Below are 144179 nucleotides of genomic sequence, written 5' to 3'. Positions count from 1 at the left end.
TTAAAGAATCTAAGCTCAAGGGTGGTTAAATGAATCTCCCAAAGGGGTGTTAGGCCAAAAATGACCTAGAATTCCAACTTTTGAGAAAAAAGAGATTGACTTTACTAGTTTACAAAAAGCGTTACTGACGGAAGGAAATATGACGATAACAACAGTGATCAAGCTCAAAAGTCTATTGAAACAATATAAATTTGGAAGAGAGAAAGCACGGACCTCTAAAAACATCAGAGGTTGGTTCAGTGGCCAAGAAGGAATAACCCCCCCCCCCCCCCCGTCGATCGGTCACACCACAGTGTGCTCTGTGTCATTATCGGCCAAATGGAAAACCCGTAGATAATTCAATGTGTAGGTGGAGCTCATGCTTGGAGGGGGGCCTCGGGGAGGTTCGAACATCACCTGGAATTTGCAGAATTATTGATTTTTTATACTCAAGCCTTAAAAAAAACCTTGGCATCCCCCCCTCCCTCTTCATTGAAAACACGGATCACTGTTTGTAGAAAAAGTTAAACATATGAAGGAGTAAAGTGAACCCCCCCCCCCCCCAAGTATTTTTCACGTTTGGGAAATTTAACGTTTTTTTTTTTTTTGCGATATCCACCTCATTCTATTTCCTCATTTCAAACCTTAAAATCAAATGGTTTGACACAATCAATGCTATCGCTCTATATTGGATATAAAAACATTTAGCCCTCTAGGCTCATTTGGGCACTTGAAATGACGATGTTTTTAAATAATGACATATTAGGTCGGAAGATGTGACTAACTAAAGCAACTATAGAATTGTTATATACATGTACATGCAAGATATATAAAGTTTAATGGAGAACAGAAAAATGATTGAACAGATAGGAAGTTATAATATAAAATCATAATTATAATAATTATTCTTATTTATATACATGTACGATTATCAAAACAAAATAACAAATATATTTTAAGTTAAAAACTATAGGTATCCAGGCATTTAAAGAAATTTTCATGTTTTTTATATATACTTTTTTGATATTACATGTATAGGTCTTCTATTTTCTTCCAAAATGTATATAATACATAGTGTAAAAAGCTTGTGCTATCACTGCAAGACATCAAAAATCACTTCCAATTTCATATTATGCTAATTATAAAAAGCATTGGTATTTAAGGCTAGACTCAAGAAAATGCTATTCATCTAAAACTGTATTTATTTTTTACTTTTAAAAGGATCAAATGTCAAACTTTTTACAAAACCCTTTCTAAGACTTTAAAAAACCTTATATCATATTTTAAAGATACATAAAATGGAAATTGTTGCATAGTTAGTTTTCAATTTCAAGCTTCATGTTGAGACTTATTAAATTAAATAATAATATTTTAAGAGTTATCCATCATGACTGAGGATCGCATATCCTTAAAACACATTACCTTTGCTATTTTCAAGGATTGACAGATTATAAATAAATTTTTTCCCTATCTATTTCTAAAACTGAAAGAAACTTTTTAACCTGAGTTTCCGATAACGTACACCCGTAAAAACCGAATTATCCGGCAACATCAACCTTGTTGACGATAACATGTTTTCACCTACCGAGGCATTTAAAATGCCCGTAAACTAACCCTTAATTTAGATTTTTGATCTCAGTCTGCTTATCTACAGGTATATGATTGTCCATAGAATAAATAAACCTTTTTGTTTTATAGAATAATCTGATTTTGACTTCTACAAAAGCTAAAATGTGACGAAATATTGCGAAATTTTAATAAAATATCATTTGAAAGAGCTGTATATATCTTTCGAAAGAGAGTGATTTGGTTTGTTCTTTTTGCTGCTGAAAGTATAATCATTTATCTGCCAAAGATCACAAACTTTCATTGATGAAGTACGCAATTATCGTTGAATTAAGAAATTTAAAATCACATATGTTTTCTAAACTTTGCTTTCCTTGCACGGAATACCCGATAACAACCGAATAGCCGATAACACGTTGAGCAGTGTGGGTAAGTTATTGACAAACAAGTTGATGAAATAACAAGAATATCATATATGATAAGAATATCAACAGTTACTGTATCGTTTAAAGTCATCATTTCGTAAGTTCTATGGTCGATACAATGACCTTATCAGCAAACACAGTCTATCATTAAGTCATATGCTGACTGACATTTTTCATATTAATTGTTATGCCATTGTTCACACACTGAATTTTCGAGGGATTTTTTCGTTATTTATCGATCATGACAAGGAGCACACGGCGGATGTGTCCGGTCTGCAGGGGATGCTCACTCTTCCATAGCACCTGATCCCACCTTTGATGTTTTTGGATGTCCGTGTTTGCTCTGCTCCTGATTTGTATTGTTTTAATGGACTTTGAGCTTGAATACTGTTTGTTATCTCCATATTTCATTTAGCCATGAAACTCACTATGAGAGTTCTGAAAAATTATTACACAAACTTTGCTTCCTAATTAAGGAGAAATATCACCTCAAAATTTTACTTTATGGATCTTTAAAGTATTTCTTTTAAAATAAGATCTCAGTTGCTCTGAATGGCTTAAAGTGAATCTTTTTTCCATAGAAAATGGGAGAACCGTTTTGGTTGCAAATAAAACATGTTAATTTCTGTTAATGAATACATAATATCATATCGAATAACACATGTCCCAAAGCTAGACATTTTGATTTTTCAAAAAATAAAAATATATTTGTTATTATTTATAGTTATTATTTTAAATCTATGAAAACATTTTCCAGAAACATGTCACATATAGAAAAGAAAAATAAGAAAAGTACATTTTAAAAGGAAATTGTAGTCGAATAAAAATTCTAATTTTCAATTTGAAATCCTAAGTAAAAATTACAGAATATACGGAAATTTTTCTCAAAAATTTTCATTTCGGAGCAAATCATTATTTTGTTCTAAAGTGTCTTATTAACAATGAAAACAGTTTATCCATTTGTTCTGAAAAAATTAAGATTTGTTTATCCAACGATATTCCCTAAATATCAAAGGTAAATGAAATAAATTGAACTATATATAATGGTACAAGTACAAATTATTATATGCATGAGAGTCCAATTCAACAAAGGATGACTGCACTTAAGGAAATGCGGAATTTGCGACAAAATAAACTTTCAAAACAAGCATTTTTCTTTTCATTGCAAGAATGCTCAACATCCAATCTACAACTTTATGTAATTACGTTTAATAAAAGTGTGTATTTACGAAGTTCGAATCTGTTTTCAAAGGCAGGGGTCATCACAATTTCTTGAATCTCCGTTCGATAATGAGGACGCCCACTTTTTTACTGACTTTATACATAGTCAGCGCATGTTTGTCTATTTTTCTACGTTTAACAGTAGTTGTATATTTGCACAAATAATAATGTGTCAAAAGGAGATTAATAGACAAACATGCGCTCATGGCAAAAAGAGAAAAACTGCTTCTTCTAACATTCGCTCTCTGTGTTGTAACCAAGGATTGTGACATGTTGAATATTATAATTCACCACGTGATTCCTTACCTCAGGTAACTTTGTGAATACTAAATTCCGTCACGTGACTTGTAAGGAAGCATGTGATGTGCTAACTAGGACATTGTGTTCGAACACGTTAAGTCATCTGGCATTGACATAAATTTGCTTTAATTACATTGACGTGCTCATATTGTTAATTTCGTTTTGAAACCTTTGTCAGAAGTGTATTTGTGCTATACAGAATGGAGAGGGAGATTGGAAAGAGTGATCACGTTCGCTTTTCAAAACATGTCATTGTTATTTATGTAGTCTAATTTTAGAGCCATTCTTACAATGTTGGCTCCACCTCTCATGCATATCTAATGTTCAATCAAGGGCAGGTAAGTGTAAATTCACTATATTTGGAAAGCAGTAAGGACAAAAAACATTCAATCATTTTATTGTATCACAGTCTAAAATCAGTTTAAGATTTAAATGTGGTTCCAAATTGACAGTATTCTTTCATAAACATACAAAAGTGAGATAAGGTTTAGATATAAAAGCAACAGAAGCAACCGAAAAGGACCCAAAAACAGGCGTTAAGTGCAGTCATCCTTTAGTCTAAGGGACAGATAATCCCAAAAAGAAAGCACCAGTCCGTGGATCTAGGACGATATATGGCCAACTTCTCTGCCACGTAAAAAAAAAATAGCTAAGCTGTAGAAACCTTTACCAGAAAATAAACTTCTGGAGGCAGTATACCACACTGGAGGAGCGACTGTTGTTAGTCACACCTGCCAACTCATGATCAATAACAGGCATCGATCCTTCATCCAAATTCAGAACACAGAGTGGGCTGCTGGAATATGTGAACTCTCAACCAGACTGAAAAAATGCACAGGTGATAAAAGAAATGGAACGCTACATCATTCTTGAAGTCGGTGAGATTTTATGGACAAGCAGTGGTATTATTTTGTTACACAGTCAGTTAGCGATCTAATATGGAGTTTGTTTGTTTGTATGTTGTTTAACGTCCCTCTCGAGAATTTTTCACTCATATGGAGACGCCACCACTTGCCGGTGGAGAGCTGCAAATTTTGTCCTATACTCGGCACTTACGGCCATTGAGCAGTGAGGGATCTTTTCTGTGCCAGCACCTACTGCGACACGGGACCATGGGTTTATACGGTCTCATCCGAAGGACCGGTCTCCACGTCCCACAGTGGGATTCGAACCCGCGACGTAAGGATCAACTTCTTACGCCGCGACTCTAGGGCAGACGCTCTAACCACTGCGCCACGCGGGCGACTCTAATACGGAGTGATATGGAGTGATACAGGGTATGAAATGGAAATCCGTATTGGGCAAGGCGAAGCGATATCCCACACTTATCACCATTATTTTGCTATGTTCCAACAGAGTATGTTGAGAATGAAGAGAAAGGCTCTTTAATGACAACCTGCAAAAAAGAAACGGCTGATGACTTTGAACTTGAATGCTGTTTGTTATCTCCATATTTCACCAAGACAGTGATACTCGTACTGGAGACAATGGTATTCAAAGGATTGGATATAAGGAAAAAACATGGAGGGAGGCAGATGAATGAAGGCAAAAATGTGTAAAAGCTTATCAACAATATCTTAGAAACTTAAAGGGAAATTATAGAATGGGTACAGGCAACTAGACAAAGAGTCAAGAAATGTGCACTATCAGACAAAGAGGTGATACCACAATAATTAAAAACAAAAAAATCCTGTCTCATGAGTGAAATAAATTCCATATCCAACTACAAAACATTGAATTTTCTGTTTATTACATTTTCTTCGATTTCCCTTTGCCTCTGTCTTTTCTTTACACAGTGTCATAGGCTGTGTCGCCGTAGTTGAGCGGTTGAGACGTCATAGCTTAGCAATTGTGAGATTGAAAACATTGTAACATGGGTGTTAGCAACATAATTTGGGAAGAAATCGGCAGTTTTTGTCTCTATCAAGACGATTTAGTTACGATATCTTCTGACAGACCAGAAACTATTTTTTACTTAGTTTGATATTCTTTCACACTGTGAGAGAATATCACTTTGGTATCCTTTCACACTGTGAGAGAATATAACTTTTATTCAATAAATAAATCACAGTATTTCACTGTTCAAAATGTAATAAAAGGGTATATTGCTGCATAAGTAAGGGAAGTTGACGATTGAAAAGTTAGAGCCATCACGTTTATAATAAAGCTTTGTTGTTAGATTACCATTAACGTCTTTTTCTGGTAAAATATCTAAATATGAAACAGATGTATACCAGACTCTGTGGTATCTTTTATGTCAAGCTCGCTGGGATATATCGTGTCGACATATGAATGGAAATAACTATTATTGATAATATGTCGTCGAAATATCTAAATGTCTAGATGAAGGCCACAGCAAGAAATTTTTTCTTCTCATATATAAGATTTTGAATAAATTCTGCTTCATATGAATACAAAAAAAGTTCTGCTAATAAAGGGCGCAAATGGTACCCATGGGAATTCCTAATCTCAGGGAATTCCAACAGATTGGTCTCCAAAAACCACATAGATATTGTCAATCAGAAACTCAAGCGTCTTATGATATCAACTTAAGAGTACTTGTGAATACAATCAGAATGTTTTTAACAAAATAATTTTGCAAATGACCAATGACAAGGTAGGTAAATTTACGAGTTCCATTTTTATTGAAAAAGCAGCTGTCAATGATGTCAAAAATCCTGGACTAAATTTTATCGTGGGGAATGGTTGTAAATAGAGTTAAATTTCAAATTTTCCAAATGATCCTTGGAATTTTTAAGTATCCACATCTGATTTACACCACTTCTCGAATATATTGTAGCACAGTACCCCTGCAGTTTCTCCTTCACTGCTGTTAATATTTTAATGAGGAGTAAAGAAAGAGGCTTGGTAGAACATTTACTGGAACCCACTTAATGTATCTTTCTTTGTAAGGATTTTATGAAGTTTTGGAATCCAATATAGATATGGTAATTCCAATTCATTTGGGTTACATAAACTTGTGAACTGGTATACATTTTTTAAAATATTGTTTACAGTTGCTACAATGGTTGCATTTGTTACAATGGTAACTTGCACTATGGGGGTAACAAAATGATAATTCTGTATTTTTATTTGTAACCAGTGACAAAAGTTACAAAAACAAGAGCCCCTTGGTTTAAAGATGATTTAGCTTTTACCATTGTAACTGATTGTAGCTAAACAAAGGTATATAGCTGTAACTAGTGTAACCTTAAAGAAAAGACCCTCTTGGGATGAAGATTATCTGTTATCATTGTAACTGATGCACTATACATTCCAGCTTCAGGACTTGGGCAGTTAAGGAGATTTGGGAGCTAGGGTTGCCCCCCCTTCCCCAGCTTTCATATTTCACATGGGCATTCCTTGTGACAAGACCTTTATTTGGGTATACCATCATATTTGACCTTGACCTTGGAGTTTGACCCAGTTTTACAAAAATTTACCCAACTTTATCCTTTGCCATAACTTTTGAACAGTTGGTGCTAAGGCTTTCATACTTTACATATGTGATCCTTGTCATAAGACCTTTTATTTTGGATACCAACAACTTTGACCCTTTAACCTTGACCTAGGAGTTTGACCTACTTTTGAAAAACATTAACTTTGGCCTTAACTTGTAAAAAAAAAAATTGGTGCTAGGGATTTCATGCTTCACATATGTAATCCTTGTGACAAGATCTTCCTCTGGATACCAACAACTTTGACCCTTTGACCTTGACCTTTGAGTTTGACATACTTTAGAAAAAAAATTAACCTTCGCCATAACTTTTGAACAGTTGTTGCTAGGGCTTTCATTTTTCAAATGTGTAATCCTTGTGACAAGTCCTTTCTTTGAATACTAACTATTGACCTTGACCTAGGACCTACTTTTGGAAAACTTTAACCTTGACCATTACTTTTGAGCAGTTGGAGCTAGGGGCTTTCTTACTTCACATATGTAATCCTTGTAACAAACCTATCTTCGGATACCAACAACTTCACCTTGGAGTTTGACCTACTTTTGAAAAACTTTAATCTTGGCCGTATCTTTTGAACGGTTGGTGCTAGGCCTTTCATATATCACATGTGTATTTCTTGTGAGAAGGCCTTTTCTTGGGCATCGTTAATTTTGCTTATTTGACTTTGATGTTTGACTTACTTTTGAAAAACTTTATTTTTTTTCCATATCTTTTCAATGGTTGCTGCTAGGATTTTCACAATATTCACAAGTTAGCATATTCCTCGGGACAAGCCCTTACTTTGGGCACAAACATATTTGATTTGCATTTGAGAAAGTTTAACCTTCGCTATAAGTTGCCATACGGGGGCATCAGTATTTCACAAACACATCTTGTTTTGTTTTTTTTTTTAAAAAAACGCGTCTATTGTAATTCGGGTTTTTCAAGGTTGTCAGTTTCGGTTTTTAAAGTTTTGTTGTAAAGATGGCTGATCAAACAGAAGGTAGATCGAAAATCTTTTTTTTTTTTTTTTCAAGCTGCAGAATTTTATAGCCCCAAATCTCTGAAAATTATTCATCTAGGTTTGATTTTGTTTACTACAGAAATTGGCTTCTCGTTATAACATGTCTAAGTGTTCTTCCATGCCGCGGCCAATTTTTACTGAACAGAAACATTCCTTTTTGTGTTAAACTGAAAGTATCCGAGTATATGGCTCTACCTGCTTTTGTCTGCCTTTGTTTGTATTTTCAGCAAAACACAGCTATGATACGTACACCAGCTAAAAGATTTTTTTGTAAACTAGGGTTCCATAAAGGTCATTAAAGATGCACAGTACATGTTCATTAACGATGTACTTTGTCAGATGATTCATAAAATGTACACATAGTGGCATTATAACATAGGAATATTTTACAAAAAGCACTGAAAGCAGTTTATAAATTTAATATTTATTGATGATCTGAAATGCATTAAAAAAAAAATCGACCATGTTGGTAGAATAACTACAAAGAATGGGTGGACTTAACGCCCTATTTTTGATCTTTTTACGACTACTCTACCAAGCTGTAAATGAAGTGAATCCAAAATATATTACAAGCAATAGAAAGAGTTACGTATACATGGTTATATTAGGTAGAACATTTGTACAAAAGCAATGCCCTGTTGCCATGAATCAAAATTGAAGCAACGATACACTAGTGTCGTCTCCTGGAATTTGGCATGTACCCGGAGTGGTTTTTAGGTCACGTAATCAATATTAATATGAGGCGGGGCTATTGATCGGCGTCATTGTTGACATCTCTCTCTCTTCCTCTCTCTCTTTCCAGAAATTCGAATATGTGTATGGCATATTACAGCGATGCCAATATGAAATTTTAAAAAATGTGAGGACGCGCAAAATTAAAACAACATTTAATTTGCTAAATTCTGAAAACGGCAACCAAACACGCTCAAAGACATGATTTAGATCGAGGTCAGGTTGAAGAATACAATGTAACTGTTTTCACGAGTACACTTGCAGGTGGACATCACATGAAGATTGTAATATTTAACAGGTCAATCGAAGTCAAATCAAGGTTAACTCAGTCATAACAATGGAAATGAGAAGTTTGTTTTGAATTTGTTTTTTGTTAAATTAAGTGTGAGCGCACGTTTGTAGGCTCTTCTCCTTTTAATATGACATTATTTTGTTCAATATACAACTACAGTTTTCTTAAGAACAGCCGACAAACATGCGCTGACTATGTATTCAGACGATGAAAAATGCGTGACCCTGATTATCTTTTGATATTCAAGAAATCTTCAGGCACCATGCCTTCGATATTTATTTAGTTTACCTCAAAAAGAGCATTTTAAATTCACATCTGTATCATGAATACACGGTTAAGATATCTTGGATTTATATGATGGAAAGAAATAAACATTTTATGAAACTTTAATTTACGGCATTTTTTCTGGCCAGTAAAGTCCACCCATTCTTTGTTCATCGTATGACAGCTACACTGCAGCTGCAGAACTGTAGCGTTATAGTTTGGCTTAATATTTTAGTCTTTGACCATAATGCTACAGATCCTGTAATGCAAATATTGTGCAATTTATGGCGCAAGATTTTCTGCGCACTTAGGGGATGTATTTCACAGTCTTCCAGCATTGGTCAATCAACGAACCTTCGTTCCCTAATTCAAGTCATATTCTATAACCAACCTGTATATTTTATCCATCTCCTAACCCTTTCTAGTCAGCTCTACCGAACCAATTAAGTCGCTTGTTGTGAATTTTATGCCATTCGACAACAAATTCACAACAAGCGAGTTTCTTGTTAATTGCACAATATTTGCATTATGGGATCTGTAGCGTTATGGTCAAAGACTAAAGTATAAAACCATAACGCTACAGTTCTGATAAAACCTGAAATAAGTCATAGTTAAACATTATAATATTTTGTGAATCTCAGGCATTTCAATGTCTGTCAGTACCCAGTACTTTTATCTAGCTGAAAGCATGATTGTAGCAGCCAAATTATGTGATGGAGAAAAATTTTATAACATTTTTAATTAAATAAATTTCTTCCACACGGTACCCTCTATATTTGTAAAAGTCTTGCCTTATCTTTTTGAAAGCCTTGGAATCTACTGTAGACATTTTCTAAATGTATGTAAAGATAAATTTATTACAGTTTACCAATGATGCACCCCAATGCAAATTCATTTCAATTCAGTTCATTGACTCAACCATATGGTACATTGGCTTGTGTGTATACATTAGTGATACTCACATACACACACACACACACACACACACCCTCACACACACAAAATATAACTCCTTATCTCTTATCACTAGCGCAACTCCATTGTTTTCAGGAAACTCCAGGGTGTTTGTAAACAAATGCTGTTGTAGCCTCATTTATGCATGCAGTCAAGTTCAAGAATGAGACGCAAATTACACAATATATTGTTTCCACCATATTTTACGTAAAATCAGTAAGAACTTTTCCCTTTATGCAGTCTCATATATATATCTACATATGTAGATATGGTGTAAATCAGATGTGGATACTTAAAAATTCCAAGGAACTTTTGGAAAATTTGAAATCACAAGATTTTACCAAAATCAACAGCTTAAAAACTTACGACTTTTCAACTTTATACACAACCATTCCCCACAATAAATTAAAGTCCAGGCTTTTTGATATCATTGACAGCTGCTTTTTCAATAAAAATGGAACTCGTAAATATACTTACCTTGTCATTGGTCATTTGCAAAATTATTTTGTTAAAAAACATTCTGATTGTTCACACAAGTACTCTGAAGTTGACACTAAAAAGATGCTTGAGTTTCTGATTGACAATATCTATGTGATTTTTGGAGACCAGGTCTTCCAACAATCTATTGGAATTCCCATGGGTACCAATTGTGGCCCGTTATTAGCAGACCTTTTTTTTGTATTCATATGAAGCAGAATTTGTCCAAAATCTTGTACGTGAAAAGAAGAAAACACTTGCTGTGGCCTTCAACTCGACATTTAGATATATCGACGACGTATTGTCAATTAACAATGGCTATTTCCATTCTACGATATATCCTTGTGAACTTGAGATAAAAGATACCACAGAGTCTGACACATCTGTTTCATATTTGGATATTTTACTTGAAAAAGACGTTAATGGTAATCTAACAACCAAGCTTTATGATAAACGTGATGACTTTAACTTTTCAATCGTCAACTTCCCTTAATATGCAGCAATATACCTTCATCACCTGCATCCAGGGTATATATCTCTCAGTTGATTCGATACGCAAGAGCATGCTCTACTTATGTACAATTTCTAAAACGAGGTAAATTATTGACAAATAAGTTGATGAAACAAGAATATCAGCTGTCTCGTTTAAAGTCATCATTTCGTAAGTTCTATGGTCGATACAATGACCTTGTCAGTAAATACAATTTATCATTGAGTCAAATGCTGACTGACGTTTTTCATACTAATTGTTAGGCCATTATTTACACACTGAATTGTCGACAGATTTTTCTGTTATTTCCCGATCATGACAAGGAGCACACGGCGGGTGTGACCGGTCGGCAGGGGATGCTCACTCCTCCATGGCACCTGATCCCACCTCTGATGTTTGGAGGTCCGTGTTTGCTCAGCTCCTATTTTGTATTGATTAATGGACTTTTGAGCTTGAAAACTGTTCGTTATCTCCATATATTTCATACAAGTACCCACATTTACATCCATCAGTCATTTGAAGAAAGATTGATATGAAAGGTTTCACATCAGGGTTTGAAACTAACAATTGCCTACTCGCAATTTGCGTCTAATGTTCCATGTGGGCGACTTAAAATTACATTCAAGTTGCCCACATGGCGATTAGAAAATTTACAATAATAAATTATTTTTTTTTAATTTTGTCCGAATGTTTTGTATTTTTCTCTTGAAAAATTTCGTAATTAGTAAAGTGCTTTATAATTACCCGTAAGAAGTACTTATACATAAAGCGTTGATTGTGTCGGGCACAATGTAGCATCGACGGGTCAATGAGCCCAAGAAACCAAAATGTACTGTTGTTATTTGTGAATGAAAACGTGCCATGTGCTCTATATACGATATTGAATGATCATATCAATCTTCATAAACAGAAGAGTTCCACTTCAAATTTAGATAAGTCGTGCATAATGTTACAACAGATTGAAAAGAAACACGAAGCACATGATTAAAAAAACGAAAAATGGGGTTGTTGTTTTTATATTCAATAGAAGGTGGGCGAATAAATTTTGATGTGTGCCCCGGAATTGCAAGGTTCAGTAGCCCACATGGCTATCAAAGATTACAAGTTAGTTTAAAGCCCTGCACATGACATAACATTTCAAGAAAGGCTAAGAATATCTTGAGTCTTTAAATAGTTAATTAATGAATACTGTGCTTTTGGTGGGGAAATTAAAGCATATATATAGGATTTCCCATGACTTGTGGTTGGATATGATTTTTATCCAACAAGTTGTGTGTTTTTTATCCCCTAGCCTTGATGAGGGGAAAAAAACATACATCGAGTTGGATAAAAATCATATCCATGCAACCACAAGTCATGGGAGATTCTTTTTATCACATGTTTTGTACATCAACATCAATGTTTTACACTGTTTTCATAAATTAATCTACATTATCTTACTACTTATCACTTTTATGAAAACCCATTGTGACATCACTGCAGTGGGATATGAAAAAAATATCCCATGAGTGATATCCTCGGGATAAAGGTGTAAACGTGTTAAAATACAAGAAACAATTCCCAAAGAAAGAGACAAAAAAGCGGTGTCATAAATTGAAGGTTTTTACATTAATGCTCAGAGATATGTTGACCAAAAAGTAGGTCATAGTGACACAGTTATTCAGGCCCTTGGGTCTCTTGGTTTAATACCTTTTCATATTATATAGAGTGCCTAAGTGATAGAGTTACATTCATAGGTTTATAAGGTCATATCTACGTGTTGAATTTTTGCAATTGAAAAACCAAACAAAAAATAATTATTTAGAAAGTAATGCAGTGTGTTTTCTGCTTATGGTTATGAGGTTATGGTACTTTGGGATATATATTATATATCAGGCCCTCTTTGGAATTAGAAACACATTTACTAATTAAAATCCTGCATTATGAGTGGGCTAGCACAGTACATGTAGGTGAATGAAATATATTAGCTGACTAATAAGATCTTAATGGTTTTATTAATCCCCTAGAGTTCCTATGTCTATACAGGCTTTGAGGAAGTCTTGTTATATTGACTATCTGATATTCTTGGAAAAGTTCACCTAGAATTCTTTGTGCAATGTTTTTTAATCTCCCTAGCCAAATGCCCTGGAAAGCTTTTCTGATCAAAGCTTGATTTTTGTCTGTTAAATTTTCACATTTTTGACATCTTTTCCAGAAACTCTGTTTCATTTTCAACCAAACTTTACGCAAATGAGTCGTTGTTGATAGTTGCCAGTTCCATTGTCATATTATAATTAAGAAATAATGAAAATAAGATGGGGTCATTTAAATCTCTTCTAAAGAAACACTAGGCCATAATAAATCATTTCAATGTGGAAGCATCTCCATGTAGTTTAGATTTAAATTTGTTCAAATCATTCCACCCTTCCTTTGGGTTAGGATGGGGTCACAATAGGGGAGATGACTAAAGCACAATAGTTATTTGTTTCTCAACATAAACTTCCAGAAAAGTGTCATTTGATTGGATTTGTATACACCTTTATTTTCACACACTGTTTATAGTAGCAAGACCCAGCATGCACAAACATGGTTATGATAATGTTCCTGGCAATCAATTAAAAAATAATACAAGTGAATCCTAAATCCAATAAGCTAATGCATAGTTTTTAAGAAAAAGATCTATCTTGAAGCAAATGTCTTGGAACCATAATTTTTAACTTTCTGACACTTTTAACTTTTTTCCAGCATTCCTTAATTGAGCTATCAGAAAAATGCTTATTCCCTTTACACACCTGAAATTTGCATTATGTTGGAAATTTTATTGTACCTTCAGATATATTTTGTTTCTGAGGGCCTTTTTAAAAGATCCACACAATACATATGACTCCACACTATACATGTACCATAAGAATAATTTCAACTTCACCTTTTAGGTGTTTACTTTAAGATGTGATGTTATTTTAGAAATTGACGGCCACATAAAATAAAGTAACACCTCTAACCTACACAGTATTGCACAGAATTTTCATGAGTTTTCATGCAATCTTTAAAACAATACAAAATTCTTAACATTAAAATTGATTCAAACATCTCATGAAAATTTGATGTACCCCTAGACACTAGTATTTCATTCAGATGATTATGAATTTAACTACAACAAACTGTTGAGAATTTTAGGAACAAATATTTTGATACCAAATTCAAGTGTATAATTATTTATAATATTTCTGTTCAAAACATAAACGTCCAGGAACTAAACCCTCATATATTATACATATATTATACATCTATTTACTAGCTATGAGGACAATAGCAAGTTTATTGTCCCTCAAGACAGCAACTATTTTCTGAGACACGTCTGAGGGAAATAGTTGCTGTTGAGGGGGACATTAAACTTGCTATTGTCCAAATAGTCAGTAAATAGGTGTTTTATTATACTGGAGTGGAGTGGCCTTTACTTCACGATATGGATAAAACCAGAAAAGTTCCGAGATGAATTCAAAAAATGAGGAAATTGAATGTTGCTGGTGAATAGTTTCACCATGGGCAAATAGCACAAGAACTATTTGTGGTTGTTTAGGAAAAAATAGCAGGTTTATTAGTCATATTTTTATAAAGAAAAAAATACACAGAGGTATAATATAGATAGAAATAAGTCTAATTAAGGGGTCTCCCCCTTATTAAGTGTAGCAGGGATATACCCGGTACACTAGTTAGTCATTTTAAAATACAAATATCTCAGTGTATTACTAAATAATGTACGTTCATTTTATTCCACAATGCCCTATGTGGCTAGAGTGTTGCTTAATAGGTGCTTTAAATTTTATATAGAAGTATATATACACCTCTGCAAGAACAAGAAGGCCACATTTTTTTAAGAGACCTAAAAAAAAACCTGCAAATTAAAAATGTTGCAGTTAACAGCTTCAGTTTCAATGTTTTTACATGAATGCTTATGCATACATTCAAAAAGGTAATTGATTTCAGATGCCCTTTTTCTGCTTTTTGTAAAAATCTACTTCTCTCAAATTTGCCAGTATTTCCACTTAACCAGGGACCAAGTTTACCAGCCATGCAGGTGGGAAACCCTCTTATGAACCAGAGAAGTCCCCACTGGAAGCAGGAAAACCCACTATTCACAGTCCCGAGAAGAGAAAGGCTAGTGATGAGCCCTCACAACCAGCTAAAGCACAGAAATTTGCCATGAAGTTAGGCTCTAAATCAGCAAACAAGCTGCCAAATACCGAGTCGGCCAATGAAAAGAAAGCTAAAGCAGCACCAATTAAAATCTCTCTCTCATCACAGGTACATATTTTATGCAGCTAATGTAGTATATTATTTCTTTCTATTTACTCAATTTGTGAATGCAGTTTGAATAAAATCTTGTACTATGGTATACACTGATGAGGCATAATTATGTTTGCTATTTTTAGCCAAAGGAAGTAGCCCCTATCTTACCCAAGACTAAGAAAATAGCTTCTGTTTTTAACGAGGAAGAGGTGAGAATTACACGAGTCATTCTTCGCTTTAAATTTGATATCCTTAATTGATTGCTTGATTCTAATGGATCATTCACCCTATGCTTATTTACTAATGCAAAATTTCTCTAGTAGCTGATTTTTAGTGAAATTAGTGGTCTAGTTTACGAACTTAATAATAACCACGCCCAAGAGACAATACTTATGAAACCATAGCTATAAATAAAGCTTGACCAAGAACTGACCCTAGGCGTTGGAGGCTAGCCATTTAATACCTCCAAGTATGACTTTGGAAAAAAGGAATCACAATGGATCTATTCCTGTAATGAGTTTTCTGATTGAGCATGATTAGTCCTCGCACCTGATAACAGCATCACCCTTGGATGACCAATACTGCACTCTCTTCCTGATCTTTTGTAGCTAAAAGGTTAATGTCCTGTAAGAGGGACTAACCAGGAATTACATCAAGATTTAATTAAGTCCTAATGTGCTGGACATTTCTTGATGAGTCTGACATACACAAATAGACAATGATCCAGGGCTTTTATGAAACATGTTGTAGAGTGTAGGGTCTAAAAAAAATCAATTAGATTTCAGGAGGTAAAAAAAAATTGAGTTAATTAAATAATGATATAAGATTCAGAGTTTTGGATAAAGTAAATGGTAGTGTTTTAGAAGACACTAATTTGACTGTTTTTAAGTGAACATGTGTGTAATGTGCATGTTGCTTCTACTGTGTCATATTGCCATTCAATTTGTTATATTCTTATTCTCATAAGCTGTTTTTACACAAGAAACAGGCACTTGTCTGGTATCTGGTTTGATTTATACAGCTTACACATACCAAGCACATTACATTATTTTATACATGTAGTAGATGAGAAAGCATCTATATGTAGGTTAGCAGGTGTCAAAATCAATTCGCTTTGAATTCTGTGTTGTTCAAGAGAAAAAGACAATTTTACAAGTACATGTATCACAAGTTCTACAAATTAGTACTCTTAAGTATTAAATTTGATTCTAAAGTCAAAATTGTATGTGTCAACCTACCATCTCTTTCTTTTTGGCAAAGTTATAAATACCAGTAGTGTAAAATTCTTCTCTGGACATAACTTTGTGAACAAGAAACTTAAGAAACTGGTACTTGGTACAAAGGTTGAGATCAGAAAAGGTAGTGGCCTTGTACCAAGGTTATTTGTAGGAGGACAAGGTCACAAGGTACAGAAGTGTTGAATGATTGTTGTACTATAAACTTCAAATAAAGAAACAATAGAAGGTTATACTTGGCATAGTTCTGTTTGCAACTGGAAGGTTTATCATGATTCTATATACCATTATCATTTGGACAAGGTCACTGAGCTGGAAGTGTCAAATTTTTGTCCATAGGATAACTTGTAAGGGAGTAATAAAGGGTCATACTTCATATCACCTCTGATTATGAGCATAAGATATGTCATAATCCTGACAAGGAAAGGTCACATGAGCCGAGAGTGTAAAATTTTTAAAGGACTTAGTAATGTAAAATTCTTAAAGACGTATCTTTTTTCTATAAGAAGAGCATTAGAAGTCTTTGAAAATTAATTTGTTTTAGTTTACCCCCTGCAGTGGGTAATAGTCCAGTTGGAATCAGGATGAAAACTTAATCATGTCACAAATAAATATTTCAGAGTGATGAAGAAGAGGAGATGCCACCAGAGGCTAAGATGAGGATGAAGAATGTGGGAAGGTAAGACTTCAAGATTGACCTAAAAAGGCATTTTCAGATTGCACGATAAAAAATTAATTTACAATAACTGTGTTGAAAATTCTTCTTCCCTTTGTGACCTTAATTAGTCAAATTAACATGCATCCTCATGTAGTATATCTTCAAATCCTGGATGTGATAGAGGGTTAACGTTTTACATAAGAATATCAGGAAGTTCTTAAATATGCAACCATCCCCATATAATGCATATTCAATATTCAATTTTATTCCAGTCATGGCCCCTAGAACTAGGGTGGGGGCACAATCAGGTAACAATATTTTACCCAGAAATATAAAAACCTGCAAGGAGAATGCCATCCTCACAACATCAGGGGTCCTGAGTCAACTCGTTGAATGAAAATTTTAGAAATACTCAATTTTAATTTGAATGTCACAGTAAGGGATTTCTTTTATCTATGAAACTATGTATTAATTTGTCAACAAACAAATAGAGACTCAGGTAAGCAGTGTGGCCCATGTGCATTTTGTTCTCATTAGACTCCATATCAAATGAAAAAAGCTCAAATTTTTCTCAAGTGAAACAAAGTCAGGGTTAGAATAACATTAATGTCTTTATGTCTTACTGGTAGATTTGCTAAATAAGTGACATTGTTTGAAGCGAGCACTCTACTGACTGAGCTACTGTGAAGGTCATTTACTGATGAAGAAAACTTTAAAAAAAAATTATTGTCTTGCAGAGATACTCCCACATCAACAGGTCCAAACTCTTTTGGAAAAGGACGGCTAGGATTCAGTGATAGAAACAGCCTGTTCCAGAAGGAAATGTTGAAGCAAATGAATGATGTGTGTGACGATTGATGAGGACTGAAAACTTTCTGGAGCTTAATGAAATTTCAATTCTGACAGATAATTATCTGGTGTACATTGCACTGGTATATACATGTATGTAAATATTTATGTGGAAAAAAAAATTGTAATATTCATACATCTAGATTTTCAACAAAATACTGGTACAATATGCCAGTAAACAGTATGAAATTTTTACCTATAAAATGCTAATGTGAGACATCCATATACAGAAACCAACCTTCAAGCAATGGAAGCTCTTAGATTTTAGGACTTTTGTGTCAGTTATGAAAAATAGATATTCTGTATCAGAATTCCATGAGTTGCATATAAATTTTGTCATACACAAAACCTCAATATTTCTAGGAGTTTCCATATGGAAGGAATCTACGTACAGCCATATTATCTATATGACCAAAACTTTCCCATGAAAAAAGTAATAAATGTGTAACTAAATCTGACCATATATTCATCTTTTTACATTCTATAAAAGATGTGTTTGAATTTTCATTTATGAAATTATATACAATGTATACTACATTTATGTGTGCCCATGAAATGTATTTAAAAGCAAAGTATTCAGTATTTTATTCATTGTAGCTTAACTTAGCTGGAATTCAAGGTAGCTTTTCTGACTGAGGTATGTCAAGTGTATAGCCTTAAAAAATCGAACATTTCAAATTCTTCTCCAGAGCTGCAATTCCAGAGCTGTAATTCAACATCAAGTGATCTTGCAATAATTTTAATGGGCCATTAAAGCACTGTTAAAATCTTCATTGACTATGTCAGAAATTATTTATAGTTTAGTGAATTTCACAGAAAGGCTTTCATTGCGCTGAAGATGATCAGATTTCGTGGATACTTATTGCACCAAGATCATAAAAGGAAAACAACAAGACTGTAATTAGTCTAAAAACATTTCAATCCTAGCTATGAAATTTACACACAATAACTGAGTTCTTCAAAGGGTAATATCAGATAGAAAGTAGAACATTATAATTATTAAACTGAAGATATTAGGAATTTTAAATTATACAAAATTTTGGGGAAAATCACTGAAGAAAGTATTGAAACTAGATCTGATAGGATCAAAAAGAGGTTAGCCAAATAAATGTAAATGGAGGGTTATATACATGTTCAACTGTACATCTTTATTATTTTTTTTTAGGTTCTGTCTATTGCCAAATTCCATTCCTACAAACATAAAATATTGTTATACCCCCCGCAAACGAAGTTTAGGGGGGTATATTGGAATCAGCATGTCCGTCTGTCTGTAGATGAGATTTTGTCCGGACCATTTCTTGGAAACTGTTGGAAGGATTTGCCTGAAAATTTGTACACTTATTATTCGCCATATGAAGGTGTGCACCGGGTATTTTCATTATGATTGGATAATTTTTTTGCATTTTACAGGTGTTTTTTCATTTTATTATGTGGTTTTGTCTGGATCTGTTCCCAGAAACTATTGCATAGATTTGTATGAAAATTTGTACACTTATTATTTACCATATGAAGATGTGCACCTGGTATTTTCAACATTATTTGATAATTTTTCTGCATTTTACAGGTGTGGTTTTTTTTTTAATTTTTATTGACTTAGTCATTTCGGGTTCATGTCTAAGGTTTGAGACATAGAATCTAGAACATCTGTACAAAAATGTGAACTACAGCTTAAAACTACTCATTAGAACTAAAAAAAAAAAAAAAACACAAAGTATTAAAAACAGTAAGTATTAAAAACAGTTTTTACATTACACAGCAGATAGTGTAAATCCATTTGTCCCTTGGGAGTAATGAGTGGACAGGCATCCAGTTAAAGATTAATTAATGAGTTCAGTGTGGGAAGCTGTTAGGGCATCTCTGATCAAGCAGGTCTTATCTATATCTCCGGGGAATTGGGCAGAAAGAAATAAAGATCTCTGTTGTCTAAGTCTCTTAACTGTTATTTATGTCTGTCAAAATACATAGTTACTAAAACCAGCCTTTTATTTTTAAAATGAGTTTGATATAAAGGTACATGTATTAAAATCAATTTGATTTTGTATAATTAATTATGATTTTTTTTTTCAACAATCAATTTGCAGAGTGTCATGTCTCACAAAGATGACAGATAGTTGCAAACTATTTTTTCAATGTAATAAAAAACACTGTAATTATTAGTGTTGATGTTTTATTAGGCTGCACCTTAGTTTCATTCATTAAATAAAGTGCCCCACCACAGCGTTATACACCCATCAAATATTGTTAAATTATCATAAACAGTTTAGATTCAATTGTTCGAATGACATCTTAGCGAGATAAGGCAGTCTGCAATTTGTTGTAAAGATATAAAAATTCAAAAAAAAAATGTACAATAAATAATTAGTTTAAATTATATCATATAAGTTTTAATTATTATATACAATATCAAATTAGTTTTAATTGCATCAAATTTATCTTGAAAGTAAGACTAGCCAACAAGAACAATTCAATACAACACAAGCAATTAATTAAGAGACTGATTCCTTTTGCCCATTTCCCAAGAGATGTAGATAACACGTGCTTGATCAGAGATGCTCTACCAGTTATCTCCTCACACTAAACTCATTAATTTATCTCTAATTTGACATGCAATTTTCTGCTATCAAAATTTTCCTTGACCAGTGCCTGATCATTACACCCATGGGAGAGGTGGAATTTTTCTTGTTACAGATTGCTGTAAAGAACATAATGAAAGAAATAAGACTAGTATTTTCTTGATTTAACACTTTTTTAATAAAGATACTGCAATACTCTGACATCTTTTGGGATTGTGTAATTTAAAAGTTAAAAGACATAGTTGTTTGATTCAAAGTCTAATGGTTTTCTAGTTATGATTTTTCCATATTTGGCCATAGCGTCTTTATTAAAGGTCAGAGCGACCTGGTTTTAATGTGCGACACACCGTTTACCCTAGATGTATCAGCTGACAAAGTTTGATAATTCTAGGCCTAATACTACTAAAGTTATGAGTCAGACATGAAAAAGCTAACAGACGGACGGACGGACATGAACGCTATAATATAATACGTCCCGTCTTAAGACGGACGTATAAAAAAATATAATGAGTAATTAAATTTTCACTGTAAATGTTTAAGGAAATTGTGAACACCTCTCACATCTAGAAAACATTAGTGATTTGGTACTTTCTCTGAAAAACCCAGCGGGGTGTATTTGTCCATGCCTCTGATTTGCCATTCTTACAAGGGGATGTTTGAAAGATGTAATTAACCTTGAATAAAAGTTTTAATAAATTAAAAACTAACTGATATATGTTAACCCTAACCTTGAGTTTTGTCAGTCATTACAACAAAATGCCCTTAAACTCTGATAATATTCACACAGTTTGAGCCACAGTTAAATTTTAAATGACGGAGAACACTGATATCAAACTGACATGAACCTCTGTTGCACATTTCCATTATATATTTTGATGTGCAATTCCTCTGAAGTATACCATTTTTAAGGAAAATATCAAGGTCTTTAGAATACAACCAAAACTGACTCCTTAAATGTTTTAGCTTTATTTTGGAAAATGTGTTATTACCAACTAAGGGACCTGGCCACAGAGAATGAACATGGTTGACCCCATCTTCCCCCCCCCCCCCCCTTACCTCTGAAGACACAAAACCACTCTAGGCAGGTTTTTTAAGCCTGTCAGTTTTGGGAACTTTGGTGCAATTGCTACTCAGTATATTCAAAATAAACCCAAGTCATATGCCATCAAATTCGTTGTAAATATTCCTGGAACATACATGTACCAAGTCACTGGATTTTCAGTATGTGATTGCAATTAAGGTTCATGATTGAATCATTTTCATGGCAAATAGGACCCAGCAAGGTCTATAGGAAGGTCCCTCTGTCTGCACCATTAGATTTCTATTCCTCTGCAGGACCATTGCTGACTGGTCAGTTTTCTAGATAAGAATCTGTTGATATGTGAGCTTTGTGGTCCATTGGCAAAAGGATGACCGCACTTAAGAACATGCGAAAATTGTGACAAAACAAAGAAGATGGGTGAACAAAGCGTGCAGAATGCCTATAGCTTCAGATATTTAAAAAAATATATTCAATATGTGAATTAAGTATTTAAAGTAAAGTTCTCATTATTGAAATTTATGAAGTTATAATCAACAAAACTTTTCTGAGGAAAAAAGATCTCGGAAAAAAATTATTCTTTATGAAAAAAATAAAATTGTATTCGTGGGATTCGAACCCCTATCAATAAAAATCATTATGCTTTGAGACTAACACGCTAACCACTACGCTACACAGCTCCTGATAAATAGTGGCATTTAAACCATATTTGTGATATCACCCTTGACTTAATGGACTTCAAGTATTTCTCGGAAAGATGCGAATGCTTTGTCATAAAAGTGTATTTTTAAGGTATAGTGGGTCTTTGCTCCATGTTTTTGTAAACCAAAAAATGTATATTTTTATGCAAACTTTTAGGATTAACTTTCAAAAATATGGAGCAAAGACCCACTCATATCGAAAAAGTTTGTTAAAGTATGAGAAAATGATCCTTTTTGTCCTCTTTAGTGTGTGTATGCTCTTTCGTAGGCAAATAATTTCAGTCTTTGTGAGATTTTTGTAAATTGTAGAGATTTTACATAAAGTGTACTTTAATAATAGATGAAATATCAAAGAAAATTTTTATATAAATGAGATTTTATTTTTCACTTCATGTTTGTCGCACTATAGGCACTTCGCCCGCCTTGTTCACCCATCTTCTTTCAAAACAAGCATTTTTCTTTTAATTGCACGAATGGTCAACATCTAATCTACAACTTTATGTAATTACATTAAATAAAAGTACGTATTTACGAAGTACGAAGCTGTTTTCTAAGGCGGGGGTCATCACAATTCCTTGAATCTCCGTACGATAATGAGGACGCCCACTTTTTCACTGACTTTATACATAGTCAGCGCATGTTTGTCTATTGTTCTCCGTTTAACAGTAGTTGTATATTTGCATTAACAATGTTGTGTCAAAGGGAGATTAATAGACAAACATGCGCTCTTGGTTTAAACGAGAAAAAACTGCTTCTTCTTACATTCGCTCTCTCTATTGTAACCAAGGGTTGTGACATGTTGAATATTATAATTCACACGTGATTTCTTACCTCAGGTAACTCTGTGAATACTAAATTCCGTCACGTGACTTGTAAGGTAGCATGTTTTGTGCTAACTAGGACAAAGTGCTCGAACACGTTAAATTGTTAGGCATCGATTTAAAAGATTCTTTACTTACATGGACGTCGCTCATATTGTTAATTTCGTTTTTGAAACCTCTGAAAATAGTGTACTTGTGCCATACAGCATAAAGAGGGAATGGGAAAGAGTGATCTCGTATTTTTTTAATACATGTCATTGTTATTTATCTAGTCTAACTTTAGACCCATTCTTACAATATTAGCTCCTACTCTCATGCATACCTAATGTTTAATCAAGGGCAGGTAAGTGTAAATTCTCTATATTTGGAAAGAGTAAGGACAGAAAACATAGAATCATTTTATTGTATCACAGTCCAAGATCATTTTAATATTTAAATTCGGCTCGAAATTGACAGGATTCTTTCATAAATATATAAAAATGAAATAAGATTATGATATAAAAGCAACAGAAGCGACCGAAAAAGACCCAAAACCCGGCGTTAAGTGCAGTCATCCTTTGCAATAAGTGTTGAATAATCTGGCAAATTTAAGGGAACCAGTGGTGTCTGGATAAGACATGTTTTACTGTACTATTTAAAAAAAGCAATTGGTACAAATATTTTATTTCTGTGAATTAAAAGAATCTTTGATATTTTCAAATTTCTCATTCATTGATTCTGTATTACAAATTGTATGTGAATTTTAGATTTTGTCTAAATCTTATTTCAGAATTAAGAAATGGTTGATGGCTATAATGACCTCAAAGATATAAGCTAGGCCTGACAATTAAGTTTACAAAATGTAGACATTTCTCTTATGAAATAAGTTGATACAGACCTTACTGATGAAGCAATTGAACAAAACAACAAAATATAATCAAAAGTTAAAAGGATTAAAATGATAAAAGCTATCACAGATAACTTAAACATATATGTATACATATTGATAATTAAATATATATACATACTGATACCTAAAATTAACTAAATAAATTCAATTTAAACAAAAAGAGCCATTTGAATTGCATAGGATGAGTGCATTTATCATTTCTTTTAAGCAGTTAAATAGATTTGTACATATTTCTAATTTTCTTACTACTACATGTAATATTCAGACATGAACGAAGCCAATCTTAACATTTTTGATATTTGGCAATATCTGCATTTTAGAGATTCTCTCTAAGATGTACATGTATATGTACGTGTATGTTATATCATTATAAATAAAAATAGTTCATTTTTTACATCTAAAATTATTGACATGAAAAAAGCAGCTTTGCAATGTTTATATATAAAGCAGGATCTACGTCTTTGCCATATTTTAAGAACACTGCAACATGGAAGTTTGATTTCATCTTTCCACCAACTCAGGATAGTAAGGAAGCGGCATCCTCTACTGACCCTGCCTGTAATAAAATGTCCCTTAAGGTATCCTGGTCATATGAAGGAAACATACGCTGTAGCTCCCTGAGTGAAGGATCATCATAGGTGTTCCCAAGTGAAAGATTACCAACAGTGTTCACAAAGGGGGGATCCCCATTATTATGGAGGGTGTCACCAGATGAGGCTGCTTCTCTCTTCTCCTAGTTAAATTGTAAAGTTTTAGATACTTTAGTAAATTCAATATATCAGTTAGAATTAGTATGCATATATTAAAGAGAATTGGAAAAAAGGGATGCTCAATTTGCAAGGTTTAAGGCTTAAGTTTGTTTTCCCTTTGGCAATGACCACAATTTTGACCTAATGGCAGTTTATAATTAATATTTTACTCATAGTATTAAAATCGCTATACATATTGCATACATAGTTTCACATGCAATTCGAACAAAAATATTAACTTGGAGAAAAATACATAAAAACTGATGACTAATAGAGAGGGGATTTTTGAAGGTAAGTCAATCGCAAGGACCTGGGAATCGAACTAAATTTTAATTCCAGTCACACAGTCTGAAAGAAAAATATTTACATATTAAAAAAAACACCCCAGTATATATATACATACTGTTTCAACAACAGGCACTGTACTGGCACTGGGTTGACTATATTTTGATCTGGACTTTGATTTCTGTTCTGCCTCAATTCTTTTAAGGAAAGCCTCATTTTTCGTGCGATGGTCCTCCTGCAGCCTTTGTTGTCTCTCTGCCTCAGACCTTGTGTTCTGCTGAGCTTTCCTCCTCTGTTCAGCTTTCATTTTTGAAATCTCTTCCTCATCTCTCCTCTTCACAGCATCTCGTGCGGCCTGTCTTTTCTGAATACTGTCAAACTTTGACGATTTGTGGGTTTGAGCTTGCTGATGCCGAGCCTCATTCTCAGTTTTCTGTGCTCCACCAACTGTTCCAACGTAGCTCACATGCCCAAGCCTGTTGTTTTCCTTATGCCTAGAGAGAAATTATGTGATCAAAGAAGAACAACTCATATTATCCATGAGAATAACTGGTGATGAGTGATAATGGAGATACAAATATCACTGCTGTGGTTCTTGCAGAAGTTATTCCCCTTTATGAATATATTAAATTGATGATTTTAGAAGTCTCAGGGCTCTCGCATCCCTATTGGTACATTGGCTGAGGCCATTCAAATTTTGAAAATTAGCAGTTTTTGGGAAAGTCAACATAAAGAAAAAAGTTTAATTTTTAAAAATCCATAATTCTGTTGTTTCATTAATTATCAATTACCTTTTATGATTGAAATAACAAATGGGAAAAGAACCATTCAGTCATTCAGTTAAAGAAAAAAGAACCAATTGAACATGGATTTTTCATTGTGAAAGAGTTGTTCAGTGGCCCCAAATATAGACAATCAAAAGCCCTAAAAAATTAGAGAAAAACTATACCAAGGTTTAATTAAGGTAAATAATTATATCTGTCAGGTAGATTTGGTTTACTTTACAAGGCCTGTTTTTATGATTCAGAAGTGCAACAAGAAGGGTGGAAGACCACAGAATTTAAACTAAGCTCCCTCCAAACAGGTGCTTTAACAACCACTGGCGGCTAGGCTACTGGACACTGGCAAACACCTGGCTCGCCTGACTGCCACATTTCCCCCTATTAAATTAAAATTCCCTTGAAGCAGGTGCTTTAACAATCAAGCTACTGTACACTGGCAAACATCCTGCCTGACCGCCACATTTCCCCCTATTAAATTAATGTCTCTATCCCTAAATACACCAATTTAAGCTAGCCGGCTGGGCTTATGCCTGGTAGGCTTTCACAAATCTTTTCATCGGCAATGGGAAAAACATTACTTTATATTGACTTACTTATGTATACCTAATTGATATATGTATAGATAAAAGATCAATTAGGTATACATATCTATAAATGGAGACCCAAGTACCTGTGGTTTAGACAACAAGTCTTTGTATTGTACCTCTGATAGGCCTCTTCCTCCCGCCTGGCTTGTTCTGCAACCTGTTGCCGTTTCCTTTCATTGGGAGTTATCATTGTAAAGGCTCCTTGGTGGCTCATTCTCTGTTCCATCCCGGCGCCCGCTCCCCCGGGCTGTCGACCGACAGTTCCATCCCCAAGCTGTCCCTGATCTTTATCCATATCAGCTTGTGTTGATCGTGTTGCTAGTCTGTCTGTCTGTGTTCTCACAGTTGTTCCTCCTCTCGCCCTCCCTCGCCCTACCGACGGTTGGTTTGTAGGTGCACCCCTTCCTCTGCCCTGACTGTATGCTACAGATGGTTTCACTGTGAATGATCTACTCATACTTGTGTATGCCTTTTGTTGTTTTATAATTAGATCCTGGGAATTCTGTTTTATATTGACTTTCTAAAAATTTCCTTCAATTTTCGGTTTCACTTTGTTGTTGACATTTGCAACCACGACTTCAAACGCTAAAGAGTTCTAAAATAAAGGGAAACAACTTATATTAATGTAATGTATATGCACAGGAGTCGGCAGTTTTATCCATAAAACAACGTAAACAACAACCAGTGAGCTTCGCGAGCGTAGCGAGCTCACTGGTTGTTGTTTACGTTGTTTTATGGATAAAACTGCCGACTCCTGTGGTATATGGGACTTGCTAAATTTTGCAAAATTTGATATAATGATAACAATACAACATATATTTTAGTACATACAGTATCTGCCCATAAATGAGTCATAATTTTATTTTCCACTATATATTGCATTGAAAAATGCATTTACTAGTATTCTAAAATATTACTGCAGACTCGGACTTATTTGTTGCTCATTTTTTATGATTAAAACACCATGAAATGTAGAATCCTTTGTAGTTTCTTCAAATAATTTTATCTGTAGGCATTGCGGTGATATCACTTGTCATATGCCAAATAAAAATTTTACGACTCTAATTAATTTGTTAAGAAATCAATGTAATTTTTTGTCTTGACGATTTCATAAATTATTCTCAATGATTATTGTATCATTTTGTTTAGCATTTTATGACAAGAAAATTTGAATAATTCTGCATGATAAAGTGAAAAAATCATTGAAATTGAGCTAAAATTGACCTCACAATAAGTTTATATATATATATATATATATATATATATATATATATATATATATATATATATATATATATATATATATATATATATATATATATATATATATATATATATATATATATATATATATGTGTGTGTGTGTGTGTGTGTGTGTGGTAGTGTAAGCTTTGTGGGGCTTTGGCTCGACTTCGACTACGACTGTGAACGAATCGCCATTTCGGTATTCATCCGCCAGGAGTTTTCCCGCAAAGTGACGTCATTCGCCATGGTCTTCAAACGGAAGTGACCTTTAGCTGAATTTCCGGAAGTTCCACATGTAAACAGTGAAGTAACCGTGGACTGTGAACTACATTGAATTTGAGGTACTGTTTTATTAACTTACAGTGTGTGTTACAACGTAAGTGAACTGGTGGACAACAAGACCGAATGATTAAACTTATGGATAAAGTTCAAGACTTTTAAATTTATTTTTTTGTCTACATTTGATTTTTGCTTGCAAACTTGCAGGAAAGACTTTGTCATTTGACATTTCTTATATTGATAATTTAGCATACACTTTGACCGTGTGTGTAGATATTGGTCTACACTATATTGTATACATATAGATTGATTTTTCTTTTGCATGAACTGATATATTTTTGTGTGTGTGTGCATTAGAAGGTTATAATATATAAGCATCTGTTTTACAACTTTTTGGTGCAATATGAGCATGTTTATATGCTAAGATTATCTACTCTGAAGTTGAGTGACCTTGACCGGAAGTAACCTGAATTTACATTATTGACAAAAGGCCTGGTATTTCCTGATTGAGAACCAACTTGTACATATTTAGAAAGCAATTATTAGAATTTATTTTTTCACTTGAGAAATATTTTATAAGCAAAGAAGAATATTGCTATTTAATTACAAGGTGTTGATAAGAGTTTAGTATCAGATACAGTCTGTAGGTGTCATATATAGAGGAATTAATTAAGTAGTACAAAGTTAGTTCAGAAGGTGTTTATTTTTATTTGGGTTATTGCCAACTGAGGTGTGTCATTTACATTGAGTTTATTTTTTTTTTTTTTTTTTTTAAGTTTTCAATTGGTGTCAATTGAAAACTGATTGTTGATTTAAAACTTAGTTAAATTTAAGTGAACTTGGAATCACTTGATAGTAAATCAAATTAAATTTAAAGACAGCTATTAATAAATTTATCAGGATATAAAATAAAATTTAAATAGCTATACTAAATTGAAATAAATTAAACTTTAATTAAATACATTTAGTCGAGTAAAATACAATTTAAAATAGCAATGTAAAAGCAATATTAACCACCAGACCCTCAAGAACAATTGTCCATATCAACTTTTGAAATAATCCTACATAACTGTACAAAATGGGAACGCCAGAGGAATACCAGAAATTAGTTGAAACCCTTCAGGGTATGGAAGTAGTACCAAAAGCTGATTCTAAAGAAGAATTAATCAATTGGATGAAAACGTACCTGGTAAAAGAGAAAGTGGAAATCAAGATTGAACCTGGAACTGGTGCGAATGCTGGTGCCATTCCTAAAACGACTACCTATATTCATCCTCCTGCCATTAGTACATTTTCAGGAACAGATCCAACAGGAAAGAGTGCTACTACATTTGACCTATGGCTGTATGAAGTCAAGTGTCTTATGATTGAGAAAACCCATTCACAAGAAGCAATTGCTCAGGCAATTAGAAAATCATTGAAGGGCGAGGCAGGACGGACTGTAATGAGACTTGGACCTAAAGCAAAGATTCCAGAAATATTGGATAAACTTACAAGTGTTTATGGAGACGTAGATGAGAAAGAATCTATCCTTAGTGAATTCTATGGTGCAAGGCAGAAACAGACTGAAAACATCACAGAATGGAGCTGCAGATTGGAAGATATTCTGGGAAGAGCGATAATGACAGGTCAAGTTTTTGAAAGCAGTTCTGACAAGATGCTACATGATATGCTATGGAAAGGATTAAGACCAGATTTGAAAGACATTACACACTATGAGCGAGAGAAATACCACTCATTTGATTCACTTCGAGTAGCATTGAGGAAAATTGAAAAAGAAAATCAACAAGAAAGTGAAGGGAAAATTTCTAAACAGCTATCAAAGAAGGCCATTGTTGAAGATACATCATCATCAGATGAGATAAAAGGAGTATTAAAGCAAATTACACACAGATTAGAAAATCTAGAGACTGCACAACGAGGTAGATCAAAATTTAGAACACCATTCAGAGGATCACGGTATCGAGATCAGACCTACAGGGGTAGAGGATTGAGAAATGATTTTACTCGAACGAAGCAAAGCAGTAAGGAACATTTTACTTTTCCTAGCATTACCTGCAGACGTTGTGGAAGAGAGGGACACCACGAGAGAGGATGTCGTGCCAACACTGATGTCCATGGAAAGAATTTAAACTAGATGCTGTCTATGCGCTAGGGTCGGCCGTAGACAAACAACCTAAGGACCCTTTGATTGCAAAAATGGCTAAATATTTACCACCTGGAATATGCGGTAAACCTACAGAAACCAGTATTATTATCAACAAAATAGAAACTCAAACACTTTTAGACACAGGATCAACCGTTTCGACTATCAGCAGAAAGTTTTATGAAGAAAATTTGAGCAACATTCCTATCCAGAAATTAGAGTTATTACTTGATATTGAATGTGCAGATGGAAAATCATTACCCTATGAAGGATTCATTGAAGCTGAATTAGAAGTACCTAAAATCAGACATAAATTTAGTGCCATTTTATTAGTCATTCCAGAGAGTAATTACAACAACTCAGTACCCCTACTGCTTGGAACGAATGTCTTGGGTGTGATTATGGAAATACTTCAACAACAAGAAGGTGAAAAATATCTACAGAAATCTAACTTGACAACCGAATGGTACCTTACATTTAGATCCATACACTTACGAGAAAAAGAGTTGCAGAGAAACAGTTCAAAGTTGGCCATTGTGAGAAATGCACAAAAGAGAATCATTATTCCACCAAACAGTAATATAACTTTGACAGGATATTTGGACAAGAAGATTCCTTATCACCATACAGCAGCTATGTTACAGAGAACAGAAAGATCAGCAGTACCTGAGGATTTAGATATTGTACCATCTCTTATGGAGTACAGATACATGGACAGCAACTTGACAGAAGTAGAAATCAGCAATATAACAACCAGAACTGTATCAATACCAGAGAAGGCTATTATCTGTGAAATACAACCAGTATCCATTGTACAGAACTCCACCTATGCTACTAACAATGAATCACTACAACAAATGGATAAAATCACCATAGATGAGAAAACTTTGACAAAGGAAGAACTTGTTCGAGGAAGAAATATGATATACAATTATGCAGATATATTTTCAACAGGAGATACTGATGTTGGACATGTAAGAACAGTACAACACAGGATTGAGTTAGAGGATGAATATCCATTCAAGCAACGTTATCGAAGAATTCCACCATCAATGATAGGCGAAGTTAGACAACATCTGAAATTATTACTACAATCTGGCATTATTAGAAAATCTCATTCTCCATGGTCTTCCAACATTGTATTAGTCAAGAAGAAAGACAACTCTCTTCGTTTTTGCATTGATTTTCGACAGTTAAACAAGAGAACAAAGAAAGATGCATATGCACTACCTCGTATTGAAGAACTTTTAGATTCCATGGCAGGCAACAAATACTTTTCAGTCATCGATATGAAATCAGGATATCATCAAGTAGAAATTTTCGAACCTCATAAAGAACGCACTGCTTTTACAGTCGGCCCACTTGGACTGTACGAGTTCAACAGAATGCCATTTGGTCTGACAGGAGCGCCAGCCACTTATCAAAGATTGATGCAGGATATTTTGGGAGAGTTGCACATGAAGATCTGTTGTATATTCATAGACGACATTATCATCTTTTCATCTACATTTGAAGAACACCTAACAAGACTGAAGCAAGTGTTTGATCGGATCAGAGATGCCAACTTAAAACTATCACCAAAGAAATGCTCATTTTTTAAAACCAAAGTCAAATATGTAGGACACATTATATCAGAAGAGGGTGTAGAGACTGATCCAGAAAAGATTGAAAAGATCATCAATTGGCCTACTCCAACTAGTCCTGAAGAAGTCAGAAAGTTCATTGGATTTGCAGGTTATTACCGAAGATTTATTCAACACTTCAGCCAAATTTCAAAACCTCTTACTGAACTTATGCCAATCAACAATAAGAAGAAAACCAAGAAGAAACCAGTAAAGCAGAAAGAATGGATTTGGGAAAATGAACAACAAGCAGCTTTTGAAACATTAAAGAAGAAACTTTCAACATCACCAATTTTAAGTTATCCAGATCATGATCGACCATTTGAAATTCACACTGATGCTAGCAGTTCAGGACTTGGAGCCATTTTATATCAAGAGCAGAATGGGATAAAGAGGGTTATTGCATATGCCAGCCGCAGTTTATCAAAGTCTGAACAACACTATCCCGCACATAAGTTAGAATTCTTGGCGTTAAAATGGGCTCTATGTGATAAATTCCATGATTATCTCTACGGAAACACCTTTATGGTAGTCACAGATAACAACCCATTAACTTATGTGTTAACCACAGCTAATTTGGATGCTACGGGACATAGATGGCTAGCTGCTCTTGGAGTCTACAATTTTGAAATCATATACAGGCCAGGAAAAAGTAATGTGGATGCAGACAGTTTATCAAGATTACCCACATCAAAAGATAGTACTCACATATCAGCAGATTCTATCAAATCTATTTGTAATAGGATATGCATTCCATATATTGAAACAATATCTTGTGAGCAGAATACTTTATGCCCAGCTGAGATAGATCTTCAGATGAATATGAGACATGATGTCAATTGGTCAGAGATACAGAACCAGGATCCAGTACTAAAAGCTTGGAAAGAACATGTACGTAGAGGAAAGAAGCCAAAGCGAGGACAAATGCCAAATAGTCCATTTTTCAAACTTTTTGATCAGCTTATATTGGAAGATGATACATTGTACAGGAAAACAATAGTACAGGATAAAGAGAGGAAACAGCTTATACTGCCATCACTACATATTAACAATGTACTAGAAGCATTACATGACGAAATGGGCCATCAAGGGCGAGACAGAACAACCAGCCTTATTCGTGACAGATTCTATTGGCCTGGAATGACAACTGACATCGACAACTGGATTAGCCACTGTCAAAAGTGTATCAAGAGGAAAAAGGAACCTAGTATTGCACCACTAGTGAACATTCAGACAACTCAACCCCTAGAACTTGTTTGTATTGACTTTCTTTCGCTAGAAAAATCTAAAGGAGGCTATGAAAACATTTTAGTTATAACAGATCACTTCACCAGATATGCGCAAGCTATACCGACCAGAAACCAAACAGCAAAAATTACTGCAGAAACTTTGTTCAACTATTTTATTGTAAATTATGGAATACCACAAAGAATTCATTCAGACCAGGGGGCAAATTTTGAGAGCAACTTAATCAAAGAATTATGTAACTTAACAGGAATTGATAAATCCAGAACTACTCCCTATCATCCGATTGGCAATGGCATGACAGAGAGATTCAATCGCACTCTATTAAATATGCTTGGAACTTTAGATGCAAACAAGAAACAGAACTGGAAATCACATGTTGCAACTATGGTACATGCCTACAACTGTACTAAACATGAATCTACAAGAGAGTCACCTTATTTCCTCATGTTTGGGCGAGAACCAAATTTACCAGTGGATATCGCATTTGGTTTAACAAGAAAAGAAAATAAAAAACCTAATACCAAATATATTCAAGATTTAAGAGAGAGACTATTGGAAGCATACAGAGTGGCCACAGAACAGATACAGAGAGCGCAGAAGAAACAAAAAGACAGATATGACTTAAGATCCAGAGGAACAGTGGTACAACCTGGTGATAAAGTTCTTGTAAAGATCGTAGCATTTGATGGCAGGCATAAACTGGCCAATAAATGGGAAGATGATATATATGTAGTGATAAAACAGCCTAATCCAGAGATTCCTGTTTATACAGTGAAGAAGCAGAATGGTCAAGGCAAGGAAAGAACACTACACAGGAACCTTTTATTTCCTATCGGATTCATATCGGAGGATAATGTTAATTCCACAAAGATTTCAACACAAACAGAAAGGAAAACAAGACCAATTCCAAAGCCTAGAACAAAATCTAAAGCTATAATTCATGAAAGCTCATCAGAAAAAGATGATTCAGAAGAAGTCATTGTAGTTACTGAGGATAGTCTGACTTCATCCAGTCATGACAAAGATGTTCAGTTTTCTACAGAAGATGTTGTTACAGAATTAGAAAGAAGCGCTTCAGATACAGAAATTGGTGAGATAGATGAAACAGAAAACACCGGTATGGACGACACTGTTGAAGATAGTATTGAAGATACTGTTGTAGATGAAGACAGTGCTACAGATGTTGATGAAGGGAATATTGATGATGATGAGTTACATGAAGCCGAGGCTGAGGAAGTTGATTCTGCAGTCAAAGCTGACACTGAAGATGAAGTTGAGGCTGAGGAAGTTGATTCTGCAGTCAAAGCTGACACTGAAGATGAAGCCGAGGCTGAGGAAGTTGATTCTGCAGTCAAAGCTGACACTGAAGTTGAAGCCGAGGCTGAGGAAATTGATTCTGCAGTCAAAACTGACACTGAAGTTGAAGCAGCAGAAGTAGTTGATGAAGAGGAAGTAGTCCCTAGGCGTTCAATCAGAAAGAAAGGAAAGCCAAAGTGGATGACTACAGGTGAATTTGTGTCGAAATCCTCTATAACAAAAGATCGTGAGTGGAGAGAAAAAGCAGATTATGCTGTGCAATTAATTAAGAGTGGTGTAATTAAAGAGACACCAAATTTTACCGATGCAATTTTACAAATCATTTTAAAATCGTAATGGATGTTTGCTGATATATGAACATTTTTTTCAAAATGTAATTCAGGGAAATCATGTTTAATGTTTTCATTTACCAGGATGATTAGCATGAAATGACATGGAAGTCATTTATTGAACGAGGGGGAGTATGTAGTAGTGTGTGAGTTGATTTATTTTAACAGATTATAAAATAAATTTAATTTAAAACATTTATCATTTACAGTAACAGCTTTCCATAAATTTATTCTCATTCTATTTAAATATGTCAGAAATGGATTTCCATACCAGTTCTGGTCAGTTTTTCATGGATCATTGAATTCTTGTTTTGGTTGGCTGAAAGTTTAAGTCATGTGATTTTTATCTTGAAGTTTCTATTAATATTATTATTTTTCAAATTGAGTCTGGAATGATCAGTTTGGTCATTCAGTTCTTGTGATATATTGATCTTGGACTTTATTTATCCATAGAAGGTCAGTTGATTTTAATATTATAAATACATTCATTTGATGAATAGTAAAAGTGAATGTGTGAATCATTTTTTTATAAATTAATAAGTAAAGAGTATATTATGATATTTGTTATTATTCAGATCCACTTGATATGATGTACATGTAGCTGAATTGCTGTATATATAACAAGGGTCTTATACCATATATTGGGTAAGATATGTGATGTATATGTTTGTATCATGTTAGGTGTAATGTGAGTCTGTATATTATGTATTTACATTCCATTGTTATGTGAATCATAACGGGAAACGTATCTATTTCATTAATAGTAGTGACTTACATTTGAATATCTGCTGTCGTATTTTATTCACTGAAGTTTACAAGAATTACGAAATACAAAGAAAGTAAATCATATACAGTTAATTATAGTTTTTGTAGGAATAATCTCAATATTATACTAATATGAGAAATAGTTTTTATGCCTGAAATATTTATTGAATAGTGAGTATTAAGAAACAAGAAGAGTTATCTTTTTTTGTGTATTTTATATGTGTGTGTGTTATTGTGTGTTAAATAATGTCTGTGTTTATTTCAGACTGTTGAATATTGAATATTGAATATTGGATATATAAAGGATTGGAACACCAACAATATTTGTTACTTTGTGAACCCGGTAACAAATAAAATGTAACAGAGACATTCATGTGCCTCTGCTGGGGATTGAAACCGGGGCCTCTGGCTTGCCAGTCCAGTGCTCTACCAATTGAGCTAAAGGGTTAACCCACTAGCCTAAGCTAGTAGGATGCCATGTATCTTACACTACCACATTGTCCCCCTCCAGAGAATGAGATGTCCTCATCTCTTTTGGAGTGCCAATGCCTGTGGGGCAAAGTTCTGGGGGCAATCACTTTCACCCGCCAGAGAACACCAAGGCCCCACGTTGGGCGCCATTTGTTACCGGGTTCACAAAGTAACAAATATTGTTGGTGTTCCAATCCTTTATATATCCAATATTCAATATTCAATATTCAACAGTCTGAAATAAACACAGACATTATTTAACACACAATAACACACACACATATAAAATACACAAAGAGAGATAACTCTTCTTGTTTCTTAATACTCACTATTCAATAAATATTTCAGGCATAAAAACTATTTCTCATATTAGTATAATATTGAGATTATTCCTACAAAAACTATAATTAACTGTATATGATTTACTTTCTTTGTATTTCGTAATTCTTGTAAACTTCAGTGAATAAAATACGACAGCAGATATTCAAATGTAAGTCACTACTATTAATGAAATAGATACGTTTCCCGTTATGATTCACATAACAATGGAATGTAAATACATAATATACAGACTCACATTACACCTAACATGATACAAACATATACATCACATATCTTACCCAATATATGGTATCAGACCCTTGTTATATATACAGCAATTCAGCTACATGTACATCATATCAAGTGGATCTGAATAATAACAAATATCATAATATACTCTTTACTTATTAATTTATAAAAAAAATGATTCACATATTCACTTTTACTATTCATCAAATGAATGTATTTATAATATTAAAATCAACTGACCTTCTATGGATAAATAAAGTCCAAGATCAATATATCACAAGAACTGAATGACCAAACTGATCATTCCAGACTCAATTTGAAAAATAATAATATTAATAGAAACTTCAAGATAAAAATCACATGACTTAAACTTTCAGCCAACCAAAACAAGAATTCAATGATCCATGAAAAACTGACCAGAACTGGTATGGAAATCCATTTCTGACATATTTAAATAGAATGAGAATAAATTTATGGAAAGCTGTTACTGTAAATGATAAATGTTTTAAATTAAATTTATTTTATAATCTGTTAAAATAAATCAACTCACACACTACTACATATATATATATATATATATATATATATATATATATATATATATATATATATATATATATATATATATATATATATATATAGGTTTTTCAATTATATATACCGGTAGCATGGGTAGTATATATGAATTACATAGTGTAACTTGCACGGATCTAGAGGGGGATCGGGACCCCCCCCTTGAATTTGCAGAGGTATTAAAAGTATATACTGAAGCAAATAAAAATGACTTTGGACCCCTAGAGAACGTGTACCCATCATTACCACCACGAAATAGGTCAGTGATTTTCACGTTCTGGAAAAGGATTCAATCTAATTAAAATTAGACTTGTATTTTCGCTCCTCTACTACATGTACTTGTATTGAAGCGTATAGTAGAGGAGCGAAAATACAAGTCTAATTTTAATTAGATTGGAAATGGATTTTCCGTTTTTTATCTTTTTTTTTTTTCTTTTTGCTTGTTAAGTAATTTTCTGGATAAGGAAGGGAAATTATGTGGGGGTTTTTTCTTGTTAAGAAATTTTTGGGTTGGATTTTTTTTTTTTGGTCTTGGGTGCCCCCCCCCCCCCCCCACCTGGGCACAATTATACTGTATAATATTAAATGTATATACTTGCAGAGGCCTTCCATACTTTGAATACTGATAGACCTAAACCCTCTGCAGTGGTGCCACTTATATTCATGCATTCTTGCTTATATGTTATTTTGTTGACTTGTGTTCATTTGTATTCATATACCCCAGTCAAGGCCCGTAGAACGGTGAGGGGGGGGGGCTATCCACCCATCATTTTTTCTGAGTATAGTATTTTCCTATAGTTAATTTTCATTTAAAAGCTGGTCCCCCCCCCCCCACACACACACACTTTTTGTTGCTGTAAATTCGAGCACTGGCAAAGCAAATTCCAGTACATGTAAAAATGTAAAGTAAGAGTCTGGTCCACCCCCACCCCTAAGAATTCGATTTATTTCCCTTGTGATATGGGGTGGTGGGGTGGGATGGGGTGAGTTGCCCCCCCCCCCCCCCCCCCACCACACACCCCACTTTTAGAACTTTTTCCACGGGCCTGCAAATGCAAATGTAAATTTGTGAAAAATGTTTTCCATTTCTTTGTTTTGGTCTAGAATATAATGTTATTTAGAAATACTTTTATCTATTTCAGTGTCATTTACTATTGATTATCATTTCAAAGGGCACACCACCGGCTCAAACTGCATCATCGTTGATTTTTTTTCCCCATCAGGCCCATGAGTGGTATTACAAAAATGTATTTGTGACTAAAATATTGATGAAAAAATGATATTGTAAATCAAAGCTTTTGTGAATGGTAAATGTTGCATGTAGCAAATTTTAATTTGCCCCATGATCATATTTTCTGGAGGAAAACATGGATTTTCGCTTCTTAATCTATAAAGTATCTTTTATTAATACCGGGGAGAAAAAAAAACGTCATTCCGATGCCGGGAATCGAACCCGGGCCGTCTGGGTGAAAACCAGAAATCCTAACCACTAGACCACATCGGATCACCTTATTAATATGTCTTTTTACTAGTATATATCAATTTAATAAAATTCATTTCTAAGTTTTCTTTGTTTAAGATTTATTCACTTTGTTTTCTGTGTTATGTTTTTAATCAAACATATATTTTATATTCAATATTCATCTGCTGTGCCATTAAAACAATGAAGTAAATATTTTTTCGGAATATCTCTAATATTCTAACGCCTCGGGGAAAACTCAAGAGAGCTCCGAAATACTACCAAAAACAAGTTTTCCATTTTTGGCTAGGATTAGGACAGGTGAGTGTTGGTGTACCTTTTCTACTGTTAGAGAAATGAAATATAAGTGTAAACTATAAAGAAAAAACAACAAAAGCAAAACTACAGAAAGAATTTACTGAAGAATCACAGAGTGGAGAAAAGGGTAGCAAGGCCTTCGCCCGTTCATAACACAAAAATGTAAAAATTATTTTCCGATTCATTACGGTGCAGGGTTTGTAGCCTATCATGAATTTTAATTAGTTATTTGCGGAAAACATTATGATAAACTGAAATTTACTCACAGCATTGCAATACTTTCATTCAGTGTACGCACTGCGTGTTTGTGAATATTGGGAATTAAAGGAGGGAGTGGAGGAGTTAGCACCCCTCCAAAATAAATAAAATAAATAACAGTTATAAATGTAATCATCACATGCAGCCAGTTGATGTTGGAATATTACTACATAAATAAGGGAAGTGATTTATTTTAAATAATAGGTAATAAACCCCTAATGCTTAGATCTAACTACTTTGAAATTTCCCTTTTACTCACGGGCACTGAAAGTTAATGTACATACAGTCAAACCTTGTCATCTTAAACTCAATAGGACCAAGGAAAAACTTGGGAAGATATCCGAGGATTCAAGATATCCAGGGTAAAATACATAAAGAATAAGGGGTTGGGACTTCCAAATCACTGTGACAAATCCATGTTATTCGAGATATCGGTGTTCGAGATACTGAAGTTCAACTATTAAGTAAGTGCATGTATGAAAAAGGCATACTTCCAGTGCCAGTGCATTGTATAGACCAAGGTTCTATCTTAGCTGTCGCAATTTTACAAATTTTGTTTTAAAAATAAAATTGACACCATGTCTTAAAATTTTATGTCTGAAATGAATATTCAGCTGCAGATCATATAGTTGCACCCTCTTTCACAATTTCACAAGGGCGAAGATTGTTACAACATATGGACTTGTAAATTTCAAATCATTTATCTTAGCTAAAGCTGTAAAAATTTTTAAAATAATTACTCACAAAACTCTTTTTACACCAACAAACTACTTCATTTTCACTTTTGCGAGATTCTTGCATAAAATACAATATTTACTCTAAGAACATCTTTTTTGTTGTTGTTGTGTTTAAAGCATTTGTTTAAATATAATATTTTGCAATCCAAATGTAGATATATAAATAATTTGGTAGATATATAAATAATTTGATGTTTTTAACTATGACACCCAGCTGCCTTCTTGTCAAGACTGTATATTAATAGGTAAAAGTTAAGATGAAAGGCCTCTTTATGCATTAACATAGTTTTTATTTTAACATCACAATGTCTTTTTTATTTATGGTAGAGACAGAATATTCCTCACCTGGTATATGTCTGTGTGTATATAGAGTTAGCCTTGAGGGTAAGGTGTTCACGGAATCATTTATCAGAGTTAACTCCCTTCTGACAGTCCTCAGGTCAAATTTAACTCATCTGTCATCTGCTGTACAGTGAAAGTTCTACTTGTGAGAATTTATAGGTATTACTCTGAGAATTGTAGCATACTGATTATTTGTTACATATATGTACAGTGATCAGAATATTTCAGAAAATCTATCATTGAACAAGCTTAGCTATATACTATAGATTCATAGTTTATACTGTTTCATGTTAAACATGTTAAACTATTAAGGTACAATACTACATGCTGTTCTTTTGCAGGGCAAATTGATATAGTTGCCTGGTGAATATGATGTAACAGTAATTGTTTAATAAATGTCATTTAACATTATTAATTTGCCCAGTAAAAATTATAATAGGCACTCTGTATCTAATGTGTGTAAATGACAAATGTTTAGTCTATATAGATTTTATAGTAAAGTCAGGGTACACCTCTGTAGGCCATATTTGTCATGAACTAAATCAGATGGGGATAGAGTGCTGCCTGTATGCACAAGAACAGTACAGTAGTTATCATGCAAGGGACAGTAATATTGGGGGAAAAATCATTTTCTTTTTGTGTATATTTAAAGACATGATAGACATAAAATATTCTTCATATGGCAGAGGTAGTTTTTTTTTTTTATACAAAAAGCACACATGGCTGCCTTAAAGAATTGTAATGATGATCATACTAGATAAAGTTATGAGAATTCCTCTGATTATCAGCCCTTTGTCAAATCCACCAAAGTAAAAATAGACCACAAGCTTCAAATTAACTTGGGTTTTTGAAATATTTCTGGCACAGCACAGGAAGCAGTGTAATGATATAACCAGGGATGTCTAATGATAAAAATATTACAGAGATTGTTAAAATTCTGTGAGTCACTTGTAGAGAAGGATGAACAAGCCTCTGTGTACTTCATGAATGAGTGCATGTACTCCCACACAGGCACCTGTAAGTAAAGCTACCATTGTTTATCATAAGGTGCATAAAGCAGGAGTATTTTGTTAGCTGCTTATAATGTATGATTTATGAATGGAATTTGTTTATTTACATGTATCCATCTCATCTCTGGTAAGATTATTCTATTTAAATTTTTACGCATAAATATACATTATGTAAATGAGTTAATCATAAACCTGAACTTAAAGCCAGTGTACCTGAGTGATATACTGTACAAAACTCTCTCAAAAATTGGCCACCAACAATTTGATCATGATTTTAGACTTATCTGTTATATAGATGTAAGTTTGTAAAATTATATCCCCTTTTTTGTTGGAAAGGTGTGTGTGTGGAGGGTGGGGGGTACAAATCATTGATCAGGTTTAGATCTGTTCTTCATTAGGTACAGCCTGTAGACAGTAGGTTAAGGTCAGCATTTTATTAATAAGATAGTGACTATGGGTAAGGGTGATACCTCAGGTCAGTATAATATTAGCCTCACCATGTATGGAACCTTCTTATTGACTGAGACTACCTCCATCCCCATTTTCTCCTGTTAAAGAGGTTCGTTCCTGAGCTTTTGAGCATATTTTTGTCTTGACCTCTATTTAAAAAATTCTGGATAATATTTTAGTTCTAACGATAAATTTGGATTCTACAGTGCTAATAGTACCATATTCAGTTAAAACCCCATGATTAAATTCCATACCGAAAGCATTAAGTGAGGAACTATATTTTATGGCGGAAGTTTTTTTTTAGACAAAAATGATCAATTTTTCTCTTTCGAAGTATTTACAGTATTGTTAAGTTTGTATTCCTATTTTTACATGCAGCCTGCACATAGAGTTATTTTGTGCAGTGAAATGTTTTATGCTGGTCCTAAATTATATATTAAATTAACTGTCATGAATTCTATCATCATATTTAGAAAAATATAACAAACATTTTGTGAAAGTCCTGAAAAAAAAATAGCCCAATTTAAGCTGAAAATTAACACAATTTTAGTAATATCTAAAAATTAACATAACAGACCCCAACTTTTAATTTTCTTTTCTGAATATATAAGATATTTTTAACAATTCTGCTTAAATTCAGAAAAATGGCATTACTTTCAAATGATTTTATTGCTTGTTAAATTTTTAATGCCAGAAAAATGACATTTTTTGAGTGCAGAGAGGTCAAATAATTGACTATGCCAGGTAATTTGAAACTTTTTTGTTGTCACAAATTTTATTGTGACTATTCAAGATGAAAATAGACTGTGTTTGATCCCCTAATTTATTTGGATAAAAAATAATAGGGGAAAAAACTTTGAAAAATTGATTTATGTGTAAGACGTAATTTCAGTGCAAAAAGGTCACATTGAAAGCTCCGTAGCGCCAAAAGAAGCGCATTGACCCCCATTTTTTGATTTGATTTTTAGTTAAGCTATGTGTGTAGATTTTAAAAATATACTTGACAAAAAATTCTCAATACTTTTGATGACAGGATCCAACCTCCTTAATGATGATACTCATGTCCTCCTGTCTGCATATCCTAACTAGGTCTACATTAGAGATCTTTTCTGGGCAGAATATTTGAATGATTTTACAAAGACGTGGTGTCAAATGTGGCAGAGCTTAGGAAGATCATCTTCTGTCATCCTCCAGCATTAGGATCCATAGAAGAGTGTGGATATGATGCTGCTCTAGTATAATTTAAGCTTGGTGCCATACTGGGCAGATCTGCAGATGTTGTTCATGCTCCTGAAAAGATTCCTGGCCTTCCCTAGTTTGCTGCAGATGTCTTCCTCTGTCAGGATTGATGATGATGTTAATGTAGATGTAGCAATCTGCCTTATGAAGGTCTGTTCTGTAAGTTTAGGGCCATTGTTTAATTCTGTCATTTTAGTGCTGATTCTCAGTCCCATCTTCTGTCCAAAGGTGTTTAGTCTACCTGTCTTCTTGTGCATGTGCCGGTGAGTGTGTGATAGCAGTCCAAATCATGTATACAAAGTCCAGGTCTTCCAGCATTGAGAAGAGGGTCCAGTTGATACCTCTTGGAGTGTCTTCTGTTCTTCTTTTCATGACCTAATCAATGACCAACTTGAAGAGAACTTTTGACATCATACATTTTTGTTTTGACACCAAAGAATTAAGTTGTTACTACTCCCTATGGTGCATTTGAAGTTGTTGTAAAAACAAAAAAAGCACTCCACTGGACTCCAGATGGAAAGAGAAAGACAGGAAGACTTTAATAAGAACAACATAGAGAAGAACAATAGAGAATGAGGTTTAAGAAAAACAATGTAGCACTGTTGAGGATCACTGACGAGGCTGGCCCAGCACACGCAGAGAAGGAAATATGTTTGTTGCTGTGATAGACACCACAGGTTGTAATGATAGATTATTTCATATCCAGTTACTTAGTACAATGTAAGATACCCGATAATGACAAATACGTTGCTGGTAAACATTTCATATGAAATTTTACACAGGACATGCAGGAGCTAAAAACTATTATTTTCAAATATGCACTAATAAGTATGAAGTCACATAGATTTTGTTGCAGACTATAGTCGGGGGTGGGATAAAGGTTTGTTCACGTACAGTTTACCACAGGTGTTGTCCCACACATAGCTACTGTACACACATGATGCATTTGCTTGCACTTTGCCCATTGCTGCAATAGCTTCAGATGTTATATATGACTACATTTTTTGAGTCAATGGCTTTGAAGAAAAAGAGTGTTTAGTTATTTCCTAAGCAATTGGTTCTGTGGATAAATACAGGCAACTCTCGAAACCTCGAAGTCCGCGGGACCGAGGAAAAACTTCGAGAGATCAAGAGTTCGAGTTTTCAAGAGTCCGGAATTTTCCGGGTTTGTTGACAGGTTTTAAAATTAGTCTTACTGGATGTAATAATTTTCATGCAGTGCTAACCTTTTACACGTGGTTTTTCGTAATTCAGATGAATATTTCATTAAACTGAGTAAAGCAAAAAATGTATATCGTCATATCATGTATATTTATTTATTCTTTGTAATACGGACATCATACTACGCATTCGTTACATGAAAACGACATTTTACAGCGTCGTATAGAGTTTTCTCTATTCCAAACATGATCATTGAAAACAGTTCTGTAAGTATTTGTCCGCAATAAAAGTCGTCATATTGACATTGAGGCTGTTTCTGCTTTTTTTCATATTTCGTTTAACTTTGACACTGACTCGAAATAAAAATTAAATTAGTGTTTTGTCTTTTAATAAATTACTACTTTTTAATGACACTGCGTCTCTAAATTATCTTAAAACAGTCGATGATAATTATTTTAATAGCATATAGGCAAAATATGATTCATTATAAATCAATTATCACCTTGCAGCATAAGTGTCACCTGAATAAACATCCTGTCCCTCGAGACCTGCGTCTTCTGCCTGGGGCCATTTAAATGTCCAGGTAAAGGTGCTAATTATATAATCTTGTATACACATAGCCACTTCGAGGTATCGAGGGTAAATTCTAATAGAATATGCATAGCGGGACTGCATTTTGACTTCGAGGGATCAAGGGTTTCGAGAGATCAAGAGTTCGAGAAATCAAGAGTAAATTTGCTTAGTTATATAGTGGAAAATTTCGGGACCGGAGACTCACTTCGAGCGATCAAGAACTTCGAGAGATCGAAGTTCGAGCCATCAAGAGTTACCTGTATTGTACTGGTATATCAAAAGTGTCATGAATTGAGAGAGTGTCCCTGAGAGAAATTTTCTTTTAAATACCTTTAAAAAGTATCTGGTTTTGGAAATAAGTAGAGCACAGAAGCAAATTTGTTTAAACATGATTGACAAGCGTTGAACTTAAATAATTTAGCTAATTGCTAATTAAAGCTTTTGCATCGAGTCAAAGTAATACCGGTAAATCCTGGCACTGAGACTTAATTAATCGTGTAATGTGAACTCTCCAATAACATGCTTTTGGTTGGAAAATTGGTAAATGTACAAAATTTTTAAGTTGTTCAACTGAAGCAGCTTTTAAGATGTACTGGTTATGGAAATACTAGTAGTGAATGTTACAATAATGAAATTCCAATGTGTACCTCCTACGTTACTATTAATGAAACATTATCTAATACACAATACATACCATGCACAAAATACAAAGGAGTTTGAATTCTAACAGCTGTTTACTTTGATTTAACAGAAAATGATTGTCTACTGTGTACTTTTCCTTGGAGTAGCGACCATCACCTGGGGTCAAAATGAGATAATTACAGAATGGACTGTAGAACAGTTTCCTAATCCGGAGACGGAGCCAGAAAAATGTGGAGGGATAAGGGGACGTAAATCTTATTTATGTGACCCAAACAGCATACTGACCTCTTCTTGTAAGTAATCATATTTATGTGATGTGATGACCTCTTACATTTTGTACTTTGCATACAGTCTATATGATACCAACCCGATGAACCTTAATAATCTTTTATAAAATCTAATTTTAAAGAGTTGCTTCCCTTGATAAATATATAGACCCATAATCATTTTTCTTGATAAATTATAATAAATCATATGATAAAATGTAGAATTTGTGTTGTTCATTTCAAATCATTAATAATTTTACAAAGATTTGAGTTATAATTCAGCTTTCTTATCTGTCTACTAATACTTTCTTCTTCCTACATCATGTACATGCATGGTGCCCCTCTTCAAATTAATGTAGAATTTATCAGACGTGTTCAATTAATTCAGTGTTATTTTATTTTTAGTTGCTGAGCTGGATCATGCTCTGAACCAGACCTTCATGGACACACAATGTATATGCAGTGCCTATAAATGCCGTGATTTGAATTATCGCCACGGAGTTCACATTTCTGTGGCTGTCCTGGCAAACCTTAAGTTAACCCAAGGGTGAGAATACAGTCCTTTTATTATAGTTATCATTGGGAAACCACAGTATCTTAAATATCACCAGTAAGGTTACATGGATTAACATTATTCTGTAGTGTGGTTATAAATGATAACAATAAACTCTCAGTCTCATTCAAACATCTCAACAGATCTTTGGTCTCTTCAGATACTTGCAACACAAAGTTGTTGAACTAGTTATGAAATGTGGTAAGAATTTTGTTCTTGGGGAATACTTTCTCACTAGGAGCTTGACAGACAATCAGACACTTGACCTGCCTTAATATATATGTTTACATAAAATAATCATAAATTTGTAATTAAAAAACCAAAAACTGTAATTAAGAGTCAATATTCCACAGAGATTTTGGTTCAAAGTTAATGCAAACATTCTCTGTCTCGTGCCAAGATGCACTTCAATTTCCCAAAATTTTGTTATTTTCAAAAACATTGTTTCTGTAGCATTATGTAATACTTAAAAATGTTAACATTTTCAAGTGTCTTTGTCCGAGATAAAACTACAAATAAAGTAATAGCTTTACATCTTCATAAAGTGATTTGCTCAGCACGTGACAGAACTCCATGCTTTCTCGCTGTGTGTTGCTTACTGTACATATGTAGTAATACACTGGGCAGGGCTTGCAGAGATTTCTCATTATTGAGGGAAAATATTATTTTATAGAATTGAGGATCAGGTTAGAATGTTAATATAAGGAAAACTTGTCTGGTTTTTTTTTTTTTTTGGTTTTATGATGATGTTCAATCAGTTTGCTCCAATGAAAATTTTATGTCAAACGGCTTCGCTGTTTATGCAAATTATCACACGAGCAAACTGATTGATCACATCATAAAACCAAAAGAGTAGGCAGTTAATTATTCCCTATATAAAAAATTCATTTTGAAAAATGCACTAGGCGAAAAAGCAAGATATCCTTTTGAGGGCCATAACTTACAGACATAACATTACAGAAAATTCATATTTGATTACCAAGTGGACTTGACCAAAATACATTTTGACAAAGTTGGGTTTGCTTTGTTGTGTGAGGATTGATTTATGTAATTTTTACAGGAGAACATCAGCTTTACCAGAGGTGGAACATTTTGCCCTACAGCTGGAGAGCAGGCATTGGAACTTTGGAGCTTGTGATAATGACGTGGTCATCGTCTACTCAGCCGGGGATAATGTGGTAAGAAGGAGAATGGCAATAAAACAAACTGGTTACTGTATATAGGGTTATTTTCGCCCTGTGTTATTTTTGCCCTTTCACACTTGTAAACAATTTTTCTCCGTTTGAAATTTGCCCAGTCACAGTTAAAGAAATTTTACTGTATTCTTTGAAATTGCCCCATTTTAAATTCGCCCACCTGTGAGTAGGACGAAAGGGGCGAAAATAAAATGGAGGCAAAAATTTCCCTGTATACAGTATGTAACGTATGTAAAATAGAGTAAAACTTCATAAAATGACCCACTAGGGAGAACCCAAATTGTTTTGTGTCTTCTTAAAGTCTTTTTAATCTATACAATTTTATCTTTGCCTCAAGTTTGATGTAAAACAGGAATATGCAGCACAAGTTAACTGCTAATACTCGCCCTTTTCTATAATAAAATTATCATATCCAGTTGATATTTTAATATTTAGAACTGGGAATAATATGTCTTCATTATGAGAAAGTATTTTCTACTTATACTATAACAATGTTTTCATGTTTACAATCTATTTTAAGGATTGAATTATACTTTATTATAGCATCCTTAATTGTAGATATACACTGCCACAGGAAGTGCTGCAAATTACATTTTAGATACACAGAAAATCAAGGACATTACTAGTGCAAATGGAATTTACTTCAGGAACAAGAACCCAATGGCTGGTCTTTATGCCATGATAATGGATTATAGGTTTGTAGTGTAGTAACTTTTTATGCCTCTGAAATCATAGATTGGGGGGGGGGGGGGGGGGCTATAGTTTTTGGTCCGTTCATCTTTCTGTCTGTTAATCTGTCCATTTGTCCACAAAAACTTTTAACCTTGCACATAACTTTTGAATGGTTGGTGCTAGGGCTTTCATATTTCACATGAGTATTCCTTGTGATAAGACCTTTCTTTGGGTACCAACATATTTGACCTCTTGACCTTGGAGTTTGATCTACTTTTGCAAAAATTACCAAACTTTAACCTCGGCCATAACTTTTGAATTGTTGGAACTAGGGCTTTTATATTTCACATGTATATTCAATGTGTCAAGGCCTTTCTTTGGGTACCAACATTTTTTTTACCTTTCGACCTTGACTTTTGAGTACCTACTTTTGAAAAACTTTAACCTTGGCCATAACATTTGAATGGTGGGTGCTAGGAATTTTATATATCATGTGTATTTCTTGTGACAAGACCTTTCTTTGGGTACCAACAATTTTTACCTCATGTATTTGACCCTGGAGTTTGACCTATATTTGAAAAAAACTAACCTTGCCTATAAATTTTAAATGGTTGCTGCTAAGGCTGCATATTTCACTTATGCATTCCTTGTGTCAAGAACTTTTCTTTGTTACCATTATTTTTTGTCCTCATGACATTGACCTTGGAGATGCCTTGTTTATGCCATGGTGTCATGGTATCATAGTTTTAAAGATATGCCTAAATTTGTTGAAAATAGCTCCTTTTGCAGGTCAAGTGAAAAACTTTATTCCAAATACATGATAATTATCTTGAAATATAAGCAATCTTTAGGCACAGGTCGAAATATATTATTACTTGGTTGAAAGAGAGAAGAGTAAATCTTTAGAAACTGTACCTTCTTTTTCAGGAATGTATTTCGGGGAGGATACCAACCATATGCATTGTATCAAGAAAGTCAGAATGTCAGAGGATTAGCGTCCATGGTTACAGCATCAACATCCTGTTTGTTGGTTGCCATAGTTACATATTTATACAACAAACTTTGATTATTCACAGTCTATAGAGGGGAAAAAAATCAGTTCCAAAATGAATCTTGATTACTTAAAAGAACAAAGTTTGTAAAGGGCCTTTATGACTTCCTTTTAATGAATGAGTCTTAATCAAACACCTGTGATAATGCCCATTTCAAAATCTAAATTTCTTTTAATGAATAGCCTACTCCTTTAGGGAACTTGAAAGTACAAATTTGAACAATTTCAGATCTGATTTTCCAAAATATTACATGTTTCTAGAATTCAGAGCTACGTTTAGCTACAGAAAACAAAACACAAGCCAGTCTATTGGCAGTATTTCTATATTTTTTGACATATACATCTTGAGTATCATTATCAAAGATGAGCTTCCTTGACAAAAAGGAGGAGTGAATTCTGATAAAATTCATTACAAAAAAATGAAGAATTTTGGGGGAAAAGCTTTACCGTACTCTGTCACTTTGTTGGACTTCCATTAGCTGTAAATTAAACGTTGGTTTTGATCCAGGCATCGACATTTTAGGTTTCCATCGATCCAGGCATCATTTTAGGTTTCCAATTTCAAATTGTGCTTTCATTACATTTGAGAAGGTCGATTTTAGTCCTTATCATTCTTCCTCATGCACCAGTGTGGTGGAAATCTAAACTTCTGATTTTAAAGACTTATAATGCTTCATTTTTACCATTGAAAATGATAGCCTTGGTTGATCTTTACTAACATTACAGTTTCTGTTCTTATTTAAGCTACCGTATATACTCGCCTATATTAGTCGGTTCGCATATAAGTCGGTTGTATCTTTTAAGCTTAAATTATAGGGATTGAACCGCTTAAATACTATACTTTTAATAACTCGCGTATAAGTCAGATAAAGAGTTTTGGACTAAAGTTTAACTCTCAAAAAACCGACTTATAGGCGAGTATATATGGTACTTCATTTAAAAAAAAAAGTTTTGTTTTGAACAAGGAGTTTATGTGACAAGATCTGCTTTTTTACTACATGTACTAAAATATCCTTTTTATGACATTTAATTTTTTTTCTTTTTTTTTTGCCATCTGTACAAAACAATTTTATATACATGTAGTCCTTTTATTCTACTTGAATGTATCTATTAGCTGTTTTTATATCCTCCAAGTCTTAATCAAATTTACAAGGCATATAATAGCATGTGAAAGTTTCAGGTCAGTAATTTTTTTATGCTTAATCCATAGGAGGATTTTTATTTGTGAATCTAGTATGCTTTTGGATACATGTATATTGAGTCTCTTGTTTCTTTATGTGAGTGAAAGCTGAACTGTAAATCAACTCTCCAATATGACTTCTATGACAATTTGTGATTTATGAAACTTTTTCTTTTGAGGTTCAAATATGAATAATTTGTTGCCTGCAATAAACCTTTGTGATTTTACAGTCCTCTTGAAATGCATGCAGATTATTTACAGCCAGAGGAAGTTGGTTTACAGTTAGAGTGAGGGTCAGTGAGAATGGGTTATTTATTTGTATCGTATTTTAATGTGTATTTACGATGATCAAATGGTGCTTTCTAATGTTATGAATTGTGTGTTTTGTAAATTTATACAGGGTTAGTGTATAAAAAATATACATGTATTGTGATTGTTTTGTTATGGAATATTACTGTTTTTAAAATGTTTCTTTAATGAAAAGTACTATTTTACATTGTTTTGAATGCCAAAAACGGACAGCAATGCCAGAAAAGTGTTGTTTACATCAATGTACAATGATTTTCTTCTTTTTCAGTTTATTTCTAATGTTACAAGTGTGTAGTTCAAATAGATTATCAAGGTTATGAGCATGATTATAATTATTATATTTTGTTTTGACTATCGGAAAATGATGGACTTCTGTATTGTTATCTAGATTTTGAGAATATTACAGTAAATAGATTGTCAGTTGGGATATCTTCTCCTATGGTTGTAATACGGTGTATTACTAAATGTGTTTTTGTAGCTGTATAAATATTAAACCTACTGGTAGCTAACAATAATTAAGTTCGTGTGTGTGTGTGTTTATGTTTTTGACATTGATTTTTGACCAGTTACAGAAAATTTTCTTAGGATGTGATGTATTTTTAATAATAGACGGTTTGAAAAGTCAGTAAACACCATTTATAATATATATGTGCTTCCTGTAAATATATTTTATCAAACATTTTTTACCTGTCCAGAAATACTCAACATAAGGGTACATGTATGTATATGTTTTTCCTCAATACATGTATTTTTCCTTTTTGGATAGTAATTTTAGAATGTTAGTATATTTTTCTAGAAAACTAATTTTTCTCTTTGTTTTTTAGCTCTACTGGTCAGAGACCAGAAGAGCTTATGCGATAGTAAGGCGTCCGTCGTCCGTCCGTCTGTCTGTCTGTCTGTCCGTCTGTCTGTAAACAATTTTTCAAAACGCTACTCCTCCTACAGTTTTGGTCCGATTTCAATATAACTTGGCACACAAGTAGACTATACTAAGATACATAATTTAGTGCATCGGTTTTTGATTTCGATGGACGGTGTTGCCATGGTTACTAAAAATAGAAATTTCTGTGAAATTCCTTTAAAACGCTACTCCTCCTACAGTTTTGGTCCGATTTCAATATAACTTGGCACACAAGTAGACTACACTAAGATACATAATTTAGTGCATCGTTTTTTGATTTTGATGGACGGTGTTGCCATGGTTACTAAAAATAGAAATTTCTGTGAAATTCCTTTAAAACGCTACTCCTCCTACAGTTTTGGTCCGATTTCAATATAACTTGGCACACGAGTAGACTACACTAAGATGCATAATTTAGTGCATCGGTTTTTGATTTCGATGGATGGTGTTGCCATGGTTACTAAAAATAGAAATTTCTGTGAAATTCCTTTAAAACGCTACTCCTCCTACAGTTTTGGTCCGATTTCAATATAACTTGGCACACAAGTAGACTTCATTATGATACATAATTTAGTGCATCGGTTTTTGATTTCGATGGATGGTGTTGCCATGGTTACTAAAAATAGAAATTTCTGTGAAATTCCTTTAAAACGCTACTTCTTCTACAGTTTTGGTCCGATTTCAATACAACTTGGCTTACAAGTAGACAACACTAAGATACATAATTTAGTGCATCGGTTTTTGATTTTGATGGATGGTGTTGCCATGGTTACTAAAAATAGAAATTTCTGTGAAATTCCTTTAAAACACTACTCCTCCTACAGTTTTGGTCCGATTTCAATATAACTTGGCACACAAGTAGACTACACTAAGATACATAATTTAGTGCATCGGTTTTTGATTTCGATGGACGGTGTTGCCATGGTTACTAAAAATAGAAATTTCTGTGAAATTCCTTTAAAACGCTACTTCTTCTACAGTTTTGGTCCGATTTCAATACAACTTGGCTTACAAGTAGACAACACTAAGATACATAATTTAGTGCATCGGTTTTTGATTTTGATGGATGGTGTTGCCATGGTTACTAAAAATAGAAATTTCTGTGAAATTCCTTTAAAACACTACTCCTCCTACAGTTTTGGTCCGATTTCAGTATAACTTGGCACACAAGTAGACTACACTAAGATACATAATTTTTTGCATCGGTTTTTGAATTCAATGGACAGTGTTGCCATGGTTACTAAAAATAGGAATTTCTGTGAAATTCCTTTAAAAGACTACTCCTGCTACAGTTTTAGTCTACTTCTAATATAATTAGGCATACAAGAAGACTATACTAAGATACATAATTTATTGCATTGGTTTTTGAATTCGATGAAGAGTGTTGCCATGGTTACTTAAAATAGAAATTTTTGTGAAATTCCCATTAAACGTTACTCCTCCTACAATTTTGGTCTGATTTCAATCTAATTTGGCACACAGTTAGAATACACTACGATACATAATATGTATTTCTGTTTTTTTTATTTGAGTGAATGGTCATGGTTACTAAAAATAGAAATTTCCGTGAAATACTTTCAAAACGCTACTCCTCCTACAGTTTTCATTTGATTTCAATATAACTTGGCACAGAAGTAGACTACATTAAGATACATAATTCTAATTATTGTTGCATGTTGCAATGTTTCAAATCCAAGTGCTACTTTTCTTTTGTTATACAAACAGACCAGTAGAGCTACAGTCTCATCAGAGACTTCTGGTTTAAAGTTTTGGATTGTCATCCAAAACTGTATTTTTGAAAACTGTCTGATTTTTAGGAAAAAATATTCTGTAAATGTACACATAAAAAAATAGAATTTGATATAATTAGAGCAATTATATGAGTTTCCACCAATTTCATATATTTTGCCCTTTTTTTCTTGCCATCCCAGTGAAAATTTGAGACATTAAATTTTATTATTACAGGAGTCTGATTCCATCAGACATGATATGTTATTCAATATTCACAGCAAGTTTGTTGTAATGAATTGAGAACTGATGCCTCTAGTGTGTACTTTTGGTGTGAGGTACAATACTTCTTCTACAATACCCTTATGTTTGAATTACATGGAAAAATAATTAAAAAGATTCTGTGTTTTGATAACTTCACATTTATAAGAGTATTAAATTATTTTTTCACACAAAGTAGGACTGTTTATGCTTTAATCATATCTTGAATGTGTATGTAGTCATTCGTCTATATGAAATAAAATATTTTGTATAAAATGTTGTCATTTGATACATTGCAGTATGTTTTTTTAAGTTTTATATGAGGGCTGAATGGACTGATCCGAAAGTATTGTCACTTAGTGCTATAAAATCTGTAACAATGGGAAGCCCTCTACAACACTGATAGTCATACCTCTATTATGATTGTTTCCTGAATACATAAAATACTTATTAAAGAAATATGAAAATAATCATAAAATGATTCCTGTGGAATCTCTCATATTTTTATTTCCATTCCTGAGTATACAGGCCCGTAGCAACGGTTTCAAAGAGGGGGGGGGGGGGGGCAACCTCCCAAAATATGTATTTCAACATGAAGTTGTTGACTTCCCATTTTAAAAGATTTCAGAGCACCTGTGACATTACTTTTCGATCATACCCCCCCCCCCCCTTCTCCTCTAGCTTCTGGCAACAACCAGCCTTGAATAGTGTTAAGACACAGAGCAGATCGGTATTCCTTCACCAGTACAGAGTACAAAGAAGATGTACTTGCACAGTGAATGACTGGCTAGTTGTTCAAGCATGGTTTGTGACACGATATTAATGCCACAGTTGATACTTAATTAAACATTTTGTTACTAACTTATATTTGATTAGCGCGCATTGCTAATCGTGTGAATGTTTTGTCACGTGATGTTTCTATTTTTAGCTTACAAACGAGTAGGACCAGTGGACCAATGACAGACTACTATTCGATAATTAATATGCATGTATACTAACTTCGTGCACTACATAAGCACTTATCCCGCCAAACCATATATCTATTAGCTTCTAGCTTTAGATGTAAGAGATCCAACGCTACATATTTCAAGTCATCGAGTTCCACGATGCTTTGATAATTGTCTTCATCTTATTTATATAGTACTGGATACTTGGTAAGATTTATATCTAATGTAGGTACTTTTTAAATGAATTTCAATAATTAATACGTAAAATATCTTTATTGGCAGCGATGTGAATTTTCATGTTGTATAATTTGTAACTTTGTTTAATGTGCCATATTTGTCTCTTGTTAATGTGTGTGTTGTAAGTGTGTTTTCTATGTTTTCTAGGTTTCTTTTAGTATCCCAAGGCCGTAACTACCATTGAGGCAAGTGAGGCGTGAGGCAAATTAATGCCTCACTAAAATTTTAGAGTTTTCTGAAAAGTGAAAAAGTTTTACTGTGAATTTTGATTAATTATGTGTGTCTTTGTACTACATTAATACTTTTACTTGTGTTTCAATATCTGTATGTCGATCATTTCACCAGGTGCTTCATGATCGTTTAGAATGCATGTAAAAACAATTCAAAACGTGAAAACTTTCAAAGATTAAGTCTTTAATTTATTAAACCCAGTGTAAGTCTTTAATTTATTAAACCCAGTTTTCGGGACCCCCCCCCCCCCCTTAAGAACCCCCATCAAGACACTACCGTGGATCCGCTTGGAACTCAGGTGGCCCCCAGATCCCTTGCCTCACTAAAAATTTGAGCCTAGTTACGGCCTTGTATCCTCATATTAAAATTCCACCAAAACTGAATCCAGTGTTATTTTCTTAACGAGACCCTGTGACACTAACATTTTATCAAATATGATTCAACTAATCAGAGTACATTTAAAAAAAAAAAAATTGAATGAACATTTGTAAAATTTCTTAATTTTATTTAACGTATATGATTAGTTTTAGTACACAGCTAGTATTTGACTTGACTGGAAGAGTAAACTACTGTTGTAATTACGATAGCAATAGCAGAACTATACTTTAACCTAGAACTTCGCAGATGTTGCAAAAAATGATTAGCCACATTCTAGCCCAAAGGATGCCTCTCAACAATTTTGCTAACTATAGTACATACTAATACAATAGAAAACATAGCTATTCTACAAGTTTTTTTCTTGCCAAGATTTCTTGTTACAGGCTGTGCCTTCCCAAACTGAAATTGCTTCCCGAGATCGCCCCCTTCCCACATGTTCACAGTTTTTGATTCTCGAATGATTATCCTAGCGCTGATAGTTAAGGGCACATTATTTAATTAAGGGTACATTTCGTCTTATCGTCATCAATGTTGTGTGTTATTTAAGACATTTTTTTTATTTTCACAAAACATTGCCATTTTGTATTTTAAGTATAATTTTTTTCAACTGTGCTCTTTTTGTTCAGACAGTCCTTAATTTGTTTAATTGTTCCATGCTTCCACATCAATAGGACAGACAAGATGTACGTTGGCTGGAATGACGGACTGCCTCCAAGAGGGTTCCCTGGAAACGGTATATATTCTTATTGCAAAAAAATCTATGTTGGTTCCTCAGATTTGACTTCTGTGTTATCCACATCCAAACGTATGTGACGACAAAGGTTTGGGTTCTTTGGTACGAATACTGTTTCACGAGGGGTTACTAATGAGTCAATGTCGTTCTTATGGACAAACTGTCGTTGTTCTTTAACAAAGTCAGTTATATCGTAAATATTACAGATCCATTGCTCGTTGAACTTTTCCAGAATTTCCCCTTTAAGCCCGAGTTGTATCGCCCGTCTGGTGCATTTATTGCCGTTTGGTTTGTGGTCTGGATCCCATTGCAATCGAACACCCCCATCTCCAAAACCTGTCATGTATACAAAAGGCAGTCTGTTAATTTAAAACATTATCAAAACAAACTTCATACCTAAACCTAAAACACACTGCCTGTTTTAAAAGACTTCTCTGATCTGAGTAATAATACATGTAGTACATACCATCTTGTGGACCTTTAGGGCCGTACGCATCCTTACTGGTATCTTGCGAGACGCGTAAAATTTCCAAGAAACCATCAATAGTCAATCGAATAGCAAGGATTCGCTCCTGATTATATTTCTCGGCCCATCCAGACCTATACATCATCCACAGAAAGTTTGTTTTAATCCAACTCATTCTGTTAAAGTTGTATAGAGGTCCACCGAATTTTCCGTTTTTATCCGCATATTCTGCAATTTCTTTCCGGAATGCCTGGTAAACTAAGATCGTTTTGTCGTTGTTTTGAGCGAGAATGTGTCTTCCTTCACTGGGCCATCGCTTTAATTGTTCCACATATTTTTCTGTTTCTAGCCCAGACGTACTTTTGGAATAGCTTGATGCCATTTTGAACCATAGATCACTATGAATATGATAGTTAATAACAGGACCCTTTCCTACACTTGCGATCTGCCATATTTCTCGAAGTTGTGAAATAACCATGTATCCGATTATTATGAAATATTTTATTGAAAACTAAGAGAGGGTGAAATTTAAAGAGATAAAAAGCAAGCAAACATATACACACCGCCTTAGAATACGCAATTTAACTTCTTGATCTGTATACGTTCTTACGTACGGTTTACTGTAACAGTCATAAATTTAGAATATTGGACCAACTTTAAAATGATGTTTGTTTGCCCTCTCCCGACTTTGGGTCGGTAGATAGGTGGGGGAAAAGGTCATGGAAAAATTTCAAATTATTGCTGAATTTTCAAAATCTTTTTTTCCAGAATGCATAATTAAAAAAGATAATTGTTTTCTTGACTGAGGTTAAAAAAAAGATTTGAGCAGGGCCATTTTGATTTCAAAATAGTTTTAGTATGTAGGCCCCTATAGTGCGTTTCAAAATGATTTATTTATGTATGTTAAAGACAGTACGTTTTCAAATTGTGACGTCAGATTTAACGTCACTTGAGAATTCTGCACTTTGATCCGAAGAGTAAGGTAAGAAGAAATCTAATGCCCAAGTAAAGTGTTATTTTCCTTATGTTTATCTATATTTCGTGCAGTGAATTATTGGCAAAAGTAATATAGAAGATTGCAAAACTTAAAACATCTTGTCAGAAATAAGTAAGTTAAGCCAAATAAATATAGATGAGTGATCATGAAGCTGAACTCTTTACAAAAAGATGAAGCACGTTAGTGTTTCATAAAAAAAAAAATATGCAGGCGTGAAGCGTTGTAGCTCATGTACATGTACCTCATAAATTATAAAAAAAAAATTCAATTCATTTCTTATATTATATTTATTTGATGATTTTACACAATATATATGTCATTCAACTGTCATTTCTGAAAAGAAACAAATTGCACTAGGCCTATATGATGAAGCATTTCATGTTCACCCCTTTTTCAGTGTTTGTTCATGAGAAAATGAACTGTGTTCCTATTTGTAAAGAATCTTAAGGATGACATTTACACACAAGGCGAAAAGAATTCCAATGATGGTAATGAAAAACAATATATTGACAAGTACATTGTACATAGACCTATGATTAATTGATTATGGTGTTATTTTCAACTTTCAGATATGTAGGTCAATGACCACTTTTCAAGCTAAAATAAAGGCTTTTGAGTAGTTCGCGAAAAAAAAACATAAGCATGCTTAAAATTTTGCACTACCATAAAGACTTTCATTCTCAGAAAAAAAAGCGAGCAATGGAGTTTTGGCAAAAAACTCACTACTCCATGATGGCACCTGATCCCACCTCTGAGATCCGTGTTTGCTCTGCTCCAAATTTGTATTTTTTTTCTTGTTGTAATGGTTTGGGCCGAAGAAATCGGTCAGGGTAGCTCAGTCGGTAGAGCACCTGACTAGTGATGCAGGGGTCCCAAGTTCGATTTCCAGCCCAGCAATATATTTTCTAGATGTCCTTTCCTGTTCCATTTTCAATGGCCTTTTGAGCTTGATTGTTCTTCATTTTCTTCCTATTTCACCTAGGAAAGGAAAGAAAATCTCGTATTTCTTTTAAAATCGATGAAGTAACAAACGTACATTACATGTAACTATACGTTTTTTTGTTAACCACGGGCATGCAGTTCTGTCAGGTAGCATTCTTTTCAAAGACCAAATTCACAGTTTTCATAGAAACTCTGTAATGAAATTAAGGTCTTAAGTTTACTATGTACATGTATACCTACATCCCCAACCCTTAATACTGGTGGAGTAAATTGAGTTGTCCATACTCCAAATATCTGAATGAGATATATCGCTTTTTAAAATCTGTTACATGCCAGTGATTTGAATTTTAAAATTTAAAGTCCCATAGTTTGGGCGTTTATTAAAAACTTTAAAAGTAAAGGTTTGTTTGTTGTTGTCATTTGATAGACAAAAGAGAATGTCAACGACAATGATTCTTAGCTCATTCTACATAAAAAACAGAAAGACATTCGTATTGATGATAAATACCAGAAAGTAAGATGATGTTTAGTAAGAAAAGAAATCTGATTTTTTATGTCCAAGGATATTCTAACACGGGATGGGGAACACAAATAAAAAGGAATCTGAAGACAGCTATGGTGGGATGGAAGATCTGTCATATAGCCGTAGTAACAGCTTAATCAGCACGCGCTCCCAAAACCCGGAAGTCAACAGTCACGTGCTTCCACCACTGGCATTTCAGGTATACTATAATTTTATTGCCTTGTGAAACATTGCTTTGTTTATAAAAACATTGCATAAATACAGAACTTTTAAGCTGATGCAACCTTGAAAAGATCATTCCTATATTGCCACCTAAAAAATTGTCCTGATAAACTCTGTTGTAACAATCTATAAATGGCATCACAAAACAAAACGGAGCAGATTTTGATTCAGAGAAGACAACTTTTCATACAATGAATTGATACTGTGTACACAAGGTAATAAATACAAAATTACTGTCGATCAGTATCACAATTACTCTTTGACCTTGCCTTTTGAGCTTCTGACTCTCCACTAGAGCTCAATAAGTCCCCTGTAGTACATGTCACAGGCACCTGACGTTACTTATATTTTTCTTTTAATAAAAAAAAAATAAGCAACGTGAGGTGCCTGTAATGTATATACATAATTAATTGCAAATTTCAGACTTTCAGGCATAAGGCACTTAATTACATTAAAAAAAAACCTCTGATAAATCGGTGCTTAGGACACACATGAACTAATTTTACGTTCAAATGCATATGCTCACCACTTCTATACCGACAGATTGAATTAAAAATTGCACTTTAAAGATATTCATTATTGTCCACTTCACTGCTAGGGATAATACCTTTGACCTCGACCTTGGACTTGAACTCACCTCTATAGCAAGCATGAAACTTAAAGGTCAAATGGTGCTCCAGATATTGTGTCTGGAACGTTGTTAGAAACTAAAGAACGCAAGCACATTCCCATACTTTGTTGCAAGTAGAAAACTTGATACGTCAAGTAATTTTTTTTAATTGGAAGGAATCAGTCCACTCAAAGCAGTTCAGGCTAAAAAAAAAAATGCTGGATAATTTAAAAAAAAGAATTATTTCCATTTTCCTGAATTCGTGCAGAGAGTCCGGCGATGTTTACTACGTATTCCATTAGAGGAGGGACAGGAAATAAAGGAAGAGGCGATAGAGAGACTCACCAAACATGTTGTCATGGAAACTTACGATCCGGGCAAAGACGTTATTCTAAAAGGTCAGCTACTTGTGTGAGTGCTTTTCAGTGACACGTGATCATCATCGACTTGCTTTGAATAGCTCCTTTCGTCTTTTTGCTTGTAGGAGATTCCACGAAGGGGATCTTTGTTATAATAGAAGGAAGTTTGAGCGTTCGGTCTGAGGATGGGGGCGAAGTTTTCTCCAACCTCAGTGAAGGCGACTTTTTTGGAGAAATCTCGTTGATATTTGACATCCCGTGTACAGCGAGAGTTCAAACAGATACAAGGTCAGATTTCACTAAGATGCACAGATTTGAAAGAGGTCAGTACGTGATATCATTTGGTTTAACAAAATAAGCATACTTCACCAATTTAATATATATGGGGTACGTGTTCCGTTATTATGAACATAGTGTATTAAATCAGTGTATTTTCAATTTGGTCATGTGTATTGTCCAGAAAGAACAATATTCACCTCGACCTTAGGCTTGGTGAAAATTATCATCCTCGTGTATTAACCTCTTTAACAGCTGTTTAAACCAAAAAAACCCACCTCGATCATGTATGTTAGGTACTAAGTAATTGATATATTGTTGGCTTTTGATAATTCTCTTTTGATCATTATCCAATATATTGAAGTCTCACTTAATTTCCTCCGATACAGCTGTATTTTAGCTCACCTGGAACCACATTCCGCCAGGAGATTGTTCCACAAAGTTAGTGTCGATATCATCGATTGGTTTGTTACACGTAGATATTTACCAACAAGCAGTGATATCGACGTCGATCGCTGTTTTCGACGTATGTCGTATACATACCTCAAAGCAGTAAGTACATATATATAAACTATAAAAATACATTAATCGGTAATATTTTTGAAATTTTCTGGTGCAAATGGTCTTCAAGTATTAACGATGTTTCTACTGGTTTAGTGTCCTGTATTTAAAAAATGGGGAGAGGATTCGTTAAAAACCCTCATCTTGGATCTGGACCCGGCCATGGTGGTATTGTATCAACCACACACAAGTGTCATCTGTATCAATGACCCTCCCATAGCCCTCGACATCATTATCCGTGGAAGGTATTTTTTTCTCAAAATCAAAACTTCTATGTACCGTCTTGATTGTAATTGAAATTTCGATCTGTCAAGAACCTGGCGTACATGTAATATACCCCTATCAATAAAACAGGGCTGTCGTCCAAGACGATCAATCAAAAACGTTGGTAACCATTGATGTTGGTAACCAAGGGGATGACCCTGTTGTCATTGGAGAGGAAGGTTGGTATAATAAGCCATTTGAAGCGATAAAAAGAATGTTGGTCAATCAATATTTGATAGAAATAAACCTTTGTAGTTTGATTATTAAATGTATCTACTAAGTAAAGTTTGTAACGCGTGTTTTTCATATAAAGTGTCGGGCTATTATTCTGATACACTTGTTAAATCTACTTCTCTTAATTATACATCATACTCAGTTTGACTGCAGGTTGCTTGTAGCTATTAATTTTTCCTTTGTTTGTATACATTTGAGAAGTGTTGGTGGAATGGCCATTTTTAGACTAATTAAACCTTCTGGAAAAGGAGAGCTCTGTATGAAAATATGGGAAGTTGCAGTAAATATTATCATGGACGTCCCTGATATTATAAATATAGCTGTAACATTTTTTTTTTTTTTACTTACCGGTAATAAAAGTTTATGGGTAGAAAAACCCTATTTTACATTTTTAGGTGGATCTGTTGGGTAATTATTTGACCCCCAGCCTCCTGTGATTTTTATACTATGTCTGTGCTCCGTTTGTGTGCAGAATGTATAAAGATTGTATACATTTATTTAGCTTTATAAGTTTATATATTCATTTCCTCGTAAGGAATGTATCTAGAACACCACAACAGGATCTCTATAACGACCACCACATGTTGTGAAATCATACATATCAAAGAGGAATGGATACAGAACACGCTGGATAAGGTACAATTATCGTCTGTCTCCTTATGATATCTGCTTCTGGAAATATTGATGTTTACATTCACAACATGTCTTTTTTCATGTTAAGAAATCATAAATATATACAGATATACAAGTGAACATACTTGAAGAGTTTAATATTGTATGAAAGATTTTGCATATTGTGAAACTTCCTGCAGAGATATTCTCTGTATAAATCGATCCTTAATTCTTGATCGAGCATACCCCTCCCCCCCCCCCCCCAAAAAAAAAAAAAATTATACTATTAATTGATCATTATTTTTTAAAGAATAATGGGCTTTATTTGAATCTTATTTACACACTAAGTTATTCAAGCAACATGCTATAAACTATAACCAGCTACTTACAGTCTATCAAAATTATGGTACCGTTAAAAGCATGTATATCTAAACTAAATTTTCAGTTTTACAAGAGCACGCAAACACATTACAGTCGTAGATGTGTTTAATTGCAGTGTTTAGAACTAGATGCTTATGGGCGGCGGAAAGGGTAAAAAAGACGTTAATGCAAAACTAACAACTAATTTTAAAAACATAGATGCTGTCATAAAACAGTAAATAAATACTAGTACCCGCACGTAAATGTTTGCCAGTTCCTTTGTACATGGGAAACGAAGAGACCACAGAAGTTATTCAATATAAGTTACATAAAATATATGCATGTTTCAAAATTGAGCATCAAACACGTGAGTTATGATCATTGGCCTCTCATATTTGTATTTCACATGATAGATTTATTACCGGTCTGAAATTAAAAATTGCAATGAATGAAACGTCGATTTTCGACCCGCATATGGCCTCCTAGCTGAAAAGAAAACTTCCGACACGTTATTGCATATCTACAGGACACCACCAATTATCTGACTTTCTTTAGATTGACTGATTGATTGATTGTATGTTGTTTTACGTCCCGTTCGAGAATTTTTCACTCATATAGAGACGTCACCGTTGAGGGGCTTCAAATTTAGACCTAAATACTCGGCACTCAGAGCCATTGAGCAACGAATGGGTTCTTTATCGTGCCAACACCGACCATGACACGGGGCCTTGGTTTTCAAGGTTTCATCCAAAGGACAACTCTCACTTCAGGGTGCAGAGCATTTGGCGAAGGAACAGTTGCTACCTATTTTTTACCGACTCAGGTCAGTCGCGGCCGTGATTCGAACACACGACCATCGACCTTCCGATCAGGGAGACTTTCTTTAGAAAGTTTGGATATAAAAAATCATCGATACCTTTTTAAATTATCTGCACTAAAATATAAGATGCGTTATATTGTTTGAAACTTTCAAAAAAGGGACCCCCCTCCTGGCAGTCCGTAATCAGATTTGATTCACCAATCACTAATTTGCTTACCTAAAACAGTATCCACAGGATGCAGGGAGTTTCTGGAAACAAAGAAAAACAAAATGGAGGGCACTATTAAACAAGAAGGAAGAAATTTATCAACAATATCCATCTCTTCTTCAATTTGAGGTAATTTTACCTTAATTATTCACAGGGCATCCTTATTTCGAACTCTCTTTTTCTACCTTTAAAGTATAATATGGTTTTATACTTATACAGGTAATCTACCAACTGCTGAAAAACAGCAGTGTTCTCTCCAAGTGTTCAACAGACTGTGTTCAAAACCTAGCCCTGTATGGAATCCCTGAACAGTACGAGGTGAATGACTACGTATGTATTCAGGAGGAGATAGGTGAGATTTTGAGGCAGAAAGGTAACTCTTCTTATAGCACTGTTAACATATTTTAGTATATTATACTTTCATGTAAATTAGTTGAATCTGATTCGTCGAGAAACATTTGTTAAAAAACACTATTGCCCGCTGAATGATGAAGCCATGCCCTCCAGCATAGCAACAGTCAACATTGATTGACGACGGGTGATATTCCAAAAAAATAGCGACTGCGCAGAATTTATGCCCGCAAGGTTCACTGTTATATATATATATATATATATATATATATATATATATATATATATATATATATATATATATATATATATATATATATATATATATATATATATATTTGTATAAAACATTCAGTATGATATAATGATATAATACATATATTGCATGTAGTTGAATGTAACATTGAAAATTTTCACCCCTCGGTTGACAATGGTTTTATTGGGGTGAAAATTTTCAATGTTACATTCAACTACATGCAATATTTATATAATATATGAGTCTACCTTTACTAGGCTATGTTTAATATACATATAGAAGATGGTAGTCTAGTCTTAGTGTTGGTTGGGGAGTTAGAACTGGTCACTGATCCTGATACCAGATATGCTTACACCGTCAACGAGGGGGAAATTTTCTGTAAGTTTCATTTTATTACTGCTCATAAAATTAAAAATATTATTTTTCATTGATTCAGTAAATGTTATTCTTTCATGTTACAGGTCCAAATGAGTGGATGAAGCCCCGTGTAAAGCTGGTGGCCAAATCTGAGAGTCTGGCCTTTAAAATTGACAGTAGTGTAGTGAAAGAGGCGTTAAAGAAGAATCCAAGTTGTGAATTAGTATACCCTGTTCAACCATTATAAACACAGCCACTTCTTCATTTATTGTTTCGTTTCTTATGTGATCAGTTAAGCTTACTTGTGATTTAAAAAGCAATCCATGGGATGACGTACTAAAAGCATGTTTTATTAACAGCGATTCCATGAATCAAATTAAGTCAACAAATAAAAAGACAAATAACAAAATTATCAAATGCACACATGTAGCACCACGTGACTAGTTTTCAAAAGATCACGGTGTGTCGTCTGTTGTTCATAGACATTGATGTATGAACGAAGCGCCTCTTCTTGAGTGTTACATTTTCCATGATTTCTGGGAGCTCTTTGATATCGGGTATGGCAGTCAGGCAGGCATCACGGCCTCGGAAGCCTCGAAATCGCCGGGGTTTGGCGGTTTCTTGTTTGATATCAGGAAGACTGAGATACAGATGTTTGGACTTGTTCGTGTCTCTCTGTATAATACCATACTCCGTTCCTTTGTTTAGACTTGTATCGGACGTACTCTTGGCTTTGATTAGACCCTCTACAACAGAATTAGAACGTGCAAGTCTTGGTTTTTCCGGAATTGGTGGAAATGATTGCGAGAGTCCAATTTCTCTCAATATTTCCATCGGTTTCTCAATTTCTCCCAATTTAACACGTTTCTTTTCAAAGTTGGTGACATCAAAATCGAATTTAGTCAAATTCTTGTGTTCTGTCTTTCCCTTGCTCTTCTCAGACCGAGTAAATTCAGCATATTCCTTGAGCCGCTCTATCCGTTTTTTATCGTCTGTTTCATGTGGAAGAATCTGGTCTTTGAGGTATTCCACAGTCTTCTTATCTTCCTGAAGCTGAGTATACTCACGAGTTATCTCTAACCTCTGCTTTGTCAGTACACGAAGTTCATGATGCCAAAGGGAATCAATATGGCGAAGCTCGCGGTCCAAGAGTCGTTGCTCGCGCACATTCTTTAGGGATGCGTTCATTTTTTGAAGTTCCTTGTTTAATCAAAGCAGATTTTATTTTCTTTCTCATCTGTTCAGTCTTGTACAAGATTCTGGAAAAGTATTACGTTCATGTATCAATTACTTAAAAATACCTTATATAAAGTTGTTGCATGGTCGATAGAATTTCACGACATTCTGCCAAAATTATAAATACAGTATACCGGTACATTGTATATGTAGGATACGATAATGTCTTTAACGACTCGGATTTACAACAATACCCAAAAGTTTAAATACTTACACCCTACTTACAAGTAAACGTCTATCAATTAAACACTTCTCGCTATAAAAGTACAAGGATATTCCTGACATCATGATCATTTTAATTAATAAAAATGATGCCTTCGAACAAAGAAAAAGCATTTCGCTATTAGACTGGATGGAATAAGAAATAAATAAACCTTTTTAAAGACAATAGCCTCATCAAATCATCAATACCCAAAGAATTAGACTTCAACATTCATAAAGTATAATCTTTGATTTTTTTTCTGTGTAAAACTTAAAAGAAAAGATTTTTTTTTTGAAGAGAACTGGACGAACAGTGTTTCTCGTTTAAACATCTTCATTAGTCGAAAGAGGAAACCATTGACTTTAGAAGACACGATAAGCAACATATAAATATTAGTGATATGGTCTGTAATTCTGCGTACTCTTATTTTTAAAGGTGTGATTTAATGAAAAATACGTAGTTCGGGAGTGTTAAAATATTAGTTTCTCAAAGAAAATTACCCCAAATTTCGACGTGTATATCGATAAAAAGTGCATTGAACGAGCAAATTTCACAAATATGTATTATTCAAAGATCTCGAATGCCCGTTTTGGGGGGAAAAAACTTGGTGGGCGACTGAGTCTTTGTATTGCGTGAAACATGTTTTTATTCCTATTCATCCCTGAGTAAAGATATTAGAAAGATGTTTTCCTCATTTTATGCATATATTGTGCTCAAGTTCAGTGTAATTAGGCTAAAGTTGTTTGTGTTGCCACACTGTATTATAAATAACTGCATGAGGTCGTATTTCTTCAAATTTATTTAAGGATTGTAACAGCCTTGACTATCATGCAAAAAATACATTTGAATAGAAAGTATTCTTTCTTTATCGAATTATATACAAAGTTCAATATCAGTTAATGTTTTTTCCTAGAAATTGCAAAACGCCACGTAATCACGAAAATATCGAAACAAAAATATGCAAGATACTAGTAGCAAACAGTTCGCACTTGAAAACCTTTCCATTTCAAGGATCCACCCTACTAAGATCCACCATGTGAACTATAGAATCACATTAGGGGTGTATGATTTTCTCTTCAAAAATATTATTCATCAAGCAACACCTGAAATAACTTATTCAACCATCCACTACTGTTAAGTCCATTACACATTGTCACATAAAACGTTAAATCCCCCCAATTTTTACGAAGTGTTGGTTACTTCGAAGAAACCATGAAAGTCGGCAGACGGTTGGATTATAAACTGAGGTTAGAAAGATGAACAAATCATTTAACGAACAGGAGGGCATAAAACCGATATAAAACATACCTTACTGATGCATCGTACGCAATCTTTGAAAAAATTACTTCCAAAATGCAATGCTTTGATGTGCAATGCAGCACATATGTTAAACAATTTTAAGGGGTTGATCTCCAACAATCGGATTTAACAGTAGAGCAGTGATCGATTGAAAAAAAAAATTTTAATTCTTAGAGCTGATCATAAGAAAAATCACTGGCAAGTAGAAAAATTCTGGCAGCTTTCCTCCATTTATTTAACCGTTTTTTATTTTGCTTTGTTCGAGGTGACGTCTTTAGCACACGTGGGTAGAGAGAAGTTTTTGGGATAGGTCACTTGTTAATCCAAATGACCCGATTTAAGTTAGGAATATAAACATTGCCTGTAGTGTATTTGACACAGATTAAGAAAAAACGTCGGTTTTATAATATATATTAAAATTGTTTGGGTTGTTGTATTAGCTGTGTTGGAAACGAAGTCAGTCGGTTCGTTCTGCCTTAGGAAAATATTTTTTAAAAATTTAAAAGTTATGTACATTGTTTAGATAGACTTAATTTTTAAAAATCAGACTTTGGATATATTATTTTTATTAGTTAATGAGATTTCCATTTGAACTTATAAAATGAATTCGAAAATGGATCAAATTTTTTTAATGCCTTATACTTTTCATGAGCGCTTCCTATATATCTAAAATTAGATTTTGCATACTAAATCAGACCATCTCGATCGTTGAATAATTAAATATTGTTTTAAACAAACAACACACACTAAATGATGAAGCCAGAGAAATGGAAACGGAGCTTTCTGATGGCAATGAAAATGACGACCGAGTGACACATATACATGAATGCTTCAGTATATATTTTTTTCATTAAAAAAAACCCCGAAGTCTTATATTGGGCCAACTTCGGAGAAATAAAGCTAAATTTGGTTTCTACTGAACAGATATATTCTTTAATGATGATTTCAAACTTCTCTCCTCAACAAAAACATAAGCAAACATTCAAAAAAAAAAAAAAAAAAAAAAATCCAATCAGATGAAAAAAAAGGTGAACGAATCTCATGAATCCTTTAAACAATACAAACTAGGAACAGAAAAAAAGACTTTTGGAACCACCAGAGTTTGGATCGGGTACCTAGGAGGAGTAAGTTTTCCCTTTCGACCGGTCACACCCGCCATAAACCCTCCATATTGGTCAGGTAAATGGAGTAATCTTTTGAAAACTTAGTATAAAATCAATAGCTAAACAATTGGTATAAAGCATATGTCAGTCAAAATACGACCCAACAATAGGTCTTACTTGCAAATGAGGTCATTAAAACGACCATAGACCATAAATGAAATTGCTGAACTGCTAATATCAACTTATTTGTATGTACCCTGCTGTCGCACTCGGAGCATGCTTTTGCTTACAGAATCATCTGGGAGACATGAACACCATATACGGGTAATAATGGAATGTCACTGCGTACATAACAGGAATTGCAATTGATGATGGAGAAACTGATATCGTTCCATTTGTCATATATGTAGAAAATTTTAAATAAATTCTGCTGCATATGAATATAAATACAGGCCGGCTTATAAAGTGGCACAATTAGTGCCTATTGAAATTTCAACAGATTTTTGGAAAACCTGGCCTCCAAAGACTATAAATAGATATTGTCATTGAGGAATTCCAGCATCCTCTTGATATCAACGTCAGAGAAATTGCATGTAGAATCAGAATACTTTTTTTTTAATCAAAGTAATTTTATAGGTGACCAACCACAACATATGAACATTTTCGATTGCCATCATTATTGATGAATCTGTTGTCTGTTGTCTATGATTTAAAAAAAGCCTGGTCTTTACTTACCGTGAGGAATGGTTGTATAAAGTGTAGAAAAGTCTTTTTGAGGTTGCTTTTGAAAAAATCTTTTAATCTTTAAATTTTCTTTAAGTTCTTTGAGTTTTGAGATTTCACATTTGATTAAAAACTACTTTTTAAATACTAGTAAGTCGTAACACAGTACGTATAAGGTTTCTTCTTCAAAGCAGTTATTAGCCCCTCGCCCCCCCCCCCCCCCCCCCAAAAAAAAAGGAGTAAACGCAGAAGCTTGGTAGAATATTTACTGGACCCGGCAATGTATCTATGAAGTTTTGGAATTCATTATAGGCACCGTAAAGCCGATGATATTTACTTTATTATTTGACTGGAAAGTTGACTGAGAGGTGTTTTTTAAGAATTCTAGCTCTGTGTTGTCTTATATCATTATATTTCAAAGTTTAGGCAATAATTATATTCGACATTTGAATGAAAAAACTATTGTTGATTGATAAAACACCATCGATATACCGAATTGAAGGCCACAGCAAACTGAACAGTTGCTGCAGAGAAAAAAATAAACGAAGCCACCAATGCTGTTCCATATATTTGTGCGAGTTATCTTTCCACACCAGAACTCTTTAAAAATCAGAAACCAATTTTCGTGTTTATATATGAAGGAAATTCGGAAGGAAAACTGTAAACACGTGTGACAATTTTTTTAAACAGTATGGAAACAGAAAAGAAGGAAATCAATTATAAGCGAAATGAAGAACAGGTAAAATTTTTACTTTTTCATGCTTTCCCATTTAATCCATCTCATTATAATTAGATCTTGTTTAACATCGTATACATCATCGTTGTCAATAATGTTCACTGAAATTCAATTATAGTAATACAAATAATTGAATGAAAAGAAAACTTAAATTGTTACTAGGGATTTCAGCAAAATTACTGGGACCTACGTACTTAGTATTCTGTATGAGTGCGGGACGGTTCGCCCCAAAAGACCATTCGCGCTGAGACGTTTCGCGCCAAAGATCTAATTAGTTTTGAGGTAATTATCACTTGTTAATGGCAATTATTAACTTCTTAATAACTTTTATACTGTGTTATATTAATTCAATCCATTGTTTCAATCAATATACTAAAGACGTGACACTCTGAAGACCTGATTGAGATAATTTTGTCTGTATGGGGGAAATATTAATAGATGATGCATACCAAAATACACTTGTAGAGAATAAAAACTGAGAATCTAACTCTATATCAAGCTATATACCCCCCCCCCCCCCGCCCCCCGCCCATAACCACACTAAAATAAAAAAAAAAGAAAATGTCAGACCTGATTTTTTAAAATGAATTCCTGTTACTTAAAAAAAAAAAAGATATTTCTAAATGACCTGATATTTTTATATGATGTGAGAAAACAGCAACTCGTGATTATTTTAATGACATGCTGATTTAAAAAACTGATCTATTTTGATATAACAGACATAGAAATAAATTAAGGCATGTCACTTGTGAAATAAGTTATATCGAAAGATTTTTTTGAGAAGTATAGTTTTGATAAGTAATTATATAGCATTACTCAAAATCACAAAGAAAATTGGAGTCAGTGTGCATCCTATTGAGCAACGGTAAAATAAACTTGATAATTAACACCCGTCTCATAATTTAATTCTCCTCTTTATCTTGACATGGAGAGTCTCCAAGTTAAAGTTATTACACCTTAATTACAAAACTGAATCAGAGAACTATGATTGCTGAATAAACATAATTATATCTGCACATGGATAATTATTATATATTCAATTATGGTATAAGCCTATTTTCAACAATTTAAACATGAAAGTTTATTTTAGTAACTTTAGAACATTTTTTTTAATAAAGTCAATATTAACCTTATATATAAATATTTATCTTAATATATCGTTATAGAAATTGTAGATTAAATATGGCGCGAAACATGGTTTTTGGGGGCGAATGGTCTCGGCGCGAACAATCAATAGGGGCGAAACGTCCCGTTACCTTCTGTATGTACACTTAGTATATCACAGGTAAAAGTGGCTTACATAAAATTTATATGAAATTCACATGAATCACGACATTACCCCAGAAGGTGGCTTGTGATTTAAAGGAAGAAGAATTTCATGTAAATTCTTTGCATGAGAAAGAGACGAAAAACAAGACATGTGAAATTTATGTGAAAACTTTCAGCCATTTTGACCTAACTTTCATATGAATTTTACATGAAGAGCATATCACATAAAAAATCGTGCAGAGAAAACTTCACATGAAAGTTCTAAAAAATGTATATGTGAATATCATACAAACTTATTTACATGATATTCACATGAAAAAAAATATTTATATAATTTTTACATGATTTTCACATAATTTTCAAATAAAAAGATAATCACATGAATACCATGTAAGCCACTTTTCCCTGTGATATATTACGTTACATGTAGTCTATACACTGATGTAGGTCCTTGAAGTATTAAAATGGCAAAGCTTTCATCACAACCTTACGTTTTTGATTATATATTCTTGCTTGTCAGTTGTATTTTAAATCAAAGTAACTGGTTGTGAATCCTGTCAAACTATTTTTATCACACAGCGGAAAGACTGGAAGAAAATACGTGAGGAAAGAAGGACACTGAAAAGAAAATGGAAGGAAGAAAAGTTACTGAAGAAGATGGAAAAAGAAGCTAAGAAACAAAAAGAACTGGAGCAGATAAGTAAAGACAACTCTACAGAGAAGAAACGGGGACGAGTCTACACTGTCTCCATAGCTCTACCAGGATCTATACTGGATAATGCACAGTCACCAGAACTTAGGACCTACTTAGCAGGACAGGTAGGTGATGGAAACCCTTGCTTGCCCAGGATGTACTATATCTGTGCATAGCCAAATGTGTCTCATATGAATCTCAAATGACAAATAGTGGTGACTTTATCTAAAGAAGGGAAATATTTTGTGTCTTTCTTGGAATGTACAGTGTCTTCTGTGCCTATTATGAATCTCTCGTGAGAAGAATTTCACATGAATTTCATATGAAAAATTTCATATGAATTACACTTACATTAAAGTGTCAATCATCAATCATGTTAATGAATTTTAAAGGCTTTCATTGTTTAAATGTGTTTTCCCTGAAATTTCATGTAAAATCCATAAGAGGCACATTTGCTCTAATGGATATTCATACTTCTAGATATCAATATTTCTAGAGATCATGCAGTACTACATGGACTAGATAACCAAAAGTTTAATTATAAAAAAAAAAACTTACTACCTCAATCATGTTGAACTTGATGAGTTTCACTCATTTTGTATTGATTAATGGACTTTTGAGCTTGAATACTGTTCGTTATCTCCATATATTTCATTTCACTTAAATTTCAAGATAACAATGCTAAAAAAGTCACTGGGAAATGAACTTACTGGTATTATTAACATTGTTATTTATTACTTATATTTACATTTGAGGCAAACATTCAAATAGAATCATTACACTAACAACCTGTTGAGCTGTAGTCTGCATGTTGCATCAAGCTGTGACCTACGTCACATGCGTCTTTGATCCCTCATCCTTGGGCAAATTCATACAGAGATGAATTTTTTCTCTTGAAGTAGCTCTTCTGTAAATTGACGTAAGAAAAAAATATTCACAAATGTAATATTATTGCTTACTTACAGATTGCCAGGGCAGCTGTGATCTTCAACATTGATGAAATCATCATCTTTGATGAGATATTCTCTAAAGACTCCTCCATTGAGGGAGAATTCCAGGGAGTGGGCAAGAAAGGTCATGCTAATGTACAGATGGCCCGCATCCTTCAGTATCTGGAGTGTCCGCAGTACCTCCGAAAATCATTCTTTCCACACCATAAAGACCTCCAGTATGCAGGGATACTTAACCCCCTGGACAGTCCCCACCACATGAGAGCAGAGGATGAAGTGTTATATAGAGAGGGAGTAGTGCAGAATAAACCGGTCAAAGCTGGGAGAGGGTCACTGGTCAACTGTGGGTTAAATAAGGTAAGAGGAGAGGCCATTGTAATACTGCAATCATTGGAATGTTTGCGTGGGGAAAATTTCTGCAAATTCTGCAATTAGTAAAGTTTCTCAAAATTTATCACCATGTAAACATTTTCATGTAAGGAACCATACTTAACAACACAATTTGTATATACTTTAACCTCTGCAAAAATAACCTCCATGCAAATGCTTTGTTCCTTGGAAATTGCAAAATACTGCCCCCTAAAAATATCCCCTTTTTCAGTAGTTCATGAATTTAAGTACTGTAAATCACTTTTTATTTGCGCAAGCTTTATTTTAGTGTATTTTTGTGAGACGGTCTGCTCGCAAAAATTTCATTCTCTCGTATATTTCTTGTTAGTATAGATTATATACAACAATGCCCAGAATTTGTGAAAATTTTGTCTCGTTAATAAATACAAAATACCTATCTCGCGAAAATAAGGTGTCATGAAAATTTGGTGGTCTACAGTATTGAAAATACCGGTGGCTAGGTCACTAGTTAACTGTGGTTATATTAGTTAGAATAATCTAACTGTGTCTCGGGACAAGCCCTCACCACAAAACCGGGTTAAACCGGGTCCGTAGGACAATATCATTTTAACAATAGAACGTTCTATCTATGGTTATATAAGGTAACTATTAAAAGAAGATGGGTAAATATTTCAGTAGAGTCACTAGTCAATTGTAAGGTACAGAAGTTAAAAATGCTATGAATACAACTGCAGTGAAAATAAAACTTTTTTTAACACAGTATCATATTTATTTCAGCAAGATGTACAGATAGACAAACTTCTACAACCTGGAATTCAAGTCACAGTGAGGATAAACCAGTATGATTCATCAAGGAGGATATTAAAAGGCCAGGTGGTATCCCCGTCTACCCCAAGGGAAGATTCTGGTCTTTACTGGGGTTACTCTGTCAGACTTGCCAAAAGTATTGGAGCAGTGTTTACTGAGTGTCCATACAAGGATGGCTACGACTTGACGATAGGGACATCAGAGAGAGGGGACTGTGTAGACAATGTTAAGATTGACACAAGTTTTGGTCATGCTTTGATTGTGTTTGGTGGTGTACAAGGACTTGAGGCGAGTCTGGAGTCAGATGAGGCATTAGATATTGATGACCCCAGTTTATTGTTTCAGTATTATATAAACACTTGCCCTAACCAGGGAAGTCGAACCATTCGTACAGAAGAAGCTATACTTATCAGCCTCGCCTCCATCAGACCCAAATTAACAGGTCTGGGAAAAACTTGATGTTTTATTCTATATAAAGGTGTAAAAATGTACAGGTAGTAAATAAATGTAACAACTGCATAGCATTATCTTTGATATTTAATGACATTTGGATCTATCAACAATTAAAACAACTTCAAAAACTACCAAACATGTATACAGTGAAGTATGTAAAACCTTATCAAAATGGGATAATATACATAAATAAGTGATTTCTACTCCCCTATAACTGAACTACAACAATAATGTTATTGATTTAATAATTAGAATAAGGAATAAAATTATTTCAAATTAAAAAATGTCTTTGATGAGTTAAAGAGGTGCTCTAGAGGAGGTGTGGTTTTCTTAGTGAATATAGTCTTACCATTACTCCATCAATGCTAGGGTTTCAGGGTGAGATACTTTTGACCAGGTGCCCAGAGGGTGTATACAAAGCAAAGAGACACAGAATTAACTGAAGCTGTTGCTGTAGGAGTATTTGTCCTTCAGAACTGTGTTGCATTAACAGCTAGCTAGTGATATTTCAGAGAAATTGTAATCATGGTACATTGCACATCTTCCAGTAAAAATAAATAAACTGTACCTCACCTGGGTTTTGACATCCCCTAACAGTCAGTATAATTTCACTTTCATGAAAAATCAAGCAGTCCTGTCTATCATGAGATTAACATGATTTATGTGGTAAGAAATGGGTATACAACAAAATCCTCTTTTTCATTTTATGTTTCAATTGTCAGTGAATGGAAAGACATCAACTTTTTACCTGCCCAAGATATTGATAACTGAAAAATACCATTTACAAGTATCTCTCTCTGTGTCTCTCTCTCTCTCTATATATACACTGTAAATGTAGTTAAATTGGCAGTATTTGTATTTAAGCATGCCTCTTGCCACCAATTCATGTACACACCAATACATGATTAAACCTAATTACAGTTGAACTTCGTTATCTCAAACACTTGTATCTCGAATATGGTACTATGGAAATGTTGAAGCGATTTCAAAGTCCCAAACGCTTATTCCTTAAGTATTTTACCCTGGATATCTCAACGTATTTCCTTGGTCCCATTGAGTTTGAGAAAATGAGGTTTGACTGTAGTTGTTTTTAAAATCAAGTGCACTTGTAAATGATTGGACTAATCCGATGAAAAGGAAAATGCTAAATTTTGTGTGTGCTAATTTAAGTATGTTTACAGTATATAGCAGTGGAGCCTCATTAATCCCAGTACATGTGTTCCAAAGCAAATCATCCATATTAATGAAACATCCAGATTACAGAAATGTACCTTAATTTAAATTTCATAATTGGTAAGATACAAATTAAATTCAGTTCTCTACAAATCTGGTCTGAAAGGTGAAGCATCCAGATGAACAAGGCTCTACTGTATTGTGTAGAACTCCATTATTGGGATACCATATTATTAAATATTATGAATTTTCTGCTGTCAGATGTAATGCTCATGTTCCACAAAAAGCCTTTCTTTTTATGCACCCCTTTGAAAGTAGGGGGCATATTGATTTATCGGTCAGTCGATATATTGGTCGGTTGGTAGATGAAGTGTTATCTGCTCAACATCTTGACAACCCTTTTCACTTGATACACTGGTACCCCCTGAAGAGAAGACAACCCCTATTTTGACATCAAAATCAAAGGTCAAACTACTTTGGATATAGGAAAATATTGTCAATATCTTCATGACTCTTGGCTAGACAGACATCAAACTTGGTACAATGGTTCCCCTAAGGAGAAGATGACCCCATTTGAGGTCACAAAGTCAAGGGTCAAACTGGATATTATATAAATACTGCATGTAATTGAGTGTAACATTGAAAATTTTCATCCCAAGAAAACCATTGTCAAATGAGGCGCAGCTGAGGTTGATAATGGTTTTCATAGGGTGAAAACTTTAAATATTACACTCAACTACATGCGGTATTTATCATATTATACTGAATCTTTTATACAGAATCATATAACATTTAACCGTGCGCACATAAAGTCTGCTCAGTCAATATTTTTTTTGGAATATCACCCGTTGTCAAGCAATGCTGACCGTTGCTATGCTGGAGGGCGTGGTTTCATAATCAAGAGGGTAGTAGACTAAGTGTTTTTTTAACAAATGAGATTCAACTAATTTACATGAAAGTATAATATAGGAAAATATTGACTGCTCAATATCTTGACAACCCTTTGCTTGACAGACATCAAACTTAGTACACTGGTACCCCCGAAGAATAGATGTCCCCTACTGATTCTGAGGTCACAATGTCATGGGTCAAACTGGACAAAGAAAGATATTGACTGCTCAATATTTTTAGACCATCTGCTTTAAGGACATCAAACTTCATACACTGGTCCCCCCAAAGGAGTATCCCTATTGATTTGGAGGTCACAATGTCCATGGATCAAAATAGACATACGAAGATATTGACTGCTCAATATCTTCAGAACCCTTTACTTAACCAATACTAAACTTTGGTACATTAACTACATTTGTTCCCCTTAAGGAGTAGCTGACCGCTATTGATTTAGAGGCCACAATGTCAAGCTGGATATAGGAAAATATTGACTGCTGAGTATCTTGAAAACCCTTTGCTTGATAGACATCAAACATCCCCTTAAAGAGTAGATGACCCCCTGTTGTGAGGTCACAATGTCAAGGGTCAAACTGGACATAGGAAGGTACTGACCACTCAGTATCTTTAGAATCTTGAAAGTAAATTACTCCTCATGATGTGGAGGTCAGATAGAGATCAATTTTGAAATATGTGTGCCTCTGACTAGTACATAACTTATCATTTCAGACATTCTAAATATAAAGCTGATCCTTATTAATATTGTCATGTGGGGGATAGAGGGGAAGGGGAGGGGGAGGGGGAAGGGGAGGGGGGTCATATATATGTTTCTAAACCACTTCTTGTCATTACCAACTTGTAAAATAACTCAATGAATCATCTGTTTTAGTCATTTATTTATTGTACTTTAAATGTTATCAAAAAGTTTGTAAATGTATAACAAAGCAACAACTGTCTCAACACATAAATAACAGAAAAAAATTGACACAATCCTCTAGCAGTCCACCATTCAAGCAGCAGTCATCCTTCACTAGGACTCGGGCAATATACTCAGGCAGTGAGATCATATATTAATGTGATAAAATTGTGTTCCATTGAGAAAAATAAAGAACATTATTGTAACATAAACCTGTGGCCATCAAGTTTAGTAAGGTATTAAATCTACATGAAAAAGTTTGTTACATACTGTTTATAAAATAATTTTCCCCCTCTTTTATTTTATTTTTATTTTAAGGAGAATAGACATGACAACCCACTGTTTTAGATTTAAATAATGTTAGAGAAAAAAGCAGATTCAAAAGTTGTGGCATCTATAGAAAAAGAATCAGCAGATAAGTCCCCCCCCCCCCCCCAAAAAAAAAACTATGAATTTTACAGTAAAAAGGGGTAATCAGTCTATAAATATCAAAATAACTTTGGTTTGTGCAAATGGTTTTAGCCATGGAAAATTGTGGCATTTCAAGGAAAAAATTGCTACAAATGATTATTTCACCATGTTAACTTAAAAATGCCAAAATTCAGAAGAATACTTCTTTGCATTACATGTATATAAAACTACATCTCTAGCATTTCCTACAAATCTAAATTGTACATGTACTTTGTAAAATACTAATATTCAATCAGTTTTTGATACTTGAAGGATTAATGATTTAATTTAACCAAATCGCAAACTTTTCATTTAGAACTCTTACAACTAAAAGAAATCTATCCATATAATTTCATTAAATCCTACTATAAAAATGTTAATATTTGTAATTATCACATTTTCTCAATATTAAAAGGAAAGAAAGTAAAGTATTGTGTAGGCTATAAGTCCTTATTGCTTACAGTCTTAAGTAAATTCAGAGTTCATTTTATACAGGTACATGTATTGACAATTCAAAAGAAATCTAAAGTTTTTGCTAGCAAGGATGAAAGCACTTTTTTATGAACTTGCATAGAAGTTCTATTACAAAACATGATACAATGAAATGAAGATGACATTTGGCACAATTTTATTGCATCTGTTGTAGCAATATCTCCTGCTAAAAAAATTCATGAACATGATTTTGATGGAAGACGAGATGAATATAAGAGAAAATGTAAGTAGTTTAAATGGTGAAGATGTATTCACTTGAGTAGTGTCCTTTTCCAACATCATCATATTATACTACATGAATGTTGAGTATGTCATATTTGGGTAAGTATAATGGGTCATATTCATCCATAATTATGTCTACATTACAACTTACTTTATAAAGACTTTGCAGCTAAATATATTTTAATTCCTTTACATCCATACATTTAATATCCTTAAAACTCTTTATCAGTTTATAAATTGCATTAAAAAAAAATCTGAATGAAGTAAGTAATGGTAGAATAAGAAAGATGTATGAAATGATTTGTTTTAGACCAGATTGAGCTAAAAAAAAATTGTGCACTTTACTGAGGTAAACAGATATTCCAACAAAACCACAGCAGTTCAAAACATTCTGCACTGGTGAATATTGTGTAGCAGGTAAATTGTCATTTTGATTACCATGAAAAACTTTAAAGGGAAGATTTATTTTATCAGTTGTGAAGAAACATCTTCCTTGTTGAGCAATGTAAACATGATGCCTATCATGACATGTTAATGTCGAAGGTTAGCCCTTGCCCGGGGCGTAAGTTTTCTTATTCGACCTCGGCTGCTTTTCATGACCTCTGAATTTCCATCCGATTCATCAGTATCACTGTTTTCCTCAGGGGAAATATAACGAGCCCTCTTTTTAGTCCTGTATGATGAAGAAGCACCATCACCATACTCAAAGTCACTGTCTTCTTCGTAACGGACGGTCCGTTTTCCCTGATTTCGAGTTTGTCGAGACCCTGAAGCACTGGCTTTACCCTTCCCCTCCCTTGCTTTGTTAGGTTGGCTCCTACTGGAGTCAACTTCTGTTCGTAACCGAGGAGCCATCCTCTTTGGGCGAGTGATGGGGCTTTCTTCTGAGTCGCTAGATTTTGAGTCCGACTCCGTTTTGGAATTTGATGAGGATGATGATGAATCTGATGATGACTCATTAGATGATTCCGCTGATTCATTGTCACTGCACTGGGTGTCTGATTCAGAGTAAGATCCACTCTTCTTAAAGTGTTTGACTTTGATTGACCCTGTAGAGGCCCGAGTTGTGTAATGGTTGCTTGCATTTCCATTTGTCAGAGGCCTTTTTCCTGTTAATAACAAGATAATATTAAAAAAAAAAAAAAAAAAAAAAAAAAAAAAAAAAAATTTCATAAAAAAAAAACTCAAGGGCCACTATGCTCACCTGAGTCACATTTTATCTTCACAATAAATGAACTTGTACAGTGTGCATGAATAAACTTCAATTGTGACCATCAGCATTTAAGCCTCGATTTCAACATATAATTAGTGTACATAAAAGCTAAATGTTGACATCTTTGTTGTTCCTGTAGAAAGTTTACGTATTTCTTAGTAAAACTGTATTCTTAGGGGGCACAATGTACAGAATATCTGTGGCTTCTCTATTAGCTAGATCTTCAGAGGACCTTCTCCATATAATGATTACTTTATCTTACCCCTGTTCCTTGTGGACCTTTTGACATTGCGAACTGCAGGTTCGTCATCTTCACTCTCCACTTTATTCCTGGTTGACCTTTTGACCTTGCGGACCACTGGTACCTCCTCCTCCTCCTCACTCTCTGTTTGGTCCTCAGCCTCTTCCTCCTCTTCTTCTAATTCTGTGTCTGAATCAAAGTGGTTATTCTCCACAGGAGGCTTTGGGACAGGCTTTCTCGCTGTACAGGAAACCAGGTTTAAGATATAAACTGATGTTAAATAAATCTAAATTGAGCATGTTTTGATTTTAAATTTGTGAATGTTACCGTACAAATGTTAAGATTTCAGCATTTTGAAAAAGAAAGTATTCACACATTTCTTTATGCCTTTAATAGTTTTCTAATGATTAAGATATACATATATCTATATGATACTGACCTGGCCTTTTCCTGGGCGAGGAGGTCCTAGGTTTCACCGGTTCATAATCATCATCATCATCATCCTCAAAATCATCTACCTCTAAGGTCGTGGCAGATGTATTGAGATCAGAGTTTGTGGTTTCCAAGGCTCCAGAAGTTGAAGGTCCTGCCTCACTTTGGAGAGAACTGGCTCGGATATTGGATGATGCTGCTGTTGCTGCCATTCTACGAGGCTGATTCCTATAACTTCTGCTGTTGCTGTATCACAAAGACAAAAATTTCTATTGTGAATATAAAAGGTTACATACTGTAAACGTGGAAATTTTGACAACGTGCTAATTTTGACTATATTGACGATTTTTCTTTTCTCGTCAAAATTTCCACTCGTCAAACTTCACATCATATATATATATATAGCGTCACCACAGACATTGACTATTATAAACTTTACCGCTTAATTTTCTCGGCTTTCCCCTATTAGAAATAGATCAAAGGTAATGTTCAATTTTTTTGTAAATAGTTATGAAAACATATAATCACAGTTTTAAAAGCCACTGAATCTAAACAAGTGTGCTGTATACTATTAACACCCACGATCACAACATTCTAACTTTGTGTATTTATCACGCCGTGCTTGACCTACTTTATCACCCCAGGCAATTGGTCTCATATAATAAAAACAAAATTTATTCAATCAAATCTTATACACTGTAGATGGTTTTTACAAGCAAAATTAAATTTTATTGATGGCAACGCTTGTAAAATGAGTTCACGAAGGAAGCCGCTGCCTTTGCTTATAATAACAGCGTGAACTTTCAGCAGGGCTAGACAAATAGCATTGCCCGACGCCCGGGACAACCAATTTTGTTTGGTGGGCAAGTTATTTGATAAGTGGTACCTGCCCGCGGACAAGTGCTTCTCCAGTTAATAAAAAATCAAATGTTGTTTGTTTTATCGCTGTTGAAATGTAATGAATCACAGTAGAGCACCTGTTTTTCGCTGCTGTTCATTACTACATCGAATACTCGGTCGGAACTCCTCTAGAATTTACCCATTTATGTGTAGTTAAAATACACACAGGACGTAAAACATAGCAGCTATCGATTCCATGTCAAAAAAGTTGAAGAGGATTTTAGACCTTTTTAGGTATTGTAAAAAATAATGTAAAAATTCATCCCGTGAGTACAAACGTGTTATACTGATATTAAAATTGGAGCTGTTGACTGGCGATCACTGAAAGCCACAATCGACATGCAGTGGTGGTTTTCATAATCAAATACTTTATAATATTCAAAAAAAAATTTTTTTCTATCTTTCAGTATTTTTGGGATGTTAAAGTAATACAGAGAAAAGTTTAAATTATGCGCACTGCACAAGCTAAGAAATCTACATGGAACAAGACTTACCCCTAAATTTTTCCGTGCAAAAAATTAAGTGATTTTATGTCTAGTTTGGTCCCCATGTAGTGTATCAGTTGAGAAATAATTTAATGTTTAACGATAATGCTTTAATTTTATGTTAATTAAGAAAAAGTGGGACAAGCATATTTTTTGGTAGGACAAGTAATTTTACGATGGTAACCTGTCCAAGGGCAAGTACTGAAAAATTCTATTTGTCTACCCCTGCTTTCAGGACATATTTCGCATGAAGCGGCTTAATCGTAGACAATCTCAAGTCTATATCAAGACAACTAAGCCAATGTTTCCACCAGGTTTTTGGTCCTCTGGCGAAATCAAAAATACATAACTCTTGATTCAATATTTCGTAAAAATTAACACTCATCAATTTTCGTAAACAAAAAATCGTCAACTTTTCAACTCGTCAAAATAACCACGTTTACAGTAGTTATTTTTGTCAATAAAGAGCATCGCAAAGGCACGACACTATCTGGTAATCTTGACAATTTTATCTGTTTAACCATGTTAAAGGGAAACAAATGATATGTCAAGACCAAAAACTGACTGCTCTCTAATACCACTGTGGTTTATCCCCATAATTACAATTCTAAATTAGGATTTAAACATTTGCCAGTACTTCTCCTCCAGTAAGTAATACACAGGGACTATATTTAACTATTAGCTGACCTATGTGTGTCTATACTGACCTGACTGTCTTGGAGCTATAGTTGCTCTGAGAGAGACGAGGCGAGCTTTTCCTCTGTTTGACAGCAGAGTTCCATCCACTGATTATCTCCTTCATTTTCTCCTCAATCAGAGCCGATAATCTCAACGTCATCGCATATATCTACAAAAGTCAAGGTCTTTTGCTTAATTCTAGTTTCCAGAAAATAAATTCCAACATTCTTAGCCAATGTGAGTAAGTTTCATTAGGACATGGTTTGAACTGTCTTACCCTTGAACGTTTGTTGGTATTAAATGTCCTGGAGTTGGAGAATACGAGTCTGAAGTCTTTAAACAGACTGTTAGGGTTGGAGTATTTGTCTCTCAGTAAGTTCTCCTTAATGGTGGATAGATCCATGGGGTGCTCAATGATGTCAAAGTATTCCTAGAGACGTTACAGCAAAATTTCATTCCTACTACCATTAATACACATATACATACTGTAAACTTAATACTTGTATTTATACATGTCAGATAATCTCATCTAATGTGAAATATTAAAAAATATATAAGAATAACGATTAATTTACTGAACAATTTCAGAATGTGAACAACCATTTTACACAAGACAACTTGCTTCAGATCAAATCAGTAGAATGTACAAATTTTAAGAGGGAAAATTTTACCTTGTCATTCAATTTTTTTCTGATATTTTACACAGCACGAGTCTTAAACTGTTTAAAACTAACCGGGATTTCATCTGGATCCACTGGGAATCTGAATGGACTAGAATCCTCACACTGAAATACTGACTCCAGAAGATTGAGGCACTCTGACTTCCAGGAGTCTGGTGTTTTGTTGACTGGTGGTGCAGACTTTCTCCTTGTGCTGGTTCCCGGCTGGTCATCATCGGACTACATTCAGAATATCATGCATAAATGTAATACTGTGTTTCAAAATATACGTGTATGCTCAGTAAATGTTATTGATGTACATTAATATGTGAGGTTGGTAAAAAAATACATGTAAAGAAAGTATAAAATTAGCATTATAAATTCATTTGAACACTATTAGGATCTGATGGCGAAATCAAACTTCCTGTAAAATGATTCAATATTGCTTCATGGCAAGAACAGCATGGTCTTTATTTTCTGGATAACCTATGTGTAACAAAATCTTCATGTAATATACAAAATGAACTAGAAGGTTTGACTTACATGCTTGAGTCTGTTGCTGTCAGAGGCATCTTCAGTATCGCTACCAGAGGACACGCCCCCCACTTTTTCTCGGTGACAGAGCTGATTCAAGATCGGCATTGGATCGGTACAGTCAGTATCACTAGAAATAGTACAATACTGAATGTAATACTACATCACATATAATATCACTGCAGTAAAATACTGAATGTAATACTACATCACATATAATATCACTGCAGTAAAATACTGAATGTAATACTACATCACATATAATATCACTGCAGTAAAATACTGAATGTAATACTACATCACATATAATATCACTGGACATATTATAATACTGAATGTAATACTACATCACATATAATATCACTGGACATATTATAATACTGAATGTAATACTACATCACATATAATATCACTGGACATATTATAATACTGAATGTAATACTACATCACATATAATATCACTGGACATATTATAATACTGAATGTAATACTACATCACATATAATATCACTGCAGTAAAATACTGAATGTAATACTACATCACATATAATATCACTGCAGTAAAATACTGAAAGTAATACTAGATCACATATAATATCACTGGAAACAGTAAAATACTGAATGTAATACTACATCACATATAATATCACTGCAGTAAAATACTGAATGTAATACTAGATCACATATAATATCACTGGACATATTATAATACTGAATGTAATACTACATCACATATAATATCACTGCAGTAAAATACTGAATGTAATACTACATCACATATAGTAATACTACATCACATATAATATCACTGGAAACAGTAAAATACTGAATGTAATACTACATCACATATAATATCACTGCAGTAAAATACTGAATGTAATACTACATCATATATAATATCACTGGAAACAGTAAAATACTGAATGTAATACTACATCACATATAATATCACTGGAAACAGTAAAATACTGAATGTAATACTACATCACATATAATATCACTGCAGTAAAATACTGAATGTAATACTACATCACATATAATATCACTGCATTAAAATACTGAATGTAATACTAGATCACATATAATATCACTGGACATATTATAATACTGAATGTAATACTACATCACATATAATATCACTGCAGTAAAATACTGAAAGTAATACTAGATCACATATTATATCACTGGACATATTATAATACTGAATGTAATACTACATCACATATAATATCACTGCATTATAATACTGAATGTAATACTACATCACATATAACATCACTGGAAACAGTAAAATACTGAATGTAATACTACATCACATATAATATCACTGCAGTAAAATACTGAATGTAATACTAGATCACATATAATATCACTGGACATATTATAATACTGAATGTAATACTACATCACATATAATAATAATATCACTGCAGTAAAATACTGAAAGTAATACTAGATCACATATAATATCACTGGACATATTATAATACTGAATGTAATACTATATCACATACAGTACATGTATAAACTCTAAAGCATTCACAGAAAGACAAACTCATATTCTCCGCAGCTGTGGCTTTAATAAATAGACACATTCTGTGAATTACCTAGTGAACCTGAGAAGAGCCTCTGTTAGAATTCTGGCACTTTTCACAATGGGAGTTCCTGGCTCATTGAATGCCTTGGCATTGTGCTCAATGTATCGAATGTCAAACTGCAGGGCACTCACTCTCCTGTAAGAAACAATATCACTTTATACCAGTAATCCGCATCATAAATATGTTGTGTTACATTAACATGCATATCTTACAAAATAATTCAAGTTTCACTGTTGTCTTCTTTTGAATATACAGTTGAACTTCAGTATCTCGAACACAGACATCTCGAATACCATGGATATGTCGAAATGATTTAGAAGTCCCAATCACTTATTCCTTAAGTATTTTATCCACGATATCTTGAATCCTCAGATATCTCTAAGTCTTTTCTTGGTCCCATCGAGTTCAAGATAATGAGGTTTGACTGTAATATAGTTTTAAATTAGAGACGTTACCTGTAAAATCGATTCTCTAGTCGTGATTTGATAGTAGTGAGATCAATGAGGTATTCTATGATGATGCCGTAGATTGGGAACACATTAAGATCCACTGGAGTCAGAAAATGTTCCGCTATAGAATGCTGCATAATACTCTCCATTCCGTGGGCAATACGGTCACACTCTTCATCACGCCCACAGGGCGGCCACTCACCCTCCACCGGAGTGTACATCAAGGACCCTAACTCCTCTGGCTGTACGGGCACACTGGACTCATTACGAGCCGGTAGATCTAATAAACAAGACAGAAAATCACAGAATGTCTACAATGTTTTTTTTTACCTTATATCTAATTTTCAAATTCTTAGGAAAAATCAGGTTCAGTACTAAAATATCTTAATACAAAATATGTATGGTAACTACATTTGAAAAAAGGTACATCAAATTTACAGAAGCACTAGTATGACGGGATGACTCATCTATTACAAGTAACTGATAAACATTATTCCTTTTCTTAAGAAAACACATGTAAACACTGCTTGATGAATGCCTTACGATTTTTATCAACAGGTTCCATGTCCCACGGACTCAGTCTCTCTGTCTCTCCATTGTCCCAACTACAACAAAAAAAGCGGCATAAAGTCATAGTCCTGTCTCCTGTATACAGTTCCACAGAGTTTTCTCCTTATGGACAAGCATCAACAGATTGCATCAAATAAACAAAGTGGTGTTCAACAAAATATTTCTCAAAGTTTGCTGCCTTTGGAAATCGTATACAATGCATACAGATCAGCTTTTAAATAATACCATAAAAATATTCAAATCCCAGTATTTTTTTAATTATCTGTGGATAAACAAGAGGCCCAAGGGCCTTAACGGTCACCTGAGTACAACAATTTAGAGGATCCATAAACTGATAAACGAAGCTTTGTTGCCCAATAGCAAGGAAAATAGTACGATTAAGATCATAATAGATGTCTCTATTATTACCTCTCACATTGGCCTCACTTGGCCTTTGAAGAACATTTAAAAAGATAAGTTATTTTTGTTTCATTTTTATTCATCTATTATTTCCAAGTCTACCTGATTATTAAAACTATGAAAGTACTTTTTGCATTATACAATAAATGTTCTTGCATAATTTTCTTATTCTATTAATCTTTCAAATACATTATCTACAGTGATTAATTATCAAAGGTGAATGGCAAAGGTGAATAACTTCACTCAGTAGAATACAAATTAATAGAGCCCTGGCAAGGACCAGAACACTTGACTAAATGGTCCAGATGTTCAAAATTCTGGTAAAAATACCTTGCTTATTAAAACTTTTACTCTGTTTGCTTCTAATATGCCCAGGAGCAGAGGAGATTTTCAAAGAAATAATGCATTTTCACTATTTAACACAGCCCTACCCTAACACCAAAACCCATGACCTAGGGTCATGAAAATTTACAAATTTGGAAGAGGTACCCTCATCATCATAACTATGCAATTAGTTGAAGATCTTCAAAGAATTCACACATTTTCACTATATAATCAAAAAGAGCCCCCCCCCCCCCCCGAGAAACAACAGAACCCCTGGGACCACAAGTTTCAAAAATTTTGTAAAAGCATCCTTGCTCATCATAACTATACACTTGTTTCTTTGCTTTATAACCAGGAGTAGAAAAAAATATTTTGAAAGAAACTATGAATTTTCAATATATAATCAATAGAGTCTCCCCCCCCCCCCCCCTTCACCAGAACCCCTGATCCAGGGGCCATGAAATTCACAATTTTGGAAGAGGCAGCCATGCTCATCATAACTATGTACTCAGTTAGTATATTTCATACCCAGGAGCAGAGAAGAAGATTTTCAAAGATTTAATGCATTTCACTATATAATCAATAGAACCCCCCCCCCCCCCCCTCAACACCAGAACCCCTGACCCAGGGGCCATGAAATTCACAATTTTGGAACAGGCTGCTATGCTCATCATAACTATGTACTTAGTTAGTTTATTTAATACCCAGGAGCAGAGAAGAAGATTTTCAAAGAAATAATGCATTTTCACTATATAATCAATAGAGCCCCGCCCTAACACCCAAACCCCTGACCCAGGGGCCATGAAATTCACAATTTTGGAAGAGGCAGCCATGCTCATTATAACTACATACTTAGTTAGTTTATTTCATACCCAGGAGCAGAGAAGAAGATTTTCAAAGATTTAATGCATTTTCGATATATAATCAATAGAGTCTCCCCCCCCCCCCCCCCCTTCACCAGAACCCCTGATCCAGGGGCCATGAAATTCACAATTTTGGAAGAGGCAGCCATGCTCATCATAACTATGTACTCAGTTAGTATATTTCATACCCAGGAGCAGAGAAGAAGATTTTCAAAGATTTAATGCATTTTCACTATATAATCAATAGAGCCCCCCCCCCCCCCCAAAACCAGAACCCCTGACCCAGGGACCATGAAATTCACAATTTTGGAAGAGGCAGTCTTGCTCAACATAACTATGTACTTAGTTAGTTTATTTAATACCAAGGAGCAGAGAAGAAGATTTTCAAAGAAATAATGCACTTTCACTATATGATGTATATAGCTCCACCCTAGCACCACAACCCCTGACCCTGGGGCCATGAATTTCACAATTTTGGTAGAGGGCTCATTGCTTATTACAATCATGCCAACAGTTTGACTGCTTGATGTCCAGGAGTAAAGAAGAAGATTTTTAAAAGATTGCATTAATTTTGGTGGTTTTAGCCCCACCCCTCAGGCCCCAGGGGGGCAGGGACCATGAAATTCACAATTTTTGTTCCCCTTCACCCATAGGTGCTATATGCCAAAATTGGTTGAAATTGGTTGAGTGGTTTCAGAGAAGAAGCTAAAAATGTTCAAATGTTAACGCACGATGCACGACGAACAACGAACGCCGACGGACAAAAACGGATAGCAATAGGTCACCTGAGTGACTCAGGTGACCTAAAAATTTTGCATATTTTTTAAAAATGTAATTTCACACTACAACATTTTCAAACACTTACTTGACAATGAAGCACTGGAACATACTATCAGGATAAATGGCTTCATAGGGACTCTGACTAACAATGGTTCCAAACCACCATGCATCATCAATCATTGAACGAAACCTGTCGCCTTTTGAAAATAGGATCATACATGTATATTCTGTACTTCCTTTAAAATCCATCTTTAACTATCAAGTACACTATAATTTAATCATTAAGTTTGAGGACTGTTAAGAGATCTCAAAGTTCATTTCCAACTGCCATCAAATTCAATAAAATTTGTAAATTTTTAACAAATTAAGTTATCAGTCCTCATTTTTACAAAATACATGTATATTTGACAATGGTTCTTATTTTTTAATGCCTCCCAAAAGAGTAAGCAAGGGATATCATGACTGGTATTACGTGTTTGTGCATCCATGTTAACGTTTGCAAGCAATACAAGAGGCCCATGGGCCACAACGCTCACCTGAGTCAATATGGCCCTGCTGTTCTTCGTCAGCAGATTTCTTCTCCTATATTTCTCCTATATATTCATATATAAAGCTTTGATCTAGGCATACTCTACCCAAAGGTGCCATGTTTTGAATGAAATTGAATATAAACCTTCTGAGGATGCTTCTATCTTCATATAACTAATCATGATTTTGCTGTTCTTTAAAACAGAATTTTAAAATATGTCAACACCCTACCTTGGAGGGGGGGGGGGGGGGGGGGGTCATGATTTGAACAAACTTGAATGTACACTACCTGAGGATGCTTCCATATCAATATGACTGATCATGGCTTTGCTGTTCTTGAGAATGAAGAAGATTTTTAAAGATATTACCTGTATATGTTCTTTTGTAAAACTTTGATCCCCATTACGGCCCCACCCTACTAATGGAGGATGCTTTGAACAAGCTTGAATCTACAATATTTGGGGATGATTCCATATCAATATGACTAATTGTGGCTTTGTTGTTCTTGAGAAGAAGATTTTTAAAGAATTTTCCTATATATTCCTTTGTAAAAATTTGATCCCCCATTGTAGCCCCACCCTAACCCCAGGGGTCAGGATTTGAACAAATTTGAATCTACACTACTTGAAGATGATTCCATATCAATGTGACTAATTGTGGCTTTGTTGTTCTTGAGAAGAAGATTTTCAAAGATTTTCTGTATATATTCCTATGTAAAAGTTTGATCCCCCATTGTGGCCCCACCCTACCCCTGAGGTAATGATTTGAACAAACTTGAATCTACACAACCTGAGGATGATTCCATATCAATATGACTAATTGTGACTCTGTTGTTCTTGAGAAGAAGATTTTTTTCTATATATTCCTATATAAAACTTTGATCCCTCATTGTGGCCCCACCCTACCCCAAGGGGTCATGATTTGAACAAATCTGAATCTACACTACCTGAGGATGATTCCATATGAACATGACTAATTGTGGCTTTGTTGTTCTTGGGAAGAAGATTTTTAAAGAATTTTCCTATATATTCCTTTGTAAAAATTTGATCCCCCAGTGTAGCCCCACCCTACCCTCGGGGGTCAGGATTTGAACAAATTTGAATCTACACTACTTGAAGATGATTCCATATCAATGTGACTAATTGTGGCTTTGTTGTTCTTGAGAAGAAGATTTTCAAAGATTTTCTGTATATATTCCTATGTAAAAGTTTGATCCCCCATTGTGGCCCCACCCTACCCCTGAGGTAATGATTTGAACAAACTTGAATCTACACAACCTGAGGATGATTCCATATCAATATGACTAATTGTGACTCTGTTGTTCTTGAGAAGAAGATTTTTTTCTATATATTCCTATATAAAACTTTGATCCCTCATTGTGGCCCCACCCTACCCCAAGGGGTCATGATTTGAACAAATCTGAATCTACACTACCTGAGGATGATTCCATATGAACATGACTAATTGTGGCTTTGTTGTTCTTGAGAAGAAGATTTTTAAAGAATTTTCCTATATATTCCTTTGTAAAAATTTGATCCCCCATTGTAGCCCCACCCTACCCTCGGGGGTCAGGATTTGAACAAATTTGAATCTACACTACTTGAAGATGATTCCATATCAATGTGACTAATTGTGGCTTTGCTGTTCTTGAGAAGAAGATTTTCAAAGATTTTCTGTATATATTCCTATGTAAAAGTTTGATCCCCCATTGTGGCCCCACCCTACCCCTGAGGTAATGATTTGAACAAACTTGAATCTACACAACCTGAGGATGATTCCATATCAATATGACTAATTGTGACTCTGTTGTTCTTGAGAAGAAGATTTTTTTCTATATATTCCTATATAAAACTTTGATCCCTCATTGTGGCCCCACCCTACCCTCAGGGGTCATGATTTGAACAAATCTGAATATACACTACCTGAGGATGATTCCATATGAACATGACTAATTGTGGCTTTGTTGTTCTTGAGAAGAAGATTTTTAAAGATTTTCTTATATATTCCTATGTAAAAATTTGATCCCCCATTGTGGCCCCACCCTACCCCCGGGGGTCATGATTTGAAAAAACTTGAATCTACACTATGTAATGAAGGTTTCACATAAGTATAAACTTTCCTCGCTCAATGGTTCTTGAGAAGAAGATTTTTAAAAGATAACACCAAATTTTCACCAATTCTTAATTATCTCCCCTTGGAAGAGGGCGTGGCCCTTCATTTGAACAAACTTGAACCCCCTTTACCCAAGGATGCTTTGTGGCAAGTTTGGTTGAAATTGGCCCAGTAGTTCTGGAGAAGAAGTTGAAAATGTGAAAAGTTTACAGACGGACGGACAGACGGACAGACAGACAGACAGACGGACTACAGACAAAATGTGATCAGAAAAGCTCACTTGAGCTTTCAGCTCAGGTGAGCTAATAACAAGAGGCCCAAGGGCCAAATCGCTCACCTGAGCACTGTGGCTAGGAAAGAAGGAAAAATCAGTTTAGTATTGAAAAGCTTAAATACATAAGTGGTCCCAACCTACCCCTAAAAAGGGAGTTGGGGGGGGGGGGGGGTCATGATTTGAACAAACTTGAATCTACACTATGTGAGGATGCTTCCATATAAATATGACCAATCATAGCTTTGCTGTTCTTGAGAAGAAGATTTTTGAAGATTTTTCCTATATATTCCTAAATAAAACTTTGATCGTCCATTTTGGCCCCACCCTACCCCCCGGGGTCATGATTTGTACAAACTTGAATCTACACCACCTGAGGATGCTTCCAAATAAATATGACCAATCATAGCTTTGCTGTTCTTGAGAGGATGATTTTTGAAGATTTTTCCTTTGTACACCTATGTTAAACATTGATCGTCCATTTTGGCCCCACCCTACCCCTGGGGGTCATGATTTGAACAAACTTGAATCTACACCACCTGAGGATGCTTCCATGTAAATATGACCAATCATAGCTTTGCTGTTCTTGAGAAGAAGATTTTTGAAGATTTTTCCTATATATTCCTATGTATAACTTTGATCGTCCAATGTGGCCCCACCCTACCCCCGGGGGTCATGATTTGTACAAACTTGAATCTACACCACCTGAGGATGCTTCCAAATAAATATGACCAATCATAGCTTTGCTGTTCTTGAGAAGAAGATTTTTGAAGATTTTTCCTATATATTCCTATGTAAAACTTTGATTGTCCATTGTGGCCCCACCCTATTCCTGTGGGTCATGATTTGAACAAACTTGAATCTACACTACCTGACAATAATTCCACATGAGTTTCATCTTTCCTGGCCCACTGGTTCTTGAGAAGAAGATTTTTCAATAATGCCATTAATTTTTTGCTATTTCGTAATTATCTCCCCTTGGAGGAGGGCGTGGCCCTTCATTTGAACAAACTTGAAACCCCTTCTACCAAGGATACTTTGTGCCAAGTTTGATTGAAATTGGCCCAGTAGTTCTGGAGAAGAAGATGAAAATGTGAAAGTTTACGACAACAACAACGCCGACGACGCCAGACAACGGACAAATTTTGATCAGAAAAGCTCACTTGAGCCTTTGGCTCAGGTGAGCTAAAAAGTATGACTTGACCTTTTAGTCTCAGATGCATATTGGCTTTGGAGAGGAAAAAGCCTACTGACTCAAAGGTCAAACGTCAAAGTTTTTTTCTGTGATTACTGTGAACTGTAGACAGAGTCAAGCTTACTTATTGATATATATATATCAGTCAAGCATTTGTTGTAGAGATTCATGGTAGCTGGAGCATACTGATGTAGGAATTTAGGCTGGACTGAGGACATCGGCCTGGATAGCTCAGTGGTTAGAGCACCTGACTAGTAATGCAGGGGTCCCGGGTTCGATTCCCGGTCCAGCCATGTGTTTTTCATTATATATATATTTATGAATTTTCAATGTATATTAACTCATTCCTCCTTTCCATACTACAGATGGTGCCGTGGCCTACCTTGTTCAGGCAATATAATAAATAATATATAATTAGTGTTAAGTCCTGACAAGGTGAACTTGTGTTTTCGGGGGCGAAGACTATTTAAGGAGGGAGGAATGTAGGAATTTAGGCTGGACTGAGGACATCGGCCAGTTTCATATATAATTTCAGGATGCAAGATATCAATTGAGAAAGAACTAATGTCCTAGAAGGCCAGTGCTTCTTATCAGTAAGTTTGTGAAACCATATCAATTCACTATGTAAACTTATATGCGTGAAATCACACTGCAATTCATGGAACCCCTGGTCAAGTTTAAAATTGATTAATAAATATATGATATAAATTGTTTTCTATATTTGTCACAAAACAAACCTGCTTTCCACTTTCTCCTCATAGCAGTGTCGTAGGACTGTTTTAGAACGATAAAATCAATGACGTCAGGCATATCATGGTACCTGTAATATTACAGAGCTTATTAACTGTGGTTAGACAGATGAGCATTGTGCTCAAGTCAGACAATTATCAAAATCATTCTACATTTCAGTTAGCAAACCACAGAAAATGCCTACAATTGCTGTACATAATTGTATATCACATGGATATACAATCAAGTAATTATCATTTCAAAGATCCAAACCTTTTAAGAAGCCCACAGTACACGTACAATGTACATGCATGTAAAATCTGACAAAATGCACTAACTTAAATGTAAATGAGTTTTTTGTGGGTTTTCCGGTTTCCGGATCAACATAAGCCATTTTTAAACAGCAGAGTCGAGGAGGACGGACTTCATACTTGATTCCTACAATCTTCATATGCTCTTGTTCCTAAAATTTTGAAGGTTCTCTGATAAAAAGATTCTAAAAGACATTTTTTAACTCATTTCATACATCAGGTTTTCGGAAATTCTTGGCATGTATTTCATATCTTGATGTACTACCCATAAAATAATGTATTTAATCTCTTAAGGAACAAAGCCTTACTCACATATTCATTACCCAGGATGAAGCATAAAACAAAAGCAAGAAATGGTGGAACTAGATATGGTATCTTAAAGTCTTACCCTAAGGTTTTGATTCATATGCCAGGGCTGGTTCTTGCGAATATCCAATTTGTAGACATTGCGTTTCTTCACAGCAAGAAGGTAAAGTTCATGACCCTGTTTGAAGTACATGACATCATCTCCCATCTGAGGAACATATGGTGACTTCCTAGGAATGACGTCCGTCAACCATTCTGGAGGACGAAACTCTTCTGGAAGTTCTGAAATATCCTCCATCTTTTTTACAATCTTTTCTTTTCTCTGAAAATAAATGAAAATAAGACATATGCAATTACCCTTTTTTCAGCATTCCTTTGCTGAAGGAAATTTCAAGTGAATCTTTATGTGTAAGAATTTAATGAAATCTTTTTACTTTTTATGCTGCACACACATTTATAAAACTGTACATTTGACTGAACTACTTTTATTTTTAATGATCAATAATATACAAAATCACAGCTTAAGAAATGTACAAATTGAATACAGGATGAAATAGATAATACAATGACAATGGGTTACATAGATTGTGAGAGTTAGATGCTACAAGTGTGCAACAATTTACATTAAATATCATCACTTTCTACAACTCAGTGCAAAAATTTTTTCAAAATCTATACACAATTTATTAATCAATGTACTGAATTACACAGAGAAAATGTAGTGTAATTGTATGTAGGTAATTTTGGCTATTTATATGCCGTCTTTATATTAGAAGTATTGTTGCGGCATTTTACAAATTCATTCTTATGATCCAAACATTAAGCAAAATGAGGGCACTGTTTATATTTTTTTGATTTTTCTATTTTTGTTTTGTCACTAAAATTGAAAAATGGGACCTTGCCAAAATTGCCCATTTTATTGTAGACCATTTTAATATTTACTAAAAATCACATAGTTGTTTTGCTCTTCAAGTGCATGTATATACAGTGTACATGTAAATCTTAAAGCAATGTGACACTTCTAATGAAGAGAGAACACTCTGATACATAAGAAACACAGGGTGATGATTACTTCAGAGAGGTCAAGAAAAATTCAATCTCACTCGTTTATTCTTAGATGGCTTTTTACGGGTGGGTGGCGGTGGTTTTTTCCTCTTTGGCTGTTGTCGACGACTACTGGAACTTCTTGCCGAGTCGTGGGTGCTCTCTTCATCGAAGTTATCATCGTCATCATCATCATCCACAACCTCCACCTCCTCATCATCCTCTGAAGATGACAGTTTTCGTCGTTTGACCTGTCTTTTGGACTTTCGTTTTGGGGGCTGGAGACTGACTCCAGCATCGCCCACCCAGTCAGAGTACTCACTGGACTCTCTGTGCCATAAATAAAAATGATGGAATAAACTCACTCTCTTCTGGACTAAAATAAACTCTTTCAGTGCATACTGTTGCTAACATAGATTATGTCTTACTAGGAAACAGGTAAGTTTGACTGTATTGAGCTTCAGTTCAAATTTACATTGAATGCTACAGAAATAATATTTTTGTTAAGAGTTTTAAGGATTTTAACTGATTTTCTTTAATCTTACCCATCTTCATTATCATCACTGCTGAACATGACGTCGGAGTTAGAGGCTTCAGCATTTTCCTCCTCCTGTAAAGTTAAAAACCAGTACACTTATTTCAATCAGTATCTTGAAAATCTGTATTACAGATGTTGTAATTTCAGGAAAACCTCACTCAGACTTAACAGTCATGAAAACATGACTAAAAATCAACATTAGTTATTAGTAAAAAGAAAGAAAAACATCCTCCCCAGTAAATGTCAAGAGTAATAATGTATTTATTTAAAAAATATAAAGACTGATTCCATGTCTACTTAGTGTTTCGTCAGTTATATTGTGTATATTTACCTCTTCTTCCTCAGTATCATACAGAGCTCGCGTCACCAGTCGGTTAGTTGCCACCTCCTCGTTCTCGCGCTGATTTCCGACATTGTCCCGTCGGTTTTTGTGTTTACGTCGAGTTTTGATGTGAGATCCTGAGTCACTGGATTCAGCCTATTCAAATCAAAATAATTTTCAAATCTGGTTTACCATGTAAATATACAACTGCACAAGTACATGTACATAAGTCTCAAAGATTAAACATGTCTTACATCATAATTACAAGGCTTTTTCTTCCTTTCTGCCATATAATGCTTTGCCTCCTCATTTGCATATGCCATTCTCAGTTCTTCATCTCTCCTGTAAATATTTTATACAAATTTTGTCTTATATTAGTAATAACAATCAAAATGAACATCTACACTCATTAGAAACATTTAACCTAACTCAGCCTAACCTCTTTTAACCTCTTTGAAACACTGAATCACTCGTAAACTTACGATAAAGCAGCTGTGTCTAGTTCTTTAACAATCACTCTGCGACTCCAGGCTGCAATGTCTGATTGTGTGGCCCTCTGAGAAATATTACCCAGGGACTGCCGCACTCCCTCCCTCTCTCCGATTCTTCTTCCACCAACATTGCCAACTATGACAAGCAAAAAGAAGACAAAACTCAAATCCCAATTTTTCAATAGTATGACAAGGGATAAAAAACTCAAAAGTTTGTTACTTTCTAGAGAGGAGTTTACGATGTGGAAGACCAAAACTTTCAGGGAGACAGATTGTGGTCACTTGTGGCTATGGCTCAAGTGAACTTAATCTAATAAACAAACTTTAGAGTGCTGACCTGAGTTTGACCTATGAACTCTTGGTGATCCCAATGCTGGTGGAGGACTTCCTAAGGGTTCCAGCCCTTCTCTGGCTATCCGCTGGTCCTGTTCTCTCTGTAACTGTTCAATCATGTTGTCAATACTCGGCCGGTGGTCCTGAGGTAGTGGTTCTGTGGGGAGGTGCTCAGCATGTGGTGGTTCCTCTGGGTGGTTCTCATCTATGAGAGCATCAAGATCCCCTACCACCTCCTGGGAACCTGAAGGAATCAGAGGTTACCATTAACAGCAATAACATATGTAACTTTCTGAAAAAGTGCTTTGATATTAGAAAAGAAAAACTTCAACACAGCTGATATGCTCACTGGGATTTTTATGTATATTGTTTGTTGTATTCATGACTATATGCCAATGTATGATGGTGTTGTCAATATATAAATTGAAAATTGAAAATAAACATATAGGATAAGTACATGTATATAAACAAATTCTTAGATCATCAAGAAATTCATTATTTTAAGAATGGAATGTAAATATGTTTGTTGCTAAGGAATGTCAACTTTGGTATTTTTTAAGATTGACCAATAAATTAAGATGATGATAAATTCATGAAGTGAAGAATTTTATAGTTCAATGTCAGTCTGATACTTTTCCATACCTTCTTCGTTAACCTGCATCTGTGGTATTAACTGATCATTGTTACAATGTTCTCTACCCGGGACCAGCTTCTGGAACCTTGGGGGGTAGGGATTACCATCAATGTCCACAAGGAAGGGAGGGGGCATAAGATGGGGAGGCTGCTGGGTCTGCTCGTCCAACACGTAGTTATTAGCATCACGCATCAGTGGGCGGTAATCAGTATGAAAGAACACTTCCTCTGGGACCTATTAATTTACAAAAATCTTAATGGCAACTCTGACGTTAAACGACTGCAAAAATACATAAAGGATGTTTATTACAGAAGTGAACAGTTTAATTTTCCTAAGGAACTGAATGAAAATGAGTATTCTTAATTATAAACATGAACTCTTTTATACTACTAAACCTTCAAAATTAGATAATTTACTGATATCCAGTGGATGATACATGTATCATACCCCAGAAATATGCATTTACCTGTTTATGTTTTTCATTGGAACCGAATCCAAACAGAAGCAGGTGCCCATGAGAGTCTGTGGCAGCAAAACTAAGGCCATCTGGAGCAAACTTGATGTCAAACACAGCACCATGTCCCTGGCCCTCTATCTAAAAGATTCAGAAACAAACACACTTTTAATATTCAGCAAGATCACAATTATAATTATTTGCCAAATCATCTTAAAAATTAGGCAAATGCATGTAAAAGGAAAGGTAGAAATATTTCCTGTGGAAATGAAGATAGAAATCTACTAAAATAAATTCATCTTTTCCCATTTTGATGTTCTTTCTTTAAGCATGTCCTATGTATATTTACAGAAGAAGATATGATTGACTCCTCTTTGATTATAATGGTTACCTGAATTTTTAAAATAAATGTTTAAAATTCAAGATAATACATTTTTTGTAATACCATGTTAAAGAAGGACTTGATTTTCTCCCCCTTGATGAGGTCCCAGATAACGATATTCCCATCATGGCCCGCACTCAACATAATCCTGGGCTCTGTAGGACAATGCTCCAATACAAAGATTTCATCTTCATGAGCCTGAAAAACAAGTGCCACAATTTAGATATACATGTATAATGCCAAAAGCTCTTCACTGTAAACTCTCTGATATAATAAAATCTTTCAAATTTTAAATTTAAACATTGAACAAAATTCTACTATAAATTTATAAATTTCACTTTTTTTTCACATGCAACAATTATAATTAATTATAAATTTTGCATAAAAAAATGTCCTTTTGTACAGTTGAATAAAACTCTATTTTCAATAGATACATACTCTGAGTACATGCACCAGCTTGCCAGTGTGGGAATTCCAAAGTTTGACAGAAAAATCATTGACTGCAGTAATCACCAAGGAGTCGTCCATATTCCAGGATACCATGGTAACACAATATTTTTTAATGTCTTCTAAATCAATTTTGTTTGAGCTGAAATGTAGAAGATGACAAGGTAATCTATAAATCAAAATGGTTCCATTGCAGGTAACAGGGCACAAGACTTGAAGCAATGTACAACTTTAATTAAGGTGTCCATTTTTTTTTTTACTTCATATTTAGTAATTCTCAAATACCATAGACTTTCATATTTACAAAACTTATTTCCCTTTGGAGGTTCATTTGTTTTCTCCTACAATATTACTATTAAACTTTATGTGGCAGAATCTTACAAATTAAATCTGTACATATATGTTCATTAAGTTGTCTGTGTTGCCCCATACCATGGGAATACATGAACGATACAAAATAGTCCAAATGCGTTTGAAGGTATAAAATATTTACAGGCAAGTTACAAAGGATATAGTGAGAAAATTGAGCATTACACCAATAAAGAGAGATAACACTCACAAAAATGAAAGTCGTCTATTGTACTTAGCATTGTTTTCATTGTTTTATTCCATATCTTCTATCCATGTTGAATTCTATTTGCTAGTAAAATGTCTAGAATGTTCAATGAATTAACTTGTATATCATTTTATACCTGTCTAGAGTTGTGTTCATGTAGAGGACCAGTGCCTTCCACTCCTGTCTGTCATACCTCCATATTCTGGCTGTTCCATCCTTACTCCCACTGACAAACTTATCTCCATGGTTACAGTAACAAATACTGTCTACTCTGTCCTAAAAGGAGCAAAAAGCCTTGCTCAAGTAACAGCTTGATTTAAATGACATTAACTTTAAAGATACATTGTAACTTGTTCTTAAGCGCCTGAGAGTTCCCCATTTAGGAGTCAAAATTTTTATGGGTTGAGAAAAATATTGGTTTGTGGGGATTTTACACGTATTTTGTGGTCAAGGGAATGAAGAGTTCTCAATTACAAATCTTAAGATTTCAGTGAGGACTAGAATTTATGAGTTTCTTCATATCACAAAAACAATGAATATTTTCCCCATAAAAATAGATGACTTCACAAAAGGTTCTTTCTGCAGCTAACAATTTTCTGTGAAATTTTAAAAATAACATATTTAAACTCAAACTGCAGAATAAATGGAACCAGAAGAATTAAAAGGCAGAAATATCCATGTACATGTAAGGGCTATCCTTGAAGGGTTTAAATCACAAAAAAAAATCTTCAATTTAGAAATGAACTGATATGTTTTATCTATTAAATAACATATCCAGAAAATATCTTTTTAAAGGACAATGAACAAGCTAACTCAAATAGAGTTCCAAAATAAGATCTATAAAGGTTCATATCACTTACTGTGTGTGACTCCAGCTCACAGATTTTCTCTGGTTTTGTAGAGTGCAAGAAGTAAACCCTGATTACATGATCAGCACTTCCTGTGGCCAGGAATACACCCCCAGGACTGAAGGAGGAGCATAACATCTGAGCTCCAGCCCTTGACCGCTCTATAAACTTGTGAGGTTTAGGACTGTAAATATGGGAAAGATGGTATAAGTGCTGAACTACACTACCCTTATAATTCTTCTTGTTTAATCTGGTATTTTCTATCCAATATGATGAAGCAATGGAGTATACATACTAGTTATATTTATCATATTTATTGCTGTAATTTACATCAGAAATTGATTCCGACCTTAATGACAAAATTAGCTCTTGAAGAACTTATCAGTTTTTTTGATATCACAAAAGTGAAAACAAACAGAAAATTGTTGAATTCTTACTTAAATGTGTTTGTGGTCACGTCCCAGACCCAGAAACAGACACAGCCGTCACCTCCTGTTGACATCAAGACCCGGGACTCACCCTTGGCCTGGGGGCAAAACTGAAAAAAACAACAAAATACTATACTTTAAACTGGTCTGAATTGATTTTGTTGGTAAGGTTTCTCTGTTATCATTAATAATAGGCCTGAGTATCGCAAGCTACCTAACGATATGATACATATCACAATATGGCCATGCGATACAACATGTATCATGATATAGCTGTGAACAATTGACTTAAATAACCGTTATCTTAACATATTATTCTTTGCTAACCTCCACAGTTATAGATAATATAAGAAGAATATCTTGATACTTCTGACCAAAGACTAAGTTAATAAAAGGTGGATTTATAGTCTTGACATTGTATTTTTTCTTTGCTACATTTTTTCAGCCATTTTAAAACATTAAAATTTGTTAGTTTGTATTTAGAAGTTTCTAATAAAACAATGAAAATGATCTTGTACTGTATCATGATACATACATGGCGATACGATATGCGTATCGTGAGCCCTTGTGATCAATACAATCGATGTATTGCTGTATCGTTACACCTCTAATTAATAACATACTAAATTATCTTTTGTATAATGCATATATTGTATTTACATTTATTTTTCAAAGAAAACTATTTTTTTAGTTTGTAGATCAGCCAAATACATTCCTTGTTAAAAATTCCAGTAGACAAAATAAATATAATGATTATGAAATATGTGTATACTTAACAATTTAACAATGCAAAAACCTTTTGTGTACATCTTAATTCATTTTTCTCAAAACCATAATATTCTGCTTTAAACCCCCTGCATTCATCCACCCTTGACCTCCCCCCCAATTCTCCCTCCTCCCACTAACCTGAAGTGAAGTGATGGTCCCTGTATGACTCTGTAGTACTGCTATGGGTGCCTTTGTCCTCAAACACCACACCCTAATTGTTTTATCACAGCTTCCTGAGGCTAGCAGTGTATTCTCATAGTTCACAGCTATGTCAGTGATCTCTGAGTTATGTCCCCTGAGAGTAGCCAGGAGTCGACCATTACATGCCCTCCAGATTTTGATTAATGCGTCATCAGCTCCCTAATTGTAAAACACCACACTTCTTTTTATTATAAGCTTACAGTAAATATGTAAAGTCTTGTGAAGTCTGTATTAACTTACTTTAAATATATGTATACATGGCCCTTCTCTCTCAATATACATATACATGTACATACAGCTTTATACTGCATGAATTAATAACTTACTGTCAATATGTAAGTTACATTTAACTTAACAGTATAAACAAATTGTAAATTATACATGTATGAAGCGCTCCTTCATTTTGGAGAAAACTGTTAGTACAGTTGAACTTCAGTATCTCGAACACAGATATCTTGAATGCCATGGATATTTCGAAATGATTTTGTAGTCCCAAGTGCTTATCTCTCAACTATTCTACCCTGGATATCTTGAATCCTCGAATATCTCAAAATATTTTCTTGGTCCCGTGAAGATAGACATAAGTTCAAGATAAGTTTGACTGTATTTAAACTTAATACAGAAATGAACCCTCAAGTAAGTACTATACATGTAAAAACTCACTGTAAAAATACATCCCTCCAATCAGTACAACTTACTGTAAATATGTAGTGCCCTGTCCTGTCAAATGATACACAGTACACAGCAGACAAATGTCCAAGCTTACGGGCATGCATGTTGACTTTTGTGTAGAAGTTGTTAGGACAGAGATGGTCATTGCGAGCTTGTCCAGACATTTCCCTCCCCCGCATGACATAAACTGCAAGTATTATTAAGTATATCATTAGGGTTCTATATCATGGATTTTATCATTCTTGTATTTTTTTGTAATATTTACTTTTCGAAATAACTTTTGTATTTGGCACAAGTTGACAATTCATAAATTTATTATACAGTTAAATTAAATACTCATTCTTCTTGACTGTAATTTGAAAGATATCATGATTTACCAAATGCTGGACAGACAAGATTTTTGGGAGGATAGAGTGGACGCTGATGATGGGTCACTGTGTGGGTGGGTGGGGTCCATACTGGGTTCTCTATACCTGTGGAAAAAAAGATACACATTTCAATGTCACACTTAACATGACTCTTGAGGTCTGTTTGGGGTCGTTGAAAGGCTTCATTCCCAATTCAAAACATATGTTATCAAAGATTACAGAGCTCATCTCATCAAATATTATCTTAATTAAGGCAAAGTCCCACATTACACTAATAATCTAGTAGTTTCCATCCCTAGATGCAACAATTATGCAATTCTGGTTTAGTTAGGGCTTGCAGGTTCTTGGGAATGGACTTGACGTTCTAAAAACTTTAAACTGGACACTCATCCAGAAAATGTGGGTCAGAGCTAGCAGACATAGCAAGTCCTATAATGTGCATCCCTTGCATCATCAATCATATATGTTTGGTCAACGTAGGCCTTATAGTTACTTTGGAATGAATCTGCTCAAAAATCTTTAACTGATCACTTATCCAGAAAGCTCAAATCAGATCAAGCATCCGAAGAAAGTCTAGTAGGGTGCATCCTTAGATGTACTTTCAATGCAAGTTTGCTCTATGAAGGGCTTAAAATTAAACTGGAATGAACCTGCTCCAAAACCTTTAACTTGATCACTCATCCAGAAAATGGTAGGTAAAATCCAGCAGCTGAAGCAACTCTGATAGTGTGCATGCCTTGTTGCATCATTGATGCAAGTTTGGTTCAGACAGGCCTTATAGTTTCTTGGTAACTGACCTGCTTTAAAATCTCTAACCTGGTCTTCATGGTCATTCATCTGGAAAATGTAGGTCTGATTAAGTATCCAGTGCAAGTACAGTAGTGTGCATCCTTAGATTATCATCCCTGCAAGTTTGGTCAAGAAAGGGCTTTAAGTTACTTTAGAATGAAATCTGCTCCAAAAACCCATATTATGTTTATGTCTCCCAACTGAAGTGATATGCAAGAGCATGCTCTGCATACAATCAGTTTTTTAACCTGTGGCAAGCTACTGACGAATAAGTTGATGTTACTGGGAATTCAACAACCCCTTTCTTTTTGCAAATTCTACGGTCCTTATAATGAACTTGTTTGTAAATACAACCTATCATTGGGTCATATTTTGTCTGACATGTCTCATACCATTCGTTAGGTCATTGCTTTTATAATAAATTTGATAACGGAGTAGTCCATCTACCTGATCAATACGTAGGGCTCATGGCAGGTGTGACCTGTCTATAGGGGATGCTTACTCCTCCTAGATATCTGATCCCACCTATAGTGTTTCCATGTTTTTGTCCTGTTCATGATTTGTCTTGTCTACTATATCTGTGAGACTTATCACTGTTATCTCTAAACCTTCTACATTTTACTATATAGAGCTTGAAACACTCCTGTACCCTCTTGTACCAATAAAAAAAATTCATATACAGGACAGAACCTTGTGTAACAATATATCATAGTATGGTTTGATCCCTGTGGTACTTTCATTATTTTGCAACACTTAATAGTCAATATATGTATGTTACATGGGTAATTTTGACAAGGGAGAAACAATCCTTCATGATACGATTCGTATCGTATAATTTTGTCAGGGTACATTATTTTCGATACAGTATATTTTGATAGAAAGAAATTAAAAGTTTTTTTTAATGTTTTGTTTCATTAAAACCACTAATTAAATCTACGTGCAAATCAACTAGAAGAAATTGATTAGAAGGAATTGTCTGTTAATCATTATTCTACAAACTATAAGTCCTCAAAAATCTTGTTTTTAAAATTTAAGTGTTCTGTTTAGCATGTTTTTAGGAAACCTGACTGAATAACAATCCCAACCGAAAAACCAGTCTCTCACAAGACTGTAGCTCTACTGGTTGTATTTATAAAGGAAGATAAAAGTACCACTTGGACTTGAAACTTTGCAACAGCAATAAATAGAATAATGATCCTTGGTTTAGTCTCTTTTTAAAGCAAGATTTATTGCAATCAGACTAAAACTGTAGGAGGAGTACCCTTTTTAAAATAATTTTACAGAAATTTCGATTTAAGTAACCATGGCAACATCATTCAACAAAATCAAAAAACAGTAATGACAATTATGTATCTCAGTGTAGTCTACTTATAGTTGTATGCCAAGTTATACTGAAATCAGATAAAAAGTGTAGGAGGAATAGCATTTTGAAAGTATTTCAAGAAATTTCTATTTTTAGTAACTTTGGCAACATTGTTCATCGAAATCCAAAACTGGTAAGAGAATTGTGTATCTTAGTGTAGTCTAATTGTGTGCCAAGTTATACTAAAATCAGACCAAAACTGTACATGCTGTAGGAGGAGTAGCATTTTGAAAGTATTTTAAGGAAATTTCTATTTTTAGTAACATGGCAACACAGTTCATCGAAATCAAAATCCGATATATAGAATTATGTATCTTAGTGTAGTCTACTTGTGTGCTAAGTTATATTGAAATCAGATCAAAACTGTAGGAGGAGTGGCATTTTGAAAGAATTTCCCAGAAATCTCTTTTTTTGTAACCATGGCAACACCGTTCATTGAAATCAAAAACCGATACAAAAAATTATGTATCTTAGTGTAGTCTAATTGTGTGCCACGTTATACTGAAATCGAATCAAAACTGTAGGAGGAATAGCGTTTTGAAAGTATTTCAGAGATATTTCTATTTTTAGTAACCATGGCAACACCGTTCATTGAAATCAAAAAACGATAAATAATATTATGCATTTTATTTTAGTCTACTTGTGTGCCAAGTAATAATGAAATCAGATCAAAACTGTAGGAGAAGTAGTGTTTTGAAAGTTTTTCACAGAAATCTCTATTTTTAGTAACCATGGCAACACAGTTCATTGAAATCAAAAACTGCTATACAGAATTATGTATCTTATTGTAGTCTATTTGTGTGCCATGTTATATTGAAATCAGACCAAATCTGTGGGAGGAGTAGCATTTTGAAAAATTGTTTACAGACAGACAGACGGACGGACGACAGACACCTTACTATCGCATAAGCTCTTCTGGTCTCTGACCAGTAGAGCTAATGAACCAAAAATGGAGATTTTGTACCGTTTATCAAAACAGCGAAAAATACTACGTTGAACCATTTCACTCTGGCTTTTTTATGTTGATGGTATTCTCCATTTTTGTGAAAAAATCCATAATCATGAGGAATTTTCAATAATGTAAATACAATGTATACATTTTTTAACGTGTAATGTGTTTTATGGATGGGACGATCTACCGATGCATCAAGCGCCGCGATTTTAATAATTATTTTCGTGATCTACAGATCAAACACTTACATCTATTAGAACGATACCTGACTTTAAGTTTTCTAACTTTTTTTCAAAAAAATGTCCTACAGTCATACTTCATTAATATCTGGTCTGCTGCAATGAATATAAAAGTACACAAAATGGTGCCAGACCAAAGTAAATATATGAAGTTAAAGTGTATGAAGGAAATTGTGTTTTTAACACAGATAACACATGGTAATTTGCAATTTTTGAGACACACAATTGAAGTACACTAGATACACTACCAATGCAGACCATCATTGTTTGGTGTCACCCACCCATTTCGTCCTCATCTCGTAGCTGTCTTAGTAATACTGACTGACAGTGAGATCGAAAAAGTTAAGGTTAATGAGTTGCAGACAATTAATTGGACAATTACGCCTTGTAGAATTTGAGTTTTCAAAATATTTCATTGACTGTCCGATAGATAAAGCATTGAATAGAATTGTTGGAATGTTTTTAGCTAAGGATTTGTGGCCACTGTCGATCGTAGCAGGGATGTATATACGCCCCTGATCATAGTATCAAGCATTTCTTTGAATTTTCTGTAAGTTCATCTAAAGATGGACCCAATATATTCTTTGCCTACCAGAAAATTTTTTAGATAGGGTGAGTTAACCATGCATCGGACACATACCTTGCTTCGGACAACTTTCAGCAATAAACTTTCATTGAACCCGAGTCTCCCCGTGTTTTTACTTGTTTCTGTCTTAAAGGTAAAGATATAAACTTTTTAATGATGCCGATTTTTATTTCCATGTTGTGATAAAAATACCACAAGAATGGCATTGAAATTACATCATATTTTGCATCATCAAAGGGGAGTAACCAGAATTTTACGATTTTGCAATTTTTAGAGTTGTCGCTCTTTTAAATAGACTTCAACGGAACGAGTCGGACTTAGGTAAAATTTATCAATGATTGATAATTTTACAGAAATTTTTCAAAAATTTTACTTCAATGTTTGTAAAATAATTTTTAGAGTTGTCTTTTACTAGTATGTTAATTTCACCGTACATCGGACACAAATTAACCATGCATCGGACACTTTCCGATGCATGGGTAATCACTTCCATTTTCATGTAAAACCCAAATGACAGCTGTTTTTTACGGAAATAGAAAATAGAAACTCTAAATTTTCAGTGAAAATACAAATTATCGATATATGACGACTAGAAGTGGACTCAATTTACTTCTTTAAACTAGATTATTTTAACCCACGAGACAAAGGCGCGAGTTGCCATATTACTAGCATTGTAAAGCCTTTCTAAGGCGATGTGATGCAACTAAAATCTCTTCATATTTGTGGATCGAAATGGTCATTCAAATTTAATTAGAAGTTTAATTTTTTAATAAAAGATAAAAATGTTTCGATATCAGTAATTTTAAAGCACCGAGATCAAGGTATGATATTTTTCTGGTATAAATATCGTATGTCCGATGCATGGTGAATATTGTCTGATCCATGGTGAATTCTGACTTATTTCGAAAAAATCGGTTTTTAATGATATTTTCTCAATAAATAGGGCACGAATGTGTCAAAAATTTATGATTTAACCACATACTACATGTTAAGTTCCATTTTGATAATATTCGGTCGGTAGCGATATCGCTAGAACTTGTTGAAGTGCAAGGGTGTCCGATGCATGGTGAATTCACCCTAATGTTATCTCAATAAGTCATTCAAAAGTAAACTAAAGTGGTATTTCACTGATTTATTTTGAAAACTGAATAACTTTGAAACCCGATTTTCTAGTTTTTATCGAACTCCAAAGCATTGTGATATGAATCGGATCGTGTCCTAGGTATCATGATTCGTATCAGATTGGCTAGGGTCAGTACTGTCCCAGCCCTAAAATGAGTAAGTTGTATTTTACAAATATTATTTCTTGTGTATTTGACATTAACTTTAATGGCTTTTACCTTCTTTTGTCCTGAGGAGGGACTGACTCCCTGCCCCCAGTAGAGACTGGACACCACAGACACTGGGTTTGACCTCTTTGTCCAGGAGGGGCCCCAGCCGCTGACATATCTTTAACAGGTGGTCTGATTTAATGTGTCTGTTTAGTTCCACCTTAAGAGAAAAAAAACAATGTATTACACATGTGCAATTGCTAGTGAACAGTGAATGTAAATTTGTGTGCTGTCAATTTATAAAGAGAAAAACAAATTGAAAACATAGGTAATCAGAGATTACAGAGCTCACCTCAACGAATATTGTTTTTAAGTAAGGCAAAGTCCCAAACTAATAATCTAGTAGTATGCATCCCTAAATGTGACATTTATGCAAATTTGGACCAATATGGCTTGCAGTCACTTGGGAATGGACTAACCTAAAACCTTTAAACTAGTCACTCATCCAGAAAATGTAAGTCATATCCAGCATCTGAAGCAAGTTTGAGAGTGTTCATCCTGAGATGCATCATCCAAGCAAGTTTGGTTCAGATAGCCCTTATAGTTTACTTTAACCTGGTCATTCATCTGGAAAATGTTGGTCAGATACAGCATCCAAAACAAGCCTGATAGTGTGCATCTTTAGATGTATCATCCATGCAAGTTTGGTCAACATAGAGCTTTAAAGTTACTTGGAAATGAGACCTGCTCAAAAAACTTTAACCTGGTCACTCATCTGGAAAACGTAGGTCAGATCCAGCATCTGAAGCAAGTCCAGTAGTGTGCATTCTTAGATGTATCATCCATGCAACTTTGTTCAACACAGAACTTATACATGTAGTTACTTGGAAATGAGACCTGCTCAAAAAACTTTAACCTGGTCACTCATTTTAAATGTAGGTCAGATCAGGGACCTATATACTAACGGGATAGGCAACTCCTTCAGCGCCATGTTTATTTATCCAAAACGGCACACACAACACTACAATTTTTTCAAACTACGTTTTTTCCCAGTAAAAAGCTTGTTTTCTGATTAATGTAATCTGTTCTTTTTGTGTATCAGAATGGATATTTAATAAATTTTAAAGCACATATTATAAAATAAATTAGATATTAAGTAAACAACTACCAAAATCGGCGATTTCTCGGAAATATGGCCGATCAGGGGCACCTACTGATTTTTAAATAAACGTAATTACTACTAAGATAAGGAATAAAAACAGTGCTAATAACAAATCTTGAATAATTTTTCGATAGATAAATTAAGATTTTATTCTGAAATATTTGATAGCAAAGAAATATATTTAATTAAAAGTGACTAACGAAATCCCGCAACTTACGAGCTATCGCGAGACTTCAGTGTTTTCAATAAGAGCCGGCAACCGACAAAATTAACCGCCTGCACGAGAAATTTTGCCGGCTGTGAGAATTCCGTAATTGGGATTTTGCCGGGGTTGGTACGCGAAATCTGTAGATTTTATCGCGACTATCTACATGATATAGAGTAACTTCCCTTGAGTGCGCTCTTTTTCATGGAAGTCTGATTTGATCCAATACGTACTACAACTACTGAACAAGCTATAACTTGCGAGAGTAAAGTTTAAAGAATAAATTTTTAATGAATAATTCCAACCTCATATAAAATTCACAACTCAACTATCGCGATTTAACTTTAGCTATACAGGATATGATCAAGATTATTGAGAATTTGGGGTTTCATTGACGCAAGCACTAGGTATCGACGGCCTAAAATGTCGAACAGGAAAATAATTTAATAAATGTTTTTTGGTTTTTTTTAACATTCACTGTCACTCCACAAGCTATTTAAAGATTATTACAACAGCAACTATTTATATCTAGACTGATGTAATTTTAAGACCTTACAAATTAAAGTCTTAATTTTTTAATCCTGACTCAGACGTGGGGCATAGGAATTAATTCTTACAGATTTCCTCAAATTGAAAATGTAAATTTGTATTTTTGTTTATTTGTGTTAGCTCTCTTGAAATACAGGAACAGTGTAACATTTCACATTTAAGAAGGTTTTTATGTACTAGTAGTTTGTATTTGTATCCATTTTCTTAATTATTTCGTTCCGACAATCTGTACAAAATAGTAAATAAATTGAAAAGGTTTATGATATTTTAGTCTAAGATTGCAGAATATTTCAATTTTAGGGGGGTATTGTACGTCACTACGTGTTAAAAAGTTCTTAAATTTTTAAATAAATTATTTCCTTAATTTTGAACAATTTTTTTGACCAGTTAATGTGAAAGGGACTAATAAAGTAGCATTTTCAGTATGAAATTCTAGCACAAACATTGTCTGTGCTAGAATTTCATACTTAAGTTGTCTTAATGTTTTTACAGACACCTAGTTTTCAGGAAAAAAAAAATCAGTCTGTCAAAAGTCGATATAACAAATCAGTGAAAGGGTACAAATTGTTTTCTAAATGGCTTTATTAGGTAAAATTTGGTAATTGATAGTGACAGAAATGTGAAAAATTTATTGGCCTGAGAGGTAAAAAAAATGAGTCAAAAATGCCAATATTCGTTTTCAGCCGGGGGGCTTCGCCCCCCTGGGCCCCCTACCAGGGCTCCGCCCAAGACCCGCTGGAGGCCTGAGGCAGCCCCCTGACCCCTCGCCGAGATTGGTTTCCTGCTGTTCCAAATATATTTCCTTCTATTGAAAATCTTATTGAAAACACTGGACTTGCGAGAGTTGCCTATCCCGTTAGTATATAGGTCCCTGGTCAGATCCAGCATCCGAAGCAAGTCCAGTAGTGTGCATCCTTAGATGTATCATCCATGTAAGTTTGGTCAACATAGGGCGTATAGTTACTTGGAAATGAGACCTGCTCCAAAAACTTTAACCTAGTCACTCATCAGGAAAATGTAGGTCAGATCCAGCATCCGAAGCAAGCATGGTATTGTGCATCCTTATATGTATCATCCATGCAAGTTTGGTCAATATAGGGCTTATAGTTACTTGGAAATGAGACCTGCTCAAAAAACATTAACCTGCTTTAAGAACTTTAACCTGCTCCAAAAACATTAACCTGGTCATTCTACAGCTGAAATTGCAGCATCTGAAACCTTGACTGGTACAATGAAACATAATAGAAGCATCCTCCATGCATCTCTGATTAATATAGGGCTCAGAAGTACTTGAAAAGAAAACTGCACCAAAAACTTTAACCTTGGGATGCCCAGGCCGAGGGTATTACATAAGCTCCCCCAACTTTGTTGAGGTGGGCTAAAAATGGACAAATATACTATGAATTAAAAAAAGAAGTTGAAAATTTATTTAAAAAAAAAATAAAAATAAAAATATGAAATGAGAAAAATTCTTTACAATGAAGAGCGTCCATGAAAGGAATTGAATTTCATAATTTAGAAAATAATATTTTGATTCTTCATGTATAACAAACTGACTGACAATAGAAAGCCACCTTTAAAAAAAGAATTACAATAAAACAGCCAAGTTGGTCACTAAAGTACTCCCCTTTGTGAGCCTCTTACTTGAATAGAAAATTTAACCTTTCTGACCCCTGCATTATGTCAATGAGAGCCAATAAGAATTCAAACCCTTTAACTACATCTTACCTTTGAACTTGTGTTCAGCCAATCAAAATCGAGAGAAATGAAAAGGCGTGTGACATCAGAGAGAAATGACCTTGCACTGAAGATATGATAATCTCCCCAGAAAATGTTTATTAGAATCCATGCTAAATTACTTTACAAAGTGTAAAAACAGAAAAAATCGAATATGGTGACACGTTTGGTTTCCCCAAATGTGTAATGTTATATATGAGCTATATAAATGAAACGAAAACACTGAAAAACACACACCAATGCATGTCACATGCAAAAACATGGAAATATGGCATTTTCAAAACATACCAAATTTTCATAACTTCTTTCGTGTTCCCTGCCTTCCCAGTCGATTCTTTTTGGTAAAAGCTTAAAAAAAATATTTTTTCAATATTTCTAATGTTCCGTGCAAAAACTGACACATCGCGAAAATATTTCATTCATTAGCAATTGACAATCAAAATCAAGACACTTTTCCCGTATTTTCATCGTAAAATAGCGTAAAGAGCGCGTAATTTGGATATAACTTGACTGAAAACAACTGAGACACCAACCTGGTTTTCCTTCAATTCTCTTTGTAAAACCTAGAAATAACAGTACAAAAACTTAAACATAAGCCAAAAGATGTTTAATTTCATTAATCAGGGACTTAAAATACCTCTGCAGCACCACGGCAAGGCCCTTGGGCGAGAAACCGGGCGATGAGAAAATACAGCTCTGAAAGAGAAAATGGAATACTGAGGTTGTTCATCGCTTCGGTTTATAGGGCTTTTTCGCGTCAAAAATACTGAAAATTCCTTACCTTCTGTTACAGACGAAGAGGTTGAAGATCCAGGTATATGACCTGGCATCTTGAAATTCCGTGACGTTAGCTTAATCAAGTTAAATTCCAATTACAAAGCTCGGGTGAACGCAAAGTATTGAAGACGCCATTTTCGATTTGTTTTCTTCCATAGGCAAACACATCGCGTAAACGCGGTTGAATGACCGCGGATGAATAAAATTTTGGTGACATTCACAAATTTTATCAAAAAATTATCCCGAATATGAATAACAAATGAAAAAACTCCAATTTCTTGTTTAAATTCAATTTATTGTTGTCACAGTTATGAAAAGCAAGTTGGTTATGCACTATACTTTTAAGCGGAAGGATAGGCATTTTCGTTGCACACGTGTAGTTGACCTAGATAACGTCAATCCTGTGGGTAAAGGAAGAATGAGACTAAAAGGCATTTTAGAGTTGTGAAAGTGATTCACCTGTGTCGATCGTAAGTATCAACAGAATTTTGTTAAAAATATACACCTGTCAAGGTGTGAAATTCTGAATACATGGATGCTATAATGAAAATTTCGTACTTGTAAGTACAGATACTTGAGTATATGAACATGATGAAATCACATGTTGAGCTGACAATTGTGGTAAATAATTTTTCTTAGTTTATTACACACTGTTCAGGTTCATTATTTGTGAAAGATTCCCTCGAGTATATTGTGGCTATTCTACTTAATATGAAACTGCTTGAAGGATAATATGTTTACAGAACATCTTCCTTAGTTTCCTTAGCTTCCTTAGTTGAAAAGGTTATGTGCAATTGCATATCATGTTTTGTCACAATAATATAGTTTATTGAACTTACTTAACATGATAGACTCATTCACATATTATGTCCTGGTACCTAACCTTGAATCTGCGGCGGTCAGGGGGAATCGATCGCGGGTGGCCAGATAGCTCAGTTGGTAGAGCACCTGACTGGAGATTCAGGGGGCCCTGGTTCGAATCCCGGTCTGGTCCGCTGCATTTCTCTCCTCTCCCATTACAAATCAAATAGAATAGAAAAGATTATATAAAAGTTAGTCTTACTTTATTTATGCATTGTTAAATTTCATAGTTCAGGAATTCTGCTTTCAATAAACACAAAAAAGTTCCTGTGAGTAGTGTCTTCATCTGCACATATATGATATAAGGTTTATCTTCAGAAGTAGATCTTGTGTAATCATTGTTTGAGATAGCAAAATGATGTAGTTTTTTTACGTACATATGTCAAAGCATGATCTGAAGTGTATTGATTCAGTACCATCACATATACCTGTTAATAAGATAATGTTGATTGCAGGCTGAGTGAATGCTATGTCTTGGTTCCCAGAGAAGAAGTCGGGACAGAGCTGGATACACAGGGTGTGTCAAAGAATACTTAAGACAGGCCCCATACCAAAGCATGTAGCCTTCATTATGGACGGCAACAGGAGGTTTGCTGTGAAGAACCACATGGAGAGGGCCGAGGGGCACTTCAAGGGATTTGATAAACTGTCAGAGGTCAGTCCTTCAATAAATTGTCAGAGGACAGTCCTTCAATAAACTGTCAGAGGTCAGTCCTAAAGGTTAGTGATTCAATAAACTTTCAGAGGTCAGTCCTAGAGGTTAGTGATTCAATACACTGTCAGAGGTCAGTCCTAGAGGTTAGTGATTCAATACACTTTCAGAGGTCAGTCCTAGAGGTTAGTGATTTAATACACTGTCAGAGGTCAGTCCTAGAGGTTAGTGATTCAGTACACTGTCAGAGGTCAGCCCTAGAGGTTAGTGATTCAATACACTGTCAGAGGTCAGTCCTAGAGGTTAGTGATTTAATACACTGTCAGAGGTCAGTCCTAGAGGTTAGTGATTTAATACACTGTCAGAGGCCAGTCCTAGAGGTTAGTGATTTAATACACTGTCAGAGGTCAGTCCTAGAGGTTAGTGATTCAATATACTGTCAGAGGTCAGTCCTAGAGGTTAGTGATTTAATACACTGTCAGAGGTCAGTCCTAGAGGTTAGTGATTTAATACACTGTCAGAGGTCAGTCCTAGAGGTTAGTGATTTAATACACTGTCAGAGGTTAGACAGTGATTAACTTCATCTGATATAAAGTTTGTTGCAATACATTATGTATGGTATAGCAGACATATAGGACAGCACATTGTGCTAGAATTCTTTGCCATATTCCTCCTTTGGTTAAAAAATGAAGATTTTCCAATTGTACTTGATACTTTTATTCTTTATGCATAATTCAAGTTATTTTTTTTCTTCTTTCAGACTTTGGAGTGGTGTCTTGATATAGGGATAACAGAGGTTACTGTTTATGCCTTCAGTATAGAAAACTTCAAGAGGTCAAAAGACGAGGTAGACTGTCTGATGGAACTTGCCAGGCAAAAATTTACCCGCCTCATGCAGGAAAAGTAAGTTAGCTCCCTTTAGAAAGATTAACTGTACCTGTCAGTGCTTGGAAAGTGGTTTACTTTCCTTGAAGGTCATTTACCTACCCTTTGTTTATGTATGGAATAGTGAGTTGTTTCCCTTTAAGGACTTTCAACTATAAAAAATTAACTTTTTTCTACGTATGTATGATATGAAGATAAAAATCTTAAGATTGTAGTAGCTAAAGATATGAAAATGCTGGGACTTCAGAAGCTAAGAGGCATTGCATCATTAAAAGGGATTATTAAATGTTAAAGAAATGTGTCTGCAATTGTTTACTGTAGAGTCTTGAAATGTTTTGTAAAGAGTTTGAGTAAATACATGTCAGAAACTTGATGAAAGTACAACTGTATTGCCTTTTTGATGCATATAGGCACATTAATTTTTTTCTGAGTTTATGTGGATTCATGTTTTTCATATCTGGTATACCATGCTTGAAATTTGTTGATTTTATTATCAATTCAAGTTTACAAATAATTGTTTGTACAGAATAATAAATAATTGAAATTTACAGGGAGCTGATACAGAAACATCAGGTTTGTGTACGTGTCCTTGGTAACCTAACTTTGCTGCCATTGGATATCCAGGAGCAGATTGCAGAATGTGTTCACTTCTCCAAGGACAATAAAAGGTAAATCAGGCAGTATACTACTGAAATTCAATGTGGCCTGACCTGTAAGCTAAAATGGAAATTTCTTCAATCAAAAAAAAAAAAAAGTATGGTGGCCACAAAAACTTGAGATCAATAGACTGTTTCACGGGAACTGCGGTATTGCTCTTTTGCAGGGCAAAATGATATAGTTTGGTGAAATATGACATAAAAGTAATTGTTAAATATACATCATTTGATTATCTGTCAACAAAAACTTTGTCAAACGTTATTATTTTGCCCTGCAAAAGAGTAGTGCCGCAGTTACCGTGAAGGGGCTAATATTGTGAGTCTTTTAAAAACATTAATTGTTTTTGTCGAAGAGGATGTGAACTTTCCAAACTGGGGAAATAACTATCATTCTCTTAAACATGGTAATTAACCTCCATTAAAGAGGAGGATTTGATCTTATATCTCATCAAACATTTTTGCTATGCAGGAGTTACTGTGGTATCAAGTAGATAAAGCACATAGTAAATTTATATGACTTTGTCTTTGGCACCCCTCTTTTCAGCTATTCTCAGTTTTTTTAAATTAAATATTTCGGATTTCCATGATGCATGAGCATCACTGAAGAGACATAATTTGTCGAAATGGGCATCTGGTGCATCAAAATTGGTATGGTATATGATTTACATGAGAAAACAAAACCTATATTTGTTAAATGAGGATTTAGATTATGTAAGTCTTTCATATTATTCACAGTTTATGGATTTGAATTTACATGATATATGGTAGTTGTCTTTCATGTACTAGAGACATCAATATATGGTTTTGAATATTGCCGTTTGCGGTATTAATCATTGATGTTTTCATTGATTTTCATTAAGAGGTTTTAAAAACTTGTGTCTGTGATCAATAATTTACTCATTTAATATAAAAATACATCCTCTGAGTTACACCACTACTTATAGGTCCCTCTTCCAGAAATTATTATCATTGTGTGTATTTACACTGCATTCCAAGGAAAAGATTCATTAAGTTGAAAGACCTTTTTTCCAATTCTTTTGTATATGTAATATAAAAAAATATATTGTTTTACTTTTTTTGAAGATACTTTTTACTGTCTATTTTAGGGCTGTGCTAAATGTGTGTTTTGCCTACACTTCTCGTGATGAAATATGTGCAGCCATGCGTGAAATGGCAGAAGGTGTTCAGCTTGGCCTCATCAAAGAGAGGTAACTCATGATATGCAAGGTTAAGGAAGATTAAGATAGTCAAATGAACTATTTATTATCCACAAATCATTCTTCACATCAATCCAATGTAATTTAGCAAAGACTTCAAAATATGTGTATATCAAAATATCAATTATTATTATACCTCATTGTAATTATTCTATACAATGCGTAATCTGATTGGTTCTAGATTATCACGTGACAGGGCCATAAAACTTCATATTTCCCTGTCATCATGCTTTTCATCATATTCAACCTCTTCGGAGACCTAGTGCCTTTTTCCGCAATAGTTTTCGTATGTTGAACGAAAACAAATCTGTAAATTGTTTCAGTAACATTACGTTAAAATTGAAAGTGAATTTAAGAGCGGTGCCAAATTTGAAGTTTATGTTTATTTGTAAAGTTTTTGCTTGTTTCGGTATAATAAACAATTTATTGCTTGAATGTTTGGGAAACATGAAGATTTATTCAGCCAAGAAATATCATATTCCCCTCAAGCGAAGCCCTCGGGGAATATGATTTTTCTTGGCTGAATAAATCTTCATATTTCCCACAGGATCATGCAATGTTGTATAATAGTATAAAGTTTAAAGTCCTATCATCAGTCTCTCTAAAAAGGTGCTTAAGTGAAATTATCCAGTATTTAGTGCTATATTCATTGATATACATTTGTTTGTGTACATGGATATTAAAGAGACACTGTGACGGACAAACGGGAAAATACCAGAAGTAGAATTTTTGCAAGACACATGCAAACTTTATTCAATTCTTGAAAGTATTAGGTTTCAGAAAATTACAGGTTTCAGAACCTAAAAAATCTACTTTTGTGGAGAAAAAAGTAAAAATAATTTTATTTTAGTTTGCCCCAACATGAAAATATTGCTTCACTTCTTCCTCTTTAAGGTACACATGCACAGAAAAGTTGATGAAGTTACCATGGTGTCAATTCCATAGATATAAATGTCGGATGACCGAGTATTTTGATATAATCTTCAAAAAAGATGATCAGAACTTATTCCTCACTTTTGATTGCTCTTATTCAATGTTGTTTACAAGTTTCACGCTAAGAATAAAAGGCACATGACCTTGACATTGTTGACATTGACGATAACAACCACGCAATAGATACAGCTTTTCTTTTTCCAACATCTACATTTTGCAGTCTTTTCTTGCTTTTACTGTGCAGTTGAGATCTCAAAACTTCGCCTTATTCATATTTCTCATAAATCTTGAGCTTTATGCCAAAATTATCTTAAAAGAAACACATGATATTGACTCACTATGTAACTTTAAGTGATGGATATTCTTTATTTAGAGTGAGCTATATTCAGTGTATTCCTTGAAATACAGTGATATTCAATGATTTATACTCCTTTGTTTACAGTAATGTTCAGTGAGGTATATTTCTTTGTTTAGAGATATTGAATGATGTATATTGCTTTGTTTACAGTGATGTTCCTTTGTTTACAGTGATATATAAATTATGTTCCCTTGTTTACAGTGATATTTATACTCCTTTGTTTACAGTGATACATATCTTCCTTTGTTTACAGTTATATTCAGTGATATATATTCCTTTGTTTACAGTCATGTTCCTTTGTTTACAGTGATATGTATGTTCCTTTGTTTACAGTGATATTCAGTGATGTATATTCCTTTGTTTACAGTGATATTTCAGAAGATCTGATGGAGAAGTGTTTGTTTACATCTCAGTCCCCTAACCCAGACCTCCTCATTAGAACCTCGGGAGAGGTCCGACTGAGTGATTTTCTCCTCTGGCAGGTCAGTTACACAGAATGCTAGGGCAAGGGATGTGTCCTGTGTTAAGGATACATTATAAGGGTCTGTTTTCAAATTAATACATGTGCTTTATGGTTTATAAAATTTGGTTCCAACAAAGCCACAGCAGAGAGAGAAGATACCAGGTTTGTCAGCACATCCTAGAAATGAAATGATGTAACATTAATGTTATTCCATGGAATTTCATATCTAAGCATCATCTGCATTTTTCAAATTTGCAGATAAGAAAAGTTTTATTGTATACAATATTTTAGTTCATTACAGGAGATTTGAAATATGAGTATGCAGATTTATCATAGAAAGAGTTATTTCCCATCCTGCTTGAAGTGCTTTTTTCTTTCAGACTAGTTACAGTTGTCTTTCGTTTGTTGATGTTTTATGGCCAGAATTCAGTATATGGCATTTATATGGTGCTATTCTTCATTATCAAAGGAACTATGCAGCAATTAAGGTAGGTCACTATTCTCTCAAAGGTTCGACACAATACTTCAACTTTCATTCTATAGAATATTCATATTATGAGTTCTCACTTTTAAGATTGGAAAGCTCCAGTGTCTTGCCATTAGTTTTACTAATTCAGTATCATTGGCTAATTTCTTCAATATTTTAAAATAAAGGTGCAGTGTGAATTTTTTATATAAAGATGCAGTGTGAATTGTTCATATAAAGGTGCATTGTGAATTGTTTATATAAAGGTGCAGTGTGAATTGTTTATATAAAGGTGCAGTGTGAATTGTTTATATAAAGGTGCAGTGTGAATTGTTCATATAAAGGTGCAGTGTGAATTGTTCATATAAAGGTGCAGTGTGAATTGTTTATATAAAGGTGCAGTGTGAAACTGTGAATTGTTTATATTTTACCTCAATGCACTGGGTCATCTGAAAATTTTAGGAAAACAAATTTTGTTGATGTCTATATATTTTAGAAAATGTGAAAGAAGATAAAAGCACAGATTAAAAGACAAATATGTGGTTATTTTACAGCATGCTGTAGAGTTGGATCTGTCAGACAGAGAGAGACAACAGAGGGAATCTGACTATAACTGTGTATTATCTGAGTGTGAATCTGGAGACCAATCCACAAACTCCTTGTCAGACCAAGTTTTACAATACGCCAAACTTAGAGAGACAAGAATAGAACAGTTCCTGCATCATGTGAATTCCAAGAGACTTCATTACTTTGAGGAATTGGCCAGTAGACATAAAACAGTCCATGTTTGACAGGAAAAACTGTAGAGAGACATATCTAAATGCTAGTAGATAACACTGATTATTTATGAAAGAGCAAATCATCATCATCTGGATATTTATGAAATATTAGCACAAAAGTTGTTCATTGCAATGCAATATTTTTGAAAGGGCATTTTAACTTTATACATGTTATTATCCAAGCATGAAGGTAATTTTAGTTGGGGACAGTCTGAAGTTGGAAAGGTTTCTAAATTTTGCAGAAGTTGCAGACCTTGACAGCTAAAAAATTAGATTATTCTGTATCTTTCTAGTTTTTGAACATTGAAAAACATTGTTAGGGCACATTGTATTAGGTTGCAACCATACAAAATATATTGTGACAAATTGAAAAAAAAAATGAAATTTTAAAATAATGCCATTAAAGTATTTGCCAATTAGTAAATTAACAGCAAATTCATATCAACATTTGCCGTCAACCATTGCCAAATTCAGCAACTTTGGACTTTTCCTTGACTGTTGTGACATTGTCATTTGCTTTGATCAGTTCATTGTATTTTAGTATTAGAGCAAATTATGAATTATGTCAAATAAATATGTATGTAAAAGAAAAACTGCTATTAATATTTAATTAGCAAATGGTCTCCTAGCAATAATGATGGCATTGTCAGTATGGAAATGGATAGAGGAAGTAAAGTAATGAATATTCATAAATAGAGTAATGAATATTCATTAGTTGAATTGTTTTTAAAGTCTGTAATTATTCTAAGGAATATCAGTTTCAAGCTGTCAATATTGATTTTGTATGATCAGTTAATGCTTTAAAGAAATGAAATAAATGTTTAAATTAATGTGACTGTATTATTCATTTGCACCTTCTTTGAGATATATAGATCTAATTGTTGGCAGAAATACCAACCTTCATAAAATAATTGTAAGAGTAAAGTTCTATTGAAAGATATTGATTTGCATAGGTTTGATAACCATCAGGCTTTAAAAGAGAATCTGTCAATTTTATTGGCTATCTTTATGTAAAAATAACCATACAAGTAGAATCCAGGGTTATACCTTTTATAGTTACAAGTGTATTCAGAATATAACTTTGGGCAATACAGCCCACCAGTTTGCAAAAATAGCATATAATAACAGCATACATGTATATTACAAAATTTAAGACTCTTAATGAGCCTAAATTGGGGGGTGAAGCCCCTGGTCAAGTGTTCCTCAGTCTCCCACAGTTCCACTCATTTATAGTATACAATACAATAATATATTGAATAAAGCAGTAAAATACATAATTCAAAGTTATAATACAATATGTATCAATGCTGTTTTAAAGTACAGACATCTGAAAATATAAACCTTAGACAGATATAAATTAGGTTAACCTGATAGATCTTCGTTACGTTATATTAGAGCATAATGGATATATTTCCCTAAACCAACCAAGGTAGATATGTGGTTTGTACCCAACAACTGGATTAATTTAAATTGGCGATTTGTAATAATATTCATTTATATATTTTTTCCCCTTAAATTCAGATATCTTAGGGCATTGAAGAATGAAATGGAATTCGTCTTCTATTTGACGAGTATCACAAACATCGCATAATCTATCCTCTCTGCTTTTGCCTTGGTACCTTTCGCATTCTATGTTAAGATGTGAGACGAAAGATATGCTTTTTTAAATTACTCTGAAAAGGTTTTGTTAAATAGGATGGCATTTTACAGAAGTCAGATTGGACAATGTGTTTATATAAAAAGCATTTTGACGAGTTATCCATAAATGCAGTGCACTCTAGGATTCTTTTTTTATACAGATGCACAAAATGAGCAAAGTTTATTGCTTGCTGTTTTATTCAAAATTCTCCCAGACCCAATCTAAATAGCTCAAGTTTTACATTACGCGCCCAGTTTATACTCGTTCCCGACCCATTCTCTGCATCATATAGCAGGTATTCATTAAGAAGATTTTAAAATGCAGTTTTCTGCTTTTTAGTATTTTACAACAAAATTTCATAATTTTCAATTTCCTTTGTATAATAAGTAGATATTGCCCCAATTCTCTATAAATCATGTTATTGCATACAACAACAAGGGTAACTTTACAAAAGGATAAATGTAGTCTTTCTATTTCCGGAGATTTATGAAAACCCCAGATTACGCTTTCATACGAAATAACACTCCCAACATATGTATCAAAGAGTTGACACCGGGGTTCGACGTTGAATTCAAATTTCTGTATATTACGTTTTAAACCAAATAGTACTTTTTGACCTTGTTCAGCTAACTTCTTTTGCGTAACAATGAATTTACCGTTATAATTTAAACATAATCTAGGTAAATAAAAGAGTAGACAATTTCCAAAATTTCATTGTTATAAATCCATGAAAAATTAATTCATCCTCCTTTTCTGAATACTAAAAATTTGTTTTTGCAGTGTTAACAGTCGATTTCCACTAGGTAACATATCCATGTAACGCGTCAAGAATATTCTGTAATTCTTCTGGTGAGTTAGCGAATATTACGGTGTCATTTGCGAACATCAAAACAAAAATATTTAGTTCCCTTAATTCTACGGATGGGCATTTATAGTTTATGAAGTGGTTTTCCAAGTCGTTAACATACATATTGAATAGTATTGGTGATAACACTTCCCCCTAGCTGTAGCAACCCGATGTTAACTGGAAATTCTACGGATATATCTCCAACATTCTTGACACAAGCGCGCAGGTCAACATAAAGCGATCGGATGATTCGAAGGAATTTTCCGGTACATGTAATCCCCAATTTAATCAACTTATACCATAATTTATTCACATAAATTATTCAACTTTTGTGATATTCAACTTTGAAGCGCGAATATCGCATCAGTAGTTGATCGACCAGCCTGAAATCCAAATTGCGCATCATTGATAATATTTTCTGAGTTGTTCCAATTCACTATTCTTCGTTAAGAATTGATCTAAAAAGTTTTCCTAGATTGCTTGTGATGCTGAAACCTCTGTAATTTCCGGGATCGTCGGTTTTTCCTTCTTAATAAATTGGAATAATACATGGCCGTAGGAACCGGGGGGGGGGCAGTTTTGCTGATAGTGCCCCCTCAACTGAAAATATATGGCTGTGCCCCCCACTGAAATTGCTTCCTACGGGTCTGTAATAATTGCTTTAAGCCACGATGCATGTAGGAAATATACCAGAATTGAAAATTTTGTTGAAAAGGGTCAATAGAATAGGGAGAATTATGTCACTAAATTCGGAAAAATATTCATTGATCAAATAATCGTTTCCCGCGTTTTTGTTCGTTTTCAATCTGCGTATGCAGGTTTCAATTTCCTTTGGAGTAATTTCAGTATCCAAGAGCTCAAATACAGGGCTATTTAAAGTATTGTCTCCATATAATTAACAATCGAAATATAAGTAGATGCTGAATCATTAGCAAAGGTTCCGAAAGTGCTCAAAAAATTCTGAAAGTGTAACTTTTGAGGTTGACGTATTTCGTTTGCTAAAATGTTTGAAGAATTCTTTAGGGTTGTTTTTCTTCAACTGCTGCACCATATCACCTTGTTGTCTCTTGTATTGATTTTTTAGTTTCTTCTGAAGTTTTTTGTATTCACTTTTTGTTTTAGCAAGTCTATTATAATTTATTTTACTATGAAATTTTATTATATTCTTCTAAAGCAGATAAATATTTGTTGTATAAAACTTTACATTTGTAATTGAACCATGGTTTATCCTCTGTATTTCTTACTTTTGGACATTCTTTATGCAATACTTCCCTAAAACACTGCTTAAGTTTCGCTAAAGTTATTTACAATTTGATTGACATCAGTATCATCTTAACAAGAATAAAGAGCGTCTAAGTTGTTTATAAGATCTTGTCTCATTTGAATTTGGGATGGTTCTGTTCAAGCTGTATATTTCCAGCCTCACCAACACCCAGATTGTTTTTGCAAAAAAATTGAATGAGAACTCGGCAGTTTCCTCGATGTTGAAGAAAAGTAGATTATCCTTCATTGCATTGCATATAATATTCAAAAGTTCATCTTGCATTTTGGCATTGTCGCATGCTAGTTTATTGTTCTCGGTTTTTAATTTAAAATCCTATTACATTTATCTGAACTCTTGATTGATTGTCATTACGTAGGAAGGCGTGGCCTATATATCAATTAGATTAAGAAAAGATAAAAGCCATTCATTCATTCATTCATTCATTCATACTTTATTTCCACTTTACAGTGATTAATGAACATTATACAAAAAATATGCAAAAAAGAATAACATACAAGTTCAAAATACATATCATATTCGTACTCGAGAGAAAGTGAAATGCATGTGTACATATATAGAAAATGAAATATTTACAAACGTTGTGACCACAAGCTAGTGGCCATTATTTATATATGCACATCATATCCAAATGTCTCTATGTGATATAACAAAAGGATCACATATATAAAAGGGGAGACTAAAAAAAGAGGCTTTTGGAGGCATCCCTCACTGGCAGATCTACAGTACCGAAAGATTGCACAGGCATTGCAAACAAGACGAAAATTTCGCAACTGGAAGTTCCTGAGGTGGAAGGCGGAAAGAAGTGATCGGCTTGCGGTCTAGTAGAATCAGATACAGGTCGTCATATGTAAAGGCACTTAATTCAGCGAATATCAAAGAAGTTGGTTATATCCTCCCACCATTGATTACGGATATCATATGTGAAGCGGCATGAGCAAGACACGTGGTTAAACAGATCAACATATGTAGCACCACAAAGGGAGCAAATTTCGCTAGTTATTCTAGGAGATTTTGACACCAACTTGCAGATGTACGTGCATAGAGAAATTTTGTAACAGTTGGAAGGTAGTCGCCAAAACAACGCAGGGTTACTATCCTGAAATATATTACGGAAACGGTCGAATCTTGAATCACCTGACATGCGATTGTTCCTCGAGTTTATTGTATTGAAAGGTTGCAGATCTCACAATCCGTTTCTAAGGTGATTTTGACGGAAAAACTCCAACCGAAAGCCACTCCTCATATATTCACAGAGGTTATAAATACATAACAAATTCAAAATGTCAGGAATAAAGCCTAGCTGTTTTTGAGCGATTCCCTCCAAGTGTGAAAAAAGCTTTGTTAAGAATATTTTCGTTGACAGATTTTTGAATTCCAGGCGACACAAACGACCAAGAAATAGTAGCTTCCTTGTATCAATCTCAGCTTGTATCGGAAGAACTTGAAAAAAGTTTTCACAAATGTCAGGCCTTGTTCTTGTAGGAAGATTCTGGGCATTTTTGACCACTAAATGTTGGAAAACATTCAAGCGAAGTAAATCATTTGAGGATATGTCATTCCGTAATTCACATTGAGAGAGTACCGACGGTAAAACAATTGATTTGTAAAGATGTGAGAGTGTCAAAGGGTTTAGGTATCGAGATCCAATGTCATTAAGAGCGAAATATGAATTTTTCCCTTTTCGGCACGCAGAGATAATCCTATCTGCAAGGTTGCACTTATTATAGATTGTTGCAGTTGTCCAAACAAAGAATGATATCATTCCCCAGATACATTGTCGGAGTCTACTTTTTCATTGAACGTAAATCGCCACTTCCTAAAATATTGGTATGAAATGTTAAGCATTGCTTGAAGGGATGCAGGTGAAAGTCCAATGCATGCTAGATCAACTGCCAGTGAGGGACAGCTGCTTGAAATATTAAGAATGCCATATTTATTAGATGATTTTTCTAGACTATCAATCAAATCATTAATGTACACAAGATACAAAAATGTAGAAAGAAAACGTCTTGTCTGACGCCCTGTTGTACAAGAAACCACCTAGACTGAGACTGCATGATTAACTATATAATAGCACTTAATTGATGTATCAACGTGACAGTCATTTAGTATAGTCCAAAGTTTGCCAGTTACACCAAGTTAATGCAGTTTCAAAAGAGAGCATGTCTCCATACAGTGTCAAATGCTTTGGTACTATCTATAAAACTAACATAAACATTGCTACCCTGTTCTAAATTATGGAAAATTGTTTCGTGTAAGTTAAAAGACGCTGTCAGACAATCTAGCTTCTGTTGAAAACCTTTTTGTTGGAGATTAGGGAATACCTTATTGCCTAAAACATGTTCAGAAATGCGGGTATGAATGATACTCTCAAAAATCTTTAAGAAGCATGACAATAAAGCGACTGGTCTGTAGCTATTGCAAGGGGTTTTGTATTTTCCTCCTCCCTTATACAGAGGCACAATGAAACACTGTTTCCTTGAAGATGGTATTGTACCAAACAACACAATAGCATTTAACAGTTTTACGGTACATTCAAGAACACGTTCGCCAACCAGTAATAATGGAACACCAACATTTTATGTGTTGCCATATGTTGAATTATAATGAAAACTAACATAATGAGATGTCACCAATGAATATTTATCGATAGTCAATATTTATTTCTTTTCCAGACAAGAAGGACTCCAGAAAAAAACTTTTTTTTAAAATTGCGTAATAAATTGGTACGAAAGTCCATTGAGCTCATTTTCGTAGGTAAAAAGAAAAAATCGAAAATAACGCGAAAGTTAACGCATATAACGCGAAAATATATATATATATATATATATATATATATATATATATATATATATATATATATATTCAAGTTTATCGAGAACCCATGACTGACAGATAAGAAACATGAATGCAGACGGGGACTTCTAAGAATTTATAACCAACATTTCTTCAGAATTAAGTAAACTGCAATACTTATCAAGGCATAAACCATTTACTTATTTCATATATGTATGGGGATTGTAATAACTAATTCATTTACTTGTTGTAGACCAGTCCATTTAGTAATTAACTTCTTTGTTATTTTTTTTCATACCAAACTCGGAATTTTTTTTATCTGTTGATTTATTTAATTAACAGTCCAACATCTACTTTTCCATGGAGTTCAGTAAAACACGCTTTGTTACATCGCGAAATGTAATAACAACGCAAAATATAATAAACCGGGATTATTGCATTTTATCTTATTACATTTTGCGTCAAGATTAAGCTAAATGCAACAAAATGTAATAACATAATTTTTGGCCAGTCAGGTTGAGAATAATTTTCATTTGAGTAGTAGATGAAGAAAAGAAACGGAAAGAAAATCAAACAAAAGGAAAAATAAACATATGCTTCAAACGAATTTAATCAGAATCTTCCATATCAATATGACTTAACAAGGCTTTGCTGTTCTTGAGAGGATTTTTAAAGTTTTTTTTCTATATATTCCTATGTAAAACTTTTATCCCCAATTGTGGCCCCACCCTAACCTTGGGGGGTCATGATTCGAACAAAGTTGAATCTACACTATCTGAAAATGCTTCCATATCAATATGACCAATCATGGCTTTACTGTTCTTGAGAAGAAGATTTTTCAAGATTTTTCCCTATATATTCCTATGTCAAACTTTGATCATCCATTGTGGCCCCATCCTACCCCCAAGGGTCATGATTTTAATAAACTTGAATCTTCACTACCTGAAAATGATTTCACATGAGTTTTAATTTTCCTGGCCCAGTGGTTCTTGAGAAGAAGATTTTTAAAAGATGCTATTAATTTTTCACTAATTTGTAATTATCTCCCCTTGGAAGAGGACATTATCCTTCATATGAACAAACTTGAATTCTCTTAACCCAAGGATACTGGCAAGTTTGGTTGAAATTGGCCCAGTGGTTCTTGAGAAGAAGTAGAAAAAGTGAAAAGTTTACAGACAGATGGACAGACGGACGGACGCCTGACAAAATGTGATCAGAAAAGCTCACTTGAGCCTTCGGCTCAGGTGAGCTAAAAAGAGGAGATTTCGTTTTTCGATAAAAAGAAATTCCTATATTTTTCTCCCCATAAGATATAAATATTAGTATTATGACATGATATGTAAAAATATTATTCCAGTCTTGCATTTGTTTAGAGCCACAGTTCTTCTTTTAATTTGGAAAGTGCACTTGACCCAGGATTTTTATATTCACAGGAACATTTTGGTGCATTTCGCACACTCATTTCAACTATGGAAAGTCTTTTTTCTAAAATTTCTGTTTTTATTTCCGGAGAAATATGTTCGTATGTATAACATTTCTTTAACGTTTGCCAGTTATAGTCAGAGATGACATCAAGAAGATTTTCAAAAAGCTTTTCAAAATCATAATCGTGTGCAATTGTTAACCACTCAAGTAAATAGGAAATATCCCTAAAATTGCGGGAATTCTGGAAAGCATCTTCTGTGCTTTTCTTCACAGACAGCCGTGATATCATCCAGGCTTCACAGTCTTTCAAGATTTGTGTCGTTTCATATTCTCTTGCTAGTGGAAGAATCCGCTTGATCTTTTCTTCTGTATAATTAAGAAAGAGATTTATGCTACAAAAAGGTATAATTAATTATTTTATATATCAACCAGATAAAACAAATCGAATGAAAAATATACAAGAGATTACATTTTACTTCCTAAGTTTCTGTAAAAGCAATGGTATAACCATTCCATAGTTTAATAATATTTGCAAAGAAGGAATACTTTAAATTCCTTATTTTACGCGAGTACTTAATATTGCTAAATGACTCGCAAACGTTAAATAGTGAAAAAAAAAATTGCGAGTAGACCATTGATATGGATTTTTACTCAGATTTCAGCGATATTAAAATAAAACGAGGAATTTAATTAAGCGAGTGGTGTTTCTTGTGAAATTACGCTACAACAAGCATTCTGAGAGTATTGCATTAGCAATACTAGTCCCCTACCGGCAAGTGAAATTAGGTTCCCGTTAAAAATTGAAAATGCCATAATTTCGTCAAAAATCAATGAAGCGGAACGAAATGCAAACTTGATCTATAAATCATCAAGGTTAAGTCACATACCAAAAATCAGCTCAATATCTGCAAGCGTTTAGAAGAAAATTGCGGAAAACCCTTAAAAATTGAAGAGGTCGTAATTCCGTCAAAAATCAATGAAGCGGAACGAAATGCAAACTTGATCTGTAACTCATCAAGATACACTCACATACCAAAAATCAGCTCAATATCTGCAAGCGTTTAGGAAAAAAGTGCGGAAAACCAAGTGGGACAGACTGACAGACAGACAGACGGACAGACAGACAGACTCAGAGGAAACCTATAGTCCCCTCCGGTTTCACCGGTAGGGGACTAATAAATTTCTCGAGAACATTTAGGAATCTACTGTATTATCTATTCGGTAAGGGTGTACTTCGTACAAAGCACTTTATTACTAAGGAAAATATAAAGATAACAAGCATTCTGAGAGTATTGCATTAGCAATACTAGTCCCCTACCGGTAAGTGTAATCTGGTTCCCGTTAAGAATTGAAAATGCCATAATTCCGTCAAAAATCAATGAAGCGGGACGAAATGCAAACTTGATCTATAACTTATCAATGTTAAGTCACATACCAAAAATCAGCTCAATATCTGCAAGCGTTTAGAAGAAAATTGCGGAAAACCCTTAAAAATTGAAAAGGCCGTAATTCCGTCAAAATCAATGAAGCGGAACGAAATGCAAACTTGATCTGTAAATCATCAAGATACACTCGCATACCAAAAATCAGCTCAATATCTGCAAGCGTTTAGGGAAAAAGTGCGGAAAACCAAGTGGGACAGACTGACAGACAGACGGACAGACAGACTCAGAGGAAACCTATAGTCCCCTCCGGTTTCACCGGTTTCACAAGCAGAGATCGATCTCATAAATCCCAATATCTCTGTCGATCAGTGACACCTGCCGTGAGCTTTATGTATTAATCAGGTAAATGGAATAATCAGTACTCAAAATTAGTGTAAAAAAACAACTGGACAGGTATAAAACATGTCAGTCACAAAAAGACCCTGGTTGTATTACAACATGCAATTAATAAATTTCAAACATATTGTTTACAATGGAAGTTGAAAGTGAATGTCGAAAAAACGAAGATTCTAATATTTTCAAAGGGTCCTATATATGCTAAAAAGAAAATTTTATTACGACAACTTAGTTATTAGTCCCCTACCGGTGAAACCGGAGGGGACTATAGGTTTCCTCTGAGTCTGTCCGTCCGTATGTCTGTCTGTCTGTCCCTCTGTCTGTCTGTCAGTCTGTCCCACTTGGTTTTCCGCACTTTTTTTCTTTATTCTTTTGAGAATTGATTTGAAACTTGCTATTTACCTTTATAGTAATAAACTACAGTTCAAGTTTGAATTTTATCACATTTAACCAAAAGGTTCCAGGGTAAATCAGTTTTAAACATTCCTCTTTTTTATAATAGTTCAAGATCGGGTTCGTGCTGCACTATATAAATGTTACAAAAGGAGGTTGTCAGGTTTAAAACTTGCTAGGAAGCTTTATAGTGACAAACTATAGATCAAGTTTGAATTCTGTCACGTTTCACCAACAGGTGCTAGAGTAAATCAGTTTTAAGCATTCCTCTTTTTTATAATCGGGTTCACGATCGGGTTCGTGCTGAACTAAAATGTTCCAAAAACGTGACAGAAGACGGTAAAGTAATATTGTGCATTGTTTTCAGCAATTCCTACCAGCGAATACTTAATACACTTGGACAAATAGCACCAGATGCAATAAAGGCTGAATATTTTTCCCGATTTGAATTGTTTTTTTTATATCCCTATTTATTTATAAGTTAAAGGCAGAGATTTTTTACCGGGTGGTAAATGCCAGGTCAGGGAAAACGAGTAACGTTAGCAATTGTCATGTTATTCATACATGTGATTTTAGTCAAACACGTCTTTGTAAGACAGATTTCATTCCAACATTTCATTCATAAACAAGTAATCCGAAATGTCCATATTTGGGGGTGGGGCGCAGTTCTTATCAGTAAAATGACATCCTAAAAAGAAAAAGGGATACCGGTAGGGTACATGTATTGCTTATGCAATACTCACAGAATGCTTGTTGAAAATGTTAGAGAGTTTAAATATTTAGGCGTTGTTTTATCACGCACAGGTTCCTTTGTGAAAAAAAAAAAAAAAAAAAAAAACACTTATAAGTATGAACAAGCAAAAGCGATGCATGGTCTCTGGTGAGACAGGTCGCTTTCCTCTGTATATTTTGGTATATTGTAGAATGATTTCATATTGCGCAAAGCTTTTTTTAGGCCCGCCAAATAAAATTGTAAATGTTTTAGACAAACATATGTTTAAACAGTACTGTGATGGAAACTTAACAAACCCATGGTTAGATTGCATACAGAAAATATGTAATATGTGTGGTTTATCAAATGTATGGTACAAACACGGTGTCCGGTGTCAATATGAATTATGAATGGATAACTGCTACTGTAAAACAGATATTATAAGATCAATTTATTCAAAAGTGGTCTAGTGACGTAAATATTCTTCAAAAGGACAGATTTACAGAATCTTTAAACAAAACTTTGGATCTGAACATTATATTGATATTAAAGTTATCTCTTAAATTTAGAAAAAAATATTTATAAAATTTCGTATTGCAAATCATCATCTGCCAGTAGAGACTGGAAGATGGTATGGTATACCACTGTGTGATAGAATATGTATACTTTGTAATAATACTCAAACTGCTGATGAATTTCATTATATCTTAGAATGTAAAACTTTAGCTAATGTAAGAAAATTATTATTCCCACAGACCGAATGTTATTAAATTCATGGAACTAATGTCAACTAAAAACTAAAAAAAAAAAAATGCTGAAAAAACTATGCATTTATCCTAAAAATCTATGATGCTATCTGTCCTACTTGATATATTTTCCCCTCTCTTATTTTCTTAATTTTCCTTTTTTAATCACCTGTCATGTTTTTCGTTTTGTATATATATATATATATATATATATATATATATATATATATATATATATATATATATATATATATATATATATGTAACTCTGACCAGTTTGTATAGAATGTACGAGGGTTGTCCCAGAAAAACGCGAACTTTTTAGATATTTCAAAAACTATTTAACCAAAACTGATAATTTTTTGCACTTTGTTGGGAAGTGATATTTTCGTTATTTTGACAAAATATTTTTATGTTTTAATGTTATATTCATGTAACAAGAGTATTTAAAGTGTGTCAAATATCGGTGCTCGGCGCACGGCAATTTTTTGTAGTTATAGAAATAGCATTTTCAATGACGTTTTCTTTATTACCAAGCTATACGGAAATATAATATGAAAAAAATTACCTTCGTAGAAACTCTATGATCTGGAGTACCCATTCGTAAAAATTCATTAATTTGGCATCACAAGTGACAAAACTATGACGTTAAATGCCAAAACACTTTTAGTAAGGTATTGTCAAAAATTGTGACGTCGGGCGATAATGTGGAGCACCAATTTATCAAGCAGTACTGTATTGAGCGGTATATGGCTCTTATGATTACGGGAAAAGAGATGTTAACAAGAGAACGATACAAACGTATGTCTCGGACACAGATTTATACATAGTGGAAGGTTTTCGAGGATGGCTTGACTGTTTATTCAATGGAAAAAGCGTTTGGTATACCAACAGAAATGAATACAAACAGAAAAGTCAGAGCTAAACGTCATATACGTGGCGACTACCTTTCAACTGTTCAACTATACGGGCAGTTAGGTTTATGATTTGGGTTGGGAAATTTTCTAATAAAGGAATTAATTCCACGATCTTTTGGTAACGCTATTATCTGAAACGGATAACTTGATAACTAAAAGAAAATTAAATACAGTGTCGAATTTATGCTTCAAACCAGAGACATATTCTATTATATATCTCTGTTCAAACGAATTTAATCAGAAGCACGATTCCATAATAAATTCACAAACGCCGCGAGCTTCGATTTGACGTCGTGTTCCGCCGACAGCTATTTTGTAAGGTTTGTTTACCCGAGAGAAATAAATTATTTACAGAGATATCTTATTGAAGTTTTTATGCATTATTAAAAAAATATTGATTATGGTGTATGCCAATTTCAACTTTATAGTATTAGTGAAACAAAAGTTATTGAAAATGTTTGCGTTTTCCTGGGACAACATTCAAGATTTCATTCCCTTCTTTTAAATACACATGAAGACTAGCAAGTGTAAAAACTGTGAACCAATTTTACTATGCATCAAGGTTTGATTCTGGGCTTTCCACGAAGCATAATTTTTCTCAAGAGGATTAAATTTAGAAGATACATAAAGACGATAAAAAAATTCTATTGTTTGGGTAATCCTCAGGCCCGTAGGAAGCATTTTCACTTTGAGGGGGCACAACCATAAATTTTTAGGAGGGGGGGGGGTGGCTATCAACTACCAAAATTCCTTGACAAGCAAAAAAAAAAAAAATCATCAGACATCAGACGTTATTATTGCGGGGACACAAGCATATAGTAACTATTTTTTCAATAGTATCGGCAAAATAAATTATTGGGGGGAGGGAGGGGGGCACGGCCCCCTCGTTTCCTACGGCCATGGGGTCCGTTTTACAAAAGAACTTACGACTAAGACCAAAAACTTAAGTTGATTGTAAAATTTTCAAAATTAATGATTCTGTTTACAATTTCTGGCGTAAAAGTATCTTTCTACATACTTGTTAAAAAGATTAAAACCATTTTCTATTTAATGTAAATTAGAAAGTTATTAGCAGAATTAAATTTTGGTCTTAGTCGTAAGTTCTTTTGTAAAACGGGCCCATGATCCTTTGAGCAATGCGTAAGAGAAATACAACTAACTTACCGTTCAGCTCTATGTATTCCTTGGGAAAAATCCTGAGTAAAAACAAAACAAAATCTTTGTACTTTTTCTCTGGAAGAGGTATCTTCTGTGCTGTTTTTTCTTTAAAATCCAAGGTAAACATGGCTTTGAATACTGGCGAAGCACTCATTAAGATTGCTTTAACAGTATGGATTTCCTTATCCTCTACAATAAGAGTTATGTCTGTAATACCACGCTCCTCTTGAAAGTATTTTTCCATTTCTTCTTTAAATATGTATATATATAATACTTATTCTGATGCAACTCCCTTGTTCTGTCAAACTGCTCAGCCGACGGAATGTTCGGAAGCTGACAAATTTGGACAGGATTAGTGAAGGAAACCGGTTTTGTTTCCTTTCGATTTTTTTAATTTACTTCCTCAAAAGGTGTAGGTCAACGCTAGGTGGCACAATGTGCAGCTAGGTAGGCGAACACGAATTATCGTTCATAGTACGAGTTATCGTTCATTATGTAGTAGATCTATTCACTCGTGGAATATTCGACATGGACGGTAGGTCTACCGGTTATGCCTACCATAGTATTTTAAAGAATGTGTTTATAGTATCTAAAGCTGTCGAAAATGAAAGATATTTTCCCGAGTTGACATCTTTCATTGTGATATGTCCTTATAGTGTCAACGAATACTCACTAAAATCTAATCTATGCAAGTTAAATGCCAACATAAACTTAATACTAAAGAATATTTTTGACGTACGTTTATATAGATCTAGAATGTATATTGTGGTGACTCTCAATCCGGAATTGTACATTCCGTCTTTGTAAATTTATTTTTTAAATAATAGGAAGTTGCTGGTATTGCCTGTCCCTATTGCAGGAGGATAAAACGTACGATCAACTAGGACCTCGGGTCACCCGCAAATAGTTTCCCCCTAATGATGTACGATATAAAGTGACCTCTGGTCTCCCTGATGTGCAATATAAGGTGACCTCTTGTCTTCCTGATGATGTACAATATAAAGTGACCACTGGTCTCCCTGATGATGTACAATATAAGGTGACCTCTGGTCTCCCTGATGATGTACAATATAAGGTGACCTCTGGTCTTCCTGATGATGTACAATATAAGGTGACCTCTGGTCTCCCTGACGATGTACAGTATAAGGTGACCTCTGGTCTCGCTAATGATGTACAGTATAAGGTGACCTCTAGTCTTTCTGATGATTTACAATATAAGGTGACCTCTGGTCTCCCTGATGATTTACAATATAAGGTGACCTCTGGTTGCCCTGATGATTTACAATATAAGGTGACCTCTGGTCTCCCTGATGATGTACAATATAAGGTGACCTCTGGTCTTCCTGATGATGTACAATATAAGGTGACCTCTGGTCTCTCTGATGATTTACAATATAAGGTGACCTCTGGTCTCCCTGATGATTTACAATATAAGGTGACCTCTGGTTTCCCTGATGATGTACAATATAAGGTGACTTCTGGTCTCCCTAATGATGAATAATATAAGGTGACCTCTATAAAGTCTCCGTATTTATATACAACTTTATGTCTTATACAACTTTTTTACCTCATAAGGAGACCATGCAGGAGTCACATAATGTTGTATTTGAATACGGAGACCAGAGGTTATCCCATAATGTACATCATACGAGAGCGCAGAGGTCACTTAATGTTGTTTTTGAATGCGGAGACTAGAGTTCACCTTATATTGTGTGTCATTAGGGAGATCAGAGGTCACATAAAGTTGAATGTTAATGCGGAAACTAGAGTTCCCTCGAAATTGTACATCTTTACTGATACTAGAGTTCACATTAAGTTGTATACGGAGACCAAAGGTTACCCTATATTGTACATTGTTAGGGAAACCAGAGGTCACCTTACATTGTACATTATTAGGGCGACAAAAGGTCACCGATTATAGTACATCATGTGGGAAACCAGAGGTCACATAAAGTGGCACATAAATACAGAGACCTGAGGTCACCTTATATTGTACATTACTAGGCAGACCAAAGGTCACATAAAGTTATATATAAATACCGAGACCAGGGGACACCATATATTGTACAATGTACATCATTAAGGGGACCAGAGGTCACATAAAGTTATATATGAATACGGAAACCAGAGGTCACCTTATATTATACATCATTAGGGAGACCAGAGGTCACCTTATATTGAACATCATTAGGGAGACCAGAGGTCACATAAGTTGTATATGAATACGGAGACCAGAGGACACCTTATATTGTATATTATTAGGGAGACCAGAGGTCAGCTTATATTGTACATTATTCAGGAGAACAGAAGTCACATAAAGTTTTATGTAAATGCAAGTGCAGAGGTCACCTTATATTTTACATTATTAGGGGGACCAGAGGTCACCCTATGCTGTAGATCATTAGGGAGACAAGGGTTACCTAATCTTGTAAGGAGACAAAAGGTTAAACAGTGTGGTATGTGAAGAATTATTTCCCAAACTCAGACTCTGATTTTAATGACAAGCAAAATCTAAAAGGTACACAATTTCTGCATATTCACTAAATTTATTTCGTCGGAATGGGCATGGCAAGAAAATCGTCCGGTAAAGCTTTGGCTTGAACTCAATAAAAGTGCAATTAACGCTGATCACTGTAATACCCTTGAGAGTGATTCGAGACAACTGATGCCAACAGCTTTGAGAGGTGGATCTAAAGTTCTCCAGCTTCTCTTGTTGAAGTCAAAACTTCCAAATGTTATTAGATATCATTTCAAGTTTTCATTGTCAGGTTTTTCTTTTGAAATGCATATTTGGAATTTAATATATGCTAGTCGTATTCAATTCAAACCACACAAATACTTATTTGAATTTTATGCCTATTATTTCAAGCGGTCCCAAACCCGACCTTCTCTAAGTTTTTTTTTCCATATTTACAGTCTCGCCACTGTAGGTCTTATCTGTTTCATAGGCTCTAGACTGATTATCTTGTTTCATTTAAAATATGAAACAACCCAAATGAGAAAATTATCAGGAAATCGGCATTTTTATTTTACACCAATCAATTTACGCAAGTTATTTTCTACTCGGCACTTCTTTCCATAACAAAAATGTCCACCATACCCGATGTTTATTGAAAGAGAATTTTTGTTTTTTATAGATTGTCTTGCAGTTTCAATTCAAATTATATGGAAACATTCTAGAAAGTAGAAAGGCCCTAAATATTCAGTGACCAATGAGCCTGCTATTTTTATATTAATTTAATTTCAGTTTATATTCCTTTTTTTTTTTTTTTTTTTTTTTTTTTATCGATTTCTATTTCAGAGCACAACATATAAAGAACACCCCCTCCCCCCAAAAAGGAGAAAAGAGATTGAAAGCCTCGAATTGTTTAGTCCCTGCTGTTAAGTTTAAACGTGTTAAATTTAGGATCCCTTCCTCAAAGCTGCAGATATAAATAGCCTCGCACCGCGGAAATATCAAAGATTAGGGTTAATTGCGCTTTGATTAAGTTCTGTCTAAGTCTAAATCGGAGAAAATGCGCAGAATTTCTTGGGATGGACTGCGTTCGGACAATTTGCTTGTCTTCATATACATGTATATGATTCTTAGAAGCAATTCTCATGGGGTCTGTGTTTTCTAAGCCTTCTTTTTTTGGTAAGTCTCTTATTGGTTAGTTTGTTTCTCCATTTGCAGATCAGCGGGGGTGCTGATTGGAGTTCAGCATCTCTTTTCCATTAAATTTTCACTCATCAATTACAAGGGGAACACCAATAAGGAGGCCAGAGGTATATTGATAAGGTCGTCTATTGTGGTATGATGTATCATTTGGGAGACCAGAGGTTACCTAACGTAATTTATTACCAAATCATTATACCATTATCTTAAAGTATCTGTGAAAAGTCCAAGGGGGCATGATCATCCCCCCATTTCCGCTAGATCTGCGCGTGCAGAGACAAAAGGTCACCTACTCTGATATTTAGAAAGGAGACCAGAGGTTAGCTAGTGTGTCACTTTGATACGGTAGCGTAACGTGGTTCATCATTAGGGAGACCTAGGGTCACCTAACGTAATTCATTACCATATAACTTATATCATATATCTAAAAATATAAGTCAATGTTGCTTGCTTTACCCCCTATTGTTACCGTCTTCCTTGGAAGACGGTATACAAAGTTGAAGTATTTTACAGTCTTCGGACTATGCACTTCCTCTCTTTTGTGATTGGTAGAAATTGCATGATGAGAAAATTTTCAATTATTTCATTGGTTGAAATGCTGTTCAAGGCAAGGGAGATAATTTTCTGATGCTCTAATTTTCGTACGACTTAACAATTTTTCAAGATTTTCAATCGTAAAAAAATATGACAAAACGAACAGTGGAAATTGGCAGTAATTAACATGCTAGTTTTTTTTTTTTTAACAGCAATTACCAAAAAAAAACGTTTCTATATTTTCATTGTTAACAGAATTGCTCCTTATTGCATGCAAGCTTTACAGCTTGTACTTAGTCTTTTCCCCTTTGTTTTGCACTGTCTTTCTATCCAATCGAAACTTCTCGGGCCTTTCCGACAAGCGGAAAAACAACCTCGAATGTATTACGTAGGCGTCCATGACAACCCCCCTTTTCATAAACTTTGAAATAAATGTAGGGAGACCTCTTATCTGTAGAGTTTGGAGCTCAACTTTATTGAATGTAAAGATATTACCTAAAATATACTACCGGAGTGACTTCTAACTCTATCTTTCCAATGCTTTAATAAATAGGAAGCGACTCCATCTTGTGTAAATTTTTAACATCCGGTGATGTTAATACATTCGAGGTTGTTTTTCCGACCTCCGACGGAAAGACCCGAGATGATGCGATTGTCTTTCTATCTCGGCAGCACTCGGTAACACCTCGGCTGATTCGTACATGTACTTCATCTTACATATCACAAAGGTGACGGAATCAGCCGAGGTTTGCCGAATGATCTCGGCTGCAGAGTTGAAGTTTACAGAGACAGTCGAGCATCTGTTAACTTTTCACTTAGTAGGGCTTATGTCAGAAAAAAAAACTAATGAAGAAATACAAAGCCAAGAAATTTTCAAGAATTATACAGCCTGATAGGTTTAGGTCAGTTTACTGTTTAAAGTTGTTGCTCAGACGGTAAGCTTTTTGAAAAAAGCTCTACTTGTATCTTTCCTAACATCAGATTAATAGCGAGCGCAGCGAGCGGCGCGAAGCGCCGCTCGTCACTGCGAGCTCTAACGACAACGCCTGGGCGATGAGAAAATTCGGACTACTGCACATTCATTCAATAGAATTTTTTTCCGCAGTAATTCTGGACCCACAATGCATCGCTTGTTTAAGCTACGTTCTCGCGATAATAACAACTACAGTTTAACTAACAAAAAATAAACTCGCCTTGATTTAATGGATATATTGCAGATAAATAATAAATAAAACGTTCTTCATTAAAGTCAACAATGTTCAGGCTTCGGTTTGGTAAATATGACGTCATGTGACGTCAGAGTCTAGACGCACCAAATGTCACGTGCAGATTGATGAACGAGTCCGATCTAAATTAAACCTGAATAAATATCTGCGCTCGCCCTAACGGTCGCACCGTCAACATATTATTCTTTAAAGAAATGCATTTTCTGTTTGTTGTATTACATTTGTAAAGGCTTCCTAGTGAATAACATCAAAACCTACGACCTTTACTACACTTTATACAACCATTCCTCACGATAAATTAAAAACTAGACTTTTTGATATCATAGATAGCTGCTTCTTCAATACAAATGGAAGTTGGAAATTTCCCTATCTTGTGATTGGTCATTACTTTGTTTAAACTCACACTAATTCTACATACAAGTACTCTGAGGTTGATATTAAAAGGATGCTGGAGTTTCTCATTGACAACATTTATGTAGTTTTCGGAGAAAATTTTTCGGAGACCAGGTCTTTCAGCAAACTTTTCTGAATTTCAATGGACACTAATTGTGCTCCTTTATTAGCCGACCTGTTTTTATATCCCTATGAAGCAAAATTTATATATAAAAAACAAACCAAAAAAAAACTTGTACATCTGCACCTGGCCCCAAGACCATAAACTGAGAACAGACTTAAGTCAAAATTTCAAATCCTAACAACTTTGGAAATAATTTTGATAACGGAACAAAATTTTTATCATATGTTCATACTGGAATATTATACTAACCTGCAAAATTTTAAGTATGTATGTTAAATAAAACTCAAGATATTCAAAATCAAAATTTTGACTCAAGTCTGTTCTCAGTTTAAGGTCTCAAGGCCTGGTCCCACTTCTGGAATTTGCAGGAGTTCGTGTTTTATGCCCTCCACAGAATTGTATTGATTATTTAAAGATCGATCACTGTTCGTTATCTTCGCCTTTTTTGAACATCAGTAAGACTTTCTTGTAAAATCTGTTTTTATTGTATTGCTTACAGTTTTCTACTATCTCCGGGGGTTTTGGATCACAGTAAAACTTGCACAGTGGTAAATCATACATATTTACTGTAAATAAGTCTGAATGTTATTTGAAGTGTCAGAAATTTAAGGACATATTTATCAAAAGTCATATAAGGTACATGTATGTCACTCCTGAAATGAGTTATATCAAGGATTATTTGAGAGGTATACTTTGGATAACTACTCAAATAGCATGACACAAAATCGTAAAGAAAATGTAGGGACAGTGTGCGTATTACTTGACCTTTTTGCATTTAAATTATAACATTTAGGTTTTAAAATCACTTTAACCTTTATAATATTTTACCTGATGTATTCATGGCAACAAATTTAATCTTATATTATATAAAATAGTTTGAATGATATTAATTGTTGAAAAATCCTACAAATTAATGCTCGTAAATTATTGTGTGACCTTTTGCATAAAATATAATATTTGGGGTATTAAAAATCAGGTGTGAAGTATCGTTTGTTTAGAATAATGAAAGAAAAAGTTGGGTCCAGTGATGTACATTTTGATACATTGGCCAAAATATGCGATTTTCATGCCAGAAAGAAGTGCATTTCATCTTTATTTCTTCAGTGAAGTATTATTGTTTTACTTACACCCCTACTTATGTTATTGTGATTCAAATTCAAGACACGTGGTGTAGGTTGACCCATACAGAGGTTATAGGGTAGATCCGGTTTTTAATAAATAAAACTGATAGTCTGTTTCTTTTAAAAACATGTCCTATAAAAGATTTTTGTTTCCCGACATTCTGAAAATTAATATGATTTTAAAAAGGAAAGGAATGGGGCTAAAAACCACAATCGCCGAATACGCTGGTGGAAAAGAATGTGTAGTAATATCTTCTTCAATCACCACCCTTTGTTTACCTTTTATAGCTATTGTTATTATTGCGCACAGCGGATCATACCACGAACAATTGACCAATCGTTGAATGAATAGCAATGTTTACTGGGTAACTACATTTTACTTCGAACACGTGATTCAGGTCAATCTACGACCCAATATTAAATGGACTGCAAAAACCAATTGAAAAAGAATATTGTTTTATGAAGAAAAAAACCCCACAAAGATTAGAAACCAAGAAAGATGTCACGGGCACTTGTAATTTGTTGATACGTTGTTAACTAGAAAATGTACATTATAAAATGTAGTCTATGCCGCGTTCAGCGCTTCAAGGATAAAGAGAATGAGCAGTATCTCTTAGGCATTTAAGGAGGTTCGATCCTGAGGTTTTGAGCAGATTTTATTTCTAAAATTCTGCATCATTTTTAAGTTCTAACATTAAATTTAGTTCCTACATAGCTACATTTAACTACATGTATATCCAGTGAAAAAAAACCGCTATCAAATTCCATTCAAATAGGATTAAACCAGGAACTATATTTTGTGGCGGAAGGTTTTTTTTTAAGAAGAAAATGATCAATTTTCCCTTTTGAAATATATACAGTACTGTTAAGTTTAGATTCCTATTTTTCCATGCTTGTTGCACACAGAGCTGTTTTCTGCAGTGAAATGTTTTATGCTGGTTCTGAAATATCAATTAAATTATTTATTAAATTATTCATCATATTGTGACAAATATAGTAAATATATATATAAGTTCAGGAAAAAATTGAGCCAATTTTAACATAAAATTAACACTTTTTTAGTAATATCTAAAATTTACATCATAGACCCCCACTTTTGATTTTCTTTTCTGAATATATAAAATGACTTTGATCAGTCTGCTTGAATTCAGCAAAAGTTTAAGACTTTAAAATAATTTTCTTGCTTGTTAAATTTTTAATGCCAGAAAAATCATATTTTGTGAGTGCAGAAAGGTCAAATAATTGATTATGGGTGAATAAAATAAAAAGACCACCAAACTGAACTTTTTTTGGAAAAATTCAACTACTTATAACATATTTTTTACTTATATCATCATACTGCACATGCATTTTATTGTAAAATCCTGAAGTTACAAGAGAATAGACAATTGGATTTAAAAGTTTCAGAATTTTTATTAGTAAAATTTCTTTTGAAAAAAGAAAATACACCTTAAAAGACTTTCTAAAATACAAAATCACTAGAAATTATAGTTTTTTATGCTTCAAAATGGTAAAAGGGGTATAAATGATTAAATCTAGACCTTGATTTAGTATCTTCTCTTGTATATGTGACAAAAAATTGGCTTTTTGATTGTTATTTTACATTATTTTTTCAATTCTGGTTTGAAAAATTTTAATATGAAAAAAAATATGAAGCAATAAAATTCCCCCAAATTCACTTTTTTTCCCGTTCAAGTCAATTCTTTAAATCTAAGCCAAAAAAGAATTTTTATATACGACTTCTTTTACAAAAAATACTAGATTTTGAAGTGACCCTATGTTACATTATTGTGTTGCACTCCTGACATCTGATATGTATTTTATTTAACATTGTTTTAAAAATTATAAAACACAATAACCCATTCTTACTTTGTAAATCAATTTGTCGTTTTGATATTTTTCATCGTTTACGGCAGGTTTTTCATATTTTGAAGACCTTAAAACATGATTATTTGCAAAATGTAATATATTTAAATTGTATTTAAAAATATAAGTGAAATGATGAAAACTATTCCCTGAACTGACTGTAATTTGTTGATAGACATAGTGTTTTGAACATCAAATAGTATCAAACATTTTTTTTCAACTTATTTTTAATAAAGATAGTTCAAAAGCACTGGTAATTATAAAGCAGTTTTGTTGCACTCCTGACTGCAGTAAAATTTAAAATTAAAACCATAGATTAAAAAAAATCATAAAGTGTTGGCAACAGCAAGTGGTAATGAAATATTGCAATATTTATAGTCCAATAATTCATAATTAAAACAGAAAAAAGTATTAAAATTCGCATTTTATCTGGAATTATTCCCTATTTATGCCAAAAAAAAAAAAAAAAAAAAAAAAAAAAACAAAAAAAAAAAACTAGCTTAAATGTATATTTAGAAGATAAAATATATCTTATAGCATATTTTCCTTTAGAGGACAAACACAGTAACCCATCAGAAAAATTCTACTCATCATTTTTTCTTTATTTTTATTCTTATTTTATGATTTATAATTCTAACATATTTGTTGCACTCCTGACCAAAAGCATTGGGGCCTTTAAAGTAGAACTGTAAAGTGAAAATTACATTAGAACTTGTTCTGTTGTTTCAGTTAAGTTGAGGAGGAATTACTTGAATTTTTTGACAATTTTTTAGTGTGTTTATTTTTAACATTCATTAAAAAAATCACAAAAAAAAAAAATACTAAAAACAAATCTGAATTGATAAAATTAAAAAAAGAAGAATTCTAATAATAAAACTGTCAATAATTTAGTATTAAATTATACAAAAAGATCATTATTAATTAAAGAAAACTTCTAAGCATGAATAGAAGTGTTTTCGTCACACAACTTGAATCTTTAAAAAATGTGTTGCACTCCTGACCATAGAAATATAGATCTGAAGCACAGGCAGATCCTGTAATTGATAAATCTATTTGGTAAAAATGTTCTTTGTGTCTTTATTTTCCAAAATAAAAATCAGAAAATCATATAATGATAATAGTTTTTTTTCATGCTTGGGGGCAAAACATCAAATGTTGCACTCCTGACATTATTGGGTATGCACATATACTTGACTCTCATTAATGCTACATGTACTTGTGATTTATATAACATTTTTAAGTTTTAAAAGTATATCAGTTATTGTTTTACACTTCGAAAATTCTTTTTTGTCTTAATTTTCTTTCAGAATTTTACAATTGGTGTTTTTTTGGCAACACTACATTTTTTCTGTTGCACTCCTGACAAGGTATAACATTTTTTTAAACATCTGCCATGACCACAACTTGATTAAACAAAAGTTACTACAGTCCACATTTAAAGCTCAATACTTTGAATATTATCAGGAAAGTCTTTATTTATTTCACAGATCTCCAAAAAATATTGAAATTTCAAATTGTCACAAAAAGGTGTTGCACTCCTGACATTTTAGCATCATTTTTGGGCATAATTTTTTTTTGAATTGAGATATCATTGAGATATTTGGCAGGTATTTAGACACTATCTAAAGACATATGCTGAGACATAGAAATCTATTTTCATTGCCTGTATTTTTAGTGTGGGTTGATGAATATGCATTTGGTCATTTTTTTTAAATTCACCCTTATAAGAAGCAATTTGAAACTTTTTCTTATTTACAATTTTTATGTGTCTTTTTTAAATAGACTAATAGTTTATTTTGTCCCATGATTTATTTGGATAAAAACATTGGAGGGAAAACGTTGAAGATGTGATTTTTGATCAAGACACAAATTTCAGTGCAGAAAGGTCATATTAAATGTACTGTAGCTCCAAAAGAAGCATATTGACCCCCATTTTTTGTTTCGATTTTTAATTAATCTATGTGTATAGAAACTAAAAATATACTTGACAAAAAAGTTTAAGACTTTAAATATCAGGATCCAACCTCGTTAAATGGACAACAAAGGTGTTTTTTTTATAATACCAGTGAACACGTGTTTTTGGCCAGTAACCCATAATACAATTCAACTCATTCAGCTGATTAGTCAGCTTAAGTCATGTCATCCGCTAATCTGACGCCAAAAAAATCCAGTTTCCGTGCAAGTATGCTTGTCCAAAAAGAAATTTTAATTCATAACTGCA

General features: G+C 34.1%; 10 protein-coding genes and 2 non-coding genes across 15 annotated transcripts; 7 read left to right on the top strand and 5 right to left on the bottom strand.

Annotated features, from left to right (window-relative positions):
* The first annotated feature begins 7907 nt into the window (after positions 1-7907).
* On the top strand, positions 7908-18630 carry LOC133186127 (PEST proteolytic signal-containing nuclear protein-like). Its single transcript, XM_061321399.1, has 5 exons — positions 7908-7931; positions 15195-15445; positions 15574-15639; positions 17286-17344; positions 18061-18630. The coding sequence occupies exons 1-5, from the start codon at positions 7913-7915 to the stop codon at positions 18179-18181; spliced, it is 516 nt and encodes a 171-aa protein (XP_061177383.1). The 5' UTR covers positions 7908-7912; the 3' UTR covers positions 18182-18630.
* A 5712-nt stretch (positions 18631-24342) lies between these two features.
* On the bottom strand, positions 24343-27173 carry LOC133186125 (epithelial-stromal interaction protein 1-like). Its single transcript, XM_061321398.1, has 3 exons — positions 26715-27173; positions 25348-25723; positions 24343-24928 (listed from the first exon to the last, which is right to left on the bottom strand). Exons 1-3 carry the CDS (start codon positions 27053-27055, stop codon positions 24713-24715), a joined length of 933 nt encoding a protein of 310 aa, XP_061177382.1. The 5' UTR covers positions 27056-27173; the 3' UTR covers positions 24343-24712.
* A 2027-nt stretch (positions 27174-29200) lies between these two features.
* On the top strand, positions 29201-30259 carry LOC133185132 (uncharacterized). The gene has a single exon (XM_061320190.1). The coding sequence runs from the start codon at positions 29201-29203 to the stop codon at positions 30257-30259; it is 1059 nt and encodes a 352-aa protein (XP_061176174.1).
* Positions 30260-38595: 8336 nt separating this feature from the next.
* Positions 38596-38667, bottom strand: Trnae-uuc (transfer RNA glutamic acid (anticodon UUC)). Its single transcript has one exon. It is a non-coding gene; the product is annotated as a tRNA-Glu (tRNA).
* A 200-nt stretch (positions 38668-38867) lies between these two features.
* On the top strand, positions 38868-53745 carry LOC133185537 (uncharacterized). 3 transcript variants are annotated; one of them, XM_061320835.1, is made up of 6 exons: positions 38868-38943; positions 45462-45645; positions 46024-46165; positions 47232-47349; positions 47926-48062; positions 48967-53745. In XM_061320835.1, the coding sequence occupies exons 2-6, from the start codon at positions 45465-45467 to the stop codon at positions 49103-49105; spliced, it is 717 nt and encodes a 238-aa protein (XP_061176819.1). In that variant the 5' UTR covers positions 38868-38943; positions 45462-45464; the 3' UTR covers positions 49106-53745. The 3 variants fall into 3 exon arrangements, with proteins under 3 accessions (XP_061176819.1, XP_061176818.1, XP_061176817.1); XM_061320834.1 differs by lacking the exon at positions 38868-38943 and adding an exon at positions 41250-41294; XM_061320833.1 differs by lacking the exon at positions 38868-38943 and adding an exon at positions 41332-41414.
* Positions 53746-55368: 1623 nt separating this feature from the next.
* LOC133186124 (uncharacterized) lies at positions 55369-56995 on the bottom strand. Its single transcript, XM_061321397.1, has 2 exons — positions 56462-56995; positions 55369-56331 (listed from the first exon to the last, which is right to left on the bottom strand). The coding sequence occupies exons 1-2, from the start codon at positions 56937-56939 to the stop codon at positions 56021-56023; spliced, it is 789 nt and encodes a 262-aa protein (XP_061177381.1). The 5' UTR covers positions 56940-56995; the 3' UTR covers positions 55369-56020.
* A 2000-nt stretch (positions 56996-58995) lies between these two features.
* On the top strand, positions 58996-64661 carry LOC133186123 (uncharacterized). The gene is made up of 11 exons (XM_061321396.1): positions 58996-59122; positions 60024-60153; positions 60240-60402; positions 60780-60942; positions 61048-61196; positions 61306-61394; positions 61985-62085; positions 63468-63578; positions 63669-63801; positions 64336-64434; positions 64518-64661. The coding sequence occupies exons 1-11, from the start codon at positions 59024-59026 to the stop codon at positions 64658-64660; spliced, it is 1380 nt and encodes a 459-aa protein (XP_061177380.1). The 5' UTR covers positions 58996-59023; the 3' UTR covers position 64661.
* Positions 64662-69616: 4955 nt separating this feature from the next.
* LOC133185536 (putative methyltransferase C9orf114 homolog) lies at positions 69617-74300 on the top strand. The gene is made up of 4 exons (XM_061320832.1): positions 69617-69715; positions 71561-71800; positions 72641-72982; positions 73754-74300. The coding sequence occupies exons 1-4, from the start codon at positions 69668-69670 to the stop codon at positions 74240-74242; spliced, it is 1119 nt and encodes a 372-aa protein (XP_061176816.1). The 5' UTR covers positions 69617-69667; the 3' UTR covers positions 74243-74300.
* A 3700-nt stretch (positions 74301-78000) lies between these two features.
* On the bottom strand, positions 78001-112246 carry LOC133185535 (bromodomain and WD repeat-containing protein 3-like). 2 transcript variants are annotated; one of them, XM_061320830.1, is made up of 35 exons: positions 112075-112246; positions 111931-111989; positions 111827-111856; positions 111582-111641; positions 107710-107860; positions 102450-102545; positions 102099-102259; positions 101338-101559; positions 100441-100541; positions 100016-100187; positions 99292-99431; positions 98591-98741; positions 98216-98350; positions 97783-97911; positions 97325-97550; positions 96687-96926; positions 96341-96485; positions 96113-96200; positions 95868-96014; positions 95544-95608; positions 95058-95328; positions 94037-94276; positions 93676-93800; positions 93346-93428; positions 88588-88699; positions 86110-86171; positions 85573-85846; positions 85127-85252; positions 83529-83649; positions 83061-83225; positions 82604-82756; positions 82356-82495; positions 80271-80509; positions 79853-80071; positions 78001-79486 (listed from the first exon to the last, which is right to left on the bottom strand). In XM_061320830.1, exons 1-35 carry the CDS (start codon positions 112121-112123, stop codon positions 78909-78911), a joined length of 5475 nt encoding a protein of 1824 aa, XP_061176814.1. In that variant the 5' UTR covers positions 112124-112246; the 3' UTR covers positions 78001-78908. The 2 variants fall into 2 exon arrangements, with proteins under 2 accessions (XP_061176814.1, XP_061176815.1); XM_061320831.1 differs by lacking the exons at positions 78001-79486; positions 79853-80071 and having other exon boundaries at positions 80426-80509; positions 82336-82495.
* Positions 92828-92901, top strand: Trnat-agu (transfer RNA threonine (anticodon AGU)). The gene has a single exon. It is a non-coding gene; the product is annotated as a tRNA-Thr (tRNA).
* Positions 112247-112422: 176 nt separating the features above from the next.
* LOC133186122 (dehydrodolichyl diphosphate synthase complex subunit DHDDS-like) lies at positions 112423-120170 on the top strand. Its single transcript, XM_061321395.1, has 8 exons — positions 112423-112540; positions 113387-113586; positions 114344-114486; positions 115020-115136; positions 116231-116332; positions 118000-118114; positions 118476-118583; positions 119116-120170. Exons 2-8 carry the CDS (start codon positions 113401-113403, stop codon positions 119350-119352), a joined length of 1008 nt encoding a protein of 335 aa, XP_061177379.1. The 5' UTR covers positions 112423-112540; positions 113387-113400; the 3' UTR covers positions 119353-120170.
* A 6330-nt stretch (positions 120171-126500) lies between these two features.
* Positions 126501-133382, bottom strand: LOC133186121 (BTB and MATH domain-containing protein 38-like). Its single transcript, XM_061321394.1, has 2 exons — positions 133046-133382; positions 126501-127698 (listed from the first exon to the last, which is right to left on the bottom strand). Exons 1-2 carry the CDS (start codon positions 133281-133283, stop codon positions 127277-127279), a joined length of 660 nt encoding a protein of 219 aa, XP_061177378.1. The 5' UTR covers positions 133284-133382; the 3' UTR covers positions 126501-127276.
* Between the last annotated feature and the right edge of the window lie 10797 nt (positions 133383-144179).

The sequence above is a fragment of the Saccostrea echinata genome, unplaced genomic scaffold (genome assembly GCF_033153115.1).
Source record: "Saccostrea echinata isolate AGI-Se365-2 ecotype Australia unplaced genomic scaffold, CSIRO_AGI_Sech_v1 ptg000012l, whole genome shotgun sequence".
NCBI lineage: Eukaryota > Metazoa > Mollusca > Bivalvia > Ostreida > Ostreidae > Saccostrea > Saccostrea echinata.
This window is presented reverse-complemented; position numbering and strand designations above follow the sequence as displayed.

Bases quoted from the DNA above. Each gene is read 5' to 3' on its own strand.
- LOC133186127 (XM_061321399.1), top strand. The intron at 15,446-15,573 runs GTACATATTTTA...TGCTATTTTTAG, and splicing joins AAATCTCTCTCTCATCACAG to CCAAAGGAAGTAGCCCCTAT. The intron at 17,345-18,060 runs GTAAGACTTCAA...ATTGTCTTGCAG, and splicing joins AGGATGAAGAATGTGGGAAG to AGATACTCCCACATCAACAG.
- LOC133186125 (XM_061321398.1), bottom strand. From the start codon at position 27,055: ATGAGTAGATCATTCACAGTGAAACCATCTGTAGCATACAGTCAGGGC. The intron at 25,724-26,714 runs GTACAATACAAA...ATTTCTCTCTAG, and splicing joins GAGGAAGAGGCCTATCAGAG to GCATAAGGAAAACAACAGGC. The intron at 24,929-25,347 runs GTATGTATATAT...CAATTTAACTAG, and splicing joins CAGTGCCTGTTGTTGAAACA to GAGAAGAGAGAAGCAGCCTC.
- LOC133185132 (XM_061320190.1), top strand. From the start codon at position 29,201: ATGGGAACGCCAGAGGAATACCAGAAATTAGTTGAAACCCTTCAGGGT.
- LOC133185537 (XM_061320833.1), top strand. From the start codon at position 41,376: ATGGAATTTGTTTATTTACATGTATCCATCTCATCTCTG. The intron at 46,166-47,231 runs GTGAGAATACAG...TAATTTTTACAG, and splicing joins AACCTTAAGTTAACCCAAGG to GAGAACATCAGCTTTACCAG. The intron at 48,063-48,966 runs GTTTGTAGTGTA...CTTCTTTTTCAG, and splicing joins GCCATGATAATGGATTATAG to GAATGTATTTCGGGGAGGAT.
- LOC133186124 (XM_061321397.1), bottom strand. From the start codon at position 56,939: ATGGTTATTTCACAACTTCGAGAAATATGGCAGATCGCAAGTGTAGGA. The intron at 56,332-56,461 runs GTATGTACTACA...TATACATGACAG, and splicing joins CCCTAAAGGTCCACAAGATG to GTTTTGGAGATGGGGGTGTT.
- LOC133186123 (XM_061321396.1), top strand. From the start codon at position 59,024: ATGGAAGATCTGTCATATAGCCGTAGTAACAGCTTAATCAGCACGCGC. The intron at 60,154-60,239 runs GTCAGCTACTTG...TTTTGCTTGTAG, and splicing joins CAAAGACGTTATTCTAAAAG to GAGATTCCACGAAGGGGATC. The intron at 61,197-61,305 runs GTATTTTTTTCT...TCAATAAAACAG, and splicing joins GACATCATTATCCGTGGAAG to GGCTGTCGTCCAAGACGATC.
- LOC133185536 (XM_061320832.1), top strand. From the start codon at position 69,668: ATGGAAACAGAAAAGAAGGAAATCAATTATAAGCGAAATGAAGAACAG. The intron at 69,716-71,560 runs GTAAAATTTTTA...TTTATCACACAG, and splicing joins ATAAGCGAAATGAAGAACAG to CGGAAAGACTGGAAGAAAAT. The intron at 72,983-73,753 runs GTAAGAGGAGAG...TATTTATTTCAG, and splicing joins TCAACTGTGGGTTAAATAAG to CAAGATGTACAGATAGACAA.
- LOC133185535 (XM_061320830.1), bottom strand. From the start codon at position 112,123: ATGCCAGGTCATATACCTGGATCTTCAACCTCTTCGTCTGTAACAGAA. The intron at 111,990-112,074 runs GTAAGGAATTTT...TTTCTCTTTCAG, and splicing joins CTCTTCGTCTGTAACAGAAG to AGCTGTATTTTCTCATCGCC. The intron at 100,188-100,440 runs GTAAGAATTCAA...CCATATTTACAG, and splicing joins GTGACCACAAACACATTTAA to TCCTAAACCTCACAAGTTTA.
- LOC133186122 (XM_061321395.1), top strand. From the start codon at position 113,401: ATGTCTTGGTTCCCAGAGAAGAAGTCGGGACAGAGCTGGATACACAGG. The intron at 114,487-115,019 runs GTAAGTTAGCTC...TGAAATTTACAG, and splicing joins ACCCGCCTCATGCAGGAAAA to GGAGCTGATACAGAAACATC. The intron at 118,584-119,115 runs GTAGGTCACTAT...GTTATTTTACAG, and splicing joins GGAACTATGCAGCAATTAAG to CATGCTGTAGAGTTGGATCT.
- LOC133186121 (XM_061321394.1), bottom strand. From the start codon at position 133,283: ATGGAAAAATACTTTCAAGAGGAGCGTGGTATTACAGACATAACTCTT. The intron at 127,699-133,045 runs GTAAGTTAGTTG...TTAATTATACAG, and splicing joins GGAATACATAGAGCTGAACG to AAGAAAAGATCAAGCGGATT.